This window comes from Bos indicus, chromosome 15 (genome assembly GCF_029378745.1).
Source record: "Bos indicus isolate NIAB-ARS_2022 breed Sahiwal x Tharparkar chromosome 15, NIAB-ARS_B.indTharparkar_mat_pri_1.0, whole genome shotgun sequence".
Lineage (NCBI taxonomy): Eukaryota > Metazoa > Chordata > Mammalia > Artiodactyla > Bovidae > Bos > Bos indicus.
Genome location: NC_091774.1, coordinates 83,465,787 through 83,592,292, shown reverse-complemented (window position 1 = coordinate 83,592,292; position 126,506 = coordinate 83,465,787). Strand labels below are relative to the sequence as shown.

The following is a 126,506-nucleotide window of genomic DNA, read 5'->3' as shown; positions in this document are numbered from 1 at the left end:
GAAGGAGAGGACAATAAAACATTAATAAAGAGTAGAACAGGACAACAAAGTGACAGCAATATAAATCGCAAGGGAGACAGGAGGCAAAAAAATCCTACGCATGTACCTTGTTTAACTTGAATACTTTTCTTTTCAGAGATGGAGTTAACCTCGGGAGAGCTTGCCTTGGGTATTCTGGGTTTGGGAGCATGTGAAAATCAGGATGAAGAGTTTATACGTGGTGCTCGTCTGGTTAGCAAACTTGAAGCCAAATTCCAAGCAGAAATTCAGAACATGGGTGAGAATCACGTGCTCAGAGGCCCCGGATGTCTTTGTCTCTCTTCCACTGATTCAGAACCGTATCGAGTTTCTACCTACTCGTTCCTTCTCTTTTTCACTCCACTCATCTCACTGTACCTTTGAAGACCACTTTCCCTTCTTCTTTCTTTCAGATGTGTCTAGAGTTTTCTTTTCCAATATGTTCAATTAAGCATTGACCCTACGTCCAGCTTGCCTTGCACTGGGTGATAAATACGCACGCCCACACGCAAACACACAGGCCACAGGTCTCTAGTCCTTCAGATGCTTGGCTTTTGGACAAATCACACCAGAAACAGCTGATCAAGATGAGACACTGTGTCATAAGCACCAAAGCGTATACCTAATGATTGTAGCACAAGAACGAAGAGGGCAAAAGCGCTGAAACCTAGGTTGATCGTCAGGGCTCCTAGTGAGATACATTTCTGGGTTCTAGTTCTAGCTCTGTAGCCATCTGAACATCAGGATAGTATTTGTTTCATTTTTACTGGAGTGTGGTTGACTCATAATATTGTATTAGTTCTGGTGTACAGCAAAGTGGATCGATTATACATTAGTAGCCATCTGCCACTCTTTTTTTAGATTCTTTTCCTCTAGAGGCCGTTACCGAGTGTTGAGTAGGCTTTCCCGTGCTCTACAGCAGGTCCTCATTAGTTATCTATTTTATACACAGGAGTGTGTATATGGGCTGCCCTGGTAGCTCATATGGCAAAGAATCTGCCTGTAATGCAGGAGACCCAGCTTAATCTTGGAGAAGGAAATGGCAACCCACTCCAGTATTCTTGCCTAGAAAATCCCAAGGACAGAGGAGCCTGGAGGGCTACAGTCCAGGGGGTCAGGAAGAGTCAGACATGACTGAGCGACTGGGCACACACCATGTGCCAGGCCCGGGTGCAGCCTTGCTGTGGCTGCTCCAGTGCGCTTGCCTGGAGAATTCCACAGACAGAGGCTACAGTCCACGGGGTTGCAAGGAGTTGGATGTGACTGTCCATATGTCAATCCCAGTCTCCAATTTATCCCTCCCCACGCACTTATCCCTTGGTATAGCCATAAGTTTGTTTTCTACATCTATGACTCTACTTCTGCTCTGTAGATAGGTTCATTTGTACCTTTCCTCAGATTCCACACACAAGTGATATGATATGCTGTTTGTCTCTCTGTGTCTGACTTAACTCAGTATGAGAATCTCTGCGCCCATCCATGTTGTTGCAGATGGCATTATTCCGCTCTTTCTGATGGCTTAGTAATATTCTATCGTATATATGTGCCACATCTTCATTATACACTCCTCTGTCAGCTTGCTTCTATGTCCTGGCTGTTGTAAATCATGCTGCAACGAACACTGGGGTGCACAGATCTTTTTGAATCAGCGTTTTCTCAGGATACATGCCCAGGAGTGGGATTGCTGGGAGAACAGGATTTTTATGTCTTTAATGCCGAATTGCCTCAGGCATAAAATAAAAGGAGTTGAGTTGAATTTGGTGGCCCTTGAAAGTGAAAGTGTTAGTTGTCCAGTCGTGTCTGACACTGCGACCCCGTGGACTGTAGCCTGCCAGGCTCCTCTGTCCATGGGATTCTCCAGGCCAGAATACTTGAGTGGGTGGCTGTTCCCTTCTCCAGGGGATCTTCCTGACCCAGGGATCGAACTCGGGTCTCTTGCATTGCAGGCAGATCTGTACTGTCTGAGCCACCAGGGAGGCCCGTGGTGGGCCTTAAGAGCCTTTAAGGGCCTCAAGTGTGCGGTTTCTCTGAGCAACCTCTCCCCTCTCTTACTCACCTCTCTTTAAATGCAAAGAAATGGAGATAGAGTAAGTAGAAATAAGCTTAAAATGTACTGTTCCAGGACCACCTGCGTCAGTAAGGTGTTGCTTCTCTCCCTGACAGAGGCACATGACGGCAACCCACTGACCAACTACTACCAGCTCAGCCTGGCCCTGCTGGCCTTGTGTCTGTTCAACGGCAGCTATTCAGTCACCAGTGTTACCTGTTACTTCACTCCTGAAAATAAGAACTATTATTTTGGGGACCAGTTCTCAGTAGGTAAGTCATTAAACCCAATTCCCTTGGCTTCAAGGACATGGGCACCAGGAGGCCTTGTCTTTTATATTTTTCTACCAATAAGTACGTGAGTTTTTCTTTCCTCACTACCCTAGTCTTCTCAGAAGAGGATTTTTTAGAAGAATGGATATGGGATGGTTTCTAAGCATCTTTGTAGATGTGCAGTACAGTAAAAGGGCCCAGTTCCTCCTCCCCCTTTTCTCTGAGTAGCCAATGGATGTTAGCTCTCAAGTTTAATTTTCCCACTTGTAAAATGAGGATAGATCATGAGGATTATCAGATAAGACATCTTAGGAAGCATAAATGTTACAGAAAAGGAATGCGGTGGAATTCACCTATCTCAACCCTGCATCTTTCTCTAACCCATTGGGATCATTTGGATGTGTGGGCTTACATGTGGTAAGATGCAATATTTTGATCAATAAAGTGTGTATCCATCATGGAAAAGGACCAGAAATTTCCCACTGGATTAGCTTACACATCCAAAAAGAAGGCCCTTTTAGACAGATCCACAAACTCATTTTTCTCCAAGAAGCTCTAAGAAAGTCACCATCCAGTGTCTCAGAGTAAAAAGGAGAATGTGAATTTCTTGTATTTCTCTTCCTATGAGAGGGAAGGCACCAGACCTAAAGAAAACAGAAGGAACCAAGAAATGAGCCAGAAAAACAGGTCTTATCCTCAGTCTTCTAATCTCTCGCCATATCCGCCCCCCCATTAAGGGTGTTTATTGAATAAACAGTTCTCCTAAGTGCTATTTTCTAATCAGTCTAATGAAGAACTTGGAAATTTAGAGACATTTTTGTTTGGTGTATCATCCTCGGTTTTCTCAATTTCTTTGCCAACGTGGCTGAAAGACAAAAAAGATGAGAACACCCACGACGTAAAAGCAGACTGTTTGTGTGTTTGCACCGACAAATCGATATGTGTTTCTATGACTAAGATGTGAGTTCTTGCAAAGCTCGTGGTTATCACATAGGAAGGAATCTCAACATACTTGAGAGGTCAGGGCGAGAGGATGGCTACTGTATCTGGAAATTCTTCTCTTGCATCATTAACTAGCATGACCAAGCACCCCGTTCTGCCTGGAGTCCTCCTATTGTTAATTTTGAAAGTCCCACATACCAGGAAACCACTCAGTCCAGGGGGAACCCAGGAGGCTTAGTCACTCGGTCACCAGTGTTTTGCTTCCTGACAGATACTGGAGCGATGGCTGTTCTTGCTTTAACATGTGTGCAGAAGAATACACAAAAGAATATGGACATGAACGCAGAGGGTAAAATCAGTAATTACGTGGCGTCACTGGCAAACAAGATCCAGGCTGAGAGAAAACAGGGTCTCTTTGGAAACATATTTAGCACGGGAGAAGCTATGCAGGTAAGTCAGAAGGCAAACCAGGAGACAGAGAACGGGGTCACGGCAGAAAGCAGCATCTTCCGCCTTCCCTCTTGGTCTCCTGAGGACTTACGATCCACCTGACTTTGTTTTAATCACGTGATTCCCTCCCTGCCTGAAACGTACCCCCTCTGCTTTACCTCCGCATCCAGTGTTTCTGTGCAGCTTTTCCTGCCTGCATTAAGAAATGCTGCTGCCTACTGCAATCTATTTTGTTGTTCTTCAACATGTCATTTCCCGCTTTACCACATACCACTGTTCAGTGTTTCATCTAACCTCCCAAAGTAGGTCGTTGCTATGGAAATAAGAAGTAGCAGCAGCAGTAAAGCAGCTGATAGTTATTGACATTAAGGCACTAAAGCACAACCACCCAGTGGAGAAAGAATTATTACCTCCATTTCCTGGAATAAGAGCATGAATCACAGAGTTCCAGTCAATCGCCTAATAGAACAAAGCCAAAGAGTGATGGAGAGGCGATGGGACCAGAATAGTTGGTGTCAGAACTCACACTCAGTGCTGGCACTGTCCTGTATATGCTCTTTGAAGACCAAGAATTTATTCCTGAGTTTAGTCACTGTTCAGCTCAACTCTAAGGGGTAGATACAAGAAGAGATGAGGAAAAGCACATGGGGGAAGAAGGGATTTCACCAAGTCTTTGGTATGAATTGGGGTCTGCCAGGCTGACCCGGGATGAGAGGATTTTCATAGGGAGAGAAGAAGCAAGGACAGAAGCGCAGAGGTGCATCCCGTAATTCAGGAAGATCAGAGTGTTCAGCCCAGCCGGCACAGGGCTCCTGCGGAAAACGACAAGATGATGGCGATGTAAATAAGGGTCCAGTCTTAAAGACTGTCCGTACTGTTGTTCCTCTTTGCACTTGCTATGCTAGACGTTAATATAAAGCAGTGGTTTCCTGTTCTGGGTGCACATCTGATTTACCTAGAGGGGAGGAGCTTTTAGAAAATGCGAATGTTTACGTCCCACACCAACTGGTTAGTATACAGTTCAGGTGTGGAGCATGGGCTTGGTCAGCCTACAGGTGGTATTCATTCATGGCAGGATCAAGAGCTGCTTCCCCACCACATTGTTTATAAAAAGATATAACGTGATGAGTTTTCTTAGGATGACCTTTTTAATTTTTATTTATTTTTTGGCCATGTCCTAAAGTATGTGGGATCTTAATTCCCAGACCAGGGATCAAACCTGTGCCCCATGCACTGAGAGCATGGACGTTCAACCACGCCACCCCACGGAGTTTTAACCCCTGGACCACCAGAGAAGTCCCTAGTGAGTTTTCTTTTTGTGTTGTTTTTAATAACTCACCAAAAAATAAATAAATAAACCTGATTGACCACTTGGTTACCTTTAAGAGTCTTCAAGAAAAGATGGAAAGCGGAACTGTCCTTCCTCGAGAAACTACAGAACAAGATCTTCAAGTTCAGTCCATCTGAGTCCTGGTCTTACTCCTGTTGTTGTTGTCTAGTCATTGAATCCTGTCCGACTGGTTTTCGACCCCAGGGACTGTAGCCCCCAGGCTCCTCCGTCCATGGGATTTCCCAGAAAATTAGTTAATACCCTCTTAAATGTTCCTGCCCTGTAATGCTACCCCTTGAGTCCAGTTCACACCTGCTGCCTGGAGCGTTTCTGTTCAAGAACCTCTGAGACTTCCCACTGTCCAGAAACCACCCAGGACCTTCAGGGGCTGCCGACCCGGCTCCAGCCCTCTTCTCCAGGCTGGCTCCCGCCATGCTCTGCATGTCCTCTCTACACCGGTCCTCCGAAGCCAAGAGGCATCCTCTGTGGGTCTTACTGAAACTCAGACACTCTCACCGCAAAGAGGCCTGGCCCTGGCCGTTCCTACGTTGTCCCCTTCAGTCACATGCTCACCTCCGCATGTTCCTGCTGAGACGCCATCGTAGCTCCGAGCCCTGTTTACCTATCGCCTTCTCTGCCGAAGCTTCGTCTGTCTCACTAATGTTTAAGAGCTCTTCCCCTTCAGAAAGACCGTGCTGCTAGACGCTTCTCGTAGGCTTGTGCTGTGCTTAGTCGCTCAGTCGTGTCTGACTCTGCAACCCCGTGGACGGTAGCCTGCCAGGCTCCTCTGTCCATGGAATTCTCCAAGCCAGAACACTGGAGTGGGTTGCCATGCCCTCCTCCAGGGGATCTTCCCGACCCAGGGATCAAACCCAGGTCTCCCGCATTGCGGGCAGATTCTTTACCAGCTGAGCCACCAGGGAAGCCCAAGAATACTGGAGTGGGTCGCCTATCCCTTCGCCAGGGGATCTTCCCAACCCAGGAATTGAACCAGGGTCTCCTGCATTGCAGGCAGATTTTTTACCAGCTGAGCTATCAGGGAAGCCCTTCTCTTAGGGCAGAGGTCCCCAACCTTTTTGGCACCAGGAGCCAGTTTCATGAAAGACAATTCCATTTTTCCATGGAAGAGGGTGGGGGGACAGTTCAGACAGTAACCCAAGTGGAGGTTCAGGAGGTAAGGTGGGTGATGGGGAGGGGTAAGGGAAGCTTCCCTGATTTGCCTGCTGCTCACCCCCTGCTGTGCAGTCCTCAGGGTGGGACTGGGGGTTGGAGACACTGGTCTTAGGGCCTTCATCTTAGGGACTCCTTTACAAGAATCTGTTAACACTATTTGGTTAACACTATGTCATAGTTAAGACTATCTCATATGGTTTCAGTGTCAGCAATAAGATAAAGAGTAAATACGGTAGAGAAAGACTGTTCTCATTGGCGCTGTGAAAGCTTGAGTGATTAAACAATCCCCACCTCCCCACCCAAACTAGCTTATAAGCTTCTTAAAAGGTACCTTAGTGGTCTAAGGTGGTTCCCATGTTTACTAAATTAGATTCAAGCTTTCCCATGATGTGAAGTCTCTCCCATTCATTCTCATTTTCTCCCCTTCTCTCTCTCTCTCTCTCACACACACACACACACACACACACACTAGGCTCTCTTTGTCTCATCGGACTATTACAAAAATGAAGCAAATTGCAGAGAAACTCTACGTGCAGTATTTGACAACATTTCTCGGGGAGCATTTTACTTGCCGATTACTGCAGCCCAGATCTTACCTGCCTTGATGGGAAAGACCTATCTGGATGTCACCAACCCTTCTTGTGGCCTCAATCCAGGTATAGCACTAATGAGCAAACTGTTTTGCCTCATTCAGCGTAACACTCAAAGCGTGTAAGACTGAGATGGCCTCATTCAGCGTAACACTCAGAGTGTGTAAGACTGAGATGGCCTCATTCAGCGTAACACTCAGAGTGTGTAAGACTGAGATGGCCTCATTCAGCGTAACACTCAGAGTGTGTAAGACTGAGATGGCCTCATTCAGCGTAACACTCAAAGCGTGTAAGACTGAGATGGCCTCATTCAGCGTAACACTCGAAGCGTGTAAGACTGAGATGGCCTCATTCAGCGTAACACTCAGAGTGTGTAAGACTGAGATGGCCTCATTCAGCGTAACACTCAGAGTGTGTAAGACTGAGATGGCCTCATTCAGCGTAACACTCGAAGCGTGTAAGACTGAGATGGCCTCATTCAGCGTAACACTCAAAGTGTGTAAGACTGAGATGGCCTCATTCAGCGTAACACTCGAAGCGTGTAAGACTGAGATGGCCTCATTCAGCGTAACACTCAGAGTGTGTAAGACTGAGATGGCCTCATTCAGCGTAACACTCGAAGCGTGTAAGACTGAGATGGCCTCACTCAGCGTAACACTCAAAGCGTGTAAGACTGAGATGGCCTCATTCAGCGTAACACTCGAAGCGTGTAAGACTGAGATGGCCTCATTCAGCGTAACACTCGAAGCGTGTAAGACTGAGATGGCCTCATTCAGCGTAACACTCAAAGCGTGTAAGACTGAGATGGCCTCATTCAGCGTAACACTCAAAGTGTGTAAGACTGAGATGGCCTCAGGAACCAGTTAGACCTGTCTGGGAACAGTATAACAGGTCCCAGACAGAACTCAGTCCTCCACGCCATCAGGGACCGTAACTGCCAGAGGATTTGTCCTTATTAGGGTAGCAGACGCTGTTCTTGGTTCAAACACTGACAACAAGGCAGTGTTGATTAACGGATAAGCGTGCTTGCTGAGTCGTGTCCCACTCTTTGGGACCCCCTGGACTGTCCCAGCAGGCTCCTCTGTTCATGTCATTTCCCAGGCAAGAATGCTGGAGTGAGTTGCCATTTCCTGCTCCAGGGGATCTTCCCTGCCCAGGGATTAAACCAGCGTCTCCTGCGTCTCCTGCATTGGCAGGTGGATTCTTTGCCACGAAGCCAGCTGGAAAGTGACTAAAGGGTGTCCGTCTCTCAAGTGGTGCTTTCTAATTGCTGGATGCAGAGAGATTTTCTGAGCATCATTCCCAACCCAAAAAGTATAACGTCTCTGGCTTTTCATTAGGCTCGATGCATGAGCACCCAGAGACATGACGTTAATGGGGAAAGAATGTGGCAGTGTTATAAGAAAATTACAGCTTGAACCATTAATCAAACCACTAATTTTGCAACAGGTATAAAGAGAGGAGACTTTTCCTTCTGTCTTGGTCATTTCTGGTTCAGCCACATATACGTTTAGGGAACTTGGACAAAACCCTAAGTTTAAAAGTTTTCTACTATAAGAAATGCCAATGATAATAGTATGTAGCAGGCACTAATAAGGACTGAAGAAGATAATTCATGCAAAATAGTTAGCACACAGTGCCTGGCATGTAATGTTCTCTATAAATGTTAATAAATAAAAAGGCAGGGGTTGGGAAAAATAGGGGAAGGATGCTAAGAGAGACAGACTTCCTGTCATAAAATAAATACTTCATGGCAATATAGTGTACAGCATCCAGAACATAGTCAACAATGTTGTCGTAACTTTGTATGGTGACAGATGGTTACTGGAGTCACAGTGCTGATCATTTCCTCGTGTAGATAAATGTTGAATCGTGTTTTACATGTGAAACTAACATAAGGTTGTGTGTCAATACTTCAATAAAAAGTTAAAAGGCCAAGGGGCTTCCCTGGTGGCTCAGTCATATGGGATCCACCTGCCAGTGCAGGAGACACGGGTTCAATCCCTGACCTGGGACGACCCCACGTGCTGAGGGGCACCCACGTACCGCGACTCCTGAGCCTGCGCTCTAGAGCCTGGAAGCCGCAACTCCCGGAGCCCGCGCGCCCTGGAGCCTGTGTCCTCAACCACAGAAGCCACAGCAAGGAGCAGGGAGCGTTCTCACCTGTGACTAGAGGCAGCCACCCCACTCACCGCATCTAGAGGAAGGCCCGCAGTAGCAAAGACCCAGCACAGCCAAAAACAAACACATTAATAAATGACTTAGTTTTTAAAATCACAAAAAGGAAAAAAATCAAAAAGCACACAAAAAAAAAGAAAAGAAAGGGGGAAGCATTATTGTATGCTGCACCAATGCAAAAAAAAAAAAAAGAACAATCAGGAGGCTCTGTGAGAAATGGGAAATGGGGCAACTGATTTGCTGCAACAGCTGAAAGTTGAGGCAAACACAAGCCTTCACAAGCCGGTGAGTATCCGGTTTTAATTTGTGCTTTAGTCGTCTGCGAGATACCCACTCACCCCCACCCCCCGATTGCTGATCCGGGCTTCTGGTATAAACCCTCTTCCGCATTGACGGGGAAAGAGTTGTTGCATAGCCTTGGAGAGGTGTGCAGACTCTGACATAGTTTTTATTCTTCTGAATAATATTTCTCCTCTACTTTTCTATCTCTGCCAGTCAAATTCAACACCTCCACTGAAAAGCCTGGTACTGTGACACCTACAACCGCACCCTTGAATATCTTAGTCAAATACTCTGTGCGAATCAACAAGACAAGTCACACTGAAGTCACTGTGAGAAAGGGTTCTGTCTTCCTCGACGTGATGAAGGCTGCTCAGGAGAAAAATGAGACCCTATTTCGGTATGTCTATATAGGCCATGGAATTCTCCAGGCCAGAACACTGGAGTGGGGAGCCTTTCCCTTCTCCAGGGCATCTTCCCAACCCAGGAATCGAACCCAGGTCTCCTGCATTGCAGGCAGGTTCTTTACCACCTGAGCTATGAGGGAAGCCCAATGGCTAACCTAAGGTTAAGGAATTTAATGTGATTATGACTCAGCAGGAATACATCCGCACCAGAGTGCAATGTACATTTAAAACACTTCTCAGTTAGTAGATGTGCTGCACGTCCTCATGGCACAGCATGGAGTTTAAAAAGGGAGGTGAAATGCTCCCTCTTCCAGCACATAGCAGGTATTAATAGATAGACAGTAAGTACCAGGGATCTCTCTTCTGTCAGCAGAACTCCTTCAATTAACAGAATCTAAGTCAGACATTTTGTGTCCAGAATAGTGGGTTTTAATTGGTTTTTAATCACTGACCCCTTTGAAAGTCACATGAGTGGAATTCTCATCCCAGAAAATGAACAAATGCATAAAATGTGTCATTTGTTTTTTTTTTTTTATTTTATATTGGCATATAGTTGATTAACAGTGATGTGTTAGTTACAGGTATACAGCAAAGTGATTCAGATACCCATAAAAGTATCTACTTTTTTTCAAATTCTTCTCCCATTTAGGCTCTTACAGACTGTTGAGCAGAGTTCCCTCTGCTGTACAGCAGGTCCCTGTTGGTTCTCTGTTTTACATACAGCAGCGTGTACTTGTCAATTGCAAACTCTCAGTCTATGCCGCCCACCTCCACCAGCCACCATTTCCCCCTGGTAACCATGAGTTCATTCTCTAAATCTGTGAGTGCAAGACTTGTCATTTAAATCTGAGGTTTCACAGAGACTGGGGAGCTTCTCCAGGCCGCTTCCACCTTAGAGGAGATTCAGGGACTCAGTCAAGGCTCCCTGGCCTAGAGAGGTTAAATATTAAAATGAAGATATTGACTTCACCTCTGAAAAATATGGCTTAAATGGATCCTTAAGCCTAACTGGCATTTCTTGTGTCTAATAACATGCTCTAAGATGCAACAGAGAAAATCATATACAAGAAAATATGTATCTGTGTGTATATATCATTATAAAGCCTGTTTTCAAGTGTTTCCAGGAAGGTAGAAAAATCTGACTAATGAATATGAAACAAATATCAATTATGTCACTTCTTAATCAGTAAACATGAACCATTAAATTATCCTTTCCTTTTTTCTGAGAACCTCTAGGACAACCGGTTAACACTTTCTAGTACTGTTAGCATCTTCAAACTGTTACTGTCTTGGGTAGAAGATTGGGAACCGTTGATGGCGAAGTGTCTACTATGGCAGGAGAGAGGGGCAGAAACCATGGGCAGTGTTTCTATAATTTGCATGGATTGTAGACTGCCTGCCTCAGAATGACCTAGAATGCTGATAAAACATGCAGATTCCTGGTTCTGGCCCAGATCTCCAGAATCAAGGAATCTGGGAAGAAGGCCAGGTGGTCTGTGTAATGTCTTCCAGTGATTCTTAGGTGCATAAAAGAAGTGCCCGCGGGAGAGTTGCCTTTGAACATCCTGAATCCATGTACCAACTTGCTGTTCCCCACAGCTTCACAGTGGAGGAGACCTCGTGGGGCCCCTACATCACCTCTGTTCAGGGCATAAAGGCCAGCAATAATGACAGAACCTACTGGAAGCTTCTGAGCAATGGCCAGCCACTGAGCCAAGGTAAGGAGGAGGACGAGGAACGGCCTTGCAGAGTGAGGTGCCCGGAGCGATCACGTGTGAGTGTGCGCTTCAGGGGGACGCGCCAAGGGTATGAGAGTATACTCAGTCTCGCAGTCATGTCTGACTCTCTGTGGCCCCATGGACTGCAGTCCGCCAGGCTCCTCTGTCCGTGGGACCTCCCAGGCAAGAACACGTGGTGGAGGGGGTCGCCGTTTCCTTCTCCAAGGGTCTGGGAGAGCCAGATCCATTATTTGATGATTGGATGATCAAATCATTGGACCCACATCTCCTTCTTCCTTTTCAGGAGCTGGGAGTCATGTTGTCCAAAATGGAGACAATTTGGAGGTTCGTTGGAGCAAATACTAATAAATTCAAACCTTCCTCAGCTGGGTCTGAGCCTTTTGTGGTACAGTTCTATGTGGAAATTGATCTTACATGTTCCTTTTCATTTATATCTCAATCCTCACAGCACATCAGTAACCTCTACTTCTCTCTTTGAGTGTCCAATAAAAGACCAACAGCTGTACAAAAAGAGAACGTTCTAATCATTTAACACCAAAGGGAATCACTGTTAGAGGGAAGACTGCCTCGGGAAGAAGCGAAGTGAAAAAGATTAGGCCCACCTGTCTGAGAAGTTGAGTTCTGCTCACGGTTCCCCTGCTCGCTCTCTGGGTGACGTTGGGCAACTGGGGCAGATGGAGAGAAGGTTCTAAGTCAAATGCTGCAGCAGCGACCAGTGAGGTCCAGCAGGCGTCTCTGGGGAGACTGAGCTCTCTGAGACCCGGGGGCAAGGGAGGAACTGAGGAGGCACATTGGCCTCATATAGGCAGCGGGTGGGTAGAGAAAAATACTGCCCTAGACGAAGTAAAATGGGAGGCCTATCCATAAAAGTCAGCGCACAAGGTCTGAGGAAGCGTTTCATCCCCATCGCCAGCTGCCTCCCGGAGGTCCCACCTCTCTTATTTCACCATGAAAATCACTCTCATAGGCACATCACCAAATCCACATGCAAAAAAAGAAATGACTCCAATGTTCAGTTCAGCAGAGCTCACCTAAAAAAAAACAGTTGAATCATGTCTGAGCGTGAACTGGGTTACACCGTATACTGAGTACCTGAGCTACGGGCACATCCGGGCACGAACCAGACGCCTTCGAGACGCCAAAGGTTCTTCAGATGAAGCACAAAGCAACCCACAAAGTCGCCTGCACGGGACGCCCTGGCGGGCCGAGGCTGAGACGCCACCCCCAGCGCCGCGGCGCAGACTCGATCTCTGGGTGGGACCTAAGGCCGCCCGCGTCTCACGGCCAGACAGCGAAAACAGAAGCGGCATTATAACAGATTTAATAAAGACCTTACAAATGGCCCACATCAAAACAAAATCTTTTAAAAAATTTGATAATAGCCTGCAAAAGGAAGAGGCCTGCAGGTCGAAATGTGAACTCGGTGTGGCAACATCTCCCTCATTTCTCCTTGTGTTTTCAAGATTCTCTTCTTTCCTCCCCTCGACCGGCAACCCTGCTTCATGGTCAGGGGCTGAACGCTCCTCCTGCTCACTGCTTGTGGGCACTGATCGTCCACTCTCAGGTCCAACCCTGCCCTGGTCTTCACGAGCCAGATGTGAAAGAGTTCTTCTCAGCTGGACAGCAATGGATTCCATCCTCTGGGGTCTGCGTGACATCCTGAAAACTCAGTTAGAGGCAGGGGGACTTCCACGGTTCTGTGAGCACGGGGTGCCCACTGTCAGATATCTTTATAGACTACACAGTCTACGTGAAATTGGAGAATAATGGCTTAAGATTGTTGTTGTTCGGTGGCTCAGTCGTGTCTGACTCTTTGCAACCCCACAGGCTGCAGCACACCAGGCTTCTCTGTCCTTCACTCCCTCCCTGAGCTTGCTCAAACTCATCTCTGTTGAACCATCTCATCCTCTGTCGTCCCCTTATCCTCCTGCCTTCAAACTTTCCCCAGGATCAGGGTCTTTTCTGATGAGTCAGTTCTTCGAATCAGGTGGCCAAAGTACTGGAGCTTTAGCTTCAGCATCAGTCCTTCCAATGAATATTCAGGACTGATCTCCCAGAACTGATTGGTTTGATCTCCTTGCAGTCCAAGGGACTCTCAAGAGTCTTCTCCAACACCACAGTTCAAAAGCATCAATTCTTTGGCGCTCAGCTTTCTTTATAGTCCAACTCGCACATCCATACATGACTACTGGAAAAAACATAGCTTTGACTAGATGGACCTTTGTTGGCAAAGTAATGTCTCTGTTTTTCAATATGCTATCTAGGTTGGTCATAGCTTTTCTTCCAAGGAGCAAGCATCTTTTAATTTCATGGCTGCAGTCACCATCTGCAGTGATTTTGGAGCCCAGAAAAATAAAGTCTGACACTGTTTCCGATGTTTCCCCATCTATTTGCCATGAAGTGATGGGACCCGATGCCATGATCTTCGTTTTCTGAATGTTGAACTTTAAGCCAACTTTTTCACTCTCCTCTTTCACTTTCATCAAGAGGCTTTTTAGTTCCTCTTCACTTTCTGCCATAAGGGTGGTGTCATCTGCATATCTGAGATTATTGATGTTTCTCCCGGCAATCTTGATTCCAGCTTGTGCTTCTTCCAGCCCAGAGTTTCTCATGATGTACTCTGCATGTGAGTTAAATAAGCAGGGTGACAATATATAGCCTTGATGTACTCCTTTTCCTATTTGGAACCAGTCTGTTGTTCCATGTCCAGTTCCAACTGTTGCTTCCTGACCTGCATACAAATTTTCTCAAGAGGCAGGTCAGGTAGTCTGGTATTCCCATCTCTTGAATAATTTTCCAGTTTGTTGTAATCCACACAGTTAAATGCTTTGGTGTAGTCAATAAAGCAGAAGTAGATGTTTTCTGGAACTCTCTTGCTTTCTCAATGATCCATTGGATGTTGGCAATTGGATCTCTGGTTCCTCTGCCTTTTCTAAAACCAGCTTGAACATCTGGAACTACATGGTTCACGTACTGTTGAAGCCTGGTTTGGAAAATTTTGAGCATTACTTTGCTAGCTTGTGAGATGAGTGCAATTGTGAGGTAGTTTGAACATTATTTGACATTGCCTTTCTTTGGGACTGGAATGAAAACTGACCTTTTCCAGTCCTGTGGCCACTACTGAGTTTTCCAAATTTGCTAGCATATTGAGTGCAGTACTTTCACAGCATCATCTTTTAGGATTTGGAATAGCTCAACTGGAATTCCATCACCTCCACTAGCTTTGTTTGCAGTTATGCTTCCTAAGGCCCACTTAACTTCGAATTCCAGGATGTCTGGCTCTAGGTGAGTGATCACACCATCATGGTTATGTGAGTCATGAAGATCTTTTTTATATAGTTCTTCTATGTATTCTTGCCACCTCTTCTTAAGATCATCTGCTTCTATTAGGTCCCTACCATTTCCATCCTTTATTGAGCCCATCTTTGCATGATATGTTCCCTTGGTATCTCTAATTTTCTTGAAGAGATCTCTAGTCTTTCCCATTCTATTGTTTTCCTCTATTTCTTTGCATTGATCACTGAGGAAAGCTTTCTTCTCTCTCCTTGCTATTCTTTGGAACTCGGTATTCAAATGGTATATCTTTCCTTTCCTCCTTTGCCTTTCACTTCTCTTCCTTCCTCAACTATTTGTAAGGCCTCATCAGACAACCATTTTGCCTTTTTGCATTTCTTTTTCTTGGGGATGGTCTTGATCACTGCCTCCTGTACAATGTCACAAACCTCCGTCCATAGTTCTTCAGGCACTCTGTCTATCAGATCTAAACCCTCGAATCTATTTCTCACTTCCACTGTATAATCATAAGGGATTTGACTGAGGTTATACCTGAATGGTCTAGTGGTTTTTCCTACTTTCTTCAATGTAAGTTTGAATTTAGCAATACGGAATTCATGATCTGAGCCACAGTCAGCTCCCAGTCTTGTTTTTACTGACTGTATAGAGCTTCTCCATCTTTGGCTGCAAAGAATATAATCAATCTGATTTCAGTACTGACCATCTGGTGATGTCCATGTGTAGAGTCTTCCCTTGGGTTGTTGGAAGAGGGTGTTTGCTATGACCAGTGTATTCTCTTGGCAAAACTCTGTTAGCCTTTGCCCTGCTTCGTTTTGTACTCCACAGCCAAGTTTCCCGTTACCCAATTTCTTTAGACTGATTTTTCCCAAAAGTGGTATAAGAAATTAATCTCCTCAGTATATCAACATGGAATCAAACACTATGCCATCACAGCATGAAAGTCACTTTCTTTGCGATTCTCTTTTGATTCTGAGTGGGTAAAGTATCAAACCTCACTTCATGCACTGTGCTTTCCAGCACTTCCCTGCAGCACAGTGAGCCTCAATTTCTGGCAGATACAGATGAGTTTCTTCCAGTCAGTGGTCTCTAAGTAGAAGGCAGTAACACTGCTGTCTAATAGAAATGGCCTCAATCTCAGAAACAGACAAGAAGGTCAATGGAATAACATTCCTTTAGCATTTCACTAATATTGGTAAGTGAAACTTAGTTCTGGCCACACTTGCATTCTGAGAAGCTCTTATAGTTTGGGATTATATCAGAACCTAGATTGAGTCTGAAGGCAGAAATTTATGCCTGCAAAGAAGTAATTAACACAAATAAACCTTTCAGATATCCAGAGAGACTCTGGGTACTTTGATACCAAAAAATGAGGCACAGGAAAAAACAAAGAAAGAAAGAAGTCCAGTCAAGAGTTAGCCAAAGACTGTCAAAACATGCTGCTGAAGAAAATGTAGACTCTGTGGTTCCTGTTCTGGAAGTTATTTGCAAATGGAAACAGTTGTGTCAACATGAAGCAACCATGGCTGTAAGAGGTAATGTACAAGAAAGTGGATGTTCAAAGAGAAGATGCATCAAGGGTTCATGGGTTATCTCAGGATGGTTATGGCAGGCTCTGGAACCCGAGGTCAGCATCTTGCTGGCTCCCAATCCTGTATGAGATTCTTACTGCTGCTGTAACAAATTACAACTGTACTGGCTTGCTTCTGCTGCTGCTGCTGAGTCGCTTCAGTCGTGCCCGACTCTGTGCGACCCCATAGACAGCAGCCCACCAGGCTCCCCTGTCCCTGGGATTCTCCAAGCAAGAATACTGGAGTGGGCTGCCATCTCCTTCTCCAATGCATGAAAGTGAAAAGTGAAAGTAAAGTCGCCCAGTCGTGTCCGACTCTTTGCGACCCCATGGACTGCAGCCTACCAGGCTCCTCCATCCATGGGATTTTCCAGGCAAGAGTACTGGCTTAAGACAGTATTATTCTCACAATTCTGGAGGTCAGAAGTATGAACTGGGACTCTCTGAGCTGAAATCTAAGTGTCAAAAAAGGGCTGCGTTCTTCTAGAGCTTCTAGGGGCGGAATCACTTTCCCTGAATGTTCCAGCTCCCACAGGAATCCTGCGTACCTAGGCTCTCAGCCCCACCATCTTCAAAGTCAGCAATCGTATCATGCTGACCTCTGCGTCCTTCATCACTTCTCCTCCAACTCTAAGTCTCCTGCCTCCCTCTTCCGCTTACAAGGACCCCTGTGATGACACTGCGCCCATCAAGACAGTCCACAGTAAAAGTAAGGAAGCTCAAGCGAAAAATACAAAGAAAATATAAATAATTACTAACCAGGGTTCTTGGTCTCTTTAATCAAAAGAAGTTGATCAGAGGCCAGAAAAGAAATTCAGACAAGGCTTTACTGGGACTCCTACAACAGCAGGGGGCAGCGGGAACAAAGAACAGAGTCCCCTGCCAGCTGGCGCCCCCAGCAGAGGCGAGCTGGTTCCTTACGTGGGGGTGAAGTGGTGGTGTGTGCCCACGGGTCAGGCAGGAGGGGTAGCGCAGGTGTTCAGCCCACCTCCTTGTGGAGGGACACAGAGGGGCCTACACAGCGCCCTGCTTTTGCTCCCAGCTCTTTAGAAGTGCAAGCTGAGCTTTTTTGATCTTTATGTATCTTTCGTCCAGAATTTGTCCCAGTTGTGCGTGCACACAGCTATTTTCAGTCCTTTATAGTTTCTTTGTATTTTGTGGCTTGAGGAGACTTTGTCCAGGCTCAGACATTGCAGCAAAGGGTCCCAGGGCCCAGGCTGTCTCACCTTTACCACCTGACCTAATGCATTCACAGGTTCCAGGATTAGGATGGATGCATCTTAAAGGTGTGAGGATGACCCTACTCCTTCACGGTGGACAGGGCTCTCCACCACGCAGCCCAAAACTGCTTCATCACCCGCCAAATGCTGTGCATTAGTTATATATCACTGTATGACAAGTCACCCTAAAACTTAATGGCTTAAAACAACAACACGTTATCTCACAGTGGAGGGACAGGTTGCCTGGGTCCTCCGGCTTTCATGACCCTGCATCAAGACGTCAGCTGGAGGACTTCCCTCGAGGCCTAGTGGCTGGGTCTCCGAGCTTCCACTGCAGGGGCCACGGTTTTGGCCCCTGATTAGGGAACTGGGATTTAGCATGCTGCGAGGCAGGGGGAAAAAAAATGAACTGAATAAAAATGAAAATATAACATATCAACTTTAAAAAATAAACTAAAAAAATAAAATTAAAAACATACTGGCTATGGTCTGCCTTCATCTCAAAGCTCAGCGGGGAAGGATCTGCTTTCAAGCTCTTTCGTGTGCCTGTTGCCCTGCCTGGCTGTGGGCTGGAGATGCTCTCAGCTCCTGGCTGTGGGCTGGAGATGCTCTCAGCTCTTCCCCACACAGGCTCTTCCACAAGGAAGCTCACAACACAGCAGCTGGTTCATCAGAGCTAGAAGCAAGAAGAGCCAGGGACTGCAAGCCAGACGGAGCTGGTCTTCTGCAACCTCATCCCGTCACTTCTGCTGTATTATAATTATCAGAAGCAAGGTCAACTCATACGCTAGAGAAGTTCAGTTCTGTTCAGTCGCTCAGTCGTATCTGACTCTTTGCGACCCCATGGACTGCAGCACACCAGACCTCCCTGTCCATCACCGACTCCCGGAGTTTACCCAAACTCATGTCCATTGAGTCGATGAAACCATCCAACCATCTCAAGAGGACTGATTATATAAGGGCGTGAATGCCAGGAGGTGGAAACATAAGAAGATGTTAGACGTGTATCACACCCTAATATGTGTCCTGTGTTCTCGCCCCACACCACCACTGACATTCTCCAAGAAAGAAAGAAAATGCTTTATCACCCAGGCTATATATTTGTTCATTGATTCACTCATTCAGAAAGTGTTCATTTGATAAGTTGGTAGCAACATGGAGACACCTAGAGATGATCACACGAAGTCACAAAGACAAAGAGCTCATGAGATCACTTACGTGTGAATCTAAAATGTGATACAAATAAACTTATTTACAAAACATTAACAGATTCACTGACTTAGGGAACAAATGTACTATTACCAAAGGGGGATAAGGGGTAGGGAGGGATAACTTAGGAGTCTGGGATTAGCAGATACACACTGCTACAGATAGGACAGATAAAGGCCCTATTGTACAGCCCAGGGAGCCGTATTCAACATCCCGTAACAAATCAGAATGGAAAAGAATACGAAAAAGAACACACATATGTCTAACTGGATGGCTCTGCTGTGCGCCAGGAACTAACACGATATTGTAAATCAACTACATTTCAACAAAAAGACAAAATTAAAGAATTGTAAAGGCTCCCTTTGATTCCGACTAGGAGCTAGGTAGCATCTCACGTACCTGCGACACAGCAGTGGACAGAACGGAGGAAGCCCCTGGCACTACGGAGCCGACGCTGCCCTGGGGAAGGGGCAGACAGGAACGAGGCGCACAGTGGGAGGGAGGGTGGGACCTGCGCGGCCGCGGCAGCGGGCGTCGGGGGGCCGTCTCTCACGCAGGGGTCTGGGACGGCGTCTCTGAGAGCTGACCTTTGACAGGGAACTCCACTCAGAGCTCCGTGGTGGCCTGTGGAAGGAGACCCAGGGTGGGATGTGCGCGCACACGTGGCTGATTCGCTTTGCAGTACGGCAGGAACGAGCGCCTTGTAACGCAACTATGCTCCAATTGAAAGTCTAACACTGAAAGATGAAAAATGAAAGGGAAACAGGAAAACAAACAAAAGCTGGCCTTCGGGCTTCCCTGGTGGCTCAGTGGTATAGAATTCGCCTGCCAACGCAGGGGACACGGTTCAATTCCTGATCCGGGAAGATCGCACACGTCACAGAGCAACTAAGCCCCCAAGTACTGAGCCCGCGCCCCGGAGCCCGCCGTCCACGAGGAGCCGCCAGTGAGGGGTCCACAAGCCACAGCAGCGAGCACCCCACCTGACGCAACAAGAGAAAAGCCCGCACGGCAACGAAGATCCAGCACCGTCAAAAATAAAAGAATAAACAAAATTAAAACCAAAACAACCTGACCTCTGAGCAGAGTAACGAAAGAAGTGACGAGCCATCGTGCCAGTATTTGGAGAAAAGATGTCCCGGGCAGAGGGGACAGCGGGAGCTGCGGGGACCGACAGGTTCGAGGAACAGGAAGTGCTGCAGAAGCTGCCAGGGCAAGGGGGACAGTGGATGGAGGTGAGGTCCGGAGGGAAGCCAGGGGGCAGATCTCACAGGGCCGGAGGCGTTTGAAGGCCTTTGAATCTTATTTTAAGTTGGGAGTCACTGGAGAATGGCCTCCTAAAAGAAGCTACTTAAAAATAGGTCGTTAGAAAAGAAAAAAGGTAGCTACCTCCTTCATAATATCATCATTTTCAGTTCTCCATGATAGGGGGGCTCACTTTGCTTTATTATACAGCCACAATCCTAAAAAAGTTAATATATACATATTGCTTAATATAGTTCACTGATCCCACATTTTCCAATTACTTACTTTAAAAGACAATATCTGAAATCCTTGGGTGTTTGAAACTGCTTTCTTCCCTCAGTAGGAAAGAGAAATTAAAAAATAAAAAATTCTGGGGAACTGCAGTCTGTTGTTTGCCCATGGGCTGGAACCCAAGTCGTGACGGCCTAGTTCACTGCATAAAGCCAGCCCACACCTGGCCGATGCTACCTGAGGGCCTCAGAGCACTTCTCGTAAAACAAGCGCCTCCGACTGTAAGTGGGGTGTTGCTGTTCATCACCAAGTCGTGTCCGACTCTTTGCAACCCCGTGGACTGCAGCGCACCAGGCCTCCTGTCCCTGACCACCTCCCGGAGTTTGCCCAGGTTTCCCCTCCGTGGATTACTGCCCCCTTGTGAAGAAGGGGCTTGCGTAACTCAGTGAAGCCACGCTGTGCAGCGCCACCCAAGACGGACGGGTGATAGAGGAGAGTTCTGACAAAATCTGATCCACTGGAGGAGGGAATGTCTAACCACTCCAGTGTTCTTGCTGTGAGAACCCCATGAACTGTGAGGCGGGGCCTTAGGAACCACCCCAACCTCAATGACGTGGTTGCTGAAAAATAGCCAAGAGGTTTCTGGGGAAGAAAAGGCTTAGGAGAAAGTCCCCTTGAGACTCGCACACTAGCCAGCCTCCCGGGACTTTAGTAAAGGACACTTGGCCTTCATCGCATACGAAGTCCCGAGTGTCTCCTCTGACCGTGCTGCCGAGACATGACCTTCAGATGCCTTGGAGGCTTGGGAGTAGGCAAGCTTGCGTGAGCAAATGGAAATCAGGATAAGCGCTTAGGAGTGGCTGGGATGGGGAGCAGGCAGACTGCTTTACAAAGAGCCGCATATATAAGGGGAAGCAGGGAAACACGAAGCCTGCACACGTCGGGACTCGGGAACAGGGGACGGGACACACCAGGAGACAGAGGCATGGCCCGAGCTGCCCTCCAGCTCCTGACCCTTCTCTGGGCTGCGACGAGGACCAGCACCCAGACCCGAAGCTCATGCTGTGAGTAGGGCATTTTTTCCAAGGAGGTCAAGGAAGCGGTTACCCTGGGGCCAGGCAGAAAGCTCAGACGCTGGCGTCTACTGACGAGAGAGGGCCTGAGAGTGGCAGCCGTGACGGGGCCCCTTACAGGGCGCGAGTCTGTACGGTTCATCGCTCCTGACTTAATGGCGCGAGTTCTTGGAGAGGCAAGTCTCTGCACTTTACATTAAGAGAGATTGAAATACTGTTGCGGGAATGATGGTTGATGATTCGGGGGGAGACCCTCAGTGACTGTGCTGACCATGTGGCCCTGGTGGGGAGAAGGTTGGGTACCTGCTGAGGATAGGTCGTAGCCCAGATCCTTCTTACATCTCATGCAAAAGTGAGAAAAAGATGGATGCAGGGCAATCAGTGATCTCTGGGAACATGCTAGAACTAGCATGAAATGTCTGTGAGCCACAGCGTTTGATGTTGCTAAGTAAAAAATCACTTTCTTAAAGATCAGAGTTCTTTGGAAAGATGTAGGGACTAACTGGGGTTCCCCGGGGGCTCAGATGGTAAAGAATCCGCCTGCAATGCAAGAAACCCAGGTTCGATCCCTGGGTCGGGAAGATCCCCTGGAGGAGGACATGGCTGCCCACACCAGTCTTCTTGCCTAGAGAATCCCATGGACAGAGGAGCCTGGCGGGCTACAGGCCATGGGGTCACAAGAGTCAGACACGACTGCGTGACTGAGCATGCGTGCAGTGACTAACTGGCCTCAAAAGGAAACCTGAGCGTTTTCTCCATTTCTCTTTAATAATCACCCCTAACGGGGGCATCCCCAAGGATACCAAAGCTAAGAGATGCAAACATTTCTGAGAAGAGAGCGTGAGGATGAAGGGTTTGGTAAATGGCTTTGCCCTTCGCAGCTGTTCCCTCAGCAGAGCAGCCCTGGGTCGATGGCATCCAAGTGATCATGGAGAACTCGGTGATCAACTCCACCTCCCCAAATCCCAGTGTCCTGATCGCCATGAACCTGGCAGGAGCCTACAACGTGGAGGCCCAGAAGCTCCTGACTTTCGATCTCATGGCCAGTGACACAGCCGGTGAGAAACCAGAGCCCCTCAGCGGGCTCCCTGAGTCTCCACTCCCAGACCCCCTCCCCAAGTCCCTCCACCCCAGCGCTACCTGTGATGGTGCCTGAGTCACCAAACAGCTTTCCCTGCATCCCTGGAAGGACGGAACCTCGGGTCGGTGCATTCACATAGGAGGGCAGTAAAGCAGAAACAGCTCTAGACTAAATGTAAATGAGCAGGCTTCCGGGTCTGACTCCGCCACCTACTAACTCTGTGACCCTGATGGGCTCACAGATTCCCACCAGCCTCACCTCTGTCATTCACAAAATGCAGGTCACTCGAGTAACGATAACACTAATAGCAGGATTTCCTTGACGGTGCAGTGGTTAAGACTCCACACTTCCAATGCAAGATGATGCAAGTTCAATCCCCGGTTGGGGAAGAACTGAAGACCCCACATTCCATATGGCATGACCAGAAAGAATAGATACGTTAAACAGGAACAGCAATAGTAACAAAAGCAATAAAATCTCTGTTCTGCCTGCCTCACAGGAGTTGCCTGAGGTCCAAGTTAGAGAAACCTGAGTAGAGTTAAAAGTGTCTTGTAACTAGACATGTTTCCATACGAACTTGCAGGGGTATTCTTGCTGCTTTTCTAAACAGATACCAGGAAATCCGAAAGAGGTGGTCAAACCACATAGAGGTCACCAGGTTAAACATTTCTGCAGTGTCTTCCCACACTTCTTTCCTTAAGAAAGGTCAAAAAACTATCTGATTTCATTATTTTTAAAAAATCAAAATGATCTGGAAAGAAGCAGAGAGCTCAGCCTGACCGCTGGAGCTCTCCGCTCTGAGAATGCCTTTGTTTAACAGTACTGTTCTCTCCTCCACAGACCTGACTGCTGGTCAGCTCGGCCTCACCATCATGGCCCTCACCTCCTCCTGCCGAGACCCTGGGGACAAAGTGTCAACTCTGCGGACCCAAATGGAGAACTGGACACCTTCCAGTAAGACCTCATCAGAAGGGAGTGGGGAAGTGAGGCAAATGGCCCTTCCTGAGAATTCTAAATCTGTAAAGAGAAGGAGGGGAGGGTGGACGGACCCAAATGGAGAACTGGACACCTTCCAGTAAGACCTCATCAGAAGGGAGTGGGGAAGTGAGGCAAATGGCCCTTCCTGAGAATTCTAAATCTGTAAAGAGAAGGAGGGGAGGGTGGAGGTGGAGGGAAGAGAGCCGGTGTTCCTCCACTCAGGTCACTCTGATAATCCCCACATGAGATCTCCACTTCTGGTCCAACAAACTGGAAAAGACCGCCCTCCGGGAGGACACGACTGCACGCCCTCCCCTGGAGACAGCAGCCTCCCTTGATTCCGTTCCCCTGCCAGATGCCATTCTTGTTCTGAGAGGCAGGAAGTTGTCTCTTGCCAATACAGTATCTTTCTTCTTGGACAGGGTTTCTAGCCATGTCCATTTCCAAGGTCTGGCTTTTCCTTTTCCACAAATGTCTTTCTTACGGTGAACGTTAGTCTTACGCAGGCTCCTGTCCCTCTCAAGGCCTCGGTTCCTACGCTTCCACCTTCTATGGGCCCAGCCTGGCCATCCTGGCGCTGTGCCAGAACCACCCAGAGACGACCTTACCCGTAGCAGCCCGCTTCGCCAAGACCCTGCTGGCCAGCTCCTCTCCCTTTGACGTGGGTAAGTCACTGGTTTCAAACGCTGCCCTGAGCCTGGAACACCAAGGTCACTGACGGGTAGAGCTGGGGGGACCATGGCAGGGGGTGCTTTCCACGGAGGAGGGGAGGGCCAGGAAGATGCCAGCAGGGAGAGATGCTGGGCAGACATTTGGTGGATGTGCGAGGGATAAATGAAACGTAAGGTACACATGAAAGAGAAAAGGAAAACAGAAAACCAGGACAAACCTTGACGTGCCTGGCAGTTCCAGAATCTCCACTGGAACCAATAAACATGTCATCCAAGTCACGAGTCGTTCCCAAACAGCAGTTAAATTATTAAACCAACGTCTAGACTCAGCCCCACCCTGAGCCTCCTCTTTAATCCCTACTGAACTCCAGGAGTTGCTGGACAGGGAGTCCTGGCGTGCTGAGGTTTATGGAGTCGCAGAGAGCTGGACACGACTGAGCGACTGAACTGAACTAAACTGATGCGTCCACACTCTATTCTTCTCAGTGCTTCTCCTCACAACGTCCAAACATTCTCTTGATATTAAACAGCTCCTCTCTGAACCTTAAAGCCATGATGCTCTCTTTCAAGGAGGCACTGGAACCTTCTTCTTCCTGCATCCTGCGAGGCTATCTGTGAATGGACACTCTCTCCTCCACCCCATCACACATAATGACCCCTTCTCGGCATGATGCCCTCTGTGAGGTCCCTCATTTGTGGTCACCTTTTCTCCTCTGCCACTGTCTAAGCAACAGCATCAGCTCACATTTTCACCCCTTAAATATGCAACTTCAGCGACCTCTCTCATTTTAGTCCCTACTAGACCAACACTCAGGTCAATATTTGCTCAGGTATCTTCCCTGTGGGTCAAACACAGACTGGCCTCTGCTTCTCATCAGGGACCTTCTCATGGCTGGGGCGTCTCTGCCGGTTCAGGAAATTGGGACTTCTTGGCCAACACTGTCATCCTCAGCGAGATGATGCAACTTTGGGGTGGAGATTAGGGTGGAGAGGAAAAGATTAGTGAGAAAAAAAAAATGCCATCTGGTGAGTCTCTGGTTTGTTCTGGTCTCACTATGCCAGAGTTTGCCCATTTAGTTCACACATAATAAGAAGGAAAGGGCTGAGGACCCCTGTATGGGGTACCCCGGAGGAGGCAGGCCCCACCCACCCCCTCATCCGAGAGCTCCCCACCAAGGATCCCTGAACCAGGTACCCTGGAGGAGGCAGGCTCCTCTTCCCCCTCATCCGAGAGCTCCCCGCTGAGGACCCCTGTACCAGGTACCCTGGAGGAGGCAGGCTCCTCTTCCCCCTCATCCGAGAGCTCCCCACCAAGGATCCCTGTACCAGGTACCTTGGAGGAGGCAGGCCCCACCCACCTCCTCATCCGAGAGCTCCCCGCCAAGGACCCCTGTACCAGGTACCCTGGAGGAGGCAGGCCCCACTCACCCCCTCATCCGAGAGCTCCCCACCAAGGATCCCTGAACTAGGTACCCTGGAGGAGGCAGGCTCCTCTTCCCCCTCATCCTAGAGCTCCCCGCCGAGGACCCCTGTACCGGGTACCCTGGAGGAGGCAGGCCCCACCCGCCCCCTCATCCGAGAGCTCCCCGCCGAGGACCCCTGTACCGGGTACCCTGGAGGAGGCAGGCCCCACCCACCCCCTCATCCAAGAGCTCCCCGGCAGGGTAACAGGAGAGAGGGCAGAGAGGGCAAAGCAGGTACAAACAACGGATGCTGGAGGAATTCAGAAAAGAGACTGCGCCTGTTGGGTGGGATGACAGAGGAGGCTTCGCTGAGAAGTGACGACGGCTGGGACTTCACGAAGCACTGACTTTTTGACAGATAAATGCTGGGACATGCGAAGTGGGGTTGAAATCACTGCCAGTCAGCTTTCATTCGAGGCGTGAGCCTTGGCGTCCTGCGGAGCCACTCTCAGGTCCTTGCTCCTTACTAGCGATGCCTCCCTGGGCAATTCTCTGAGTCTCCATACCCTCATCCCTGAAATGGACACAATCAGAGGTCCTGTCTCACAGGCTGTCCTGAAGGGTCAGGGAGGTTACTGAATGCAGTAAAGTGAAAAACCGAAGTTAGCCCCACCATCGTGTCCGACTCTGCGATTCCATGGACTGCAGCCTGTCCCTCTCCTCTGTCCATGGAATTCCAAGATTGCCAGAGTGGGTTGCCATTTCCTTCTCCAGGGGATCTCCCTGACCAGGGACTCAAGCCCGGGTCTCCTGCACTGCAGGCAGATTCTTTACCAACTGAGCCACTAGGAAAGCCCCCATTGAATGCAGCAATGCAACAGTAAAATGCTGGTTGTTCATACTGTGGAGGGGGTGGTCTTACCCTCTGCTGTGATTCACAGACGCAGGAGCAGTGGCGACCTTGGCTCTGACCTGTATGTACAACAGGATCCCCGTAGGTTCGGAGGAAGGGTACCGCGCCCTGTTCGCTCAGTTGCTAAAGAAGATCGTGGAGGATATCAGCACGAGGATCCGAGACAATGGCCTCATCGGAGACGTCTACAGCACTGGCCTCGCGATGCAGGTAAATGCGTCCTGCAGGACAGGCGGGCTCAGTCCCTGGTCAGGAAGATAGACCCCGCATGCCGCACAGCCTGTTCCCCCCAAAATGCAGGTAAGCCTTAACTCCCCTCTACTTCACAGGTAAAGTAGAAAAACAAATATACATGAACTCTCTTTGCTTCCTTGGGGAAAAATAATAAATCCAAGAAATGTATTCATTTACTATTAATAATGATCAGTTTGTTCCTAAAAATTCCCAGGTGGCCCTAGTGGTAAAGAACCCACCTGCTAATGCAGGAGACATAGGAGACCCAGGTTCGATCCCTGGCTTGGGAAGATCCCCTGGAGGAGGGCATAGCAGCCCACTCCAGTATTCTTGCCTGGAGAATCCCATGGACAGAGGAGCCTGGCAGGCTCCGGTCCATGGGGTCGACAAGTGTCTCGGACAAAACTGAAGTGACTTCGCACAGGAGTTTGGTATATTTTTTAAAATAAGATTATTCGAGTAAGTCCTCAAATAACATTGACTTTTCTGATTCCATCTTGCCAATCAAATGTTCTTTTATCAGCCTTGGATCGTGATCCAAAAAAAATGTGGGATCATATTCAAAAGGATTAATGAAAATAAGTCAAAGCTGCCTAGACATCTAATCTTTGTCAAGCTGTTTCACTCTCTCGATGTCAATTCAGCCTCACAAAGATCCCTACTACATGGCAATGCCAGATGCATCTGGTCATCCAGTCTACAGTCTGTGCAGTGTTCCCCTGGGTAGAGTCTCAGGCTCGGATGCTGTAAGATGCTGCTTGATGTAGCTCCAAATACAACCACACACACACACACACACACACACACACCTCCCTCCGTTGATTAGGGCAGCAGCCTCCTATAGAAAACACACCAATAAAATAGCAGGGAGAGAGAGAACCAACTAGAATCGAAATTAAAGGGTCATCTGCAGCCAAATCATCTCAAAATGCCCTATAAAGTGAAGTGAAGTTGCTTCAGTTGTGGCTGACTCTTTGTGACCCCATGGATCCCATGGAGCCCCCTGCCAGGCTCCTCTGTCCATGGGATTCTCCAGGCAAAAAACCGAAGTGGCTAGCCATTTCCTTCTCCAGGGGATCGTCCCAACCCAGGGATCAAACCTGGTTCTCCCGCATTGCAGGCAGATTCCTTACCATCTGAGCCCTATAGGAGTAATAGAAAAACTACATCATGACCTTGCCAACACGGAACGGCCAAGAACCAGAGAATCACAATATTATGCTTAGTGAAATTAAACAGGCAGAAAAAAACAAATGCTATACGATATCACTTACATGTAGAATCTAAAAAATAATACAATGAATGTATATGCAAAACAGAAACATTCTCGTAGATATAGAAAGCAAACTTGTGGTTACCAAAAGGGAGACAGAAGTGGGAGGACAAATTAGGGGCATGGGGTCAGCAGATACAAACTACTAGGCATAAAACAGATAAGCAACAGGGTGTGCTGTGTCCACAGGGCTTTATAGCCATTATCTGGTAATAACCTATCGTGGAGTACAATCTGCAGAAACACTGAAGCACTATCCTATATGCCTGAAACTAAAATAATACTATACAGTCCATGGAATTCTCCAGGCCATAATACGGGAGTGGGTAGCCTTTCCCTTCCCCAGGGGATCTTTCCAACCCAGGGATCTAACCCAGGTCTCCCACATTGCAGGCAGATTCCTTAACAGCTGGGCCATCTGGAAAGCCCATAAATCAACTATACATCAATAAAAAATAAAGAAACAGAATCATGGTGTTACGATGCCAGCCCTAAATCTAATTTAGTTCTGGATTAGTGCAGGAGGATGTACAGAATGGTTTGGTGTTCTGTGTGCTAAATTAGCAATGCAGTGTACCGCATGGTGACTACAGTTAACAATACTATATTATATATTGAAAAGTTACTAAGAGAGGGAATCTTAACTTTTCATCACAGTATAAAAACTGTGAAACTATGTGTGGCAGTGGGTGGCTAGACTAGATTGCAATCATTTGACAGTATACACAGACATAAAATTAACAGTACACCTGAAACGATATAATGTTCCATGTCAGTTACATCTCAATTTTTAAAATATTTTTTAAAATAAGATTAAAAAAATCAGCAAAGGGCATAAATAGACTAGAAGTTCTTTCATGTTACACATAAGAGTGGATAAAAATCCCCAGTGTGCCATGGAATAAAATGAAAATGAAATCAGTTTCTACATCATGTTGCGATCAGTGGAATTTTGCCAGAGAACTTTGTTTTACTGTAAAAACAGAACACTGTTTTACTGGCTGAATCACACAAGAGTATTCCCAGGGCTCTGGTCTAGAAAGCTTTGTAGTGGAACAAAGGAAGTCCGGAAGAAATCCGTGCTGTTCTGTTCATGACTCACTGAAAATAGCCTTGCTGTCCTTAGTGCCAGAGAGAGAGGTGTTTGCTTTTGCTTATTTGGTTTGTCGGTTCTGCAAGGTACACTGTGATAAGCTGTACCTAAGAATTAAAGTTTTCCTTGGAAAAAGGAAGGGCCTCATTCATATCCAAATATCAAAGGCCAGGTGGATTTCTCGCCTCTCCCTAATCCAATCATGCCAGAGTTTCTTACCCAGGCAATCTGAAGTCTGAAATCACCAGGTATCTACTATATAAACTTGTCCTAATCTAAAATATTCTGGTGTCGAAAGCCAAGTGTTTCTGTTGCTGTTCAGTCTCTCAGTCGTGTCCAACACCATGGACTGCAGCACGCCAGGCCTCCCTGTCCTTCACCAACTCCCGGAGCTTGCTCAAACTCATGTCCATTGAGTCGGTGATGCCACCCAACCATCTCATCCTCTGTTGCCCCCTTCTCCTCCTGGCTTCAGTCTTTCCCAGCATCAGGGTCTTTTCCAATGAGTCAGTTCTGCGCTTCAGGTGGCCAAAGTATTGGAGCTTCAGCATCAAGGTTTCTAAGCTCTAACAACTTGAGCTTGAATCCCAGACTGACCACAATCTTGGGCAAATATGCGAAAATGACTCTCTTGGAATTTCATTTTCCCTATCATAGCAAACATATAAAAGAATCACAGATAAAGGTGGATTTTAATAATTGTGGTCTCTCCCAAGGGAATAAGGTGAATTAAGCTTCCTCTGCAGCCTTCACTCACCTCTGCTTGCTATCATTGCCCTTCAAGTGACCTAGGCCACTCACATTGCTTCCCAGGGGCACTCATGGGGCCTTCCCTCTGTTTCTGAATCCCTGATCTTTCTTCCATCAACATGCCAATGCTTTCAAGGTTCCTCTGGCAAGAACTTAACTTGGAGAGGTAAACTTCTCCTGCCAAGCTATTACTGACTTCTAACAATTAACGGATCCATGTTGCTGTTGGGTCACTGAGTCGTGTCGGACTCTGCAACCCCACGGACTGCAGCACCATGCAATGCAGCAGGCTCCTCTGTCCTCCACTATCTTCCTGAGATTGTTCAAATTCGTGTCCACTGAGTCAGTGATGTTATCTCACCATCTCATCCTCTGCCACCCCCTTCTCTTTTTGCTTAATGCATCATTCCTTTCTAAAGAGTTGGTGTTTGCGATGTTTTATCCCAAAGGGATACAGATTGCTTAGCGGGGTCTGGGAGGGGAACATGGCTAGTGGACAAGATGTGGTTGCTGGGAAAACCTAACTGATGGCCTTTAACCAAAGAGCCCAGTAAAGTGGACTCTGGGAAGAGCCACTGTCGTGGTTGCGGAGGTCAACAGTGCCTGTCAGAACTGCCTGTTTGCTCACACTGTTCTCTCCAGCTCACATCCATGTCTGGCTCCCCTCTCCCATCTCCCATTTTTCATTCGAAGCTCAGGTGAATCAGTTGTCAGCAACCCCAGCACATTAACACGCTCTGGTGGCTGAGGTCAGTACAACCCTAAAGAGAGGGAGATGGAAGGACAGCTTCCACATCATACATTACAAAATGCTATTGCAGGGACTTCCTTGACAGGCCTGTGGTTAAAACTCTGCACTTCCACTGCAGGGGCACCGATCCCATCCCTGGTTGGGGAACTAAGATCCCAGGTTGCTGCTGCTGCTAAGTCACTTCAGTCGTGTCCGACTCTGTGTGATGCCATAGATGGAAGCCAACCAGGCTCCCCCATCCCTGGGATTCTCCAGGCAATAGTACTGGAGTGGGCTGCCATTTCCTCCTCCAATGCATGAAAGTGAAAAGTGAAAGTGAAGTCACTCAGCCGTGTCTGACTCTTAGCAACCCCATAGATGGCAGCCCACCAGGCTCCCCTATCCCTGGGATTCTCAAGGCAAGAACACTGGAGTGGGTTGCCATTTCCTTCTCCAATGCATGAAAGTGAAAAGTGAAAGTGAAGTCGCTCAGTCCTGTCAGACTCTTAGCGACCCCATGGACTGCAGCCTACCAGGCTCCTGCATCCGTGGGATTTTCCAGGCAAGAGTACTGGAGTGGGGTGCCACTGCCTTCTCCAAAGATCCCAGGAGACTTGGTAAAAAAAAAATTTTTTTTATTAAAAAAAATGCTTTTGCATAGCATCCCAACTGAACCTCCAATGACCACTCCAAAGGTAGGGCAGGAGCTATGGTTTCTATTTTACCCATAAGATAGAAAACTCAGTAGTGTGACTTGCACAGTGTATTCATCAAGGATCATTATGCAAATAACAGAAACTCCAACAGTTTTTGCTTAAGGAAAAAAAAAAAAAACAAGACAAAACTGAGATTTACTATTTCACATAAACTAGAGGATCCAGGTGATTTCAGAATTAATCAGAATAAAGGTCTCAAATAAGATATCAGGGATCCCTCTATCATCATCTCTCAGTCTTGATTTTTCTGCTTCTCTCCTGCTTCTTCAAAATGTCTGAGAAAGATGGTCACCAGAGCTTTCAGTTCAGTTCAGTTCAAGTGCTCACTCAGTCGTGTCCGACTCTTTGCGACCCCATGGACTGCAGCACGCCAGGCCTCCCTGTCCATCACCAACTCCCAGAGCTTACTCAAACTCATGTCCATCAAGTTGGTGATGCCATCTAACCATCTCATCTTCTGTTGTCCCCTTCTCCTCCTGCCTTCAATCTTTCCCAGCATCAGGGTCTTTTCCAATGAGTTGCTTCTTATCAGGTGGCCAAAGTATTGGAGTTTCAGCTTCAGCATCAGTCCTTCCAGTGAATATTCAGGACTGATCTCCTTTAGGATGGACTGTTTGGATCTCCTTGAAGTCCAGGGGACTCTCAAGAGTCTTCTCCAACACCACAGTTCAAAAGCATCAATTCTTCGGCCCTCAGCTTTCTTTCTGGTCCAACTCTCACATCCATACCTGACAACTGGAAAAACCATATCTTTGACTAGACAGACCTTTGTTGGCAAAGGTTGGTAATGTCTCTGTGTTTTGATATGCTGTCTAGGTTGGTCATAACTTTCCTTCCAAGGAGTAAGCGTCTTTTAATTTCATAGCTGCCGTCACCATCTGCAGTGATTTTGGAGACCAAAAAAGTAAAGTCTGTCACTCTTTCCACTGTCTCTCCATCTATTTGCCATGAAGTGATGGGACTGGATGCCGTGATCTTAGTTTTCTGAATGCTGAGTTTTAGGCTAGCTTTCTCGGTCTCCTCTTTCACTAGTGCCTTAGTGATTACTAACCCGGAAAGGGAAGAGAAGAGGCTTCTCCCTCCGGGTGTCTGTATGTCAGGGAAGGACTCTGATTGGCGCATGCGTCCACCAATCACCGGCACCAAGAGGACGCACGCGGCGATTAACCCCTCCCCTGCATCCTCTGCTGTGGCCCGGGCCACGGAACCTCTGGCTGGCAGTCTTGTGTGATCAAATGAGGGGCCAGTCCCCCGAAGGGTGTGCAGAGCAGAGAGCGGAAGAGGTCTCCCACGGTGAGACAGCCAGGTTGTCCTAGACAACAGCTCCCCAGAGGCTTGCTTTGCCAGCTCTCCTCGCACTTCTACATCTAAGAACTGTGAGCAAGTACAGCCGCCCTGATAGCACTCCCTGGATAAGGACTCCCTGGAAGTCGTGTCCAGCTCAGTGCGACCCCATGGACGACAGCCCACCAGGCTCTTCTGTCCATGGGATTCTCCATACTGGAGTGGGTTGCCATGTCCTCCTCCAGGGGATCTTCCCGACCCAGGAACTGAACCTGTGTCTCCTACCTCTCCTGCATAGGCAGGCAGATTTTTTTACCTTTGAGCCACCTGGGAAGCCTCAGTCTTAGTGTAGCTCAGATATTTATTGAGCGACTGCTATGTGACAGACACTGCACTAAGCAGTGGGGACGTAGCTGTGAATGAGACAGACGTTGTCTGGAACCTCTGGTTGATCACAAAGATTAGTGATCGAGTCTAACCCTTACAGGACTTAAAACGGCCAACTCTCAGCTACGCCTAACCTGTGTGTGTGTGTGTGTGTCTCTTCCCCCTGGCCCCAGGCTCTCTCCGTGACACCTGAGAGACCTAACAAGCAGTGGGATTGCCAGCAGACCATGGATACTGTACTGGACGAGATCAAGGAGGGGAAATTCCAAAACTCCATGTCCATTGCCCAAATCCTCCCTTCACTGAAAGGCAAGACCTACCTAGATGTGCCCCAAGTGTCTTGCAGCCCTGGTAAGGACTCTGAACATCTGTCTCTCCCTATAAAGTGGTGTCTTATGCCAGGAATGACAGGTGGACCTATGTGGACCAATTGTGAATGGCATAAGGGCTTGTTACACCTGTGACTTCCAGGCGGGCAGAGCCACAGCTGACGTCCAGTCCCCCAGAGCTGTGTGTCAGCATGCAGCCATGCCGTCCTCCCTTGGAATTCAGGCCCATGTCCACTTCATTCAGCACCGGTTTATTGAGCACCTGCTACAGGAAGGCATTTTGTGGGATGGCTGGTGGAGAGAAGGTCCATGGTCCTAACAAATTAACATGACTTCCTTCATCCATTTGACAAGTGCACCAAACACGATGCAACATCTTATCATATCTGCTGTTTACAAAGCCAGGAGATAAAATGTAGACATAACTACAGTACTTGGAAGAGTGAAATAAATATTAAGTAGGGACTTCCTGGCACTCCAGTGGTTATGATTCCATCTGCCAATGAAGGGCGTGAAGGGTCAATCTCTGATTAAGGGACTAAGACCCCATATGTGTTCAGTCACTCAGTCGTGTCCAATTCTTTGCAACCCTATGGGCTGTAGCATGCCAGGCTTCCCTGTCCTTCACACCTAGCAGCCAAAAAAACATAAAATGAAAGCAAAATTGTAACAAATTCAGCAAAACCTTTAAACAATTGTCCACATTTAAAAAAAAATCTTTAAAAAGAAAGAAGTATTGAGTAGAAATAGAAGCACCACACGGTGCAAAAGCAAAGAAAGTCTGGTCAATCATTGAGTTTGCCTGGGAAGCTCAGGAGAAGAACAAAGTTGACTTTACAGTCAAGGCTTAGAGATATAAAAATATGCTCACAGCGCACCACAGGGATGGGGTGAAAACCTGACCCAGAGATATTATATATTTCTTTCTAATCACATACTAACATAAAATATGGTTCTTCTTACATTGCATGGACTTCCTGGTACAACAGTGATTAGCAAGCTCCTTGTCAGCCTAATTACAGAATCTACAGAGACCACAGTTAAGCAATCCAGTCCCAATCGTACCAAACACAGCCACACTCACCTAACTCCTTAGGCTGCTTACCGAAGATTTCCCAACTTGAACAAGGTGGCCAGAGAGTCCTTCCTAGGACTCCACACTGGTTACCCAGGTATTCTGTTAAATGGTCTGAAACATATTACCTTTGCTTCCAGATTCTTCGGGTTAACAAAAAGCCCCAAGTGAACATGGAGTGCCAGGTACAATATGTGACTTAGGGCTCACAATCCTCCCTTTAGCTTAAAAATCCTTTTAACAAAAGAAATGTTCTTTATTAAGGGAGCTGTTGGTTCTTCAGCTGTGGCCATTTCTCTCGGATGGGAAACAGCTTCATAGATCACACCAGTTTCTCAGAACATTCCACAAGGGGCACAGAATCATTGTTATTTCTTGAAAGCCTTTCTGGGATGCTCTGCCGATAAGAGAGATTTTGCACCTAGACTGTGAACTCCATAATCTTCAATGAGTTTGACCCCTGTGGTCTTTGCAGATCAAGAGGTACAACCAACTCAGCCCAACTTTCCCAGCCCTGTTCCCACCTCAGCCTCCAACATCACTGTCGTCTACACCATAAGTAACCAGCTGAGGGGCGTAGAGCTGCTCTTCAACGTGACCATCAGTGTTAGTGTGAAGAAAGGATCCGTGCTGCTTGTTGTCCTAGAGGAAGCACAGCGCCGAAACCCCAAGTTCAAGTGAGTGCTCCAGTGACGTTCGCCGCTCCTTCCAAGTTCAGTCTGAATTCCCATTCTCTCTCTCTCTCCTTCCTTCGTGTTCTTGCTTTTTTCCCTTCTTATAAAGTAACCCATCTTTATCGAATAGCCCCTCGAGGTGCCTGCGATCTGGTAAGGAGGCAAGGCCCTCATAAAAATTAAATAGATGATGATGGAGTTTTCAAAACAGGAATTCAAAGGAGAGAGAGCACAGAGTGGATTAGAAGAGTCAAGGAAGTCTCGTGGCTTTTGGATTGCCTCAAAGAAGAGGCCTCATACAGCAAGATATGAAAGGATGGTATTCCAAGAAGAGGGGATTTTATCAGCCCAGAGTTAACAAGTGTTGGGTATAAATTCCTCTAACTCTTAGAGGAGGACAAAGCATTTGAGAGAGAACTGAGCAAGGAATTTAGGGTCAATGAATAAACCAGCTTGACTAGGGACAGAATTCAGGATTGAACTAAGTGAACGGTGTCTGAAGGGATAGACTGAGTGATACACAGACAGCCTGAAGTCCCAGGCTGAGGAAATGGGACTTCAGCTTGCGGTGAAGCATTGCAAGTTTTTGAGAAAGAAAAGTGTTGCAAAATGTAAATTGGGATGGAGAATGAATGACTAAGAGGAAAGCTAGGGCGTGACCACAGAAACGGAGCTGTTATACAAAGTGAGGAGGACTTTATCTAGGAGAAACGCACTCAGGCCAAGGAAGATGCCGCAGGGCTTGTGAGGGACTGGACGTGGAGGGGCAAGAGAAAGAAGCTTCAGAACTGTTGATGGGACTGTCAGGAACAAAGAATATCCTTCAGAGAAAAACAATCCCTTTAGACAAGTTCAGTTGTCTGAGTTTGAAACGGAATCATCAGGAAGCTTTTGGAGGTATAAAAGAAGTCCTAGAAAAAGAGGGCAGGAATAAATGCTGGAGAGGGTGTGGAGAAAAGGGAACCCTCTTACACTGTTGGTGGGAATGCAAACTAGTACAGCCACTATGGAGAACAGTGTGAAGATTCCTTAAAAAACTGGAAATAGAACTGCCTTATGATCCAGCAATCCCACTGCTGGGCATACACACTGAGGAAACCAGAAGGGAAAGAGACACGTGTACCCCAATGTTCATCACAGCACTGTTTATAATAGCCAGGACATGGAAGCAACCTAGATGTCCATCAGCAGATGAATGGATAAGAAAGCTGTGGTACATATACACAATGGAGTATTACTCAGCCATTAAAAAGAATACATTTGAATCAGTTCTAATGAGGTGGATGAAACTGGAGCCTATTATACAGAGTGAAGTAAGACAGAAAGGAAAACATCAATACCGTATACTAACGCATATATATGGAATTTAGAAAGATGGTAACAATAACCCTGTATACGAGACAGCAAAAGAGACGCTGATGTATAGAACAGTCTTTTGGACTCTGTGGGAGAGGGAGAGGGTGGGAAGATTTAGGAGAATGGCATTGAAACATGTATAATATCATGTATGAAACGAGTCAGCAGTCCAGGTTCGATGCACGATACTGGATGCTTGGGGCTGGTGCGCTGGGACGACCCAGAGGGATGGTATGGGGAGGGAGGAGGGAGGAGGGTTCAGGATGGGGAACCAAGGTTAGGATAAGTACACGTGTCTGCGGCCGGCAGACCAGCTCCAGAACTTCTCCAACTTCTGTAGAACAGGTCGGGATAAAGATCGCATTTCTAGAATACTTAACTTGCCAACGATCTTCTGAATATACTTTACTTCCTCTCCAATCTTAGCTTTAATTTTGCCTGAATTTTATTTTTCTAACTATAATTAGTAAATATACATAGGAGAAATTTTGAGGGGGGGAAGCATAAAGAAGAAGACAAAGCATCCATAGTCTATCCAGAACATAATCACTGTTGATATTTTTTATAATTTTACAGGTATTTTCTCCACATGTATTACAAGTAGTTGTGATCCATATATACATGAGATAGATAAATATTTCTCATCCAATGTGCACCCCACATTTTCACTCAATATTGTTGCATAAGCATTTTTCCATGTCACTGAAAAGTATTGAAAAATACGAATTTTATAACTGCCAGGGTCAACCTTGGATATTTATCCCTCACGCACCTGATGTTTTGGCCCATTGTTGGACATCAGCATTGTTTAATCTGCTTATTGATAAGTTTTTTAAAACCCATTCATATTTTTATTTAATTCCAAGTGAAGTAAAAGATTCGTTCATTAGCCATTTGCACTTTATCTTTTAGCCATCTTTTTCTGATCTCTGAGGCATTTAGAAGGTCTCTGGCCCTTCATCTTTTCTTATTGCCTGACTTGGAGCGAGGCATTAATCACGTATGATATTATTCTCACAGGTTTGAAACCAGAATGACATCCTGGGGACTTGAGGTCTTTTCAATTAACAATATCGCTGGAAATGTTAATGACAAGACATATTGGCAATTCCTGAGTGGCAAAACACCTTTAATAGAAGGTGAGTGAAGAAAAGGAATGTAGGCACTTTTTCCACTGTGTGAAGTCTAAATTCTTTCATTCCCATATTTAATTCATTCATTTATTTAGTCAATAAATGATTGTGAGAGTACGTGTGTATACAACAGTTGTATATGTAACAGCTTTGTGTGTACATATGCACGTATATCGTGGATACACAGTGATGTTAGACAGACAGATAGGTAACAAATGAGTACTTATTTAAAATAGTTTTTTTAAAATCAAGAATCCGGGGACGTCTCTGGTGGTCCAGCAGTTAAGACTCCACACTTGCACTACAGGGGGCGAGAGTTTGATCCCTGATCAGTGAACTAAGATCCCATATGCTATGTGGCTCAGAAAAAACAAAAACAAAAACAAATCAAGAATTCTAACACCACTCTGAGCTAGTGGAAAAAAATATTCAGTGAAGGAAAGTGGATTGACCTAAAGTAATAAGAGCTAAAGAAAGAAAAAGCAGATGTGAGAAAGAGTTAAACAAAAAAGAACAAAAAAAACAAGTGTGTGATCTAAGAAGATGGCCACTTCGGGGTTAAAAGACACGTATGCATGAAACGAAAGAACAGCAAACTCACAGCCAGAGCAGATCGATGAGGGGGATAAAAATAACAGCTATCAATGTCCTGACATTATTTTATTTCCTGTTCACATCAACTCTGTAGGTATTAGTGACTCTCCTTTTAAGCAGAAAAAACTATCTCAGAAAGAAAGAGAGACTTCCCCCAGGCACATACGTAGTATGTGACGGAGCAGGAATCAAGTCCACAGCTTCCCTCAGGGTCCATTTTTCACCTTCTTTCATAGTGGTGTTTTTTAAAATCGCCAAAATGAAGGATGCTTGCTTGGAGAAATTGCGAAGAATGAAACTCAGACTCAGGAAAAACCTTAACTATCTCCAAAGTGTTTGCACAAATGCTAAAATGTTATCTGCCCCAAAGAACATTCGTCTACTTTGTCTAAGGATGATGTTAAGTTAACCCGATGTTCACAGAGACGTGACCATCCCTTCGTAAGTAGAGTCATAGCAGAGTCAGACTGAAGCTTTGTCAAGATGCTTCATTGTCCAAGATAACAACGAGAGAGATGTCTTTCCTAGCACCTGTCATGAATTTAACAAAATCTGGCCCGTCAGAATTTGTGGAATTGCAGCCATGCATATAAGAAAGATTTTAGAGTCACGTAAGCCTTGGTTTGAAACCCCTTCTCTCTCTCTGTTTTAGCCACGTAGCCCAGCTTGTGGGATTTTAGTTTCCTGACCAGGGATCAAACCTGGGCCCTGGCAGAGCACTGAGTCCTAACCACGGGGCCACCAGGCAATTCCTAAAGCCCCTTTTCTTATTTTCTAGCTACTCTAGGCAGATAATGACTCTTCTCTGAGCCACAGTGTCCACAGCTGTCAATTGGAAATAGCATTACCCTTTAGGTTATTGTGAGGATTAGAAATGAGTAAGTTCAATGGCATTTGTTCAAAAATGCATATCACTATTGTCGTTATTTCTCTTACAATTTTCATCTCATTAATTGCCCTCAAAACTTAAGTCAGGCTTGTTCTCCTGTCTGCTAGTTACTTTTCTTCTCTTGGGAGGAAAAATGTCCTCCGAGATCCAAAACGATTTGGGCCTGGAATTGTCAAGCTTTCTGACGCCTGGTTACTTCAAACTTAATCATCAATTACGTCATAATCTGTGTGTTCCCTGCCCAGAAAGACAAAATTCTCAACCAACGGCCCTTCCTTAAGTCCTCCAAAATGTATGAGTTCCCAACTTGAATGCTCTAAATTTGGCTTATGTACGCCATTTTAATAGTAACAACTTTCCTGCACGTTTATTATGTGTTAGATATTGTATTAGGCACTTGGCAGTCATTATTTCTAATCCTGGAAATAATTCAGCATAAATACTAGTAGTCCAATTGTGTATAGGAGGGAAGGAGGCTGGCACAGTCTAAGGGCTTGGCCAAAGATTTGCTCCACATGGCAGCTGAGAGCCTGAGAAAAAGACCGCAAAGTCTCAACTCCATGCTTCCTTCATACTAGTCAACTCGATCTTGTTCCCCTCAGTTCAGTTCAGTTCAGTTCAGTCACTCAGTCGTGTCCGACTCTTTGTGACCCCATGAATCGCAGCATGCCAGGCCTCCCTGTCCATCACCATCTCCCGGAGTTCACTCAAACTCATGTCCATCGAGTCGGTGATGCCATCCAGCCATCTCATCCTCTGGCGTCCCCTTCTCCTCCTGCCCCCAATCCCTCCCAGCATCAGAGTCTTTTCCAATGAGTCAACTCTTCGCATGAGGTGGCCAAAGTACTGGAGTTTCAGCTTTAGCATCATTGCCTCCAAAGAAATCCCAGGACTGATCTCCTTCAGAATGGACTGGTTGGATCTCCCTGCAGTCCAAGGGACTCTCAAGAGTCTTCTCCAACACCACAGTTCAAAAGCATCAGTTCTTCGGCGCTCAGCTTCCCCTAACCCTAACCAATTTAACGGGCTTCCCAGGTGGCGCTAGTGGTAAAGAACCCGCCTGCCAATGCAGGAGACGTAAGAGACAGTTTCCGGCCCGTCCCTGGGTGGGGAAGGTCCCCTGGAGAAGGAAATGGCAACCCACTCCAGTGTTCTTGCCTGGAGAATCCATGGACCAAGGAGCCTGGTGGGCTACATACAGTCCATGGGGTCACAAAGAGTCGGACACGACTGAAGCGACTCAGCGGCCCACTGGCAACCAATGTAACGGGTGGACCCTGCGGGAGGGGGCGTGGCCACGGGCACCGCGGTCACTTCCGGTTGTTCTCTCCCTGTTTCCAGGAGTCGCTGACTACATACCCTTCAACCATGAGCACATCACAGCCAACTTCACACAGTACTAAGAGAAGGTGGACTGAGCTTCTATCAAACGTCCCCAAAGGATGGCTGGAATTGCTTTTTTCACATCGTTTGAAATCTATGCCCAAAAAAAGTGGGTATTTTCGACCCTACCATATTACTGGTTAAAATATGGAAACCACAATGTAAAATAAATGATGCATATCGCTGGAGTCTCAACGTCTGTGACCCATGAAAGAAATCTGGTTTTTCATGACCATGATGGTGAGACAGCATTTAAATGTAGGGTGAGGGAAAAGGGGCCCCTGGCTGATATATTGGAAGGTCATTCTGATCTTTTTTTGATTGTTTAACTGACACAGTCTTTTATTCTATAAGGGAAATCTTAAAAAAAATTTTTTATATCTTATACCAAGTACTCCTTTTCAAATCACCTATTATAAACACTGCTGCTGCTAAGTTGCTTCAGTCGTGTCCAACTCAGTGCGACCCCATAGATGACAGCCCACCAGGCTTCCCCATCCCTGGGATTCTCCAGGCAAGAACACGGGAGTGGGTTGCCATTTCCTTCTCCAGTGCATGAAAGTGGAAAGTGAAAGTGAAGTTGCTCAGTCATGTCCAACTCTTAGCGACCCCATGGACTGCAGCCCACCAGGCTCCTCCATCCATGGGATTTTCCAGGCAAGAGTACTGGAGTGGGGTGCCAGTGCCTCCTCCGATAAACATACACACACACACACAAATACATTCATCCATACATGTGACAAAAATTATTCCATATGAAGCTCCCAGAAGGTTCAGAACTAGATCAATGATGTTATATCACAACTCTCCCCTTCCATTTCCAATATTTATTCTGGGTAAATCACATTTCATATATATTTGATATAATTTATATTTATGCATAATTATATTTAATATTAATATAAATTTAGCATATAATATGTTTCACATATTAAAGGTAGATATATATCTGTAACCGTGCTCCATAAATAATACATATAATATTTTGGATGTAAAATATAGGTATATATCGATAACCTCACCCTATTCTACATATATATATGTGTGTATGTATACACACACACACGCACACATGAAAAGTGAAAGTGAAGTCGCTCAGTCGTGTCTGACTCTTTGCAACCCCGTGGGCTATACAGTCCATGGAATTCTCCAGGCCAGGACACTGGAGTAGTTACAGATCTTTGGGAGGAAAATTTAAGGCAATGAAACTCTAAACTCTGTTTGTTGGAGTCAATATTGGTCAAACTTTCTAGAGAAGAATATGAAAATGTGTATCAGAAGACCTAAGATATACTCAACTTTGACTCCAAAAATGCCCAATTCTGAAATTTATAGGAAGGGGAAAAGCATAAGAGAACACAGATATATAAGAATCAAAACGTCAGCTGGGTGTGACTCAGGGAACTCAAACCCAATTCTGTAACAACCTAGGGGGTGGAATGAGGAGAGAGGTGGGACGTTCAAGAGGAAGGGGACAGGTACATATCTATGGCTGATTCATCTTGATGTTTGGCAGAAACCAACACAATTCTGGAAAGCAATTATCCTTCAATTTAAAAATAAACTTTTAGAAAAGGCAGCTGGGACACAGAGAATAAGCCTTAGATGTGCACCCTCAATAGACTTCCTAAGGCTGAACCCAGACGTGGACAGACTTAACTGCCGCATCACAGGCCACCCCTCCTGGCATCTCAGAGCAAGCACCTGCCCTCTGGGAACAGTCTGGCCCCCAGGAGAGAAACGTGGCCCACAGGCCCAGGTCCCCACCCCCTCACAGCTGTAAGGTAAGTCACAGGATCCCAGACGACGGCCAGGACCGTCACCGTCATGGAAGAAGCCTTCAGGGAGTGGCGAAAAAATGCACTTGCCAGGTGGCGCTGGTGGTAAAGGACCCGGAAAATCCCCTGGAGTAGGAAATGGCAACCTTCTCCAGTATTCTTGCCTGGAGAACCGCATGACAGAGGAGCCTGTTGGGCTACAGTCCATGGGGTTGCGGAGAGTCAGACAACTGACAGGACCTAACGCGCACGCACGTTTCTTCTACACTTAATTTGCTGAGAGTTTTTACGAGTTCGATCCTTATGTCGGGAAGATCCCCTGGAGTAGGAAACGGCAACCCACCCCAGTGTTCTTGCTTAGAAAATTCCATGGACAGAGAAGCCTGGCAGACGATGGGGTCTCAGAGTCGGATACGACTGAGTGCGCTAACACACACGACATATCATAGCATTTGTAGCGTGGGGAAGTGGAAGCCCTCTGTGTGTCCAACAGTAGAGCAAAATAGGCAAACCCTGTGGATCTATATGATGGGATTCTAAAAGTCACTAAAGCTCACGGTGAAGGTAATGCTTGATAACATGAAAAGACATCCACGCACAGCCAAGGGAAGAAATTAGACTACACAACACCCCAATATCATCCATCCCAGGGTGTGACAGTGGTTACCTCCGCATGATAGAATGATTAGTGATCAATTTTTGTCTATTTGTTTCTGTTTTCTAAGTTTTCTGCATTCAACACATAATAGTTGAGCAGTGAAAAATGGGGGAAAATTGTAAACAAAGATGACTTTGGCACTTCCCTGGTGGTTCAGCGGTTAAGACTGCATACCGCCAATGCAGGGACCACAGGCTCAGTCCCTGGTCGAAGAACTGTTAGTAAGATACCACATGTTGCATGGCACAGCCAAAAATAAAAGTCAGACCAAGACGACTTTTTCTCAACAATTGCACACACACACAAAGGAAAGTGTGTATGTGTGTGTGTGTGTGTGTGTGTGTGTGTGTGAGTCCCGCACCCAACATTTGCTCTAATGATTGACATTAAAGGAAAAAGAGGGGCATGGAAGGCAAAAAGCAGGGGTCCTAGGCTGGTTTCATGTACGAAAATCTCATTTTAACTACCTGCCTAGTAACTGAGTGGGCTTCCTAGGTGGCACTATCGGTAAAGTGCCCGCCTGCCAATGCAGGACACATAAAAGATGTGGGTTCGATCCCTGGGTTGGGAAGACCCCCTGCAAGAGGGCATGGCGACCCACTCCAATATTCTTGCCTGGAGAATCCCATGGACAGAGGAGCTTGGTCGGCTACAGTCCATATATCACAAAGAGTTGACGTGACTGATGCTTCTCAGCACACTAGTGATTAACTGTGTTCATCTGTATTGGCAGGGGTAGGGGACAGGGGAGTGAGGTTGACGATGGGTCTGCTATGAGGAATCACAATTCCACTTTGAGAAAGTACCTTAATTAAATGCAATCTGTATGGGTTTATTTTTGCATAACCGCTAATGCTCCAGACTGCATTCCGGTGTTTCAGTGACTATATTAAGTGCTTTTGTGACCTCTAGTGGTCATGGCTGGTAAAGGCTGAGCTTGCTTCCCACAGGAAGTGGTCAGTTCAGTTCAGTTGCTCAGTCATGTCCAGCTCTTTGCGATTCCATGGACTGCAGCACGCTAGGTTTCCCTGTCCATCACCAACTCCCAGAGTTTACTCAAACTTATGTCCATCAAGTTGGTGATGCCATCCAACCATCTCATTCTCTGTCGTCCCCTTCTCCTCCTGCCTTCAATCTTTCCCAGCATCAGGGTCTTTTCAAATGAGTGAGCTCTTCGCATCAGGTGGCCAAAATATTGGAGCTTGAGCTTCAGCATCAGTCCTTCCAATGAATATTCAGAGTTGATTTATTTTAGGGTTAACTGGTTTAATCTCCTTGCTGTCCAAGGGACTCTCAAGGGTCTTCTCCAACACCACAGTTCAAAAGTAGTCAGGAAGGGGTCAGTTGTGCCTAACTACTTTTGTGAAGATGCAAGGGAAAGAAGAAGGAAGATTAGAGCCAAATACTATCCCCCATTTAAAAATAATATGGAATCAACAAAGTGGAAATAAGGGAATATACCTCAATATGATGAAGGCTATATATGACAGTCCTACAGCCAACATCTTACTCAACCATGAAAAGCTAAAAGCATTTCCTCCAAGCTCAGAAAGACAAGGATGCCCATTCTTGTCCCTTTCATTCAACGTAGTATTGGAATCTCTAGCCAGAGCAACATTGTAAACCAATTACCCTCCAATTAAAAATAAATAAACTCTTTTTAAAAAGAAAAATAAATGAAATAAAAAACCTACCCTCTCATATTTTCGAAGGACCTAACAATATACCTGGAGGAATAAAACAAATGTGAAATAAAAAAAGAAAAGAAAAGAACAGTTTTAAATTTTATCTTGAAGACCAAGCATGCAAAATGTGCCATATTTTTTTGCAGAGTAAAATGCAAAAGTGAAGAACTTGACCAGGTGTATGTAAAAATGTGTAATAAAGTAACAATAATTAAAACTGTGGCACTGGTTTCAGAACAGAGAGACTATGGGAGTGGAGTGAAATATCTGAAGGAGCTCAAAAAAATTAAAATGTGGGAATTTAGTACATTATAAAGTCACATATCAAATGAGGATTTTTCAACTTGGAAAAGAATTATGTTAGAGCCTTACCTCTGTCCCTTATAATCATATGATCAGTCTCAAAAACTCTTAAAATTACTGGTAGATTTTACTGCTTAAAAAATTATAATCATCATGCCTCAAAAAAATTAAAGGACGTACTGAAAGATGAAAAAAATCAAAACTCATACACCTGAACAGGAGTTAATATACACGACAAGCAGCTTTGAATCTGGGAGGAAAAAAATGCACAGTGTGATTGAAACTCAAAACACACAAGAAGCGAATCACACATACAGAAAAACAGACAAAAAGATATGAAACCAAGAAGATGAGAAAAGTTCATCATCTCTAGTAATTTTTTTAAATTGCAAACTAGGGACTTCCCTGGTGGTTGAGTGTTTAAGACTCTGCGCTCCCAAGGCAGGGGGCCCAGGTTCAATCCCTGGTCAGGGAACCCCCGAACGCAGCCGGGTGCAGCCAAAAATAATATGCAAAGTGTGTAACCAGGATGCAAGCAAGGCCACTACGCAGAGCTCAGAGAACGCTATGGGAAATCAGCTACAGCGTAGCCTGCTACTGCTGATCCAGACTCAGTCTGGAAGGCCGTTTTGTTGCATTTTCTCCTCACTCCTTGATTAAAAAAAAAAAGTTGTGTTGTCACTTCCAGTCCCAGAAAACATATTGACTTCAGTAACTAAAATGTCCAAAACTGTGTAATAATTGAAACTTGGAATTGCATTTAAAAGTAAGGCTGCTCCCCTCTTCCAGTTTCAGCCAGAGAGAGAGCGGTGAAAACAGAAATGGAGGCAAGGGGAGGGGTCTTTAGTTCTCATTTCTGCACATTTACCAACACTGAAGACCTTTCCTGCCCCTGACCCCTCACCTCTGACCCCTTTGGGATGGCTTACAGTCATGGCACCTGCTAGGAGTTGACCTGTACCCTCCTCTCCCCCTAGTAAAGGTAAGCTGGAGTCCTAACCAGCAATACCTAAAAATGCCTTATTTGGAGCGAGGGTCTTCACAGAGGAAATCAAGTTAAAGTGAGGTAACCAAGGTTATGCCCCAATCCAATAAGATTAGAGTCCTTATAAAAGGTGGGGGTTTGGACACGTGACAGAGCAACGTAGAGGGAAAACGGTATGAGGAGACACAGGGAGAAGACGGCCATCTACCAGCCAGCAGAGATGCTTAGAGCAGACCCTTCCCCACAGCTCGGGAGAAACCCATGCGCTGACACCTTGACTTCACACTTGGGCCCCAGAACAGCCGGGCAGTAACCTTCTGTTGTTTCTGCCACCATCTGGGATACTCTGTTACGGCATCCCAGGGTCTGAGACAGTTGTTTCAAGATTTTTTTTTTTTAATGTGGATCATTTTCAAAGTCTTTACTGAATTTGTTACAATATTACTTCCATTTTGTGTTTGGTTTTTTGGCCCAGGTCACATGTGGGATCTTCGCCCCCCGACCAGGGATCAAACCCACACCCCTGGTGTTGGAAGGCAAAGTCTTAACCACTGGGCCACCAGGGAAGTCACCCAGGGTACACTTTAAAGTATGGCAAAAGCAATACAATATTGTAAAGTTAAAAAATAAAATTAAATTTAAAAAATAAACAAATAAATAAAGTATACTCTTTCTCCTCGGGGAGTTTCATGGGGTTTTCAGAGGGCACACTCCTCACTACAGAGGACATCGCAGGTGCCTTGATGCGGGCACATCCATCTCTGCTGAACAGTTGACTGTTGCCTGTAACTCTTCTTGCTGGCCCTGGCCATCCATCGGTACAACTCCTCTGGCTTCTTTCTCGTTGCCTCTCCAAGGGGTCCTGCTGGCCGGGACACAAGAAAACTGTGCCCTGCACGGGGGCCCCCTTCCGGTCACCCGCATAGTCACACCTTTGACTTGACATCAGTGCAAACGCGGCTACTTCCTTCTACTCTGAAGCCGCAGGCTGCTTTGGTCAGCCTCCAAACACAAACTTCCCCAGTCTTGTGTCAACGAGATGATCTTGAACTGCCTCTCACTGAGCCTCACGGAGCACTTCATCCCTGACCAGCCCGGAGGGAAGTGAAACTCACAGAATATCAACTCTGTCCAAAGAAACCCTTATTGTCATCAGCAGTTTCCCCTGTCTTTTTTTATTTTTCCAGTGCTTCTTACAGACTGGGGCTTCCCTGGTGGCTCAAATGGTACAGACCCTCCCTGCCTGCAATGCGAGAGACCAGGGTTTGATCCCTGGGTTGGGGAGATCCCCTGGAGAAGAAAAGGGCAACCCATTCCAGTGTTCTTGCCTGAAGAATCCCATGGACAGAGGAGCCTGGCGGACTACAGTCCATGGGGTCCCAAAGAGCTGGACATGACTGAGTAACGAACTACACACTAGAGGAGAGTGAGTAGCTAAGAATAGCAAAGCCAATCCCTATCAGCTCCTTTATATTACTAATCCAGATTAGGAAGCTCAACTCCTCCATCTGAATTACAGGAATTATCACATACCTTGGGGCCTCAGGCCAAACTGAGTCAGAAGCAATTCTGTGTTAAAGTCCTGTTATAAAGATAACACTGGGTGTGGTTTTCCACCTGTCACATTGGCAAAGCTCTAAAAGAACTTTCACAGCCTTTCTCAGAAAGGGTGTGTGTGACAATCATGCCCATACATTGTTGGTGAAGGCTAGTTTATGCAATTTTATGAGGCAAGGCGATTTTAAATAAATATCCCTTTGATCCAGTGATTTTTCTTCGGAATTTGCCCAATAGAAATACCAAAACAGTACCAAAATGGTATGAATAAGGATGTTTCTTATAGCATGGTCTATAATAACAGACTTGTAAATAACTTGACTAAGCCGCAGTAGGGATTCATTTACTATGTTGAAACCATTCATAGACATACCATGGATCTCGTCTGTAAATTCCAAGACAAAAGCAAGAACAGTAGTTGTCATGGTTCCCTCTTGGTCAAACAATTAGAAGTTGATCCATTCTTCGTGCCTGTTGACTCACTCCATGAGAAATGCTGGAAATAACTCCTTTGTAAAACTCTAATAACCCCCCAGGAGTCTGACTGACTCTAATTTAGCTGGAGAGCTCTGGGACATGTGGAGACACTCTCGTGCCTCTCAGGGCAGTAAGGGAGATACTCAGCAGATACACGTGCAATGAAGGGAGACTTCTCTGAGCCTTGTTTCCACCATCATCTACAGAAAAAAGGGACTCCAATACGATAACCTGTGTGTGTGTGTGAGAGCGCTTGGTAGACAGCAGATCTCTCCGGTATGTTCATTATTAATACTGTGTTAGAGCACAGCATGTCTTTAATCTACCTACTTGTTTTTGGCTGTGCTGGGTCTTCCTTGCCGCACACGGGCTTTCTCTGCTAGTGGGGAGCAGGGGCTGCTCCTGGTCGTGTGCGCAGGCTTCTCACTGCCGTGGTCCTCTCGTTGCAGAGCATGGGCTCTAGAAGTTCGGGCTGTAGCAGCTGGGGTGTGACGGCGCAGCTGCAGCTCTCGGGCTCTAGAGCACAGACTCAATAGTTGTGGCGAACGGGCCCAGCTGCTCCGAGGCGTGTGGGATTCTCCCAGGCCAGGGATCAAACCTGTGTCCCCTGCATCGGCAGGCAGATTTTTAACTACTGGATCACCAGGGAAGTCGCCAGTGCATTGTTTTTGTTGTGGAAAAAACTAGGGTACCACTGCCCTTGTGGAAATGCTCTACACCGTATGGAAACTAAATGGGTTTATTAAAAAAAAAAAAGCTGATATTAACTAGCCCCTCGAGAAGGTTCTGTGGGCTTCCTGAAGTGGAGACTGCATGGTTGTTTATTGCATTATGATATTCTGATTAGAGTCTGATAAGCAAAAATCCAGTATTTTTATTAAAATGAGAGCATGCACATGTGTGTGCACACGTGTGTGTGTGCATGTTCCGTGCGCCATGAGTGTTGTGTTCAGTCAACACCTGGACCTGGGACTGGGCTGCAGATTTGTCATCTTCATCTCTGGAGTTTAAGAAATTAAAAACTGAGGTGTTAGATAATTTTTATACAGATCGGAAAATTATAAATCTCAGTGCGTACTGGCCTGGAGAATCCAGAAACAATGCCTTGTGCCTGTACTCTACTCTTTAAAATTTCGAAGTGCTCGCAGAGCACAGATCCCCAAACTTGATTAGGTGTTAGAATCACTGGGAGGGCCAGTTCATGACAGGAATTCCTGAACCTCATCTTTAGAGTTTCTTTATAAGTAGGAACCAGATATTTACATGTTTAACGAAGGCCTGAGGAAAGTCTGAAAACCAACTTTTGGGAGATGCTAGCAAACATTCCAACAAAACTAAGTCTGTCAAGATTCCCTATTTTGCACCGTACTGTACAGTAAATCATTTAATCCCTGAACCTCATTTTCCTACAAACAACTAGCCCTGAACTATCAGAAGAGAAGTGTAAATAAACAGCTGTGAAAAATTTGAGGGGAAAAATAATTTTCTGTGATCCAGGAAGACCTCAGGTCCATGATTCCATTTTTCACACCCTTTATTTATTCTTCTCATATCTCCATGTTAGCTGTTTATATTCCCATCATATCCTCTGTACATAAATTCATAAAGATAGGATCACTGGATTTTCATATTTGTAGCCTCCATTGTACTTAACTCTTACAAAGAAAAAATAGATATTATAGTTACTACTTAAATGCAGAAATATGGGTTAATGTTTAGTTCTTTTAAAATAAGTAATGAGGTAGACGTTTCAGGGCACCAAAAGACTTAAGAGTCCAATCAACGAGTGCGTGCACTGCAGGTTTATTCTCCACCCAAAACAAAATTATACAGCATTCAGCTTGAGACTTTTAAATGCCTGAGCACGTGGGAATCGCCTGCTTTTTGTGGAGAGGCAAGGAGAGCACAGAAGAGCTGCCCAAAATCTGACCCAGGCCGGGCAGCTGGGGGTGGGGGGCAGTTTAACCCTTTCAGAGCTGTTCTTGGGACAGAAATGAGTGGCTGCAATAAAACCCACTAACTCATCTGATACAGATTCAGCGTGCAGTCAAGAAGTATATAAAACTGTGGGAAGGGAGGGTTCTCCCAACAGCTCTGCGAGATTACAGGTTTTACTGTTGCCATTTACGAAATTAATCTTTGGAGAAAGACCACGCGCGGATTTAGCAGGACTTAAGTACAGTAGACTTGGAAGGAAAGTTATGACCAACCTAGATAGCATATTGGGAGAAGGCAATGGCACCCCGCTCCAGTACTGTTGCCTGGAAAATCCCATGGATGGAGGAGCCTGGTAGGCTGCAGTCCACGGGGTCGCGAAGAGTCAGACACGACTGAGTGAGTTCACTTTCACTTTCCACTTTCATGCATTGGAGAAGGAAATGGCAACCCACTCCACTGTTCTTGCCTGGAGAATCCCAGGGACAGGGGAGCCTGGTGGGCTGCCGTCTATGGGATCGCGCAGAGTCGGACACGACCGACGCGACTTAGCAGCAGCAGCAGCAGCAAAGCCAGGAAGAGGCGCATTCAGTTTCCCGAGAAACGTTAAGGTAATCATGCCTCCGTCGCTTTTTCCCACTGTCCCGGGAGGGAGGAGGGACGAGAGGCGGTGGGTTGCAGTGAACCGCACGGCATCACCTCGCCACGCGCGCCCGGCCCTCTCTACGCAGTCCGCGGAGACAGCGTCCGTCCCCGCCGGACCCATATCGGGACGGACTGCCAGCCCCCGCGGGCGCCAGGCCGGAATCCAGGTGCCGAGCCTCCGGTTTCCTCCACTTCCACCCGGGACTCTCTGCGGCCTGGACCGGCGCGAATGCAACTTCCGGCCCGACGGCGTGCCGGCTGGAGCAGCTTGGGACTAGGCTCCCGGGCGTCGCCTCTGGCGGCCCCGCGCGCGGACCATGTGGCGGCTGCTGAGTGGCGCCCGCGCCCCCGTCCTGCGAGCGACCCTGTCAGGTCAGCTGTCCCCTGTCCCCCAGCTTCACCCCCACCCCCCCGTCGTGTGTCTCGCATCGCCTGAGGCCCCCTCGCGGGTGCTGAACCGCAAGCGGGCCTGCCGCGCCCTTCGCCCCTCACGCGGAGAGACTCGTGCAGAAGCGTCTGCGCGACGTGGGGTCGCCCCCGAGTCCCCTGCCGGTCCTTCTCGGGGGCCGAGAGCTTCGGGTCTCCCAGAGTGGAGCCCGCGGCCCACAGGACAGCTCTGTCAGGAGCGTCAAGGCGCAGAGCGCGTCAGGCCCTGGGCCTGTCGCCTTCGGGGTTTAATCTGACCTTTCTTTGTAGATTCGTGGGCAGCGCCGCCCGCCCGTGCCGGCCTGAAGACGCTGCTCCCGGTGCCAACGTTTGAAGGTGAGAGCTTATCTGGCTTCTGGTTTATAAGCCTTTCCTGTGATGGAACCTAGCGGGGGGTGGGTCAAGAGCCGGCGTTTCCTTGTGCTCCCATTCCCATTCATCCATTCAGTAGTCATGTGTTGAAGGCACACTCTATGCCAGGCAGTGTTCTAAATGCTAAAATCGTTAATGGATTATCTCCCCTATGGCCTACCACTGGTGCGAGACCCGCAGCCCCCTTCTCAGCTGCACCTAATCGGCCTCCAGTTTAGACTTCTGATGTTTGCTCCAAATGAGGTCACATATGTGCATGTACCTATTGTGTGAGAAGCATTAATTTATTCATATAAAGTCAAGGTAAGCCACAATTTGATAAATCTTACACTTTTTAAAATATATTGGAAATCTCAAAAATAGATGCCTGGACCTCTGAAGGCCTCATCTTGGACACATAACTGTGAAACTACTGCACCCCTGGAGTGCATACAGCCTTGGAGCAGGGAGAAAATGTTACAAAGTTTCTCTGTTGTGTGCTCAGCCCTGTCTGACTCTTCTGCAACCCCTTGGACTGGAGCCCACCAGGCTCCTCTGACAATGGGATTTTTGCCATTTCCTTCCCCAGGGGATCTTTTGACGCAGGGATCAAACACACATCTCCTGCATTGGCAGGCAGATTCTTAACCACTGAGCTGCCAGGGAAGCCCAAGACACATAGAAATGGCAGGGGGCAGTTTTTGTAGTCCTTAAAGTCTCCTGTTTTATATTTGACTCCATCACAGACCCATGCTTATTTTACTGTGGAAATAACTGTAAATGACTTACAAGTTAATTTTTTTCCATATTGTCAAAGTGGCAGTATGTGTCTTTATCAGACGTACTGTGTGTGGCCTGGGTTTCAGCCCACCTACCTTCACCGGGCAAGCACATGGTAGGATATATACAGCTCTCAGCATGAAATGCCCTTGAATAGAAAGAGCAAAGAGCATTGATCAAAGGAGTACTAGGTTGTAAGTCTCCCAGTAAAAATGTGGCAAGCAGGAGAACTTGGCTACTTTTATGTACAATATAGTATCATACTGTCTGGCTTTGCTGTTTTAACTGGATGGCCCAGATCAAATTATAAAATGTCTCCAGGCCTGAAGTTCCTCTTCTATAAAATGGAGATTAAAAGCACTACCTTCCATTTCTTTATCTGGATTATAGTTATGTGTGTATGTTTGTGTGTTCACTTTGTGATAATTCACATTTTTTATTGGACCCTTTAATATACTGTGTTAAACTTTTAAAAGTTTAAAAAATTTAAGAAGGAAGCCTTAAAAAAAACAGGGCTGTAAAGTTGTTTTGAAGATTAAATGAGATAATGCATGTAAAGAATTCAGCTTAATTCCAGCACACAAAACATTCACATACACAAAAGATGTTACCTCGTGTTATTCTGTGACTGTCTCATATCTCTATACCTTCCCTAACAGTCCCTTTAGGGTAGGCATTTTAAAAAGGCATTTTGGTTGTCAGTTTAAAACTTTGCTATCTTAAAAGGTTCAAAAACATTTCTATCAACAGCTGTCATAGTCAGAAAATTCCAGTGTCAATGAAAGCACCCACAAGGTAAATCTAACACACTTTTGGAATTGTTGTTGAGTGGTAACTTTAAGGCTTTGACCTGGTGGTTATGAATCTTTCTAGGAAAAAAATGAATCCTTCAACATTGACCGAAGTCAAATCCTTTGGTTTGACTTACTCTTGGTTGTCTATGCTCCTTTTAGATGTCTCCATTCCTGAAAAGCCCAAGCTGAGATTTGTCGAAAGGGCACCACTTGTGCCAAAAGTGAGAAGAGAGCCTAAAAACCTGCGTGACATACGAGGTCCTTCCACTGAAGCCACTGAGTTCACAGAAGGCAGTTTTGCCATCTTGGTGAGTTCAGCGTCACACGGCTACAGGACGGAAGCCAGGGACCAAAACAGACTCCTTGGGTTCCTTCTGGTCTCTTCCTCCACAGCTTTCACTAGAACTGCCACCAGCAGCTCTTTAAACTGATGTGCAGCACCCAGTAAGCATTGAGTCATAAATGTTTTTAACATTTATGAGTGAAAATAATGTAAAAGCAGGAGACGGAAGAGGTTACCTCATTTATCCCATAGTCAGACTGTGAGATCTCCTCAAACCTCTGATCAAGATTATCCATGATTTAGTATGTGGGCTGCTAAGTCACTTCAGTCATGTCCGACTCTGTGCAGCCCCATGGATGGCAGCCCACCAGGCCCCGCCGTCCCTGGGATTCTCCAGGCAAGAATACTAGAGTGGGGTGCCATTGCCTTCTCCCAAGTATGTGGGATGTCTAGACATATCCTACTCATCAGGTAGCGTCTGTGAAAACTTGACGTCGTTACCTACATGAATGGCTGTGGACACCGGTTTAGTTCCCACCAGGCAGCCAGAGGTTTTCAAGTCCGCTTCCCAAAGCCTGTCCAGCCAGCGCCTGCCAGCCTTTCAGCACCTCGGTGTGCTCTGAGTTCCTCTCTCTGCCCAGCCACACTGGCTTCTGCTCAGGCTCACTGTGGGCTTCGCATGTGCCATTCCTCTGCCTGGAACGCTCATCTGTTTCCCTTGGCTGGTTCGTTCACTTCTGGCGTTAGCTATAAACGTCACCTCCTCAAAGAGGTCTTCCCTGGCTCTCCATTGAAGTGGGTCCACACTTGTTCTCAGTTATTATCATACCCTAGGCTTTTCCTCCACCGTACTGATTAGAATGTATATTTTTACTTTCTTATGTATCATTGAAGCCACAGTTTCCATAAGAGACATAAGAATAGCACCCAGGCGTGCTGAGTCGCTTCAGTTGTGTCCAATTCTTTGCGATACTTTGGTCTTTAACCTGCCAGGCTCCTCTGTCCATGGAATTCTCAAGGCAAGAATATTGGAGTGGGTTGCCATGGCCTCCCCCAGGGGATCTTCCCAACCCAGGGATCGAACCTGTCTCTCTTATGTCCCCTGTATTGGCAGGAGTGTTCTTTACCACTAATGCCACCTATTAAAACACAAATGAAGGATATCTAAATTTCCATGTGTTTCTAATGCTTCCATTCACTTCTAGGCACTGGGTGGCGGTTACCTCCACTGGGGGCATTTTGAAATGATGCGCCTGACAATCAACCGCTTCATGGACCCCAAGAACATGTTTGCCTTATGGCGAGTACCAGCCCCATTCAAGGCCATCACCCGCAAGGGTATGGGGCAGCGCATGGGGGGCGGCAAGGGTGCCATCGACCACTACGTGACTCCTGTGAAGGCGGGCCGCCTCATAGTTGAGGTGGGCGGGCGCTGCGAATTCCAGGAGGTACAAGGCATCCTTAACCAAGTTGCCCACAAGTTGCCTTTCCCTGCCAAGGCCGTGAGCCGTGAGACTCTAGAGAAGATACAGAAAGACCAAGAGGAGCGAGAACGGAACAACCAGAACCCCTGGACCTTTGAGCGCATAGCCACCGCCAACATGCTGGGGATACGGAAGGTGCTGAGCCCCTACGACCTGACCCACCGGGGGCGGTACTGGGGCAAGTTCTACATGCCTGAGCGCGTGTAGTGAGGCTCAGGAGCAGGAATCCGCGCCTTCGTGCCCCTGAGCCAGTCCTTCGGGCCTTTGGGTACCTCTGATGTCCTAACCGAGGAGCAGCATATGAACAGATGCTCTGAAAAACTACGTCACCTGTCGGATTCTTTTAAGTACATTATATTAAAGTTTGAGCATTAGCTCAAAATGATGTAGCTTCTCATTGGTCACTCAGTCCCTTAAAGGATTAAGAACCAGACCTGACTGACTGGTTCTCAGCGGGAAGAGGAATGTCTTCAAGGCTAAATCACGTTTCCTTTTCCACCTCTGATACAAGTCAGCCTTTTACATACACACACTTCAGGAGCTAGTTTTTATGCCACTTGCCTAGTTACAAACTTTTACTGTTTCTGGAAAAACAGAGAAAACAGCAGTGCACAGAGTAATTGACAACATTTATTTATGCCCAGCTACCCATCTTCTCAGTCACGGAAGGGGGGATGTTGGACAATGTGGCAAGAGACATGCCCTTGCCTTTTAGCGAAAGGAACTGCTAGAAAAGCTGGACGCTGTGGTCTTTGCTAGGCGGGAAACCCTCTGCGGATGGAGGGTGTTTGGCTCTGTCTGTGTCCCTACACGTCCTAGCACAGTGCAGGGGCCGCCCGGTGGATCCCTGCTGCTGAATGAGCGAGGGCCTGGGTCATTCAAAGGCCCGTGGGCCCAGCTCCGTGTTTGCCTTGAACAAAGTTCACCTGTTTTTCAGAGCTAGCTAGCAGTGGTGGTTATCCTGTATGCAAACCAAAGGAGATACAGATTGATAGAGATATTAAACCGTTTGCTTTGAAAGTGGGCAGAAAACAGCACAGTGACTAAAGTGTCCATTTTTTCACCCCACTTTCTTAAAAAGTTAGACTTGATGGCAGAATAATTTACTTTCCAAAGTACAGACTCGTCTAAGCAGTTGAGTGGTCCTCAAGAATCGCCTACTGTGATTTTTAATGTATTTTTAGTGAATCTCTTGTACAGTAACTAATCACTGAGCTGCACTGGAACACACCTGAACCGTGAACAGAGGACAGTGTTTGGACCCGTTTGTTGTACACGCATTGCTGGCCAGTGCTGCCCGTGTCAGCTGGCAGCACGAATCAGAAGGAATAGTGACGGGTTCATTTGGCCTTCTGACCTAACATCGTCACCTCTTTGTTAGGGCTCACGGAGCAGTGGTGGTGATGACTGTGGGGCATTCAGTCACAGCATAAACCTGTTTCTTTCAGGGTCCACATTTAATTACAGAACCACAATCCTGGGGCCAGCCATCTCGGCAAAGTAACAGCCTATTGACAACTCTCCTATCCCCACCTCCCGTAAAGGACTTTAAGGTGTATGTTGTAGAAATGGGAGGTGAGGGGGCGCTCCTATACTTTTGTGTAAGTGGATCAACCCACTCTGGGGCATTTTTATAGACTTGTGATATAGATCATTTCCCACCGATGCCTTAAAGTGTTGAAGAATCAAATCCAAGGATTTGTCCATAGCAGAAATCAGCATAGTAAAGTGGACAGACAGCAGCTCTAAGTGGCAGGCGCTGTGCTAAGCACTGTGGACACAGCAGTGAGGAGCCATGCTCAGGGCCTATCACTGGACAATAGCCTCAGGGACGGAGGCTCTGAAGAAGGACGGGGACGCAGGGTGGGTCAAAGGTGGGACCCGGAACCGGAAGTGCAGAAGCAGCAGCGCCCAGATCTGGTGACCCCCTGAGGTGAAGCCCTGCCCCCAACAGCTGACGTCAGGGGGCTCCAGCTCCGAGTCCATTTCCTAACTGGTCTCCTTCCTATGCGTTCTCCTCCTCGAACCGCCTTCCTAACCCGCCGCAAAGTGCCATACTCCCTGCCCAGTCGCCCTGCCTGCCGCCCAAGGCCATATTCTCCTAAGTCTCCCTTTGCGTCAGTTTGAATGGGGAGATGGTTGAGGTGCTGTGTCATACGAGGTTTCACAATGGAAAGAAGAACTCGGGAGGAGTCTGCGGCGGCCCCACAGAGGTGGAAGAAGGACTGAGAAAGCAGGTGAGGGTCCATCTGTGAGGGCTGAAAGGACGACAGAAACGGAGGGGAGATCATAGATCACACGGTAGGGTGGCCGCGGCCAGGGGCACCACTCCCGTCTACAGGCGTGAAGGACGACTCAGGGCTGCAAAAACCTTCCTCACCACGGAAGGGAAGAACGTTACTCTGGGTTCACCCTGTGGCCCTCTTCCAGAGTTTCAGGGTGCTTCTAGTCAATAACGAATTTGTTCTCTACCATTCCATGTGCCAAAGCCTTCTCTAAAGGAGAGCCTTCGCTTCAGGAGGACCTTTGGTGCGGGAGAGCCCTCGCTGCGGGAGGGCCTTCGATACAGGAAGCCAACACCCTTAGGCAAAGGATTCCCAACGAAACCCTCTGCTGCCAGACTTGCTTACGGGACAGACCGCCCCTTTCTGCCTCCTCGTCCACCCATGCTCTCCCAGCTCCCTCTTCGCTCATGTCCCTGTTTCTCGGTTTTCTCCAACCGTTACCAGCACCCAATCCCACGCAGATTAAGGCACCGGGTGACAAGCCTTCAGGACACAAGCATCTCAGGTGAAAAGCCTGACCCCCTCCCCACCGCTGGCCCCCAGAGATGGCTCACCTTTTTGGTTCTTTTCAGGCAAATATGCCCCCAATAGTAGAAGCTAAGATGATCGCAAGGATAACACAGCAGATCATGATCATGATCTTCTTCTGTTCTTCCCGACGAGGAAAGAAAAAGCACGTGAGAAATGACGTCACTGCACAGAGGGTTGCAGAGGAAGGCAGACGGGGATGGGTCTGGGCGTGGAAGTGGATGTGAAGGGAAAGGAAGATGGATCTGGCTTCTAGAACCCAGGATGCTAAGAGACATCACCTCTCAGTGAGAGAGTCACAGATCTGAACAGCAAGCTCAGAGGATCGTTCTGCTTTACGGCTACATCACATCAGGCTCACCCCACTTACCCCAGAGCCACGGATATTCTCAGTAAGCCAAAGTCTTTTGGGGGGAATCCCTTGAAATCTAAGATCCAAATACATGGAACTTTACAGTGCATTCTTTGGGAGTTAAACCATTTTCAAACATTAGAACTTTGGATCCACCTGCTCTAGCATGCGGTTAAAAATTTTTTTCTCCCCTTTCCAAAACAAACACAAGTCACCACCTGGGGCAGCCCATCAGCAAGTGTTTCACAGGGACCTGGAGCCAGAACTCTTCACAGTCAGTATATAGAGTCATTTATTTTTAAATTAGCAATTAAAATTATCCAGTTTACATTAAAAAAAAAACAAAACAAAAAAACCCTTCACTTGTATCCAAATGATAAGCCCCAGGCCCTAGTCTCAGGAGAGCAAAGGTCTGATTGGAGCTTGGCTGCCTGCATTGCTGGAGCCAGGCCTGAGTCGGACATCACAGCCACAGGCGACGGGGGCCCCTCGGCTCCGTCCGAGTGCTGGGTGCTGGCTGAGTGAGTGGCCCTGGCACAGGAAGGCGGGGTGCCTGGGTCAGGCTGCTCCCCTCTCCTAGAAAGCACTAAAGTCAAAGCTGAAATACGAATCGGGAGCTGGCCGGGACCAGCCGGGAGTCTCGGGGGCTCACACTGGCTCAGCACAGAAACTACGCTTAGAAATTTCCTGGCTGTTGTTTCCTCCATGACAAGTAGGGGCGACAAGGAATCTATCAAGTCCACTAACCTGGGAGCGGGAAGAACTGCTGAGTGGATCTTGGCCTCCCGAGCTGGCTTAGTCCTGGACACAGGACAGCCCCACGGTCGCGCGAACGAAACCAGGCTGCAACGTGGTGTTCTCAGGACAAGCCCAGCCCCGGCAGCAAGCGGGGAGGGGTGGCGAGCTCGTCCCTCCTCCTGTCTGCTAGCGGGACCCGCCTGGTGCCCACCCCAGCCCTCTGGGTGGTCTGAATGCTTGTGCAGAAGACAGCAAGTTTCCCAGTGACATGAGAAGATCACGTTTCTACTATGATTCCTGATTTTTAGCCTAGCTCAAGTTATTCTTTTGAAGTTAGAAAATCCTCATTTCCAGTTCCCTACTTCCTGAGAGACCCATGCATATATGCACATACATGTCATACACACGATTATAAAAATACATCTGGACACATGAAATGCCTGAATACTCACAGCTGCTCCCATCTGAAAGCTCCCCAGAGCCTGAGCCTCAAGCACCTCAGCACCGGCTGATTTTACAGGCCTGGTTACTCTGGGCCTCCCCGCAGTGGCTTCTCAGCCATCGCTCTAACAGTAAACAGCCAGCTCCCCAGACCCAGACATGAGAACAGTGACCCCACAGCCCAGCCTGCACAGACCTCAGATGACGGTCTGAGGCAGTGCGCCCCTGAGTCCACGTGAGGAAGTACAGCAGAGACAGAGGTGGAAGGTCGCCACGGAGCTCAGCACACCGAGAGCTTCATTTCAAGGCTACGCTTCAGAGAAGGCAGCTTCCGAGACCACAGCGACCTCTGCCCATGCCTCCTGCTTTCAGACAAGGACAATAAGCTGGGGGGACTGGGATCCTGCCAGGCAGGAGACTCAGGCCCGAGTCTTATGTTGCCAAACTTGGAAGAATCCCCTTGTTTTGTTAAAGATATCCCACTTTAAAACAAACTGTTACAATTCTGGGGAGAACACTCCATGAGGTAGACAGTACAGCACCTTGGGGAGGTCTCAGGTAGGCTCTCCAAGGCACAGGACAGTTTGACACATCGGAGCGGAGACAGAAGCTGGCTTGGTTCCTACAGTCCAGGAGAAGGCGCTTCAGGGCCGGTGGGGCAGGAAAGGCGGTGAGGGAGCTCAGGCTCCTCCCGGGCGAGACCGTTTGCGGGTCGGGTCCAGGGGTGGTTACAGGGAAACAAAGGAACGGGCTCACTCTCTCAGGAAGGCCATTCACACTGCTCCCATCTGAAGGCAGGGGTGGCGGCCACACCAGGCTGGGGTGAAACCAGGCTCTACAACAGGTTGGGGGGGAGATGCTGGTCGGGTCAGCACCCCGGGTGACGGCAAAGAGCAACAGTAAGACTCAGCCACACACCTGGAAGGCGGAGAGGAGAGATGAGCTGCAAACAGAATCGTGGAAGAGTCAACACCCACCCGACAGCCGACAGGCATCCGCGACGGGGCCTGACGTAAGCACCCAGCATGCAAGAACCCAAACGTTCTGGTCTTATTGAGTCGCTCAGTTGTATCCAACTCTTTGTGACCCCACAAACTACAGCCTGCCAGGCTCCTCTGTCCATGGGGTTTCCCAGGCTAGAATACTGGAGTGAATTGCCATTTCCTTCTCCAGGGGATCTTCCCGACCCAGGGATTGAACCCACACCTCCTGCTTGGCAGGCGGATTCCTCACCCCTGAGCCACCTGGAAAGATCCAAAAGCCCTGTTACAAGAGAGAGAGGGGGAAAAAGGGAAACCCCTGGGCCTCTTAGAACCCTTCCCAGGGGCTGTCGGCTCCGTAGATGGACGTGTGGGTGGAGAGGCACGGTCGCTGGGGAAACACCCGTGCTGCGTGCAGGGCCCCCATCAGCTCCTTCCCCATGCAGCTCAGAGGCTTGCTGGTACTGGAGTCTCCTCACGCCTTCTGCCCACCCAGCCTGTCTTAGAAGCAGAAAGGCACAGCGAACAGGACACGGAAAAGTCCTGGAGGCCTGTTTCGGCTGCTCTACCTTGCGAGCTGAGCGGGCTTTGGGCAAGTTCGTAACTTCCCTGAGCTCCACCGAGATTCCCCGATGAAAATGGGGGTGATGCCATTATCCCTGAGCACAACTGGGGAGCACAGACATAGGGTGTCTTCTGTTACGAGTTCTGACTCCCAAGTCCAGGCCTGTGTGCCAGTTGGCCTGGACTCGGTCAGGGAACAGGGAAGCAACGCAGCAAGGGCTCAGCAACTTAGCGTCTTAGAAGTCGGGTAAGTCAGCTAAAAACAATGGATTGATCTGCCTCCTCATTTTACAAAATGATTTACATTCTGAATTCCTGGAATTAGGAATGGTGAGGGGCCCTGTGAATTTGGAAGACATCTCTCATCCATGGATTTGGAGAGATACTATTATGCCTTTTCTTAATATCCTTTCCAGGGGGATTGTGAAGAGTCAGAACAAAATTCTACAAACAAAAAAATGTCAAGGATTAGAGTCCAAGTACCAGGAGGGGGAAAAAGCAAATCAATTATTTATGAGAGATCAGTCACCTGTATGTCTCAAGGAGTTGAATGGTTAGGGTTAAAACTAATAATCTGACTTTGAGATCCTCTAGTCACATGGGAGGAGGAGGAGGAAGAAAAGGCAAAAAGCAAAGGCCAGCTCTGGCGTCACATCCATGTGTCTGTCACCTCAGGGACCCGCCTTCTGTGAACGTGTGAGAAAGGGGAAAACACGCAAGTTCACCATACTCTTAGTCACAGCAAAAGAATAACAGCAAACGTCCAACGCTGGGAGCATGTTGAGTAATTGAGGGTATACCCACAATCTTGTTGCACTTGCGAGTCCCAGAGAGATCTGAGTGTTGTGGAGTGGTGTTTGTGACCTTGTGACTGGGTGCCGAGCTGTCGATAACACGGTCTGAACGATGCGAAACCACATCCGAGTGTGTGAACGCGCCATACGATTATCAGCAACAATATTACAAGGTGATTCTGTTCACCTTTTCAGTGTTTACCAGCCTGCTTTTAACCATACATAATGCTGTGTTTTAGTCAGAGAAGTACTTAAGAGGTCACAGATGTCTTCACAGTCCCAGTAACAGGTCTCTCTTGCCATGCTCCTGCTACATACATGGAGCCCGGAGTCAGTGGTCAGCTCTATTGTTTTTACCAGATTTTTTTACAAATCAATATCCTAAATTTTAAAGTCACCATCCTCTGAGGCTCTCTAGACTTTACAGACGATGATAAATGCCCACCTTGTTTTATGAGGAGCAGCTCAGACATAGAATTCCCCTAGGTCCACTGTTAGCTGTGTGCTCACACTTGGCCCTGTTACTTAACTTCTCTAAGCCTGAGCATCTTCACCTATAAAACAGAGATGATAACAGCGCCTGTCTCCTGAAGGTGGTGTGAGGAGCCAGTGATGCCTGTACTAGGTGTTGGCACAACTGCACACTCAAAAAACCTTAGCGATCGTATCATTCGAGATCTAGCCAGTCAGCCACTCACAAAACCCTACAGCCATGAATCCCGATTCAAAGCTCCATTTACAAGGAAAGGAAAGGGAAGGCAAAGCCCATCAGCCCTGAAAGACAGCGAGAACTCAGACGACATACCCCAGATCCCGGCTGGAGACCACACCCAGCTGAGGAGCAGGCTTGCTTGGGATGGGGAGTGAAGATGAGGTGCTCGGGAAATGAAGAACACATTGACACAGGAGCGAGAGCAGGCCCAGACCCCTCGGGGTACAAAGCAAAGAGAGACCAAGGCCGGCTGCAGCCAGGACCCAAGAGGAGGACGAGACGGAGGTGAGAGCAGGCACGGGACTGACAGTGCAGAGCACTCGGCACGTCCGCAGAACGCCGTGAGAGGAGACGTGACAGGAAATTCCAGGCTAGGTTCTCAAGAGCGAGCCGGTCCAGAGTCCCGAGAGCCTCCCCTTTACTTACATGTCAGCGCGGCCGCCCTTACTTCAGCCCAACGGAAAGTCCGATAATCAACGCTAAAATGCCCAGCAACACAACCACTATCACAATGATAATTACCAATTTCTGGAAAGAGGGATAAGAGAAATAAAAACAAGTCATCATTACAAACCACCAAAAAGCCGGAGTCAGCCATCCAAAACCCACCTCTGCACCGGAAGCCTCTTATGGCCCCAGAGAGAGTGAAATGAAAAGCTGACATCGCTACATAAAGACGTTCCACTGGGCTCTCGTGTTTAAGTTGCCTCTGCACTAGCAGTGCCAGCAGGTGCAAATACGGAGCCTCCATCAGCTCCGAGCTCACGCTGCAGCCCTCACGTGTGGACAGACGTGGCCACAACCGTCACGGGGTGTCTAAGCAGCAGTAAACCAAGATACAACGTGACTGAGATTTTCCTTTTCAGGGGGGAATATGAAGACATATTTGACACAGTCCTCCTAAATGCAAACTGCCATCCATCTCTCCCCGAAAGAACACTCCCACCTGTCAAACCCAGGACAGTGACTGAGGGTCTGAAAGTACAGGTCCTGTTGTGAACAGGACAGGATTCATCATGTGAAATAACTTCCCAGCTCCCTAGACACCTGCCCAAGCAACAGGTAAAGTTGGGAAAAAAAGAACTGAAGAATGAAAATATCAGAGCACAAAGTCAGAAAAGAGCAGGCTAAAAAGCAAACCCCACCACAGCTGGCTACCGCAGTGACTCAGCAGAGATGCTCCAAGAACAAGGGCACCAGAACCAGAGGTGGGGGCGGGCACTGGGGCAGGATGAGGTGACGGGAAGAGCTGGGCTGGAACCCGAATTTGAATCCCAAGTTCCTACACTTCCTAGGTGGCCAGGGACTTCAGTGATTCCCAGCTGTTTGATCTACAAGTAGAAAGCACAGGTGTGCCCTGAGAGAGAGCGTTCATATAGCCATCAGCACATAGCTGGGTTCACGGTGGGGAAAAGAGATCAAAGAGGACAGGTGTGGGCTTTCAGAATGGAAGGCAGTGCAGAGGAAGTTTCCGAAGGGCAGAGGAGCCACATGTAACACCGGACAGACCAACAGCTCTGTCCAGCGGACGAGCAGGAACACTGGGCAGTGACGGGTCCACCCTGCAGAGCTGCCTGCCAGTGTGGGCTCTTGGGTGGAGATGGTGGGAGCCAGATCCATGCGGGACATGCTGGGGAGGGAAGGGGAGCTATTCTCCAGGGAGAGCTGACGAAGGCTCTTGGAGGAGGCCAGACAGAGGAAGGCAGGGAGATCTCAGGGACATGGATGGGGGCGACCAGGGAGAGGAGAAGCCGGCCGGTCCCTCCGAGACGCGGGGCTCACCCTGCGAGCTTCACTCTGATACTTGACCGCCTTTTTGGTGTCTGCCACGGCCCGCTCCACGAAGCCCACGGACTGGTCCATGTTGTTCTCAATACGGTCAATCATGGCGCCCTTTCCCCGGATGCAAGAGGTGGTGGCAGCAGAGACAGACACAGGGAGAGGGAGGAGACAGCAAGAGAGCGCACACGATGGACCCTGTCCTCCGGGGGCGGCGGGGGCTCACCTTCCGGGCCTGACCCTGGTACTTGACGGCTCTCTTGGTCTCCTCCCGAGCCTTCTCCACGTGATCCACCGTGTGCATGACATTCAGCTCTATGTTATCTAACATCTCCCCCTGCGGAGGACAGACTCCGGTCACGCCCTGGACACACACCCCGGGACGGTCCCAGCTCGCGTGCAGAGGCCACAGGGACACCCGGAAACCTGCCCGTGCAGCCTTCCGCGGGGTAACCCCGCACACCTCCCCGTGATTGCCAGTGCTTTCCCAGGCCGAGGCGGCGGTCACTGGCCCCGAAATAGTCAGTTACTTCTCCGTGCGAGACAGCGTCTGCACGCCAGGAGCACGTGGTCTAGACGCCTGGAATATCCTGAAGGGTCCCCCACCCCTTTTTTAAAAAATGAAACATGTGAGAAGAGAAGCCAGAATACATCTCTCTCATGTTGCCAGGAGGCTGGCCTCTTCCTGGTCACTCAGATCTGAACCAAGTTCATTCAGCCTGAACCGAGTGCCCACTACTACAGAAAGTGCCTGGCGCACGGTGGGTGCTCAGTAAACAACTGAGGTGGGGATGCTTGCTTTCTCTAAGGGATCCCCAGGCCCTGTAAGTAACAAGATGTTGGTTTTACCTGAGTTATCTGGTTAAGAGATCATGGTCTCTTCGCAAGATTCCTGACCCTCCCCAGCTGCTACTTCCTGACCGGAATTCGGTCTTTCCAATTGATTTCTGTGCATCTTAAGATGGGAATTCCCTCCACCCACCTAGACCTTCATTCCATACAACCCCTGGCTTTCTGCAGAGAGAACGGCACTTACCATCACTTGAATCTCAAACCAGTTCCTCGGCAAGGCAGTGTGGGGAGAAAAAACAAGAGCGCAGATGGAGGGACAGGAGGAACAGTTTCCAAGGGCGGAAGGGGATGGAGCAGAGGTGCCCGGGCCCAGAGCAGGAAACGTGTCAAAACCAGCCACGCGGCGCTCGGGCTCCATTAGGATTCCTGCTACACGGGAAGCAGGTTCTGATCCTTTCCAGGTGGCAGAGCCACTGCGAGCTCATGGTGAGAGTGGCTCCAAACCGTTACACGTCGGTGAATTTAACTGCATCCTAAGAAGCGGGAGCCACGAGATACGTGACACTGACCCCACAGGCAGGGAACAGAGCCGTCCGTCCCTGGGCAAGCTGGCCCAGAACAAAACAGGCTGTCAAGCTCAGCACCGTGAGGGACTCGAGTTTTCCTGCTGGTATTATTTTTGCTGTCCCTTCATTGCTTTTGTTGTTCCTCAGCAAAAAAAAACAGTCAACATTTTTGGAAAAACTCACAAAGAAAAAGCAAAAATGGGAAAACACAAAAATCTCCGTTATACCTAAATTTTCACCATAAACTGGGGGAAAGACCCCATGTTTTCAGTGTCACCAGTGAAACACCGATAGTTTCTATCAGAAGAGTGTTTTAAGGCATCACCATTAAGAACCCGTGTCACTAATGAAAAATAACGATGATGATCCCAAGGCCGGAGGGAGCAGGTACGTTACAGAGCGCTTCAAACCTCACGTTACTTGGACATGACTTCCAGGCCAGAGTAACCAGTGGGAGTAACGAGGCTGCAACCGCCCCAAGTGTCAGCATCCCGGTGCCTTCTGCGATCGGGATACTGGGAGTCTGGGACTCCACTACGCCAATTCCCGATGCTTCTCCCTCCCCACTCAACCCCCGCGGCTTTCTCAGAGCCCCCCCGCCCTCCTCAGGAAGCCCCCTCCCCGCCCCCACAGTACCCAGCGCCTCACCTGGTTCTCCACCAACATGGCGATGTCCATGAACATGTCGTGAAGCTCCTTGATGCTGCTCTCCAGCCTCACGATGTCCTTGTGCCGGCCCTCGATCTCACTGAGGGCTTGCTTGGAAATCTGAGAGTCGATGATCTATGGCGGGCCGCAGAGAAATGGACCATCGGCCCCCAGGCCCACCACAGCCCCCCGGGGACCCCTGCAGGACTCCCACCCCCCAACCCCACACCATCACTCACCCCAGAGGTGAAGATGGCAGGGTTCCCACTCTCCAGCATCTCCTCCAGCTCCTCGTCGGTGGTCTTTTTGCCAGCTTTATAACAAAAGGAGAGCGTCAGATACAAGATCAAAGCTCATCATTTCAAAAGTTTCCTGAAAACGGCCGTGTTCAGTCGCTCAGTTGTGTCCAACTCTTTGCAACCCTGTGGACTGTAGCCCACCAGGCTTCTGCCTGTGGGACTTTCCAGGCAAAAATATTGGAGTGGGTTTCCATTTCCTCCTCCAGTGGGTCTCCCCAACCCAGGGATCGAACCCACGCCTCCTGTGTTTCCTGCATAGGCAGACAATTCTTTATCACTGAACCATCTGGAAATCCCAGTGGGAGCACAGTAAGTTTCACTCTAAAGCCGTGGCCTTTATAAGTCTGCTCGCCTTTCTCCGATGTCTCCCCTAACCCAATCCAGCCTCAACGTTATCAGCAATTACCCTCCTGAAGTCCACGTCTGATTATATTCCTTTCCAGCTCGGAACGTCTCCCAGCCCCCTTCACTCTGCCATGGGGTCCAAAGTCCTCAGGACAACAGGCCAGTTCCCAGGTGAGCCCTCCCTCCAACCGTCTTACCCCCACCCTGCTCCGCCCAAGCGCGCCCTGTCCCCAGGCCCTGGCCGGCCTGCCCTCCCTGCCTGTGACCGAGTTCATTCAGTTCTCAGAGCATGTTCCGCGCTGCGGGGCCCTGATTGCTACTGATTCCTAAAGTTACTGACTCCTAAAGTTACTGATTCCTAAAGGGCGAGGCTGTATTAACTCCTTTACACAAACGGGGCAACCTGCACCATTCTCTGCTGTCAAACAGGCAGCAAAGATGCCATGAGCCCCAGGAAGCAGGGCTGTGTAGCAGGTATTTCCCTCCATGGATGCGGAAATGCTGGTTCCCATGGCAACCAACGCTTGGACCTGGTAGCACAGAGCCACCCTTTTTCAGCCTAAGACACGACATCCAGGCGGCGGCAGTGCTGTGAGCCCCGTCCTCGGCTGGGGCGCAAAAGGGAAGGCAGAAGCCACCCGGAGGCCCCGTCTCCCTGGGCTTGACGACCGGACAGACCACCGCCCGACAGGCCAGGAGTGGGGCACAGAACGCGCTGCAAACACGCACTGATCTCGAGCTGCCGCTGGATCCGCCCTTTGCTGCGCTCACGAAAGTCCACCTGGGCCTCGTTGTACTTGGTCATCACCTCCACAAACTTCCGGGACAGGACGGAGTGCTGCGGGGACAAGGTCAAGGCCGTGAGCCCCCAGGAGCGAGGGGCACGGGCTCAGTGCCCCGGCCCCAACCTCGCCCACGGCAGCCCCGGACCCGGGACCGCGAGGCCAAGGGCAGCTCTTGGTGGGAAGGCAGACTTGTGCAGCCACTGGGAAACTGGAGATTTTGCAAAAAAAAACTAAAAATAGAGCTACAATTTGACCCAACATTTCCAATCCTGGGTGTGCATGTATGTGTGTGTATGTGTGTATAAAATATGTGTACATATATATATATATGTATAAAAAAATACTAATTCAGAATGATACACGCACCCCAGTGTTCACAGCAGCATTATTCACAGCTGCCGCGAGACGGAAGCCCGCCAAGCGTCCATCAACAGAGGACTGGATAAAGACGATGCGAAACACACACGTACACATGCGTGCACAATGAAATACTACCCAGCAATTAAAGAGTGAAATCTTGCCATCTGTGACAACCTAGATGGGCACAGACGATATTATGCTAAGTGAAATAAGTCAGAGAAAGACAAATACTGTATAACATCACCTTATATATGGAATCTAAAAACTACAACAAACTATGAACATAACAGAGAGGAAGCAGACTCACAGATACAGAGAATAAACCAGTGGTGACCAATGGGAAGGTGGAGAGGGGACAGACGGGTGGGGGTCAGGGAGAGGGAGGTACAAAGGCCTGGGGTCAGATAGGTTCGAGGATGCATTTTACAACAGGGGGAATATAGCCAAGATTGTGTAGTAACTGTAACTGGAAAGTAACCTTTCAAAATTGTAAAGAAATTAAAAAAAACAAACAAACCCAAAGACCAGGTACAAGACGCAGTGTTTTTGGCTTCCTAACTTTACACCACGGGGAAAGTCAGCTCACCTTTTCAAAGCATGTTTTCACTTATCTGTTAACCTGTCTTGCTGAACTCACAGAGTAATTGAGGCCAAAGGAGATACTCTGGGAATCCCAGAGGCCTTGCCCAACTCCCCTCCACATCCCAAGACCCTTGTGTTCTTACCCAAACTGATCGCCCAGCTTTTCCTGCTTCCAATCTTGCTTCTGACTCAATGCATTCCATCAACAGCCCTGGTGCCTAAACTCAAATCAATCATCATTTTTATTCCTTGCCCACTTCTCAGCATCAAGACCCAACAAAGGTTTTTCCTTTGCCAAATCACCAATATCTACACTTTTTTTAAACCCACCATCACCAGGCAAATTCAGACCAAAATCATTGCAAAAACCCAATGGGAGACCCACGTGCCCCACGCTGAGCCAGTTTTCAAATGGCTACCAGATTATCTTCCTAACAGACTGCAACCAAAGTAAGTGCACACCAGCTAGCTGATCAGATCCAAACTCCTGAGACCGCAGTCACAGGCCCCTGGAACATGGCACTGGGTTCTCTACCAAAAACTCAACGCCCACTATCCTGTGACAAACTTTTGTCTCTAGACAGACTGTTCTCTTCATGTCTGGCCCTACCCACCCTACACCGCCCCTACTCTACACACACGACTCCTGCCCGCAGGCCTCCAAGGGCAACCTCTCCCTGAGCCTGCCCATGCCGACATCCTGCCCGTCCAGGGCCCAGCCTCCTCTGGGCACCTCAGTCCTTCCAGGCTCCTCCAATGCTGGGAGCACAAGGATCTGGTCCCGTCCTCCTGCCCGCTCTCCTGCGGGTCAAGTGTCACAGCCTCCTTGTGACACTGGCACGTCACGCCTGCTCTTCAGTGACAAGGGTCATATCTTTGACGACCGCCAAACAGCCTGACTCCAAGCTGGACAACTGACGCCCAACAGTCTCCAGAGAGAAGACTTCGGTTTCCTCTCCTGTAAACCAGGGAGGCTCACTACACCTTCGCCTGTGCTCTGGGAACCTCAGGCGCCTCCTGAGAGGACGGTGTGAGAGGGACCAGCCCTGGCCCCGACTTCGACCTGGGCAGCTCCCCTCTACCAGTTCTTCACATTGAGTTCCAAGTAAGGTCTGTTTGTTTTTAAAGATCCACAGCTAGAAAAGGGAACTCTCCTACACTGTTGGTGGGAATGTAAATTGGTGTCATTATGGAGAACAGGAGGGAGGTTCCTTAAAAAACTAAAAATAGAGCTACCATATGATCTGGCAATCCCCCTCCACAGATCCAGAAAAGATGAAAACTCTAATTAGAAAAGATACACAGACCCCAGTGTTCACCACAGTACTACTCATAAGAGCCAAGAGATGGAAGCAATCTGTGTCCATCAACAGATGACTGGATAAAGAAGACGTGACGCATGTATGCAATGGAATAAATGAAACATGGCCACTCACACAACACGGATGTACCCAGAGAGCATCTAACTTACACGCAGTAAGTCAAAGACAAACGTCATATAACATCACTGGTATTAAGTATGTGGAATCTAAAAACTAATACAAATGAATCTATTTACAAAACAGAGAGACAACAAACTTAGAGTTACCAAAGAGGAGGTGGGGGAATAAACTACGAGTACGGGGTTAACAGACACACACTGCTATATATAAAACAGGGTTTACTGTATAGCACAAGGAACGATATTCAGTATCTAGTGATAACTTACAATGCAAAAGGATCTGAAAAAGCAACGTACATATGCGTGTGTGTATATGTCATAACTGAATCACTTTGCTATATATCTGAAACTAACACCATATTGTAAATCAATTCTACTTCAATAAATACTTGAAAAAAATTAACAAGACTCCACAGCTAAGGGAAAAAAAAACTAAAGGATTGGGATAGATGGTTGTTAGGCCAAGAATCTCACCTGGGATTTCCGAATCCGAAGGTCTGCCGACGACTGCACCTCGTCTTCCTCAATGTGCCTCTCCATGCCTGGATGGGGGAGAAGGTTATTCCAGCAATGCAGCCCCCGCTCCCCTCCAGAAGCTCACCGTGCAGTGCAGCCTCCCCTCGCAGACACACACACCAGCCCCGGAGACGAACAGCAGGCAGGTCCCGTCTCAAAAGCCGGCTCATGTCAGAGCCCCAGAACACTTCACTCCAGGCTCTCCCTCGGCCACGTCTCAGCGCGGCAGTACAAATCCCTGCCCTGCCACGCCCCGGCGCGTCTTCCTGGAAAAGCCACGTGCCCTCAGCGCTCCTGTTCTCTGCTCTGTAAAATGGGTGCACTGCAGGGCCCCCCTTGCAACGCCAACATGAAAATCAAACACGAACACGCAGACGGCGGGCACAGGCTCACTGCCGGACTGGAAGCGGCCACCGAAAACCTCCACTCCGCCCCCATGAAAACAGGCAGTACGGTCCGAAGCGGGCAAAGAAATGATACCTCAGGCTCAGCAACGCCGCTTTCTCTCCCTGACCAACAGCATGCACTCATCACCAAAGACAGTAAGTGGGGCAAGAATGCAGATGACAGCCACGGACCTAAGGAAGCTTCTGGGCTCCCAGCCGAACTGAATCTATGACAATGGCTTCCCAGAACACTGCCCTAACTGAGGGGGGAGTGGGCGTGAGGGAGGTGATACACGTGGTCCCCAGGAGATGCCTGCAGACGAGTCTGTCTGGCATCCTCACATCACTAACGTCACTGTTCACACGCACGCAGGTGCTGCGGGAGGAAGCGGGACCAGGACAAGGCGAGGGGCTGAGCTAAGGGGCCCGAGCCACCAGCCACCGGCTGACAGCAGGCTTCCGCGCCCGCCCACAAACTCCAATTCTCGCCTCACTCAACCAGACACAGTTCTGGGGTATCATCCGTCATGCCAGAGACAGAGCCCAGATCACGAGCAAAGACGCCACGCGCGACGTCACCCCCGTGAGGAAGCGTTCTGCTCCAGGAGGGCTGGACCCCAGACGTGGGACGGTTGGGGGGCTGGCTGCTCCCTTAGCCCCTTACTCTTCAGTTTGTTCCGGACATTGTTGGCCCTCTTCTTGATCTCGGTCGTGAGCTGCTCCAGGTCGTCCTTGGTTTCTGGGTAAACAAAGGCCAGCAGCATCAGTTAGAAGAGACTGAACGCTTTGTCAGCGACAACAATCAACGGAGGAGGTGTGGTGCTTTCTCAGGCGTCCAGGGCAGTACGTGTTCCCAGGGGCTCCCCAGACACCCGTCATCAGAACACAGGGAGCTTAGTTTTTAAAGGCATTTTTCCAGGCACCCTGCCCTCGACCTACAGTGTAAAAACACCTCGTGGAAAAAAGGAGGGACTGGGGAAGCGTTTCAAGCAGAGAAAACAGCACAGGTGCGCCTTCCAGAAACCCAAAGCGGGGGCGGAGGTGAGGCACGCCAGCAGCAGCAAGAGTCCCCGCCAGCCACGAGAGGGGCTCGTTGGGAAGGAGACGAGAGTCTGGCCAAGTGGAGCCACAAAAAGCAGAGGTGATGGGGGCATCCCTGGGGTCCAGCGGCTAAGACTCTGCGTTCCCAATACAGGGGCCCGGGTTCCACCCCTGGTCAGGGAACCACATCCTACAGGCCCCAACTAAAGAGTCTGCATGCTGCAACACAGAGGGAAGATCCCCCGTGCTGCGTCAGAGAGCTGGCGCAGCCTAATAAACAGACGTTAACAGGGCAGTGTGAGCAGGAGAGGGTGAGGAGGGCGGGCGCTGACCCGGCAGGCACGCGAGTGTGAGGGAACACGCCCTCCGCTGCTGCTCTGAGGGGGACCTGAGGCCCAGCCGGGCCCAGCGGGTGTCTGAGCCCCGCGTGGCACTCACTTGGCTCAGGGATGGGCGCAGACAGGATGACACTGTAGAGCCTCTTCGCTTCCTCCACGTGCTCAGAGATCTTGTCAATGTTGACGCGCGTCTCCTCGATCTGTAAGTAGAGAGACCACAGCCTTGGCGTCAGGAGGGAGAGCCTGGCCGCAAACGAGGGGAAACGCTCAGCAGAGCTCCCCGCCCAGCGTCGGGGCTCGTGCAGGGAGGTGGTGACTCTGGGCAAGCCTTCTGAGGCCCAGCGGCCCCAGGGAGCGCCCGTCCACCATCCGCAGTCAGAGAAGGGCGCCGACAGCCGTCCACGAGGCTCCGTCTTCACTGCTCCGCGAGGAGGAGACACTTGCCCACCTCGGACGGGGGTCCCGGCTGGAGTCAAGAAGAGCCAGGAAAAGCCCAGGAAGCGTCAGCGGGAAGGGTCAGGACACCGGGCAGGTCCTCAGCTGCTCCGGAAGCGGGAGCCACAGTGAGTGAGGAGGAGAGGCAGGGAGAAAGGAAAGAGGCAAACAGCGAAAGGGAGAGAACGAACCCGGAGAGTGAGAAACGGGAGGGGGGGCGGGGAGAGAAAGGAGAGGAGAGGTGAGGAGCCCGCCGAAGCGACGGCCGCGCTGGGGCCCGAGCCGCCCGGCGCCCAGTGCCCTGGACACGCCTCCTACCAGGACCGCCACAGACCACCAGGACCCAGGAGCTGAAGCCGGGAGCGTGTCCGCTCTGTTCTGGTGCTCCTGACTGTGCCAGGCGTGTATGGGAAAGTCCCGGGGGCCTCCCTGGAGGTCCAGCGGCTATGACTCCCTGCTCCCAGTGCGGGGGGCCTGGGTTCAACCCCTGGTCAGGGAACTAGAGCCCACGGCCTGAAACTAAGAGTCTCCACGCCACAGCTGAAGAAGCTCCCGCACGCTGCGGCTAAGACCCGGTGTAGCCAAATGAATAAGAAGAAGGCACTTGGAGGCGTGCCTTGACCCACATGGATTCCGCCACCCGGATGTGAAGTTCAGCCTCAGCTCCATCCTCACAGGCACCAGGTGCCCCTCCGGGGGTGGCTGCAACGTGCGGGGCACGGCTCGTTGGAAGAGGTCTCGAAGCCTCCACATCCACCTGCCTGCCCTCCACAGCAAGGGGCACGCCAACACGGCCACAGTCAACAAACAGAAACCTCATAACATACCACACAGGAGGGTCTTAGCCCCTGCAATGCAACGGAAAGACAACTCACGATGCAGCTTCCAGCAGCCCTTTCCTCCAGTGAATAACCCACTTCTTAAAAAAAAAGAAAAGAAAACCTGATCACAGCTCTGCAACTGGTGAAGAAAGCAGGGGAAAGAAACTTGAGTTCTCTTTTTTATATTTACTCATATTTCTGGTTGCACTGGGTCTCTGTTGTGGTGTGCACGCTTCGCACGGCGGTGGCGTCTCTTGCTGTGGCGCACCGGCTCTAGACGCAGGGGCGTTAGCAGCTGTGCGCAGGGCTCAGCAGTTGCAGCGCTGGGCGCGAGGCGCAGGCTCAGGAGTCGTGGCGCACGGGTCAGCTGCGCCGCGGCACGTGGGGTCTCCCAGACCAGGGGTCAAGCCGGTGTCCAACCATCTCATCCTCTGTCGTCCCCTTCTCCTCCTGCCTTCAATCTTTCCCAGCATCAGGGTCTTTTCCAATGAGTCAGTTTTTCCCATCAGGTGGCCAAAGTATTGGAGTTTCAGCTTCAGCATCAGTCCTTCCAATGAACACCCAGGACTGTTCTCCTTTAGGATGGGCTGGTTTGATATCCTTGCAGTCCAAGGGACTCTCAAGAGTCTTCTCCAACACCACAGTTCAAAAGCATCAATTCTTTGGTGCTCAGCTTTCTTCACAGACCAACTCTCACATCCATACATGACCCCTGGAAAAACCATAGCCTTGACAAGACGGACCTTTGTTGGAAAAGTAATGTCTCTGCTTTTTAATATGCTGTCTAGGTTGGTCATAGCTTTTCTTCCAAGGAGCAAGTGTCTTTTAATTTCATGGCTGCAGTCACCATCTGCAGTGATTTTGGAGCCCCCAAAAATAAAGCCTGACACTGTTTCCACTATTTCCCCATCTATTTGCCATGAAGTGATGGGACCAGCTGCCATGGTCTTCGTTTTCTGAATGTTGAGCTTTAAGCCAACTTTTCTCTCTCCTCTTTCACTTTCATCAAGAGGCTCTTCAGTTGTTCTTCACCATAAGGGTGCCATAAGGGTGGTGTCATCTGCACTCCTGAGGTTATCGATATTTCTCCCTGCAATCTTGATTCCAGCTTGTGCTTCATCCAGTCCAGCACAAACAGAAACTTGTGCGACCAGGACCCAGGTGAAAGGAGCAGTGACCCCACAAGAGACTGACCCAGACTTGCCTGTGAGTGTCCAGGAGGCTCTGGGGAGGCGTGGGTCGGCGGTGGCCTGCTATAGGGTTGGGGGCACTGAGTATAGCAGTGCATGCATGGGACCTTTTGACAGAGGTCCCCACTGTCCTCATTACCTCCAACATAGCTTGGCCCCAGGTCAGATAACAGGGAGGGAAACAGCCTCGCTCATCAACAGAAAATTGGGTTAAAGATTTACTGAGCACGGCCCCCCCCATCAGAACAAGACCCAGTTTCCCCCTGGTCTCTCTCCCATCAGGAAGCTTCTATAAGCCTCTTATCCTTCTCCATCAGAGGGCAGACAGAATGAAAACCATAATCACAGAAAACTGACCAATCTGATCACACGGACCACAGCCTTGTGTAACTCAATGAAACTATGAGCCATGGCATGTAGGGCCACCCAAGACGGCCGTGTCATGGTGGAGAGTTCTGGCAGAATGTGGTCCACTGGAGAAGGGAATGGCAAACCACTTCAGTATTCTTGCCTTGAGAACCCCATGAACAGTGTGAAAAGGCAAAAAGATAGGACACTGAAAGAGGAACTCCCCAGGTCGGTAGGTGCCCAATATGCTACTGGAGATCAGTGGAGAAATAACTCCAGAAAGAGTGAAGGGATGGAGCCAAAGCAAAAACAATATCCAGTTGTGGATGTGACGGGTGATGGAAGCAAAGCCCGATGCTGTAAAGAGCAATATTGCATAGGAACCTGGAATGTTAGGTCCATGAATCAAGGCAAATTGAAGTGGTCAAGCAGGAGATGGCAAGAGTGAACACTGACATTTTAAGAATCAGCGAACTAAGATGGACTGGAATGGGTGAATTTAACTCAGACGACCATTATATCTACTACTGTGGGCAGGAATCCCTCAGAAGAAATGGAGAAGCCATCGCGGTCAACAAAAGAGTCCGATATGCAGCACTTGGATGCAATCTCAAAAACGACAGAATGATCTCTGTTCATTTGCAAGGCAAACCATTCAAATTCTCAGTAACCCAAGCCTATGCCCGTATGTGCAATCTAAAAACTGGTATAGATGAAACTATTTGCAGGGCAGGAACAGAGACAGACACAGAATGGACAGGTGGACACAGCGGGGTCGGAGAGGGCGAGATGAACTGGGAAAGCAGCACTGACGAGGATGCACGACACGTGTGATGCGGACAGCGGGTGGGAACCTGCTGCACCGCACGGGGCCAGCCCGATGCTCCGTGACGGCCGAGAGGGCTGGGCTGAGGCGTGGGTGGGAGGGAGGTCCAGCAGGCGGGGCCGTGCGGACCCAGATAGCTGGTCACTGTGGTGTACAGCAGGAACTAACACAACATCATAAAGCAATTACACTCCGCTTTTTAGAAAAGAAGTCAAAAGCCTAACGTTTTGATGACTCCTAAGGACTGGATGACTCGAAAAGTACCTCCTGGAATATTATTACTCCATAACGTGAAGAGCATCCTGACTCAAAGTCTGTTCAGTGGTAGGAAGACAAGGTAGGAAGTTGTTGGTAGGGTGAGACTGTTGGGCCCCAAGCCCAGAGTCGCTCTAGACACGACTAGACGGCCCAGCGGATGGGAGAACTGGACCCAGGCTCCGTCCCCAGCCTGTCTGCAGAGCTTTCCAGGTCAGGGGCCTCCACTGCTGCCTGCCCTCATCCTGCACCCACAGAAGCTGCCCCTCCCTCTGTCCTCATAGCCTGCCCATCTGGAGCTGCTTCAGGGACTCTGACTGAGTAATCCAGCGATTTAGTCAGCTCACCAAGGAACTGCAGAACACCTTCAGGACTTCAGGATGGGCAACTGGCCAATCACAGAGCTTTTTTGTTCCTTCTAACTTTGTGTCTGTGTTTTCCTGGAAGCGTTAGTTCTTCTCAAAGGTGACTTTCTGAGTACTTCAGGGTAGCAGGTACATGCCGTTAACTTCCTTTTTGTGCATTTGCCAGATAACCAAAGACTGGGAAGGGCAGGGCAAGCAGGAAATCTAAGTGCTGAATCGAAGCATTCAGTGCTGTTTGTCTGTGTGTTCAGGTTGTTTTAAAGAGACTGACATTACCCCGCACAATAATGTATTTAAGAACTAAACCTGATTTAACTCACACCTGTCCCATAAACAAGGCTCTTTGCTGGATGGCTGTGACGTCACCATCGCTACCCTTTTTATGCACGAGAACACTGCAGCTCAACGCAACCGAGGATGTCAGTCAAGGCCGTAACGGCAGGAAGAGGTAAAAGCGAGGTCTGAACCCGCATCTCTTAGATCCAAACCCCATCTCCTGGACTGGGTGAAGGCGCAAGAACCGCCTCCCTGGCTCATCTTCTCCCAGGTCCATGTGCGTCCAGCCTGTGTCAGGTGGAGGGGTGGAATCCACTCACCATTCCGTGAGACCGGCTCAGGGACCTCTGACCGGTGTCATGGGCCCTCTTTTCTCTAACCAAAACTCCCTGGAAGGACCTTTTCTCCAAGGAGTGCTCAAGAAATGCTGTTGACTGAAGGAACCAATCCAAACGTTTTTCTTTTTTTAATCACCATGCTAAATTTGCAGCTAAAACATCCTCAATGCCTATTTATTGTATTGGTAAGACTCTGGTAAGACTCCCAATGCAGGGGACCCAGGTTTGACCCCTGCCTGGGGACCCAGATTGCACATGCCACAAACAAGAGTTCACGTGCCACAGCTAAGACCTGGCATGGCCAAATAAATAAAAATAAATACTGTTTTAAATGCGCTTTTCAATGATTTGTCAGGAATGGGGCGATCTGGATAGCACAGTTTAAGACATAAGTTAGGATCAGACCAGGTGCACATTCTGGCTCCACCCTTAGCAGTCAGTGACCGTGAACAAGCCGCTTACCCTCCGAGCCCCAGTCCTCTCACCTGTGAACAAGGATTATCCTATTTCCCACCTCCCCGAGTTGGTGTGAGCGTTACGCGAGGTAAGACATGGCGCACTACGTGCTCAGAAACGCCGGGCGGTGCTGCCGACAAAGACGAGGGCAGCCAGCAGTCACTGCACTGGTACTGCCTGCCAGGCACTCCGCTGAGCCTTTCCAAGCAGGTCTCCAAGCCTCACGGCAATCCCGACGTTAACAAAATGCTCTGTGATGTCCACAAAGGACAGCAAGTTAACTGCTCTTCACATTGGGTATCTGTTCACGGAACTAACCGTAATTACCACAGTATACGGGCCGCTGTCTGTATCCTCAGGTTCTGTGTGTATGGATTCAATGCAAAAATACTCAAGGGGAAAAACTATTCCAGAAAGTTCCAAAAAGCAAAACTCAAATTTGACAACTATTTGACAACTATTTACATAGCATTTACATGGTACCAGGCATTCAGAAAACTAAGATCATGGCATCCGGTCCCATCACTTCATGGGAAATAGATGGGGAAACAGTGGAAACAGTGTCAGACTTTATTTTTGGGAGCTCCAAAATCACTGCAGATGGTGATTGCAGCCATGAAATTAAAAGATGCTTACTCCTTGGAAGGAAAGTTATGACCAACCTAGACAGCATATTAAAAAGCAGAAACATTACTTTGCCAACAAAGGTCCATCTAGTCAAGGCTATGGTTTTTCCTGTGGTCATGTATGGATGTGAGAGTTGGACTGTGAAGAAAGCTGAGCACCAAAGAATTGATGCTTTTGAACTGTGGTGTTGGAGAAGACTCTTGAGAGTCCCTTGGACTGCAAGGAGATCCAACCAGTCCATCCTAAAGGAGATCAGTCCTGGGTGTTCATTGAAAGGACTGATGCTAAAGCTGAAACTCCAGTACTTTGGCCACCTCATGGGAAGAGGTGACTCATTTGAAAAGACCCTGATGCTAGGAGGTATTGGGGGCAGGAGGAGAAGGGGACGACAGAGGATGAGATGGTTGGATGGCATCACCAACTCGATGGACATGGGTTTGAGTGAACTCCAAGATTGGTGATGGACAGGGAGGCCTGGCGTGCAGCGATTCATGGAGTCGCAAAGAGTCGGACACAACTGAGCAACTGGACTGAACTGAACTGAGGCATCATAAGTAATCTAGAGATGATTTAAAGTGATTTAAGGTAGTCAGCTATGTGTAGATTATATGCAAATACTACACCACTTTATGTAAGAGACTTGAGCACCCAGGGGTTTGGTATCCAGCGGGGTCCCGGACCCAACCCCTCCCTACCCAGAAGGACTGTACTAATCACCACCATCTGACTAAAATGAGGGAGCTATTTTCACGACATGGATGGCCTCTTCCCAGTGGATCTAATTAGCCAGTGGACTCTAATCTAAAAGCAGAGAAAGCACTACTCTGGAGACTGGCAGATACTGCGGGGTAGGGTGTAAGGCTTTGTCTTACCTAGGGGACTCGGACAGTAAAGAATCCACCTGCAATGCAGGAGACCTGGGTTCAAACCCTGGATCAGGAAGATTTCCCTGGAGAAGGTAATGGCAATCCACTCCAGTGCTCTTGCCTAGGAAATCCCATGGACAGAGGAGCCTGGAAGGCTACAGTCCATGAGGCTGCAAAGAATCAGACACAAGTAAACTACCACCACCACCCATCATACTGCTAAGTTAGGTGTTAAATCTTTCATATTTATTTACTGAAATTTATTACATGCCACCTTTTAAGGCAACAAAAGTAATAGGATTGTAAGGGTCAAATAATTATTCTTCCTCTGTCAATGCATACACCTTTCTTCAAAAATCATATAATCCCCAAAAGTCTTTGTATTAGAAGGCAAGTCCTCTGATTCGTTTGCTTCTTTGCTTTGGGAAGCAAACAAACATTGACAGGGAAGGACAGAGAAAGGTCTCAGTCAGCCAAGCATCAGAAGTCAAGTCCCTCAGGGGATTTTACCAAGACTGTGAGTGGTGTTTCAACTCTCCGTTTATGAATGAAAAGAGACGCGTGATCTCAGAGCTATGCTGACCTGTGACAACTAGTATTCTCGGTCAAATCAGTTAAGTGTATTTGGGCTTTGTGCCGCCCAAAACATGGTCAAGAAAATAGAAATCTATTGAGTTATTTTAACTGAAGTATCAAAATACAGGGAATTCTTGACAGAAATGAGCTGAGGGATGTGCCTGGGGGCCAGTGTTTAAGACTCCACCGCCAATGCAGGGGACATGGGTTTGATCCCTGGTCAGAGAAGTGAGGTCCCACAGGCCACAAGGCAAGTAAGCCCACACACTACAACTCCTGAGCCCGCGTGCTCTGGAGTCCTCACACCGCAAGAGAAGCCCATGCAACACAACCAGAGAAAGCCCATGCCCGCATCAAAGACCCAGGGCAGCCAGAGAGAGAGAGGTGCAAGAGCTGAGAAGCCAGAGGACAGCGAGGCATCCTGGAAACGGGCACCAGCCGGCTGCAGGGACAAAGAAGGCAGGCATGGTCCCCGGGGCCCCTCTGGTGGAGCCAGGCCTTGGTGGCCGACCAGCAGAACGGGGACCACAGAGGCAGGGCTGATGGAGTGAAAGCTGAGGTCACGGAGGAGACATGTCTGGGAGGAAAACCATGGCCTCATTCCCACCACCTTTAATCTTCTGAGGTGCCTCCCCTGGGTCAGACACAGCAAAATCCAGTAAGGGACCTGGGGCAAGGGGTCCCTTGCAATACAGAGCAGAGCACGGGAAGGGCGATAAATGAAGCCAGGAGCAAACAGGCAAATGACCAAAAAGGGCTTCCTGCCTGCATATCGAGCCCAGAAACACAGAACCTTCCAGCCCAACTAGGCATCTGAAGGTGCTACTTCAGGCATGAGGTGAAGAGTGTTTAGCCTCCTAGATCTGACTTAACACCTAGATTTCCAAGTTACACCCACTTTGAGGATCTTCGTTTTAACAAAAGTCACAAGACTGCACGCCTCCTAGCTTCTCTAACCGGCCACAGCTCCACTGGCCTTGTTCCCTCGTCCACATGGATCCGCATCACTGCGCTAAGCACGTGGTGGCCCTCGGTAGAAGTTTGTTCAATGAATAAAGAAATGAATACATGTAACTCTGGAGACAAGCTTGCTCCATAAACCACTGCGAAACTGACACCCCCCTTTTTAAGCACATCCAAGAAAGAAAAGTTTATGACAGCATTCTCGGCAATAAGTTCATTCCTCTCGTTAGCAGAAGTTACACGTCAGAAAGGGTTCCATGAAAAAATAACTGTTAAGACAGGCAACTTAACCAGGTTTCTTCACTGTAGGGCTCCTCAGAACCTCTAACAAGTTCATGTCATTTCCAGTCTCCATGGGAGGAAAAGAGTATGATGTGTTTCTCAAACATAATTGAAGTCTTTGGGCATCTCACACCGCAACCCAACAGGCATCCCCACCTGGCCCCGCCCTCCCGTGTTAACAGAACTCATTCCCCACCTGGCCCCGCCCTCCCGTGTTAACAGAACTGATTTTCTTTGGGCAGAGGGGTTGCCAGGTCTAGAGGCTGGATTCTGTGGTAATCCGGTGGTAATCCGGACAATCCTGCCCCTTAGCCGTCTCTCACTTTTCTGATCTCCACTCTAAGCGAAGGGTGGCCGCGACCATGGGATCCGTCGCCAGCCAAAGGGCCACAAGGTAGGGCAGCGTGAAGGATCTGGGTAGTTTTCCTCCCTGAGAAGAGGATTTCCGAGCTGTTCTCACGGCCTGGTGTGTGTGTTCAGTCACTCGGTCGTGTTCGACTCTTTGCAACCCTATAGACTGTAGCCCACCAGGTTCCTCCATTCGTGGGGGTCCCCAGGCAACAATGCTGGAGTGGGTCGCCATGTCCTCCTCCAGGGTATCTTCCCGACCCAGCGATCAATCCCAGCCTCCTGTGAAGGGATGCTGGTGTAGGGTGATGCCACATGGAGCTGTGACTCTGGTGGTTTTGAAACATGGTGGTTAAGGATCTGCCTTCTAACGCTGAGGACATGGGTTTGATCCCTGGTCGGGGAACTAAGATCCCACATGCCACAAGGAAACTCAGCCTATTGTGCTACAACTACTGAGAAGTCTGCACATCGTGACGAAGAGCCCACGCGCTGCAGTGAAGGGCTCTGCGTGTGGCAGCGAAGACCCAGTGCAGCCAAATAAAGAGAATAATAAGTGGTGGACCACATGGTCATGGCACAAACCCTTCCATCTCCTCATTGAGAGGGCTATCTGTGTAGTCCTCTGTTGAGTCAGGCAGGCTTATGACTGCTTCAGCATCAGCGCACAGTACAAATGATGGGCGGTGTGACTTCCACAGCTGCCAGGCCTGCCTTGGAGCCCTGAGCCGCCCCCCAAACCAATGACCCTGAGTCCATCGTGCTGAGAAGCCCAAGCCACAGAAAGAGGTGAAATACAGGTCTCCTCTGAGACACCCTGGTGTCTCCTTCAGGCACCAGACGCCTGAGTTAAAAGCCTCTGAGATTCCAGACTCTGGCTAGTCAAGACCCCAGAAACTGTGCAGCAGAAATACGCCACCTCTGGGAGTTCCCGGTGGTCTAGTGGTTGAGGCTCAGTGCTTTCACTGCCGGGGCCCAGGTTCAATCCCTGGTCAGGGAACCGAGATCCATAAGCCACACAGCAGGGCCAAAAAGAAAAAAAACAAAAACCTCCGGTGGGCCCTTGTCTGAACCCTAAATCCCTAATCCACAGAATCCGTCAGTATTACAGCAAGGTTACTCTACCCCACTAACTGCTACAGTGATTTATTATATAAGCAGATACAATCAGGTAGGTCCTGTTTTCTCCAAAACTTTGTACTCTCTGCCAGCTGAACAAAAAGACGAAGGCAAATATGCAGACAACTGCCAATTAGACAAAAATCTGAGGTTTATCATTTGCTAGACCCTGGCTTAATCAGCCTGTGAGGCCTCAACACCCAGGGGTCAATTCTTTTCTGTAGTAACTGGGAGGCGAGAGAAATCATTTGAGTTTCACAGGGCAAAGTACATTTTGAACACCTCCTGGTCTTGTGACAGCATCTGTACCTTACAAGTGCCTCCCCGACCACCTGCGATTCACACCGTCAGGCCTTGCAAATGACCACGGGTGACCATTTGCTGGAAGCAGTCCAAAAGTCCAAAAGATAAAAGTCTTGTGTACTTTTTATCACAAGAGCACACTCACAAGCAAGCTACTCTGCTCCATCCTGCCGAAGGCACTGGGTGTGTTCCTCAGACACGCGAAGAGGGAAACCTTTTCATTTCCCCAAACCCCCATTATCTGGAATGCACTTTAATCCACCTTCGAGGATATTTCCAGACCACGTTCTCTAAAGTAGACTTTGTGATATATATATATGCATGCATGCTAAGTCGCTTCAGTCATGTCCAACTCTGTGCGACCCTATGGACAGCAGCCCACCAGGCTCCTCTGTCCACAGGATTCTCTAGGCAAGAATACTGGAGTGGGTGGCCATTTCCTTCCTACATATATAATGTGTGTATATATATACACATTAACAAATATACTGGGGAACAGAATGGTGAGAAAACTTAAATTTACTGAAGATAAACTTACCGTAGGTCACACACTGTGCAGGAATATCCATTACTTTCTCATTTTATAACAACCAGCAGGAAATACTGCTGGTTATTATGAATATGATAATCAAAAACCTTTGATTATTATACAGTCAAAATCAAAGTTATTATAAAAATCAAAATCACTGTGGACGGTGACTGCAGCCATGAAGATGCTTGCTCCTTAGAAGGAAAGCTATGACCAACCTAGACAGCATATTAAAAAGCAGAGACATTACTTTGCCAACATAGATCAGTTTAGTCGAAGCTATGGTTTTTCTAGCAGTCATGTACAGATGTGAGAGCTGGACTACAAAGAAAGCTGGGCGCTGAAGAATTGATGCATTTGCATTGTGGTGTTGGAGAAGACTCTTCAGAGTCCCTTGGACTGCAAGGAGATCCAACTGGTCCATCCTAATGGAAATCAGTCCTGAATATTCATTGGAAGGACTGATGCTGAAGCTGAAGCTCCAAAACTTTGGCCACCTAATGGGAAGAGCTGACTCATTGGAAAAGACCTGATGCTGGGAAAGATTGAAGGTGGGAGGAGAAGGGGACAATAGAGGATGAGATGGTTGGATGGCATCACCAACTCAGCGGACATGAGTCTGAGCAAACTCAGAGAGCAGTGGAGGACAGCAGAGCTGGCGTACTGCGGTCCTTGGGGTCACAGAGTCAGATACCACTTAGTGACCCAAGAGCAACACTGCTAGGCCTGTTCCAGAGGAAAGCGGGGTTGAGAGCAGTCACACAACTTTTCCAAAGCTATACCACTGTCATGAGCACAGCTGAGATGCAGACCAAGACCTGTGCACCGGCTCCCTCCTGTCTCTGCCCAGAGACAGAGCCTCCAACACGGAGCCTCTCTGCGCCCTATTAGATGTGAAGGGATGGAATTAACCTTTACCGAGCTCCCTTGTGAGCACTTCCTGAGTCTTGGCTCCTTTCACCCCCAACTTATCAGGAGATGAATATTTTTCTCCCCACTTCACAGCTAAACCCACAGAGACTTAGAGAGGTTAAGACACGTGCCGATAGCAGAGCATCTAAACAGACGTTTCTCCAAAGAAGACAGACAGATGGCCAACGAGGCAGATGCAGAGATCTGCACCATCGCTAGTGACCAGAGACGTGAAATCAAAACCACAACGAAATATCATCTCATAGCAGCCAGAACGGCTGTCACCAAAAGCCCACAAATAAATGCTGGTAAGGATGTGGAGGGAAGGGAAGCCTCCTACACTGCTGGTGGGAATACAAATTGGTAAAGCCACTATGGAGGACAGTATGGAAGTTCCTTAAAAAACTAAAAATAGAGCTAACGTATGACCCTGCAATCCCACTGCTGGACATACATGTGGAGAAGACGATTCGAAAGGATACATGTGCCCCAATGTCCACAGCAGCACTGTTTACAGCAGGCAAGACGCAGAAGCAACCTAGACGTCCATCACCAGAGGAATGGATAAAAAAGATGTGGTACGTGTACATGACGGAATATTACTCAGCCATGAAAAAGAATGAAAGACTCTGCAGCCACATGGATGGACCTGAAGAGTGTCACACTGAGTGAAGAAAGTCATACAGAGGAGGAGAAATATCCTATGACATCCCTTATATGTGGAATCTAAAAGGAAATGATACAAATGAATTGACTCACAAAACAGAAAGAGATTCACAGACTTTGGACCCAGCTTATGGTTGTCGGGAGAATGGGGGGAAGGGGTAGTTAGGGAGTTTGGGATGGCCGTGTATACCCTGGTGTACAGATTTAAAACGATAACCAACAAGGACCTACTGCGCAGCACATAAAACTCCGCTCAATGTTACGTGGAGGCCTGGATCGGAGGGCAGTTTGGGGGAGAATGGTTACATGTATATGCGTGGTTGAGTCCCTTCGTTATTCCCCCAAAACCATCACAACATTGTTAATCAGCTATGAAAGTGAAGTGAAAGTTAGTCGTGCCCTACTCTTTGTGACCCCATGGACTGCAGCCTCTGTCCACAGAATTTGCAGGCCAGAATACTGGAGTGGGTACCCATTCCTTTCTCCAGGGAATCTTCCCAACCCAGGGATCGAACCCAAGTCTCCCACACTGCAAGCAGATTCTTCACCCTCTGAGCCACGAGGGAAGCCCATTAATTAGCTATACCCCAATACAAAACAAAATGTTGAAAAAAAGACACATGCCCAAGATCACACAGTGGCAGATAAGGAATTAAGTCCAAAAGAATCATGCTCATCCCAGCCAAGCACGCTGTCCTCTTCTCTACCTTAAATATGATGGGGCCTTTTTTTTTTAATGATAGAAAAGCATTTAACAAAAAGAAAGCAAGAAGAAAAGCGGCAGCCGCAGAGACCTTGTTAAGTCTCCAAAAATAACTACCCTCCATCTGGCACTTTCCGGCTCAGATAATGCTTTCCAGATGTACGATCCTCACGTGATCTCAAGGGATCCTCGGGCCAGGCTTGAAAGGTAAGTTCTGCTGTTCCTGATTTCCAGAGCAGGGATTAAAGCCCAGCTGGGTTCAGGAACTGGCCCAAGGTTAACTGCTATTTAAAGGCTTGAGGGTAGACTCAGACCTGGTCGTGGAAACCAAGGCCCACCCATCTGCCCACCTCCCAAGGAACACTGCCTCTCAGGTCCCCTCTTACTGGGTTAAGAGAAAAGGGAGGACACCGTTACTGTAGAAAGTCCTGATCTTAGGAAAGAAGTCAATGTAATTGGTTCTCTGAGGCAAGACCAGGGCGATGAGCTGCAGTGACGTCACCCAGCTCCTCACGCCCACGCCCAGCGCTGAACTGGAAGAGCTCTTCCTTCCAGTGTCCACACCTAGAACAACACTGGACTCGTAAATAACTCAAGCATCGTCTGATCTCATTACGACTCCTGCAGCAAAGGGACGGGCCCACCCACGGGAAGGGTGGGGCGCAGTCCGGGCCAACTTCCCAGTCAGCCGTGCACACACTCACGCTCACCCTGAACCCGCTCTGACCCTCACAGATGGGTGGCCGGGCCATCGCGCCCCGCTCCACTGAGAGAGGAGCCAGAGGGTGCTTCCCCACACCCACAGCCTGGAGGCCGAGAGGAACCCACACCTGTGTGCAGAGAGAGCAGGACACCTCTTTAGATACAGCAATTAAAAGCCTAAATAAAGAAGCCACGGGATGGCAGCGGTGCAGCTGCAGCTGGAGCTGGAGCGCTTTGGTTTGGTCTGGGTGCAACACGTATAAACACGTGCTTATACGGCAGGCGCTACATGAACGTTTCAGAAACAGGAGCCGCTTAATCCTCCTAATAGTCCTTTGGGGAATTATATTATCGGTCCCAATGTACAGATAAAGGAAACAAGACTGTGAAGGAATGTTCATAAGAATGGCAGCTGTCAGAAGCAGGGCTGAGATTTTTTTTTATATGGGTCATTCATTTTTAAAGCCTTTATTGAATTTGTTCCAATATTGCTTCTGTTTCATGTTTTGGGTTTTTAGTCATGGGGCATGTGGGATCTTAGGTCCCCCCCGACTGGGGAGTGAACCCATCTCCACTGCGCCGGAAGGTAAAGTCTTAAGCACCACCGCCAGGGAAGGCCCCTGGGCTGAGAGGCGAACCCGAGCTCCCCTGGCTCCAGCGCCTGCGTTTCTGTCCGTGACACACGCGCCCCTTCCCCAAGCTCTCCATCACTCGCGCCTCCCACAGCACCGTCCAGCAGGACCCTCTACCTCAAAGGCCATGCGAATCTGTACACACGGGCCACCCATTTCTGCCTCTGCTGAATTTCAAAAGACATTAACTGGTGGTTTCTTGGTTTGTGAGTTGTTACCAGAATTAAGTCAAAGGGATTGAATTTTTGGTAACAACAATTCAGATCTATCCCAATTACAGGCCTAAAAATGCCATGAAACGCTTTTTTTTCCCTTACGTTCATGGCTGGGTCCCCTGGCGTGGTTCCCTATTTAAATTCTCTTGTAGGCAAGAAAGGACACCATGAAAATGTCATCACGAGCGTGGCTTTAACAGCGTCTCTTTGATGTGCATGGTTTACCTCCTGCTGGGTTTCTCAGTGAGAGTAGAAGCCCACGTCCTCCCCAGTAACGGGGACTCTCCTCGCAGCCTCTCGGCCTGGCTCCCCCCCAGCAGAAGACTGGCTTTCCTCTGCTGCCCCCGAAAGACCTACGGGCTTTACCGTTGCCTAAGGAAGCTACGGTTCCTTACGTCCATTCAGAAGAAACACACGGAAGGCACCCACCTCGGAGAAGAACTCGTCCATGAAAGCTGTGTTGTCAACAGCGATCTCGACCTCGTCGGTGTCGTCATCCTGCGTCAGCTGCTTCTGTGAGGGACGAAAAGAACGAGGTGAGACCAAAAGCCCAGGAAACCCGAGAGCGCTGAGCACGCACCAAGCAGCGGGAGCCGCACTGGTGCGCGTCTCACATGCGACCTGCAGGTCTCGGAACGGCTCGCGATGCAGCAACCCGAGAGCGCTGAGCACGCACCAAGCACCGGGAGCCGCAGCAACCTCTCATACACTCTGAGTTCAAGTCCTAGCTCCCCAAAGAATGTATACATGGCTCAATCACACCAGAAATTAATGCAACATTGTAAATCAACTACAGGGAGCTCAGCTGGTGAACAATCCACCTGCAGTGCAGGAGACCCTGGTTCGATTCCGGGGTCGGGAAGATCCGCTGGAGAAGGGAAAGGCTACCCACTCCAATGTTGCGGCCTGGAGAATCCCATGGACTGTATCACAGAAAGTCAGACATGACTGAGCGACTTTCAGTTAAACACAGAGAGAGGAAAAAAAGAAAAACACCAATCAATCGACCGACCCCAGCTCTCCTCATCCATAAAGTGCTAATCATAACACCACTTGAATCACAGGTTTGTTTACAAAATGAGTGACATGATGGCTAGGAAACACTTGCACAGGGCCCGGCAGGCTGCAAGTGCGCAGTGAGCATCGTGTTCGGGGGTGGTGATGATGGTATTGGTGCTGTTATTGTAACTTATTCCAGTTGGAGACCCGAGAACAGAGAGGCCAAGACCACACAGCTAGTGCTGGAGACGAGATTCCAGCCCGTCCTTCGGGTCTGGATCCCGTGTTTCTAACAATGTTCAGGCGTATGACCTACCCCACCAGGGATATATGTATTAGTCCCGATTCCTCCAAAGCACCAGCTTCAAATCCTCACGGTGGGAGCAAACCTTTTCCCGTTTTCAGCAACCACCCGATGTAAAGGGAAGGGCACCGCTGCGAGAGCTCCGGGTCAGAGCTCGTGTTCACAGCAAACAGGAAGCCCTCCCGCAGGCTCCAGCACCCCCGGCGACGCCGGCTTTCTGAATCTCATTCAACCACCCCTGCAGGACCACGAAGCGGCAGCGAGAGGAAGTGCCCCCATGCCCACCCACCAAAGGGCCCGAGCTGCTTCTGCGTTCTTCCCAGACGTCCCCCGACTGCTGCAGTCCACACAGCACCCCATCCCTAGGCACGGGGGAGAAGGGGTTGCAGGGGGTGGAGGCGGCGAGGGGGATGAACCTCGATACCGGCTCTCCACACACTTCAGGGGCCCGTGGCCTCCTAAGCCAAGACATGCCACTCAACACAGGACTCCAGGAGCAAGCAAGGCCACCAGGGCCCCCGTTCCCTCCCCAGCTACCATCCCGGGAATGGTCTAGTCCTGATGGAGTTCCTGGAACTGCCCCTGAAATGTGGGGCTCTCCAGTCCTCTGGGGAGCCACCTTTGACTACCGCCCCCATCATCTCAGGCTTCCCCGAGAGCTCGGTGGGTAAAGAATCCGCCTGCAATGAAAGAGACCTGGGTTCGATCCCTGGGTGGGGAAGATCCCCTGGAGGAGGAAACAGCAACCCAGTCCAGTATTCCTGGTTGAAAAACCCTGTGGACAGAGGAGCCTGGTGGGCTGCAGTCCCTGGGGTCGCAGAGAGGCAGACACAGGTGAGGACTGAGCGCCCCCCACCTCGTTCTCTGGCGTGGCTGCAGCCCTCAGCAACCCGAGGGTCACAGCCTCGTGCAAGGACTTGGACGTCGAGGACGCCACTCCAGCCCCGCGAGCACCTTCCTAACATTTCCCAGGATTAAAAGTCCCAAAGCCTAGTGGCCCTGTGCCCAGGAAGGATGTTTCCTACCTAGAAATCCCAGGCCCTTTCCTGAAACCAAATTCATTCCTTAAGAACTCAGTTAAGTACTGTTAGGTACTTAGATATTGTTTGATCAGGTACTGTCACCTCCTCAGTTTTCTTTAAGATTTTGTGTTCAAGAAAAGGAAAATAAAAGAGGGGGAAAAGCCCACAAAATGGTCTACGGGGAAAAAAAAGTCCCGAAGCCTAAGAGAGCACACGGGCCCCCTAAGATCTGGCTCCCACTCACAACTCTTTTTTTTGTTTGTTTAATTGAAGGACAATTGTTTTACAGAATTTTCTTGTTTTCTGTGAACCCTCTGCATCAGCCAGCCACAGGCGCACATGTCTATCTTCTCTATGATGCGTCTGGGCCAGGCGCTTGGAACCCCTAACATGTTTCTGGACACACCATGCTTTCACCTTGCAGAACTGTCATCCAAGAACTTCTTCCTGAAATGCATTTGTCCAGCTGGCAAAATTTCATTGAGGCTTTAAAATTCAACCTCGAACAAACTTCTCTGTCTGCCTGATCTGACCCCAACCCCCTGCAACATTTAAAACCTCCCTGAGCTCCCAATGCATTCTGTGCAAACCCTCTTCAGTCCCACCCCGCCCATATTAATCACCCCTTCACCTACCGATCCTTCCCCACTGACCTGAACTCCCGGAGGGTCAGGGCTGCCTTGGGCTTCACCTGGAGACTTGGAGTATGTGCCTGCCCAGAACACCTTCCTTCAGGAAGGTACCTAACCTCCTCCACCTTCCCCATATGATGGGAAAGTTATCGGTGCCCACCTAGGCTCCCTGAGGATTCTGAATCATGAAATGAACAGAACCAAATCGCCCTCTAGCAACACGCAACAGAGACACTACCCTCATCTCCACCTTCCCAAACCCACTCCTCGGCTCAGAGCAAGCTCTACAGATCTTCCGCGGTCTTCTTCCAACAGTATTCTTGTAATACTGCTTTTCACTTGTTTAGCCAGAAGCTTCTGTCACTCGCAATTAACATCTCTTGGACTTCTGGTGTCCAGTGGTTAAGACTCTGTGCTCCCAACACAGCGGGCACGAGTTCAGTCCCTGGTCAGAGAAGATCTTGCAGACCACATGGCAAGGCCAAAGAGAAAAAAAAGTATGAAATGAAATGAAATTACCTGCGGTGGTAGTGGCTTAATGCTAAGTCGTGTCCAACTCTTGCAACCCCATGGACTGGGGCCCACCAGGCTCCTCTGTCCATGGGGTTCTCCAGGCAAGTATACTGGAGCCCGTTGCCATTGCCTCCTCCAGGAGATCTGCCCAACCCAGGGATCAACCCCTTGGCTCCTGCGTTGCAGGCAGATTCTTGACCGCTGAGCCACCAGGGAAGCCCTGAAATTACTTGCGCTTGTCATTAATTAACCTATTCCGAATGTATACTGAGCGCACACCATATGCTGTAGATGTAATGAAAACTGAAATCAACTTAGTTTAATAACTAACTCCCACTGAGGCCAGTGGCCTGGATCCACCCAGCAGTTTCTAAAGCTTGAGATAAAATGCTGCTTTTACCAACTATCATCAATACCCGGGCGTCTCAGCGGACTCCAGAGGGCTCTGTCTCCCAAGAAGGATCGCCAAGACCCTCGCTAGAAAAACAGGAACCCGACCTTCCCGCAGGAACGTGACTCAGCACACCCCTGTTGAGAGTCTGATAGAGACCCCCACTGGGGGGAAACAGCTCAGGTCTGTGAATACACACGTAACTCACACACAAGACACACGGGTGTGCCCACTCAGTTTCATTCAAACAGGCAAATGTGCTAAGGAAGTGAGGTGAGGCTGTATCATGGGATGGACTCAGAGAAGTTTCTGGAAGCTGGGAACGACATCGTCCCGGAGCACTGGAGGCAGCCTGAGCCCTCTGTCATGATACGCACGAGAGCCATGCCCTTCGGACAGGGACTCCCCACCTGCCGGCTTTGAGCAGGCACCTCCAATGAGAGGATGCCCGAATTTGGGGAAAAAAGCAGCCTTGGGTCACCCAGAGCTGGGGTTCAAGGCCTGTCGTTATCACTGACCTGCTGTGAGGCCTGCAACAAGTTCTCTGACTGCTCTGAGTTTTTCTACTGCTAAGTGGTCACAACACCACAGACCCTGTGACTCTTAACAGGCTCACCTGTGGGAAGCTTCACACAGCAACAGCAGTGCCTAATAAGTGTCTGCTTCCCCACCACGTAATTGTAAGGGTGTGCAGCCTAAACATACGGAGGCGCTCACGTAAAGGCTCAGTCAAGATCAGCTCTGCAGCAGCAGGACCACCTGGGCTTTGTAAGTGACTCCATCTCGTGTTCGTCGTGCACACGTGCTCAGTCGTGTCTGACTCTGCGACCCCATGGACTGTAGCCCTCCAGGCTCCTGTGTCCACAGGATTTCCCAGGCAAGAAGACTGGAGGGGGTTGCAGTGCTCTCCTCCAAGCGACCTCCCGACCCAGGGGTCCACCTGCCTCTCCTGCACTGGCCGGCTTGGCATCTTAGCCACTAAGCCACCTGGGAAACCACCACCCCCCATGCTGGTCACTGAGGCTCAATGACTGTTCACTCACGTGGCTCAGCATCTCTGAGCCTCAATTTCCTTACCTACAAAACAGGAGCGACAGTGTCCACCAGGGCTTTTGTGAGGATTGAATAAGATAATCGCTTTGCGTTCCTTACACGATGAACAGCACGTGGTTGCTGCTGTTGATCGTCGCTCAGTCGTGTCTGGCTCTTTGCGACCCCATGGACTGCAGCACGCCAGGCCTCCCGTCCCTCACCATCTCCCGAAGTTTGCCCAAGTTCATGTCCCTTGCATCGGTGATGCCGTCCAGCCATCTCAACCTGATGCCCTCTTCTCCTTCTGCCCTCAATCTTTCCCAGCATCAGGTTCTTTTCCGATGAGTCAGCTGTGCGCATCAGATGAGCAAAATACTGGCACAGGTAACATCTCAATAAAACAACAAGATCTAGAAAGTCATCTCCACTGCTTTTATCTGGATCTAAGTACTCTTAAACAGGAAAGAACCAAAAAAAAAAAAAAAGATACAGAACGTTAGAGCTGAAAGTAACCCTACAGATTCTATCATCAGATTCTCTCACTTAAGAGATGGGCAAACCAAAGCCCAAGACCAAATCATGAGTTATCGGAAGAGCCAGGAATAGAACCCAGGTTCCTTGACTCCCATCTTCCCAGGATGGGAAGTTTCTCCTACAGTTTTTCCCACTGCAGCGAGCTGCCCCCACGATCAACAACAATAGCAACAAACTTCAGTCCAGATGAGACAATTCCCGGAAGCGGCCGAAGCCCAGGTCATCTGAACCACGTGAGACTGGGTCAGGGCTTCCCTGAGAACAGACCCGCCGGACCCTGGGCGGGGGTCCTTCCCTTCGGACACACCCATGCTCTCACGGGGGCCAAGGGGCCTCGGGAGCCCCAGGGCTAGCAAAGCATGTGATGCGCCGGGACTGCCCACCGCCTAGAGGGCACTGGGGCATCTTTATCGAGGCGTGTGGCAACAGGAACGTTGCAGCAGCGGCTGCAGCGGCCGCAGCTGACACCGCCTGCCAGCACCACGCGCCCGCCACCTGCTTCCTCTCCCCTGACTCCTGCTCCTCGCCTGCCAGGAGACACGGCCGTGACTCAGCCGCACTGAGCTCACCTCTGTCCCCCACCCCTGCGGCCCCCGCCCGGGCCCCGGGCCCTGAGGACGGCGGGCCCGTGCCACCCTCTCTGCAAACAGTGGGAGGAGGGCGCAGACCCAGGACTCGGCGCCACCCGCAATCCCGCCACCCAGCCTGACCGTGCCCCAGCCCCTTCTCTGTCGGCCTCAGCCTGTGGGCCCCTTCGTGGGCTCCTCTCATAGAACATTTCCCACCCGCAGAGCCTCTGTCATTTCAGTCATTCATGTCCGACTCTCTGCCACCCTGTGGACTGGAAGGTAGCCTGCCAGGCTCCTCGTCCATGGGATTCTCATGTCCGACTCTCTGCCACCCTGTGGACTGGACCGTAGCCCACCGGGCTCCTCGTCCATGGGGTTCTCAGGCAAGGGTACTGGAGAGGGTCGCCACGGCCTGCTTCGGGGCTCTTCCCGACCCAGGGATCGAACCCGCGTCCCCTGCTCGGCGGGTCTGCCGCCTGAGGAGCCCCTGGGAGGTGCTAGGGGGCCACCACCCTCCGGCTGAAAGCGGGCTGGACAGGGGCTGCGGGGGCCTCAGGCCGGCGCGCTGGTCCCCACTAAGCCTCGGTCTTCTGACCCAGTACGGGGCTAGCTTTCCAATGCGACTCTGCGCACCCCCAGGAGACCTCAGGGACACCGCAGAAACCCTCCAGGGAATTTGGGTGGGGCAGTCAAGCCTGCATCCCCTCTTCCACCTGCAGAGCTCCACCTTCATCTGCTTTTCACACTGAGGTTGAATACACGACTTCACTTTCAGAATCAGGCCTCTTGCCAAGAGAGAAAAAGGAAGGGGAGAGGGAGAGAACAAGAGAAAGAAAGAGAGGCACGCTTAGCCAGCAGGAACTGCACCAGAGCACATGAACGGAGCTTTCTAAAGAAAAGGGAAGAAGACGGAGTCCCTCCCTCCTTTCCAAGGTAAAGCATGGCTCAGTGTTCATCCAAATCATCAGCAACTCCTGAAGGACCTTTACAAATCAGAGCGTCAAGGTGGAAGGGACAAAGAAAAGGACGGGAGAAGGCCACCCCAAATGCAGAGGTCTCTGTTTACAGGCTCTCTGATGACCCTCCTGCAGTGGGTGTCAGACCGAGGGAGACTCAGGAGTGCTCTGGAAAGTTTCGGGGTGAAGGAGATGATAACAGAACCGGGGGACCAGCAGTCCGGCCTGGGGAGGCGCGTCTGGTCCCGATGTCCCCGCTGGGGAAGGACCGTGGTTGGCGGGTCGGGCCCTCCAGTTGCTTCCTCCTCTCCACATGGAAAGAGCTCTGTGCTTGGGAGACTCCTGTTTACAGACCCAGATCTTCACCCATTAAATCCGGTTCAAAGAGACAAGGACGTGTGATTCTCCTCGTCCTTACTGCCTACCTCCCCCACCCCCCGAGCCTCCTTTCCAGGATGAGGGGTTGTGGATTCCCAAGGACAAACACCAGCACATCCAAGGACTCCAAACACACACATACACCCCTGCCTGAGCCCAGCGTCTGGTTTTTCCAGTCTCTCTCCTCCAATGAAGAGAGTCAGAAAGTCTGAGTGTCAGCTCTCAGCAGGCACTCAGGGCTCTCTGTTCCCCACCTCAGGGTCTGCGAGACCTCCGTCAACGCCCCTTCGCCCTCCTAAACCGAAACCCTCCCGGACGAGATGTTCCCCTTTCTGCCTCTTCCTGACACCCCCCCTCCGCTGAACCAAGAGGAAACCACGGGAGAGTGGCTTCCTGGGTGAACCTCATGCGCTCGCCTTCAAGATGTGGTTCTGGCTGAACAGTCTGAGCCAAGAACTGGCCCCGTTTGAAGATGAAGACGCTGAGGAATAAACTCATTACCAGATTAGCCCAAGGCCACCGAGTCCCTGGACAACTGGACAAGAGCCAAAGTCCCAGCTGACCGAGCCCCAGGCGTTCCACCATCACGACGATAATAAGGGTATTTTGTTGCAGGCACTTTGTGGTTCCAAACGTAATATTTGCTTCTCACGGCAACCCCAGGAGGGACACGCATGACACCCCACTGGCAGCTGAGACGACTACTTCACTTGGTTAAATGGCTCATCCCGGGTGACCCCACTAACAGGAGCAGCATCAGGGCCCGAAGGCAGGGCTGTGGAAGCCGGGGCTCCCCGCTCTTACCCTCCACACTCTGCCTGAAGACGCCCTCCCCAGGCCAGCTCAGAACCACATCCGCACATTTTTCAGGGACGCTGCAATGTCAGGGAAACTGAACTGGACTCATCTACGTGCAGGAATGAAAAAGACACCAGTGTAGAGACTTCCCTGGTAGTCCACTGGCTAAGAGTTTCAGCTCCCAATGCGGGGGGCTCGGGTTCGATTCCCGGTCAGGGAGCCAGTCTCCACGAGCTGCAACTGAGAATTCGCAGGCCACGTTAAAAGATCCCACCTGCCGCAACCAAGGCCTGGGGCAGCCAAACAAGTAGTATTTTTTAAAGAAAATACCAGTGTACATAAGCCCACAGACGTGTGGGTTTGTAGAGATACCCATGACTGCCTGCGCCGAAGACCCAGCTCTGCCACCTGAGCAGCTGTGTGACCTTAAGCGAGTGACTTGACCTCTCTGAGACTCAGCTCCCTGAGTGCAGCAGGAGTAATCTGCCCCTGGAGCTGCTGTGAGGATTAAATTAGTGAATGTGTGTGAAGAGTTTAGAGCGACGCGGGTACAGAGTAAACTCCCAAGACCATGCCATGCTATCAGGTTTCACTAAACTGAGTTTCTGCTAAAGACGCAACTCTAATGCCAATTCTCAGAAGGTGACAGCGGGTCCCTTAGACTGGACTGACATGTGGTTCACTTATTCATCTCTCTACATATGCATTTAAAGAAATAGAGCTCTCTGTAAATTTTGCTTCTGCTAATTCTCAAAAATGTTGACCTTTACTACTCATCGTTCATTTCTAAACAGTTTGTCATTTCCATTTTGGTTTCTTCTGAGCCCACGAGTTATTTAGAAAAGTAGGCAAACTTTCTAAATCAGCTCAGTTCAGTGCAGTTCAGTCGCTCAGTCGTGTCTGACTCTCTGCGGCCCCGTGGACTGCAGCACACCAGGCCTCCCTGTCCATCACCGACTCCTGGAGTTCACCCAAACTCACGTCCCTAGAGTCGGTGATGCCATCCTACCATCTCACCCTCTGTCGTCCCCTTCTCCTCCCGCCTTCAATCTTTCCCAGCATCAGGGTCTTTTCCAATGAGTCAGTTCTTTCTAAATACATTAAGAATTTAAACCTTCAAAGTGGGTAAACCTAAGGAGAGCTATTACTGCATAGTTATTTCTAACTTTATTATTATCGTCATCAGGGAACAAGTCCTATATGACTTAATATTTTGTGGAATTTAGCATTTTATTTGTGTGTTAGCACATGGTCAGCATTTTTTAATCGTCTGTGAAGCTTGAAAAGATCCTGCACTCCATTTGCTGGACACAAGACTCATCGAAGCTTCACCCCACACGCCACGTCCATGCCTCTGCTTTTGCTGGGCAGGCCCTAAGCAAGATACAGAGCAGGAGTAGTGAAGAGAGATGGAAGTTCATCTAAAGAGAGGAAGGAGGAAAAAGCAAAAGCACCGTGCGGGTATTCGTCATCTACATTGACGAGAAATCTGTGACCAGGGAAGTTCATTCACCCAGAACCACACGGCCAATAAGGAACAAATGGACCCCTGCGTGGTCCAACCCCTGGGTCACAGTGGATTATTTCAGACACAGATCTGGGGTCTCAAAACCAAGGGCCTCGCCCACAACGTTCTTCTCATTCAACACAAGGTCCCATCCGGAGTCACAGATCCATCTGTCCACTCACTCAGCCAGTGGCACTGATTGAACATCTCTCATCTCCAATAGCACAGACCAGACTGGGTACCCTGCTCTCCCTGGAGCCTCGCGGTCTCAGATGGGAGGCACCCAGGCCATTCTGTCACCACATGGGGGGAGATGACAGCTCTCAGTCCAAGGGACCGACGCCCAGGCGAGGACGGGGCATTAGAGAACGGATGGCTAGGTGACTCCTGGGGAAATGGCAAAGGATGCCTGCAGGAAGGCATCTGGGTGGGAAGGCCACACCCTCTTCCTGCTGTCCCTCTCACCCCAGGAGCATTCAGGGAGACTCAAAGATGAACCCTCTGCTTCCTCTCCCCTACCCTAGGCTTCTCCACACTTCCCAGGCTTCCTCCCCTCCCCCAACCCCATCAACACCCTACACCCCTCAGCATCCAGCTGCCAAGGATACAGGAGAGAGGAAGGAACTTACACTGTCTGCCTCCCTCATCCTCAGCCTCCTCCCCAACTTGCTTTCAGCCTCTGTCCCCCAAGCACCCCCCTCCCTGGATGCTCCTAGAGGACGGCACACTAATGGTTGTGAAAGTGAAAGTCCCTCAGTTACAGCTGACTCTTTGAGACCCCATGGACCATACAGTCCATGGAATTCTCCAGGCCAGAATGCTGGAGTGCCTAGCCTATCTCTTCTCCAGGGGGTCTCCCTACCCAGGGGTCAAACCCAGGTCTCCCGCATTGCAGGCTGCCACCAGGGAAGCCCAGGAATGCTGGCAATTACTGAGCAGCCCACCTGACAGGAGGACTCTAAGACTCGGGCCTGGAACTTCCCTGGCAGTCCAGTAGATAAGACTCCGCATTTCCAGCGCAGGGGCTTCAGGTCTGATCCCTGGTCAGGGAAGTAAGATCCCGCATGCCAATGTGTGGTCAAAAAATAACTAAAAATAAGACCAGAGCCTAAGACATGGGTTTTAAATTTACCAAGGCGTTTAATCTCTGCAAGAATCTTCTGGGGACCCTCCCCGCCTTACAGCTGAGAAAACCAAAGCATAATGGCGCCAAGCAACCTCCCCAGACCCTGAAGACTGAGTGCCAGAGCCAGGAGGAGAGCGGGTCACTGGACGGATCCCTGAGGTCCATCACCCTGGAGAGACGTGTCTTAACAGCACCTGCCGCCGCCCAACCACAGCCCTGGTCCCCAAGAAATACACGTGCAAAGAGCTAACACACAGAGGCTGTACCAAAGAGGTCGTGATGAATGGAAAGCTGAGAAACTGTCACAGCTCAGAGGACGCTGCGGGAACTCAACTCAGTGTGTTACCCTGGGTGGGATCCTAGACCAGAGGGAGGACCACCCGTGGGAAAACGAGTGGAATCCACAAAAAGTCTGGAGTTCAGTGACGCACGATGTACCAAGGTCGGTTTCTCAGTTTAGACACGTGTCCCGTCGCACGTAAGACGTTAACAGTGGAGGAAACTTTAGACGGGACTCCCTCTACTATCTTTGTGACCCTCTGTCGGTCTAAAATTAGTCCACCACAAACACATATTTCTACAAAAAGCAATCCCGCTGCCGTCCTGCGGGTTCCCTGACCCAGGCAGCCAAACAAACCCAGACAGCATACGCTCCACTGATCTCTCTAGGTGGGGGGTGAGCCTCACTCAAGTTTCCACATGCAGACAGGGGAACGTTGCCATGGAGATGGCCCAGCCAGGAAACAGGCTGACCCAACAGCAGAGAGGGGAGGAAGTTGCAAAGTGGCCTGATATAAAACGCTGGAGATAAGGCCCCCTCGGGACTGCCGAACCGCCCAGCAAGTTCATCCGTTGTTGCAGCTCAGTTGCTCAGTTGTGTCCGACTCTTTGTGACCCCATGGACTGCAGCACGCCAGGCCTCCTGTCCACCACCGACTCCCGGAGTTTACTCAAACTCATGTCCATCGAGTCAGTGATGCCATCCAACCATCTCATCCTCTGTCGTCCCCTTCTCCTCCCACCTTCAATCTTTCCCAGCATCAGGGTCTTTTCCAATAAGTCAGTTCTTCGCATCAGGTGGCCAAAGTATTAGAGTTTCAGCTTCAGCATCAGTCCTTCCAGTGAATATTCAGGGTTGATTTCCTTTAGGATGGACTGGTTGGATCTTCTTGCTGTCCAAGTGACTCTCAAGAGTCTCATCCAGCAGAACAGTTTGAAAGCATCAATTCTTCGATGCTCAGCCTTCCTTATGGTCTAACTCTCACATTCGTACATGACCACTGGAAAAACCATAGGTTTACAGCTTCCTGAGCTGTGGGAGTGTGGTCTGGACTCTCACACAGGACTTCACTGGCAGGCAGCTTCTAAAACCGTAACATTACATGGCTGCTTTTACATATAGATAAAAATAAAGAGTTTGTGGAGGCTCCAGGAAGGCCTGCTGAATGCTGTCAGCTCAGATCTGGAACCTTCCCTGCAGCAGCTCAGATCTGGAACCTTCCCTGCAGCAGCTCAGATCTGGAACCTTCCCTGCAGCGATGACACTGGAAGTGAGCCTTCAGGGATGCGTGAGATTTTCCAGGGGAGCAACGAGGTGGCAGGATTCTCACTGTGATACCCACACGTTCTCCTCTGTGGTCTTCCTGCAAGGGGACAACCCTCCATGAGGAGTAGAGGTGGAAGTTTCAGGTACAGGTAGGAGCCTCGGAACTCACCCATCCTCATCCTTAAAGGTGGAACCATTGACCTCTGGCTCCATTAGCAAATCTACGGGTCCCAGAGTAAATGCTGCACTTCAAGCAGGTCAAGTTTCACTAACCCAGAGGGGATGGAGCCAGAAGGGTAAGTCACAGTGAAGAATAATGTGTGTAAGGGACAAGATGTTAGTGATCAGTTGACAGACAAGAGTTTACCATGCGGAAGGGTGAGGGTCCCATCTGCCACCGTAACAAGGGGCACAGAGGGCAGCTGGGGAGGCGACCAGCGACAGTGACAGATGAGCAAGACGGGCTCACTCAGCTCCTGGTCTCCCCACTCAAACCTCAGGCCCATCTGAGCCTCAGTTCCCTCACCTGTAAGATGGGAATGCTATAACACCGCCTTGCCTTGCAGGGTGGAGAGGATTAGACACACACGCGCCCTTTCCAACAGGAAGCGGCAGCTCAGTCAGTGACCACTGTTACCACAGTGGGACCACTGTTACCACTGACACCAGCAAGTCACAGACCCGTGGAGCTGAGAGACAACAGGACTTAGGAGACTAAAGAGTCCAACTCGTAAAAGACAGATGGAAGGTGCTTTCAAGCCCACGCCACGGTAAGAAAAAAAAAGAAAAGAAAAAACCCACTGACAAGAGAAGTATTTCGCTCTGAAGCAACGTGCAACCCACCAGGGCTGCTGGCAGGCCGGGGGGCAGCTCCCAGGCTGTGTTTCAGGAGCGTTACCTGTAAGGAGCAAGCCTGGGAAGACGGGCAGGAATTCTGCCAAACGGGGAAGGGACCCTGAAGGGAGGGAAGACAGCACGCTCGAGCATGTCCCCCGCAACCACCACGGGAGTAAAAATAGAACTAATCGCCTTCCCCCAGCCCTGCATTCTCTCTCTGACCTCTGGCTGCTGGGCCTGTAATCCCTCGCAATCCCTGTCACTCCCGTCTCAGCTCCACTGACGTCTGCTCACCCGGGGCAGCTCCCCCAGGGAGTGGGTCTGGCCAGGGAGACAGGGGAGGGAGGAAGGAACCACGACGATTATAAACCTTCAAAGGGGAAGCACGGCCCCCTGTTCTGGTGGTTGTACAACCAATGTGACTGTGCTCCTGGGGCACTCACATGGGGAACTTCAAAATGCGGAAGGAGGCCAGGGACGAGCCCTGCAGGACACAAGACGGAACAGAGAGTGAATAAGTCGGTCTGGCCTTCAGCGCCTCAGGTGTCGATTTCACTGCTGCTGCTGCTGCGTCTCGTCGGTCGTGTCCGACTCTGCGCAACCCCATAGACGGCAGCCAACCTGGCATCCCGTCCCTGGGACTCTCCAGGCAAGAACACTGGAGTGGGTTGCCATTTCCTTCTCCAGTGCATGAAAGTGAAAAGTGAAAGTGAAGTCGCTCAGTCGTGTCCGACTCTTAGCGACCCCATGGACTGCAGCCCACCAGGCTCCTCCATCCATGGGATTTTCTAGGCAAGAGTACTGCAGTGGGGTGCCATTGCCTTCTCTGTCGATTAGCGCATCCTTATTGGCTCTCTGTGGAGGAGCCAGTAAACCCCAAGATGTTTCCAGCTCTCTGGACACACATCCAAAGTCCGTGACCTCCATTTGACACATTGCTGCCTCTCTGTGAGCATGATCAACTTTGATGTTGCTGTTGTTCAGTCGCTCAGTCGTGTCCAGCTCTTTGTGACCCCATGGACTGCAGCACGCCAGGCCTCCCTGTCCATCACCAACTCCCGCAGTTTACCCAAACTCCTGCCCATCCAGTCGGTGATGCCATCCAACCATCTCATCCTCTGTCATCCCCTTCTCCTCCTGCCTTCAATCTTTCCCAGCATCAGGGTCTTTTCCAATGAGTCGGCTCCTCGCGGCAGGTGGACAGAGTACTGGAGTTTCAGCTTCAGCATCAGTCCTTCCAATGAATATTCAGGGTTGATTTCCTTTAGCATTGACAGGTTTGATCTCCTTGCAGTCCTAGGGACTCTCAAGAGTCTTCTCCAACACCACGGTTCAAAAGCATCAGTTCTTTGGTGCTCAGCTTTCTTTATGGTCCAACTCTCACATCCATACATGACTACCGGAAAAACCATAGCTTCGACTAGAAGAACCTTTGTCGGCAAAGTGATGTCTGCTTTTTAATATGCTGTCTAGTTTGGTCATAACTTTTCTCCCAAGGAGTGAGCGTCTTTAAAGTTCATGGCTGCAGTCACTGTCCGTGGTGATTTCGGAGCCCAAGAAAATAAAGTCTGTCACTGTTTCCATTTGATGGGGGGTCTGCTTTTCATGGACCGCATCCCTTTGTTTTCCCTATACGACCACGTGCTCTTTCAGACCAGGGCTTTGTGTAAGAACTCTGCCTAGAATTCCCGGGCGGTCCAGGGGTTAAGACCCAGGGCTTTCACTGCTGTGACCTGGGTTCAACCCCTGGTTGGGGAACTATTATTAATAAGATCCCACACACCTTGTAGAATGGCCAAAAATAAAAAAAAGACTCTGCATATCAGGATGCCCAGCAGCGGCAGGCAGAGGTTAAAAAGCACCAAGAACGGTGTCTCCCTGAAGCCCAAAGGGAGAATGGGTGGAGTTTCAGGATCTTTGCGCTTCTTCTAAGGAGCCTCTCCAGCCTCTGAACAGAGTAGATTTCAGTCTCAACAAGGACTCAAGCGGAAGCATCACTTCTGGGAACAGCCCCCGGGCCCTAAAGCCCCAGCACCAGGGACCGGTCCACGGGGTCTTCAAGGAGTTGTTTCCGTCTCAAGGACGGGATCATCGGTCTGTTCCTCGTGTGCCTCCCTCGCTGACTGATCCCCAAGGCCCAGCAACTCGTGTCCCTCTGCATCAATTCCCACCCCCGCCCCGGCGCCTCTGGGAGGGTGGGGACATAGAAGATGCTGGCTGAACACTGGCTGAATGAAACCAGAGCCGGGCAAGAGGCTCCAGCTCCGGGACGGGAAGGGTCTGGACTCAGCGGATCCAAAGTTCAGCGCCTGAGACCTCGGCAGGAACCGCCTGGTGAGGCAGGCTGGGCGTGGGCACCACAGCTCCCTGCCAGCCTGACGTCACCAAAGGCAGGCTTCTGGGCCGGCCCCGCCAGGGGAAGGGCAAGAGACGGATGAGTCTCAGCCGGTGACCGGTGACCGCAGCAGCAGGAAGGGGCGCCCTTCAGGGAAGGTGCTGCTCCCAGCCCGTCTGTTTGGGGAACTTGAGTTGACTGCAGTGGGTGATTATCAGGGATTATCTCATTTCACCCTCGGTGACCCTGAGGGGAGGGTGCGGTGGCCTCTGAGTGCTTGGGACAGGCTCCCAGTGAAGCCCTTCTAGAAACACACACCCTCAGGGTTGATGGAGACTTTGAACCTCCTCATGGGCTGCCCCCCTTTCCAAGAAGGCTCAAATTCCTACAACAGTCAACATGCCACCAAGCCTCCCTCCCAGGTCCCACCAGCCTGGCCCCGCCTTGGGCAGCTCTGAGTATCACAAATGCCTTCCACAGGGCTTCCCTGAGTGGCTCCGGGGTAAAGAATCCACCTGCCAATGCAGGAGACACAGGTTCGATCCCTGACCCAGGAAGATCCCACAGGCCTCAGAGCAAAGAAGCCCGTGCACCGCATTACTGAGCTTGTGCTCTAGAAGCCGGGAAGTCGCGATACTGAACCCACACGCTTCAGATACTGGAGCCCACGGTCTGCAAGAGAGAAGCCCGCGTACCACAGCGGGAGAGGGGCCCCCGCTCACGGCAGCTCCCAGAGAGCTTGGGCAGCGACAAAGGCCCAGCAGAGTCAGTAAGGAAGCAACTAAATTAAAAAAAAAAAGCTTTCTAGAGTCATCACGTCTGCCCAGCAGCCTCCTGGCTTCACTGTTCTCCTCCTATCTACACGGAGCAGCACTAACGCCCCGCACAGGGCGGCTCTTCAGCTGTCTGGGGGCAGGTCACGCTCCGCTGGCCCCAGGGTTTAGAAAGATCCCCGCCGACAGAGATGGCACTGCCGCTCAGGGTTAAACCGGCTTTGAGCAGGTTAGCAAACCCTGACAAAAGGAATCAGAGAGCGAAGATGGTAACAGTGTTGCCGTGAAGGGGCGCGCGCGCTCTCTCCGGGAGTAAGGAGGGGCTGGCTAGGGGAGGTGAGCTAGAAGCCAAAACCCACCTAAACCTTAACACTAGTCTTCAAGGAAAACGTTAACGTTGCTGGAAGGGACTCGGAGATGCACCGAACTCCCTGTGGTACATACTGGCGTGAGAGGAGCAGTGAGGCGCAGTGACACCGAGGAGCAGGCGCTCGGCGGCGAAGCCACAGTCGGAATCTCCTGAATCCGAGCCTGTCCTCTTTGCACGGCGCCGTCATCCATCTCCCTGCTCCACGAGGCCGCACCCCCAGCCTCACAGCTCCGTCTACAGTCTCACTCCCGCCACGCTCCCGGGAGGAAAAGGGAACGACGCAGCATTGGCGCCATTTTACAGATGATAACACTGAGGCTCGGAGAGGAAAAGGGACTTGCTTGGGTTCCTCCCAACAAGCTGAATTTATACTTGGGACTCAGAGCTCAACTGAGGCTCTCTACTGTCTGTTGAAAGGGCATCTTGCCCTGGAAATGGACTTCCTCACTTAAGGAAGGGCACTGCCCCACGACTGAGGATTGTGCTGGACTGGCAGGTCTTCAACACCACGCTCGGCTTTGCTCTCTGCCTCCGGGGCAAAGGCTCAGGGAGAGGCCAGGAGCCTGGCTCCTCCCTGGATCGGGCTGCGTAACCCGGGCATCCGTCCTCCCCAGGCTGAGCTCTAGTCTCCCGCTCTTTACAAACAGAGGCAGCCACTTCTGCTCTGTCATTTCAGGGATGTTGTGAGGCTCAGATGACAAAGGGCAAGGAAGCGGCGAGGCGGCTGACACCCACCACCAGTGACCGTCCCCTCCCCTGCCTCCAACGCAGTCCTACTAGGAGTGGTGAAAGGGTCAGGAAGGTCTCAGCTCAGGCGAGGGCGGGGAAAGAAAACAACTGTGACATCAGCCCAGCACTCCCTCACGCTTGCCCAGGGCTTCATTTTTCCGAAGAGATTTTACAGTGACTAGCGTGAGATTCACCAGTGCTTAGTCCTGGGTGCGCCATGCACCATACAAAGGGCTGTGCGAGCCCTCTCCGTTTTAGTCCTCAGGAATACCCATTTCACAGATGACAAAACTTAGGCTCCAAGGTCACGGGCAGAGCTGGTAGGCAGTGGAGCAGGGAGGCAGTCCCTCATCCAGACCCCTGTTGCTCAGACTTGATTCAGTGTGCGCATGACCACCTGGAGAGATTTATGGATAATCAGATTCTGATTCCCTCGCTCTGGAGGCAGGCCTAAGCGGCTGCGCCTCCCACAAGCTCCCAAGTAGATGGGACGACGTTGCATCAAGGGCTAGATTTTAAATTCCCCTAAGATAGAGCCTGAGTCACCCAATCCCCAGGGCTTAACACTGGGTTTGCCCCATAGAGAACACTCAGTAATTATTCAACGAGTCAATGAATATTGCACGTAAAAACCTATGCTTTACCCCTTCTCTGTACTAAGCCCGATTACATCATCCGATCTCAACACAAATCTCTAGGGTACCATTAACCTTCCTTCGACAGATAAGGAAACAAGTTCAAAAGAGTAGGTTGCCTAAGGTTTCACCGCTTTTACGCAGCAGGGCTGGAAGCCGACTCCCTTCAGATCCTTGGCCCTGATCACAGCCGTCCCACGGATGGGGGTCGCGGGCGGGGGGGATTAATAATTACAGACAGCTGGGGGTGCCGAGGCGCTGAACATCCGCTAGACCAGATCAGCTCACGGTCAGGCGGTCGCCCACGGGAGCTGCTCTCTCGGGGGCGAGGGCAGCGGGCTCAGCGCCCCGCAAGGGGAGAGAGACCAGGGGGCTCCCGGAGGAGGCGGGGCCGGGCGCAGCGCCCGGCAGCGGCGAGCAGGCGGTGCGCGCCCCGACCTTCACGGGGAGCCCCTCTGGACGCCCCCGCGGACCCCAGCTCTCGACAGACGCCGTCCAGCCGGGCGGGGCAGGGGGCGTCCAGAGAGAGCGCAGCCCGGCGACGCCTCGGCGGCAGGCGACCCGGGAGGGGGCTGCGTGCGTCCGGCTCAGGGAGAGCAGGCCTGGACCCGGGGTCGGAGGAAGCCGCCCGCTCGCCCGCCCGTCCGTGCCCGGACTCACGGCCTTCAGCTGCTCCAGCCGGTCCTTCATCCTGGCGCCGGGGCCGGGGCCCAGGTGAGCGGCCGGAAGAGGCGGCGGCCCGGCGAGAAGGAGCGTCCGCGGCCCCGCGAGGCCCGCCCGCGCTCCCGACGCGGCTCCGGGGGCGCGGCTCCGACCGGCGGCCCGCCCTCACCTGGGCCGCGCCCCGCCCTTAAAGGGACCGCGCCGGGGCCGAGGGGCGGTCCCGCCTGCGTGCAGGCGCTCAGTCGCATCCGACTCTCTGCGACCCCATGGACTGCAGCACGCCAGGCCTCCCTGTCCATCACCAACTCCCAGAGCTTGTTCAAACTCATGTCCATTAAGTCGGTGATGCCATCCAGCCATCTCAACCTCTGTTGGCCCCTTCGCCTCCCGGCTTCAATCCTTCACAGCATCAGGGTCTTTTCCAATGAGTCAGCTCTTCGCGTCAGGTGGCCAAAGTACTGGAATTTCAGCTTCAACATCAGTCTTTCCAATGAATATTCAAGACTGATTTCCTTTAGGATGGACTGGTTGGATCTCCTTGCAGCCCAAGGGACTCTCAAGATCCTTTTCCAACACCACAGTTCAAAAGCATCAGTCCTTCAGTGCTCAGCTTTCTTTATAGTCCAACTCTCACATCCATACATGACCACTGGAAAAACCATAGCCTTGACTAGACGGACCTTTGTTGGCAAAGTAATGCCTCTGCTTTGTGATATACTGTCTAGGTTGGTCATAACTTTCCTTCCAAGGAGTAAGTGTCTTTTAATTTCATGGCTGCAGTCACCATCTGCAGTGATTTTGGAGCCCCAAAAATAAAGTCTGACACTATTTCCACTGTTTCCCCATCTATTTGCCATAAAGTGATGGGACCAGATGCCATGATCTTAGTTTTCTGAATGTTGAGTTTTAAGCCAACTTTTTCATTCTCCTCTTTCACTTTCATCAACAGGCTTTTTAGTTCTTCACTTTCTGCCATAGGGTGGTGTCATCTGCATATCTGAGGTTATTGATATTTCTCCTGGCAACCTTGATTCCAGCTTGTGCTTCATCCAGCCTGGCGTTTCTCATAATGTACTCTGCATAGAAGTTAAATAAGCAGGGTGACAATATACAGCCTTGACGTACTCCTTTCCCAATTTTTTTCATGTCCAGTTCTAACTGTTGCTTCCTGACCTGCACACAGATTTCTCAAGAGACAGGTCAGGTGGTCTGGTATTCCCATCTCTTTCAGAATTTTCCACATTTTGTTGTGATCCACACAGTGAAAGTCTTTGGCGTCGTCAATAAAGCAGAAGTAGGTGTTTTTCTGGAACTCGCTTGCTTTCTCAATGATCCAACGGATGTTGGCAATTTGATCTCTGGTTCCTCTGCCTTTTCTAAATCCAGCTTGAACATCTGGAAGTTCACTGTTCACGTACTGTTGAAGCTTGGCTCGGAGAACTTTGAGCATTACTTTGCTAGCGTGTGAAACTGAAAGGAAAGTGAAGTCGCTCAGTCGTGTCTGACTCTTTGCGACCCCATGGATTGCAGCCTAAGAGGCTCCTCTGTCCATGGGATTTTCCAGGTGAGAATACTGGAGTGGGTTGCCATTTCCTTCTCCAGGAGATCTTCCCAACCCGGGGATCAAACCCGGGTCTCCCGCATTGTAGGCAGTCGCTTTACCGTCTGAGCCACCAGGGAAGTGCAATTGTGTGGTAGTTTGAGCATTCTTTGGCATTGCCTTTCTTTGGGATTGGAATGAAAACTGACGTTTTCCAGTCCTGTGGCCACTGCTGGGTTTTCCAAGTTTGCTGGCATATTGAGTGCAGCACTTTCACAGCATCATCTTTTAGGATTTGAAATAGCTTAACTGGAATTCCATCACATCCACTAGCTTTGTTCGTATCAGCGGAGAAATAACTCCAGAAAGAATGAAAAGACGGAGCCAAAGCAAAAACAACACCCAGTTGTGAATGTGACCGATGAAGGAAGTAAATTCCGATGCTGTAAAGACCTATATTGCATAGGAACCTGGAATGTTAGGTCCATGAATCAAGGTAAACTGGAAGTGGTCAGACAGGTGATGGCAGGAGTGAACATTGACATTTTAGGAATCAGAGAACTAAAATGGACTGGAATGGGTGAATTTAACTCAGACAACCATTATATCTACCACAGTGGGCAAGAATCCCTTAGAAGAAATGGAGTGGCCATCATAGTCCACAAAAGAGTCCAAAATGCAGTACTTGGATGCAATCTGAAAAATGACAGAATGATCTCTGTTCATTTCCAAGGCAAACTATTCAATATCGAGGTAATCCAAGCCTATGCCCCAACCAGTAACGCTGAAGAAGCTGAAGTTGAACAGTTCTACGAAGACCTACAAGACCTAGAGCTAACACCCAAAAAAGATGTCCTTTTCATTATAGGGGACTGGAATGCAAAAATAGGAAATCAAGAAATATCTGCAGTAACAGGCAAATTTGCCCTTGGAGTACAGAATGAAGTAGGGCAAAGGCTAATAGAGTTTTGCCAAGAGAACCCACTGGTCATAGCAAACACCCCTCTTCCAACCAGTCACTTCAGTCGTGTCCAACTCTTTGCGACCCCATGGACTGTAGCCCACCAGGCTCCTCTGTCCTTGGCATTCTCCAGGCAAGAATACTGGTGTGGGTTGCCATGCCCTCCTCTGGGAGATCTTCCTGACACAGAGATTGAACCTGCGTCTCTTGTGTCTTCTGCATCGGCAAGCGGGTTCTTTACCACTAGCGCCAACTGGGAAGCCTCCCAATAGATGGGAGAGAGAGCTACTAATTCTGCCTGGAGGAAGGGCATTCCAAGTAAAGGAATGTGTAAGGTCCGGGAACTGCGGGTTGGAGCTGAAAGACTCTTCTTCGTGGAAATTACTGGAGGTGAGGCAGGGTGGGGTGGGCTGGGATGAAGAATTTGGATTTTATGATGTCGGCCATGGGGATCCGTCAGAGAAATGTACGCAGTTCAGTGATGCAGTCATAACACCTGCCACTCACCGTGCGGATGTCTTTGCAAAGCTACTGCTTCTCTAGGGAGTGAATCAGAGATACTACAGCTTCCCAGTTTGCTGTGAGGCCTGTTGCCAGAGGAGGAACGGCTGACTCCTCTCCTGTGGGGCAGAGGTATAAGAGGAAGATGTTTGTACTGGAAACCTTAAGCTGTTATTTCCTATCTGATTTCCCCAGGTGGGTCAGTTCAGTTCAGTCACTCAGTCCTGTCCGACTCTTTGCGACCCCATGGACTGCAGCACGCCAGGCTTCCCTGTCCATCACCAACTCCCAGAGCTTGCTCAAACTCCTGACATCGCGTCGGTGATGCCATCCAGCCATCTCGTCCTCTGTCGCTCCCGGCTCCTCCTGCCATCAGTCTTGCCCAGCCGGTGTTCCCTTCCGAGAGCTGGGCGTATTTTCCTCCTGCCCCTCCGTCTCTCCCCCCCCCCCCCCCACCCCGCCACCCCCACCCCCGCGCCCCCGCACCTCCACTTTCTTTCCTCTTCCCTGTCGGTCTTCCCGGTCGGGAACAACTCAATGTCCCGCAGATAAGGAGTGGAGCTCAAAAAATGGGACCGGCGGTGGTGAGGGTCAAGTCTCAATTCAGGGAAAGAATCTGCGCTATACCCAGATTAAATGCTGTGAATATTTTCCTGGCTCTGTGGTTTCCCTTCCGTGGTTAAGACTTCCCCTTTCCATGGGGGTTGAGGCGTGCATCCCTGCTCAGGAACCTAGCGACCAAAACATGAAACAGGAACAGTATTATAACAAGTTCAGTAAAGGCTTTTAAAATTATCCATATTTTAAAAATTGGTTTTTTCCATAATCCTAGCAGAATTCGGCCTCCAGTGCGATCTCGATGCGCCTTCCGTGCTGGCGTGCTGGCCTCCAGTGGAGGCGGTCTGCGGCGGGAGGACGGTTTGCACCCTCGCCTCGCCTCGCCCCGACCCGGTCTTCGCCTCGGTCCGCGTCCCTGCAGCCGGCGATCCGGGGTCGCAGTCCTGTCTCGGGTCCGAGGAAGGCTCGTGCGCCCCCAGGTGGTCAGCAGTGGGAAAGGCGAACAGGTCAGAAATCGCGTTTCACCTTCTCTCCTTGACACACGTTTGTTAATGAGGATGGCGAAGCTCAGCGCTCTAGCACAGTCTTCTGAGGACACAGACACGTCAACAGCCCTCTACATTAGAAGTCTGAAAAGGACCTAGGAGATGATCAAGGGTAGCCATCAGCCTCTGCCTCAACGTACTGTAATTTTTCTTTTTTTTTTTTACGATTATTCTAAACACTCCCAAACACTTTCTCTGGTTGAACAGTTCCACCTATTGTTTAAAAGTTTTTTGTTATGCAGAACAAAAAATTTCCCTCCCTATAACTTCCACCATTCTTTCTTGCTCCTTACCTTTGTCTGAATACTTAAGGAATTTTCCTGTCACCAGATGGTTTTCCACATAGGGAGCGCAGCTCTGGGGCCACGGAGCAATTGCTGACACAGGGCCAAGAGGACTGCATTCTGGACAGTTTCCACCACAAAGCAGCTGCCACCTGACATCGCACAACCTGTGTTCTTATCTGTGAGATAAGGAGTTGATTAAAACTGGTGCTTCTCAACCTTTTCTCTTTTTTTACTTTTTTTCCTTAATGTATATACTTTATTTAGGTATAGTTGACTTACAATGGTTCAGGTGCACAGCGGCGTGATTTGGTTGAACATATATTATTTTTTCAGATTATTTTCCATTACGGGTTATTATAAGATATTGACTATAGTTTCCTGTGCTATACAGTAAACCTTTGCTGTTTGTTGCATATCTTTTTTTTTTTTTAGTTAGAAATCTAGCATTCTACTCTTACTAAGTCAAAGATCCAGAACATCACATATTCTTTATTTTTATTTGTGGATATTGTGCTTGAATGATTCTATAACACTTAGAAAATACATTTACTAGATAATCAGACATTTGATTTCTGCAAACTGATAGATACACAGAACAGATGATTGCCAGAGTGGGTGCTGGGGAGCAAGATGGGTGAGGTGGGTCATTATAAAATGCGTGAGTCCCGGGGATACAATGTACAGCATTGCATGTAGTTAAGAATACTGTATATGTATTTAGAGTTGCTAAGAGAATAGATCTTACAAGTTCTCATCATAATAAAAATCAAATTGTAACTGTGTGAGGTGATGGATATATTGTGGCAATCATTTTGCAGAATATGAATTTATCCAGTTGTTTGATGTAAATGAACTTATTTCCAAAAAAGAAACACTAACAGGTTTTGAAAACAAATTTATAGTTACCAAAGGGGAAACATGGCAGGGACAGATAAATTAGGAATTTGGGATTAACATACACACCCTACTGCATATAAAATAGGTAACCAACAAGAATAGCGTATGGAACTCTACTCAGATTTATGTAGTAACCTACATGGGAAAAGAATCCGAAAAAGAATGAGTATTCGGATGACTGAATCCTTTGCACCTGAAATTAACACAACATTGTAAATCAACTCTACGCCAATAATTTTTTTTAAACTCACGTGGTGCCCCTTAAACTCATGCAATGTCATGTGTCAATTATATCTCAATAAAACCAGGAAACAGAAAGAAATCTGGTTTCCTATGAAAGGATATTTCTGTGAAGAAAAATAAAATGACCTTTGGTTATCCTATAAGGCCATAACAGAAATGACTATTTGATTTTCTTTAAACTTTTAACACATGAAAACCAGACTAAAGTGCCCTCTTGAGACTTCCCTGGTGGCCTGGTGGTTAATACTCCACACTCCCAATTCAGGGCACAGAATCGATCCCTGGTTTGGGGACTATGCGCTGCACAGCATGGCCAAAACAAAAAAAAATTATTAAAAATTTTTATTACAATTTTTTTTAAAACCTTATTAACTGCACTTGGGAGCCCAGGAAGCCATGAAGGGAAGCATCATCAGAGAGCTTATGACATTCTATTGAAAGGTCGTTATGACAGACTTCAAGCCTTTTTTAAAACTCCTATGAGGTGTGAACCCAATTTTGTTCATCTTCTATTAATATTTGCTCTTCCATGACAGGCGGAAGTCTGGATTCCAGAAGCTAGTTGTGTAAAATAAGCTGAAGAAAGGCAAGTTACGGAGGGACAAGGGACCCGGGCAAGGGGAGTGCAAAGGCTGGTGAGGAAGACTCTAACACAGCCCACGTGGACTGCAGCGTCTCCAGGTAGATGCAGAGAGCCTTGGCTTGAGACTTTGCCGGCGCTCCTTCTCGCTGATGTACTTAATTTTCCTGCTCTGCCCTGGCGCTGGGTTTCCCGCCGTGTCTGGTGGGTAGCTGCTTCCCCACTAAAGAAGCAGTGCACTACTCAGTTTCACTCAGTGTGTCCGACTCTTTGAGACCCCACGGTCCATAGCCCACTAGGCTCCTCTGTCCGTGGGATCTTCCCATCAAGAATACTGGAGTGGGTTGCCGTGCCTTCCTCAAAACACTGCGTGTGGTTCATTTACTGTCTGGTTTCCCTGGTGGCTTAGGCGGTAAAGAATCCACCTGCAATGCGGGAGGCCCGGGTTCAATCCGTGGGCCGAGAAGATGGCCTGGAAAAAGGAATGGCAATCCACTCCAATATTCTAGCCTGGAGAATCCCATGGACAGAGGAGCCCCGCAGGCTAGTTCAGTTCAGTTGCTCAGTCATGTCCAACTCTTTGTGACCCCATGGACAGTAGCATGCCAGGCCTCCCTGTCCATCACCAACTCCCGGAGTTTACCCAAACCCATGTCCAATGAGTTGGTGATGTCATCCAACCATCTCATCCTCTGTCATCCCCTTCTCCTCCTGCCCTCAATCTTTCCAAGCATCAGGGTCTTTTCCAATGAGTCAACTCTCTGCATCAGGTGGCCAAAGTATTGGAGTTTCAGTTTCAACATCAGTCCTTCCAGTGAACACCCAGGCCTGATCTCCTTTAGGATGGACTGGTTGGATCTCCTTGAAGTCCAAGGGACTCTCAAGAGTCTTCTCCAACACCACAGTTCAAAAGCATCAATTCTTCAGTGCTCAGCTTTCATTATAGCCCAACTCTCACATCCATACATGACCACTGGAAAAACCATAGCCTTGACTAGATGGACCTTTGTTGGCAAAGTAATGTCTCTGCTTTGTAATATACTGTCTAAGTTGGTCATAACTTTCCTTGCAAGGAGTAAGCGTCTTTTAATTTCGTGGCTGCAATCACCATCTGCAGTGATTTTGGAGCCTAGAAAAATAAAGTCAGCCACAGTTTCCACTGTTTCCTCATCTGTTTGCCATGAAGTGATGGGACCGGACGCCATGGTCTTAGTTTTCTGAATGCTGGGCTTTAAGCCAACTTTCCACTCTCCTCTTTCACTGTCGTCATGAGGCTCTCTACTCTCTGGGGCCTCAAAGAGTCGGACACGCCTGAGCGACTGACGCTCACTCACTCACTCCAACTGTGAGGCCTTCCCAGGCGGTGCAGGGGTACGCAGGAGATGCAGGCTGGGTCCCTGGGTCAGGGACGGAGGAGGAAGTGGTGAGCATTCCAGTGTTCTTGCTTGGGAAATCCCATGAACTGAGAAGCCTGGCGGGCTACAGTCCAGTTTGTGACTCGGGTCACAAACGACTGTAGTAAGATTAATTGAAGTGTTTGCATTTTGGCTATAGATAACCAATAGTTAATTTCATTTTTGCAAACAAACCAAAAAGAGGACCCTGGGGTCTGGGCCTCTGCTTCCCTCTCTTCCCTCTAAGCCCGTCTCTTCCCCACAGGAGGAAAGACCTGAGGCTTAGCCCGTGCTGGCCCTCAGGGCTGCTATGACTCTTGTACTGGAGGCAGCCCGGCCAGGCTGTGTCGTTTGGTCAGAGGAGACATGGGAACCAGAGAACTGAAGGGGAAGATCCTCTCTGCTCCTCCATGGCAACTCTTCCCCACAGCAGGGAGGGCGGAGAACACACTTCCTGAGTCGTGCTTTTCACCCCCTTACCCTTTGCATTAATTATCTATTGCCGCGTAACAAATTGCCCTAAAACAGAATGAAACAGCATTATCTTTACGGTTTCTGTGATTCAGGAATCCGGGTGCAGTTTAGCGGGGTGCCTCTGCCTCAAGACTGTAGTTAGGGTGTTGCCTGGGGGCCATGCCTTGCCTCAGGGCTTGTCTGGGAAAGAACCTGCTTCTGAAGTCACTCACATGGTTGCCGGCAGGATTCAGTTCATCAGGGCTGTTCCTAACCCCATGGGCCCCTTCCTAGGGCAGCTCAAGTCCATCAGACCAAGCAGGTGAGAGGGAGAGAGAGAAGCCAAAACGTGTTTAGAACCTAACCTCACTGTGACATCAGTTTAGCCGTATTCTATTGATTAAAAGTGCATCCCACCTCCCAGAGTGGTGGAAATAAAGACAAGAGTAAACAAGCGGGACCTGATTAAACTTAGAAGATTTTGCACAGCAAAGGAAACTATAACGGGGTTAAAAACACAACCCTCAGAATGGGAGAAAATAATAGCAAGTGAAACAACTGACAAAGGATTGATTTCCAAAATATACAAGCAGCTCATATAAGTCAATGCCAGAAAAACAAACAACCCAATCAAAAGGTGGGGAAAAACCTAAACAGACATTTCCAAAATATACAAGCAGCTCATATAAGTCAATACCAGAAAAACCAACAACCCAATCAAAAGGTGGGGAAAAACCTAAACAGACATTTTCCCAAAGAAGACATACAGATGGCTAACAAACACATGCAAAGATGCTCAACATCGCTCATTACTAGAGAAATAAAAATCGAAACTACAATGAGATATCACCTCACACCGGTCAGAATGGCCATCATCAAAAAGCTCAGAAACAATAAATGCTGGAGATGGTGTGGAGAAAAGGGAACGCTCTTCACTGTTGGTGGGAGTGGAAACTGATACAGCCAGTACGGAAGACAGTGTGGAGATTCCTTAAAAAATTAGGAATAAAACCACCGTATGACCCAGCAGTCCCATTCCGAGGCATGGGATTATCCTGAGGAAACCAAATTGAAAAAGACACGTGTATCCCATTGTTCATTGCAGCACTATTTACAACAGCTAGAACTTGGAAGCAACCTAGATGCCCATCACAGATGAATGGATAAAGAAGCTGTGATACATATACACAGTGGAATATTACTCAGCCATCACAAGGAATGCATTTGAGTCAGTTCTGATGAAGTGGACCAATCTAGAACCTATTGTACAGAGTGAAGTGAGTCAGAAAGAGAAAGGTAAACATTGTATACTAATGCATGTATACGGAATCTAGAAGGATCGTACCAAAGAATTGAGTTGCAGGGAAGCAATGGAGAAACAGACAAAGAGAGCAGACTTATGGAAGAGGGAGGGGGAGGAGAGGGTGAGGCATGGAAGAGCAACCTGGAAACTTACATTAGCGTGTGTAAAACAGATAGCCAATGGGCATTTGCTGTATGGCTCGGGAAACTCAAACAGGGCTCTGTATCAACCTAGAGGGGTGGAATGGGGAGGGAGATGGGAGAGAGGTTCAAAAGGGAGGGGGATATGTGTATATCTATGGCTGATTCACAGGGAGGCCTGGCATACTGCGATTCACGGGGTCGCAAAGAGTCGGACACGACTGAGCGACTGAACTGAACTGAACTGATGGCTGATTCATGTTGAGGTTTGACAGAAACAGCAAAACTCTGTAAAGCAATTATCCTTCAATTTAAAAATTAATTAATTAAAGAAAAACTCAACATTCAAAAAACTAAACAAAAAAACAGTGAATCACTCAGTTCAGCCCCCACTCCAGGTGAGGGGATACACACGGGAATGAAGACCAGGAACCATCTTGGTAGCTGCCAGGAACACAGTTCAAATCCCAAAGGAATGCCAGCACTGTGCTATTTCACTGCCTTAGAGCTCTCGTCTCTGTATCTGAACTGGACAATGCAGCCCATTCTAGGACCGTGTCCCTCAAATGTGCTTCAGTGACACACTGGGCTTCATCACAGCTCTGCCACTGTGCAGTTACCTGGTCAGCCTCCCACACCTTCCATGAGCTTCGAGAGGCCGGCTGCCTTGCGCCTCCTCGTCATGGATGTGAGCCCAGCCCCGACCGTCAGGCCAGAGACATGCGGGGCCCTCAGCCTGCACGCTTGCCTAGTCGCTCCAGTCATGTCTGACTCTTTGCGACCCTGTGGGCCACAGCCCTCCAGGCTCCTCCATCCATGGGGTTCTCCAGGCAGTAATACTGCAGTGGGTTGCCATTTCTTTCTCCAGGGGATCTTCCCAACCCAGAGATTCTGACGCAGGGATGGAATGCGGATCTCCTGCATTGCAGGCAGATTCTTTACCATCTGAGCTACCAGGGAAGCCCAGGCACTCAGCCATTGTATACCAAATTTACTAAATGAATCTTCTGGTAATATGATTCCATTATGTCTGTCTTCGGAGAAGGCAATGGCACCCCACTCCAGTACTCCTGCCTGGAAAATCCCATGGACGGAGGAGCCTGGTAGGCTGCAGTGCATGGGGTCGCTAAGAGTCAGACACGACTTAGTGACTTCACTTTCACTTTTCACTTTCATGCACTGGAGAAGGAAATGGCAACCCACTCCAGTGTTCTTGCCTGGAGAATCACAGGGACGGGTGGGCTGCCGTCTCTGGGGTCAAACAGAGTCGGACATGACTGAAGCAACTTAGCAGCAGCAGCAGCAGCATGTCTGTCTTCTGATTGCAATTCATCAGTGGCTTCTCATTATAAGAGTAGAGGGTCCAGAGTCTTCTTCAAATAGTGTTCAAGCCTTTACTCAGTCTGGCTCCAAGCCCCATGCTCTGTTACTACCTCACACACACACACAGACACACACACACACATACACACACACACACACACACAGACCCACCAGCAGCCTCACCAAAGTCTCACCTCTTCTCTGCACCCACTGTGCCCGTGATTCCCACCTATCTCTGCCCTTTCTGCATTTCATGTCCGGCAAGCCCCTACTCCTTCTCAAGACTGAGGCCTTCTCCAGCTCACTTGGATGGTCTCCATGATCCTCTGCCCTCCCGCCCTTGAGAGTACTTGTTCAGATCTCTTAAAAGCAAATCCTGGGTTGTCTTGTACCCAGTTGCTTACATTTATGCTGATGGCAGTGTTCCTGTTGTTCAGCCACTCAGTCCTGTCCAGCTCTTGGTGACCTCATGGACTGCAGCACACTAGACTCCTCCGTTCTCCACCATGTCCCGGAATTTGCTCAGGTTCATGTCCATTGAGTCGGTGATGCCATCCAACCATCTCATCCATCTTCTCCTCCTGCCTTCAATCTTTCCCAGCATCAGGGTCTTTCCCAATGAGTTGACTCTTCACATCAGGTGGCCAAAGTATTGGGTCTTCAGCTTCAGCAATATTCCAATGAATATTCAGGACTGATTTCCTTTAGGATTGACTGCTTTGATATCCTTGCTGTCCAAGGGACTCTCAAGAGTCTTCTCCAACACCACAGTTCAAAAGCATCAATTCTTCAGCACTCAGCCTTCATTATGGCCCAACTCTCACATCCATACATGACTACTGGAAAAACCATAGCTTTCACTAGATGGACCTTTGTTGGCAAAGTGATGTCTCTGCTTTTTAATATGCTGTCTAGGTTGGTCATAGCTTTCCTTCCAAGAAGCAATCATTTTTTTAATTTCATGGTTGCAGTTGCTGTCCGCAATGATTTTAGAGCCCAAGAAAATAAAATCTGTCTTGTATTATTCATCTTCCAGGGCTACCACAAGGTAGGCACACTGCAATTATTTGCAGGCTAAATCAAAGCATAATTGGCTGCACACACACACACACACACACACACACACTCCCTGCAGATTCTCCTCTCCTCTCCCTAAAAAAAATTAAAGGACTTTCCTGCACCTTAAAATTAAACGCAGTTGTTGCTCCACGCTCCACTGAAGGATGAACTATGTGTCACTGAACTGCGTCTAAGACAATGTATTTTAAAAACATAGAGAACAGACTTGTCAGATGAGGGGGAATGGACTAGGAGTTTGGAATTAGCAGAGGCAAACTATTATACATAGAATGGATACGCAGCAAGGTCCTACCGTATAGCACAGGAAACATATTCAACATGCTCTAATTAGCCATAATAGAAAAGAATATGGAAAAGAATGCATATATATGTATAAATGAATCAGTTTACTGTACCGTAGAAATTAACACAACATTGTAAATCAACTATACTTCAATAAAATAAATTGTTTAAAAAGAATGTGTCTTGTTTATAGGGTGTTTTACATCATGTTGTTCAGATGTTTTTTCTACCCACCAATCTCCTTATACCACAAGACTATGCCTATGATCTGGCAATATAAATAATTTGTACCATATTCATTGGTTTTACGTTTATATGAATGCCTCAATCCCTGGAGCCCCTAGACACACAGCTCTCCTCTGAAGAGCCTGTGTGAGAGTAGTAAGGAAGCGTCTTGCAGAGAAGTGCCCTGTTACTCCTGAGCTAGAGAAGACAGGCTTGCTTTTCTGGGAAACAGCTGACAAGAGTTAACAGGATAAGCACAGGGAAACCTCAGGTGAGACGCAACTGAACACTTATGTCTTTAAACATTTTGTAATCAAAACAGTACGCCATCTAGTATATTACCCCGCGCGGACGTCTGCGTGACCGCGCTGCGTCTTTTATCGTCCTGTTATGTTTCGGAGTTCTTTCCTTGGAGACCTCACAGTAACTTAGGGAGACAGGGTAAATATTGTCGTCCCCATTTTATTAGGCAATTGAATTGGATGGCATCACCAAGTCGATGGACATGAGTTCAAGCAGACTAATACAGAGTCAGAGACTGAGATGGAGGTGGTTTAGCTCCAGGTATAAAGTTAAAGACAAACCAACAAAACTTTAAAATTCTAAGGCTTTCCCCATCACTTTTCCCTAGAAGACAATGTAGAATTAAAGACAAATCATTCAAAAATGCACAAACTCAGCATTTACATTGTGGGAATCATAATATGGGACGGCCCTAGCTTGATGTGTATTTTATTCCTGGCTCTGCCCCTGCCCATATGTGCGATGTTTGAGTCTGCTAAGAACTGGAGAACTACATCTGGAGAGAAGTTCAAAGGGAAGAACACAGACGGAACGCGGCACGTGGCGCTGAGGACAGCGGTCCTGATGTCCGCCGCTCTGTCTCCCTCTGAAAGTCACAGCGGAGGGACTTCCCAGGGGGTCCACTGGCTGAGACTGTGCTTCCACCGCAGGCGGCCCAGGTTTGACCCCTGGTTGGGGAACTAAGATCTCACATGCTGCATGGCAAAATAATAACAACAGTTAAAAAAAAAGTCACAAAGGACTTCCACTTATATCTTTTGATCTTATAACTACCCCAGAATTTAGGTCTTGTGGGTAGTTTAATCCCCTTTTTATGGATGAGGAATCTAAGAATGAGTCTGGGTAAAGGCCTTCTTCCAGGTCACAGACTTCTCATTGTACCCTCACACAGCAGAAGGTGCTAGGGAGCTCTGAGGAGTCTCTTTCATAAAAGCAGTGATTCCACTCACCAGGGCTCTGGCCTCGTGACTTAAGCACCTCTCATCTAAGTCCCATCTTTTAATGCCGTCACACTGGGCACTAGTATTTGAACCTGTGAATTTGGAAAGAATGCAAATATTCAGGCCATGTCAACATGGATAGGCACAAAGGGATGATACGAGATAAGTGAACGTGTGTGTGTGTGTGTGTGTGTGTGTGTGTGTGTGTGTGTACAAGCAATAGAGAGAGTATGAAGGAAGAAATGGACAGATAATGGGAAAGAAAACAAACAGATAAGATGTTCTCTTAAAAACATCTCTTCCTTCAGTTCAGTTCAGTTCAGTCGCTCAGTCATGTCCGACTCTTTGCAACTCCATGGACTGCAGCACACCAGGCCTCCCTGTCCTTCACCAACTTCTGGAGTTTACTCAAACTCATGTCCGTTGAGTCGGTGATGCCATCCAACCATCTCATCCTCTGTCGTCGCTTTCTCGTCCTGCCCTCAATCTTTCCCAGCATCAGGGTCTTTTCAAATGAATCAGTTCTTTGCATCAGGTGGGCAAAGGATTGGAGTTTCAGCTTCAGCATCAGTCCTTCCAATGAACATTCAGGACTGATCTCCTTTAGAATGGACTGGTTGGATCTCCTTGCAGTCCAAGGGACTCTCAAGAGTCTTCTCCAACACCACAGTTCAAAAGCATCAATTCTTCAGTGCTCAGCTTTCTTTGTAGTCCAACTCTCACATCTCTACATGACTACTGGAAAAACCACAGCTTTGATTAAACTGATTTATGTTGGCAAAGTAATGTCTCTGCTTTTTAATATGCTGTCTAGGTTGGTCATAGCTTTCCTTCCAAGGAATAAGTGTCTTTTAATTTCATGGCTGCAATCACCATCTGCAGTGATTTTGGAGCCCAGAAAAATAAAGTCTGCCACTGTTTCCACTGTTTCCATCTCTTCCTGACAAAGGAAAAATGACTTCTTGAAAATAATATAACAAGAAGAAGTAGCAGTACCAAACCTATGACCGCTTACCCCCGTCTCCGGTCTCAGAGAGGACACCCCTCTGTCTCCACCCTACAGTGCTACAGAGGAGCATCCAGGTGTTTGTTGTGTTTAGGATGAGAGGAACCGCATCGCTGCTCTCTTCAAAGCATGCTTGAGCTCTCGATTCCTCATACTGTAGATCAAGGGGTTCAGCATGGGGGTGATGAAGGTGTAGACCACAGACACTACTTGGGCCCTCTCTGGAGAGTAGCTGGAGCTGGGGCACAGGTAGATGAGGCTGGTGCCTCCATACTGGAGCAGAACCACAGTCATGTGGGAGGAGCAGGTGGAGAAGGCTTTGTGCCTCCCTTCTGCAGAGCGGATCTTCAGGATGGCGGCCGAGATGAAGACATAGGACAAGGTGATCAGCAGGAAGGGGAGGGTAAGGACAGTGACGCTAACCACGAACAGCGTGGCCTCGTGGACCCGGGTGTCCGCACAGGCCAGTCTCATGACGGGCAGGACATCACAGTAGAACATGCCAATCTCCTTGCTGCTGCAGAAGGGGAGCCGGAAGATGAGCACGGTCAGCTGCATGGCCAAGATGAACCCCAACACCAGGGAGCCCAGGGCCAGTCGGGCACACAGCCGCCAGCTCATCATGAGGCTGTAACGCAGAGGGTGGCAGATGGCCACGAACCTGTCGTAGGCCATGACGGCCAGCAGGATGCAGTCAGCGCTGCCCAGGAAGATGAAGAAGAACATCTGGGCACCGCAGCCAGCCAGGGAGACGAGGGTTCTCCCCGCGGACAGGGTGCTGGCCAGTGTCAGAGGGGCAATGGCGGAGGAGTAGCAGGTCTCCAGAGCCGCCAAGTTGGCCAGGAAGAAGTACATGGGGGTGTGCAGAGAGCGGTGGGTCCAGACGATGAGCAAAATGGAGATGTTGCCGCTGACGCTGACCAGGTACATAATCAGGAAGGCCACGAAAATCAGCGTCTGAACCTCAGGGAGTTTGGAGAAGGGGCGGAAGTGGAAGTGAATCATCGTCCCGGTCCCGTTCTCGTCCTCCATGTGGTCCACGCGTCGGGCCTGCTAACGGTCCAGGCGCTGCCCCTGAGGATAGCCAAACGTCAGGACGCAGGAGTCCTGCTGGCCGACCCGCTCAGCTCTGCCTCTCTCCCTTCCTTCCTCAGCTCCAGCCGTCGTTCCCTCCAAACTCAGCGTCTCCCTTCTTCAACAGTGCTTTAGTTGTAATCACCCAGAAGTGGCTCCCCACTGAAACCTTTAAGTCGTGGTAAAATATATGTTATGTAATATTTATCATTTTAAGCCTGTGTCAGTGTACAATTCAGTGACACTGAATACACTCACGATGTTGTATAACCATCGCCTCTATCTCTACCCAGAACTTTTCATCATCCCCAGCAAAAGTTCTACTTAATAAACTAAAACTCCCCACAATCTCCTCCCAGCTCCCAGCAACCTCAATCCTACTTTGTCTGTATGACTTTCCCCATTCTTGGTGTCTCATATAAGTGGAATCATACACTATTTGTCCTTCTGTGTCTGGCTTACTCCACTAAACATAATGTTTTCAAGGTCCATCCATGTAGTAGCTTATGCCAAAATCACGTTCCTCTTCAAGGTTGAATAATACTCCTCTGTGTGTGTATATGCCCGTTGTGTTTATCCACTCATCTGTTCACAGACACTTGGATTGTTTCACCTTCTCGCTATTGTGAATAACTCTGTGATGAACATTGGTGGAGAAACAGCTGTTCAGGTCAGCAGTGGGATATTAACCACAGCACACCAAGGTTGCTACCGTTTAGTCCCTAAGTCACGTTTGGCGCCCCAGTGGACTGTACGCCGCCAGGCTCCTCTGTCCATGGGATTTCCCAGGCAAGAATACTGGAGTGGGTTGCCATTCCCTTCTCCGGGGGATATTTCCCACCCAGGGATCGAACCCGCGTCTCCTGCATTGGCAGGTGGATTTTTTACCCCTGAGCCACCAGGGAAGCACAGGATACCATTCCCAGAGCACAAACCTCTCTACTCTCTCAATCCCTTGCCTGGTTGTCAAGAGCACAAGCTCATCTGTCAATGACCAGTGGAATGATCTGGAGCAAAGTGCTGAAGTTTCTGCTTCAAAATTTCTTCATCTATGAAGATAGCAATAGGACACAGCACTTAGGATTGTTCTGAAAAGGAAGTGTGTCTGATCCCTAGGAAATTCTCCGTAACTGTGAGCAAACGCCGTTAACACGACTGTCCTTCCCCCTTGTAAGCCCGCCTCGATGCCCCCGGCTCTCCCAGAGACGTCTCCTTTCAGCTTCCCTCCCTGCTCCAGCCGACCAAGACCGCTGGCCCAGCTCTTCCATCAGTCTTTTGCCGATGCTTTCACTTCTTGACCTTCTGCCAATCCTGTTACCTTCTGTAATACCCAGCATCTTCATTCCAAGCTGACCATGACTACAGGAAATCACAAAATTCTGCTGACTGGTGCCACAGCAGAGGTAAAAAGGCATTATGAACCCTAGTACTGTCCCCAGGCTTCTGAGTCAGCTGTTCCCTCTGGTCCCCATGATGACTAGAGCAAGTTTCCCTGGTCTCCTTAAGACCTCTCTTCTGCTCTCTCCTCTCTCACCACAGTAATGACCCAGCCTCCAACTTCACTGAAAAAAAAGTAAATAAATAACAGAAGCTACTTGGAGGCAACTTTTCAGCATCCTCACCAGCTCCAGACCCAGAACACTCTCTGCCCAGCCCTAGAGCCACAGCAGGTTTCCACACGCCTTCCCAGACGTGTCCCCTCTCCTCTGCAAAAGCGGCCGTCTTAGCCCCTGTGCTCCCTCTGGGATCTTGCACAAGTCAGTCCCTCTGTCTTTGATGTCTCCCTTTGATCCCCTCTACAGCAACGTTACCTCCCATGGTCAAAAGGAAAAGAAGCCCCTTAATCTTACATCATCCTCTCAGGCCTCCCGGTCTCCTTTCCACATCAGCCATCTCCCATTCGTCCTGTAGCACAGATGCTTTCATCTTACACCCAGAGACCCTCCAACAAAGGCCTCCAGTGGCTTCCAAACTGCTCGATCCAAGAGCAGTTCAACTGGGTTGTTCTCTGGGACACTAGTCCACCATCTTCTTGCTCAGCTGGTTTTCTGAATAAAGTCTCCATCCATGCCCAAACAGCTCGTCACTTGACTTTTCAGTGAATAGTTTGAGCTTGGACTGAGTAACAATAAGTGCCCTTAATCCTGCCCTCGCGTCTATAAATGGTCGCCAAATTAAACACCAAGTTCTGTCCGTATGAGTAGCACAGAGAACATTTAAATAGACGATTGTTGAATGTATAAAAGGAAAGAGCCTTATTATTTTATTTTAGAATCTCTTCACCCAGTTTTCTTTCTGCTGCTGCTGATCAGCTGGAAAGAATTTCAGGGCAAGTTTACACGGTATCCAAAACAACACAGGCCAACTATACACCCCCCATGTCATACCTGCTGTAGAAGCAGAGCTCGGCCTGCTTCCAGCGACTGACCACCTCACGTGCCCCAGAATGGGGGTGCGGGCACACTTGGCACCCTGCCTTACACCAAAACTAGCAGAGTCACCTGACTGGCCCTGCTCTCCCCACCAGGAATGTGTCTTTGCCTGTTTCTGCTGTGCAGATGCCTGCAGATACATCACAGCTTTTAAGAATACGAAAATGAGGTAAGGACGTTGCTGTTTTCCCTAAACAGAATAATGCAACCTTAATATTCTTGTTGACTTGCGATTTTTTTCTTTTGAATATATGTTGTGTTTTTTATTCTGGTAGGCCAGCCCTTTTAAAGTCTGGCTCCCTGCTTGCTTTGCAAGTTTTTCTTCCCTTTTCTAAAGGCTTCTGCTCTGTGCTGTCATCTGTTGAGCACAGCCCTATGTGGGGTAAAAAGGTTGGAAAGTGAAAGTCACTCAGTCGTGTCCGACTCTTTTTGACCCCATGGACTATACAGTCCATGGAATTCTCCAGGCCAGAATACTGGAGTGGGTAGTCTTCCCCTTCTCCAGGGGATCTTCCTGACCCAGGGATCGAACCCAGGTCGCCCGCACTGCAGGCAGATTCTTCACCAGCTGAGCCACCAGGGAAGCCCAAGAACACTGGAGTTGGTCGCCTATCCCTTCTCCAGGGGATCTTCCTAACCCAGGAATGGAACCAAGGTATCCTGCATTGCAGGCGGATTCTTTACCAACTGAGCTATCAGGGAGGCCCAGGATTCAAGTTCTCTGCCAAGAGGAGGTGATCAGTCTCCAATTCTCAGCTCAGGCGGAGGTCCTTTGACCAAAGAGGGTTGGAAGATGGGTGGAATTGTGGTCAGGAATTTTTCACCTGGAAGTTCCTAAGGCTCTTGCTCCTTGAGAATTTTAATTCCTTTTCTGGAAGTAGCTTTGGAGCACACACCAGCCTGCCTCTGTCTCCATGCACAGCAAGTAAACACACCCACAACACTCTCTACCCCAAATGTTTAATCTTTGTGAATTAGACACCAAGCGGAGCCATCAAGCACCAGAACGAGAACTGTTAGCTGTAACCAGGGATCTCACCACACCCTTCATGATGCGCTTGCCTCTGTGTTTGCTTGTGTGTCTCTGAACCCTCCATGGACCTCAAGCTCCATGAGGCCAGGGACTGGCTGGGTTCCATTCTTCACTGAGGCCCAGGACCCAGCCCACTGTCAGGCAACCATGTACCTCTGTACTGACATGAATACTGCAGAGTTACCACGCTTCTATCAGTGCCAGCGACTGCTACCCAGGACTCTGGAAGTAGAGATAACAATCTTCAATTTAGAACTCTGATGCTGAAAAAGCTCTCCTTTCTAGAAAGAAAGTCAGCAATTTTCAATAAAATCTATGCATTGAATCACTGCTCTCACACTGAAGGATCTGTCCTGAGGCACAGTCTGGAATATGGAGCCAAATACAGAAAGATACGTGCAGTGTGCTTGGACAATAATGCTTATAAGGAAACAGCAAATACTCACCCAAAGGTGACATTCTGGTCGTTTGAGGTATATTCATGCCATGGACTGTGGTATTATTGACATTAAAGTTGTTGTAATTATAAGGTTTAATAAAGTGAGAAAGTGCATATTATGTTAAATTGAGGAAAAGGGCTTCCGCGCGGCATTAGTGATAAAGAACCTGCCTGCCGATGCAGGAGACATGAGAGAAGGGTTCGATCCCAGGGTCGGGAAGATCCCCTGGAGGAGGCATGGCAACCTACTCCAGCATCCTTGCCTGGAGAATCCCATGGACGGAGGAGCCTGGCGGGCTACAGTCCATGGGGTCACAGGGAGCCGGACATGACTGAGTGACTGAGCACGCACGCATGCAGATGAAGGAAATGAAGAGGCAACATTGCCTTCGGAGCGTAACACCCGTATGCCACCAGTCTCAACAGGAAACCATGAATCCTCAGTGGAGTCTTAAGAGAAAAACGGAAGATGACTATTTTCTTCACGCTTTTCTTCATTTTTCAAACTTTCTGTGAAGAATTTGCATTTATTTTTAAAGTATAAAAATGTTATTGATTTTTAAAATTTCCATTTGGGAGAAAGGCAACTGAAATTACTTAACACACCCCTAGTCATACGACCGATAATTGTCAGAGCCGAGATTAACACCTAAGTGTGGCCGCTAAGTCTGCACGCTTCTCAATGCTGTTGCCCAGGACTGTGCTAAATCTAGCTAGCGTTTACTTATGTGCTCCTTCATTTCCAGACACACCACACTTTTGACCTGGGCTGAGTTTGTTGTTAGGTGGGTACCCTTCCTTCCTTCTTCCCTTTCTTTTCCTTCCCTTCCCTCTCTTCCTACTTTCTTTCCCTCTTCTTTTTTTCTTTCCTCTCATCTCTCTCTCTTTTTTAATTTCCTTTCACCCCTGTCCTTAGAATAATGCTACTGAGACTGACCATGTGAAGGACTTTTTAAAAATTTTTTTATTGAAGGATAATTACATTACAGAATTGTGTTGTTTTCCGTCACACCTCAGCAAGAATCTGCCGTGGGTGACATAGATCCCTCCCACCTGAACCTCCCTCCCAGCCCCGTCCCCATCCCGCCCCTACTCTTATCTCTTTCTAAAGTTAACCCTTTAGATTGAGCTCATCATGCTGGCCTATCGAGATCTTGTGGAGAATTACAATTCTTTATTCCAGTAAATAATCAATTTCTCCCCATTGTCAGCTAGAAATTGAATGAACATGCTCCCTAAAGTTATAACTGGGTATTGGACCATAGTTTAAGGAAGCTACAACCCTCAGTCATATAGCCCTTAATATCCCTCAAAATTTACTTCAGAATATCAGTCAGTTTTCAAATCAGTTTAAAAATACAAGGCTCACTGTGTAGAATGTCTTTGGAGCTCTTAAAAACTGCAGTGAACATTGTGATAAACAATTGCATAGCCTTTACAATAGATGTTCAGCTTGCCGGGAATAAAGACTCACCTGAGTTCTCAATGCAGTCTGCACACGCTCACCCAGACACGCACACCTATCTCTTACTGAACACATGTATGCCATCCTACTCGTCCACAGGGCTACATAATTCATGTTTCCCTGTTTGCCTTAGCTGCTAGGAAGCCCGCAACTAAATTTTATACTCAGTTGCTCAGCATTTCTCAGCCCCAATATCTTCATGTATATCTAACTTCTACCTTTTATGCTGTGCAGATTTTCATCTTATTGAAGCTAGGCTTCTCTTATGGGGCTTCCCTGGTGGCTCAGATGGTAAAGAATCTACCTACCACGAAGGAGACCTATGTTTGATTCCTGGATCGGGACAATCCCCTGGAGAAGGGAATGGCTAACCCACTCCAGTATTCCTGCTTGGAGAATCCATGGACAGAGGGGCCTGGCAGGCTACAGTCAAGGGCTTTATTGTAAGACACTGGGTTTTTAGGGGATAAATATTT

At 49.2% G+C, this 126,506-nt stretch overlaps 5 protein-coding genes across 10 annotated transcripts in view; 3 read left to right on the top strand and 2 right to left on the bottom strand.

Moving 5' to 3' along the window:
• The window catches only part of TCN1 (transcobalamin 1), a 15,425-nt gene extending 3,625 nt beyond the window's left edge, over positions 1-11,800 (top strand). Inside the window, exons 3-9 of the mRNA XM_019975877.2 lie at positions 137-277; positions 2,182-2,337; positions 3,551-3,729; positions 6,705-6,888; positions 9,496-9,679; positions 11,286-11,404; positions 11,709-11,800. Of these exons, the coding sequence (XP_019831436.2) occupies positions 137-277; positions 2,182-2,337; positions 3,551-3,729; positions 6,705-6,888; positions 9,496-9,679; positions 11,286-11,404; positions 11,709-11,770 (1,025 nt within the window). The 3' untranslated portion in view covers positions 11,771-11,800. The remainder of the gene's footprint in view (positions 1-136; positions 278-2,181; positions 2,338-3,550; positions 3,730-6,704; positions 6,889-9,495; positions 9,680-11,285; positions 11,405-11,708) is intronic.
• A 9,361-nt stretch (positions 11,801-21,161) lies between these two features.
• CBLIF (cobalamin binding intrinsic factor) lies at positions 21,162-40,393 on the top strand. Its single transcript, XM_019974152.2, has 9 exons — positions 21,162-21,255; positions 22,146-22,322; positions 23,186-23,299; positions 23,848-23,988; positions 26,339-26,520; positions 32,951-33,128; positions 34,657-34,858; positions 37,232-37,350; positions 40,169-40,393. The coding sequence occupies exons 1-9, from the start codon at positions 21,177-21,179 to the stop codon at positions 40,228-40,230; spliced, it is 1,254 nt and encodes a 417-aa protein (XP_019829711.2). The 5' UTR covers positions 21,162-21,176; the 3' UTR covers positions 40,231-40,393.
• A 9,636-nt stretch (positions 40,394-50,029) lies between these two features.
• MRPL16 (mitochondrial ribosomal protein L16) lies at positions 50,030-54,736 on the top strand. The gene is made up of 5 exons (XM_019975287.2): positions 50,030-50,199; positions 50,320-50,605; positions 50,930-50,995; positions 52,744-52,892; positions 54,073-54,736. The coding sequence occupies exons 2-5, from the start codon at positions 50,551-50,553 to the stop codon at positions 54,556-54,558; spliced, it is 756 nt and encodes a 251-aa protein (XP_019830846.2). The 5' UTR covers positions 50,030-50,199; positions 50,320-50,550; the 3' UTR covers positions 54,559-54,736.
• Positions 54,737-54,962: 226 nt separating this feature from the next.
• STX3 (syntaxin 3) lies at positions 54,963-108,810 on the bottom strand. Of its 6 annotated transcripts, XM_070767516.1 has the most exons (12): positions 108,514-108,810; positions 108,034-108,146; positions 86,806-86,889; positions 71,724-71,823; positions 70,909-70,983; positions 69,817-69,884; positions 66,904-67,012; positions 65,770-65,843; positions 65,531-65,665; positions 63,751-63,861; positions 62,172-62,273; positions 57,791-59,613 (listed from the first exon to the last, which is right to left on the bottom strand). In XM_070767516.1, the coding sequence occupies exons 3-11, from the start codon at positions 86,824-86,826 to the stop codon at positions 62,190-62,192; spliced, it is 777 nt and encodes a 258-aa protein (XP_070623617.1). In that variant the 5' UTR covers positions 86,827-86,889; positions 108,034-108,146; positions 108,514-108,810; the 3' UTR covers positions 57,791-59,613; positions 62,172-62,189. The 6 variants fall into 6 exon arrangements, with proteins under 6 accessions (XP_070623614.1, XP_070623615.1, XP_070623617.1 ...); XM_070767513.1 differs by lacking the exons at positions 57,791-59,613; positions 62,172-62,273; positions 108,034-108,146; positions 108,514-108,810 and adding exons at positions 54,963-56,609; positions 57,191-57,282; positions 105,023-105,172; XM_070767514.1 differs by lacking the exons at positions 57,791-59,613; positions 62,172-62,273; positions 63,751-63,861; positions 108,034-108,146; positions 108,514-108,810 and adding exons at positions 54,963-56,609; positions 57,191-57,282; positions 63,528-63,638; positions 105,023-105,172.
• Positions 108,811-119,595: 10,785 nt separating this feature from the next.
• Positions 119,596-120,824, bottom strand: LOC109569338 (olfactory receptor 10V1-like). The gene has a single exon (XM_019974676.2). It carries the CDS (start codon positions 120,617-120,619, stop codon positions 119,678-119,680), a length of 942 nt encoding a protein of 313 aa, XP_019830235.2. The 5' UTR covers positions 120,620-120,824; the 3' UTR covers positions 119,596-119,677.
• Between the last annotated feature and the right edge of the window lie 5,682 nt (positions 120,825-126,506).

Bases quoted from the DNA above. Each gene is read 5' to 3' on its own strand.
- CBLIF (XM_019974152.2), top strand. From the start codon at position 21,177: ATGGCCCGAGCTGCCCTCCAGCTCCTGACCCTTCTCTGGGCTGCGACG. The intron at 34,859-37,231 runs GTGAGTGCTCCA...TTATTCTCACAG, and splicing joins CGCCGAAACCCCAAGTTCAA to GTTTGAAACCAGAATGACAT. The intron at 37,351-40,168 runs GTGAGTGAAGAA...CCCTGTTTCCAG, and splicing joins CAAAACACCTTTAATAGAAG to GAGTCGCTGACTACATACCC.
- MRPL16 (XM_019975287.2), top strand. From the start codon at position 50,551: ATGTGGCGGCTGCTGAGTGGCGCCCGCGCCCCCGTCCTGCGAGCGACC. The intron at 50,606-50,929 runs GTCAGCTGTCCC...CTTTCTTTGTAG, and splicing joins CCTGCGAGCGACCCTGTCAG to ATTCGTGGGCAGCGCCGCCC. The intron at 50,996-52,743 runs GTGAGAGCTTAT...TGCTCCTTTTAG, and splicing joins CCCGGTGCCAACGTTTGAAG to ATGTCTCCATTCCTGAAAAG.
- STX3 (XM_070767512.1), bottom strand. From the start codon at position 105,052: ATGAAGGACCGGCTGGAGCAGCTGAAGGCC. The intron at 65,666-65,769 runs GTGAGTGATGGT...GGCCCGCCATAG, and splicing joins CTGCCATCTTCACCTCTGGG to ATCATCGACTCTCAGATTTC. The intron at 63,862-65,530 runs GTGAGGCGCTGG...TGTCCTCCGCAG, and splicing joins CCATGTTGGTGGAGAACCAG to GGGGAGATGTTAGATAACAT.
- LOC109569338 (XM_019974676.2), bottom strand. From the start codon at position 120,619: ATGGAGGACGAGAACGGGACCGGGACGATGATTCACTTCCACTTCCGC.